This window comes from Strix aluco, chromosome 1 (assembly GCF_031877795.1).
Source record: "Strix aluco isolate bStrAlu1 chromosome 1, bStrAlu1.hap1, whole genome shotgun sequence".
Lineage (NCBI taxonomy): Eukaryota > Metazoa > Chordata > Aves > Strigiformes > Strigidae > Strix > Strix aluco.
In genome coordinates, this window is record NC_133931.1 from 137,962,364 (window position 1) to 138,089,558 (window position 127,195).

Consider the following 127,195-nt stretch of genomic DNA (forward strand, 5'->3'; position numbering starts at 1 on the left):
TTTTATTTGCCTTTTTCCTTCCTTCTCCTGTGAATACTGAAAACTTACCAAGTCATTGGCATTCTTTGTGATTGCTTCAAGAGTAAGAGCTTTGATGCCTCTAACTTCTTTTCTGATTAAGGGACCCAGGCTAAGTAAATGCTTTTTCTGAGTAGTTAATCAGAAGTTATTCACAATTAAAAGCTGCATGACCACAGAAATTGAGTGCATTGTCACAGACTTCAAAATAGAAATCCTGAAAATCTTCAATTTACAGTGACCAGAGGAAGAGTTTCATTTCCCTGAGCTGCACAGAAGGAAAGGCTTGAGTGGCCTCTGATGAAATGTTTTAACTGTTTTCCTGGGATCAAGCACTGTTTGTTCTTGTTTCAGGTGCTACAAGTATAGGCCATTACTACACCGAGAAAAAGGTTCACTTTTTGTTAGAAATAGAATTCCATTTTTTAATTAAAGTTTTTAAAATGTATTTCATTTTAAATATATTTCATCTTCAGAAAAAACATCACACTTTCTCATTGTTTTGTTCAATCACTACTTATTACATTTCTTAAAATAATGACGACTCCTGTCAAATGAAACTGTTTAGCTGAATTTCAGTTTACTTGTTACCACTTCTTTATAAACTAATCTGAAATACAGAAGAATGATGAAGGGAAAGGTAGAAAATTAGGTTCGTACTTGCCTACAGAAGAAGTACATTTTCCTGGTTCTGAGATAACTAGTAACGAGTTTGTTAAAATAGAATTTTAGGGAAAGAAAAAAAGTAAAAAGAAAAAGAAGGAAAAAAAAAGGTTAAAAACATTTCCTGCAGGCTTTTTTTTTTTCCTAAAAAGGTCTGGGAACTTCATAAAAAATACTCTTATTTTAAAATACTTCCAATAGCAAAAAGTAATTAAGCAGAGATTTTGACTAAAAACTTTTGATCTCTTCTCCTATTTAAGAATCATCCCAAAGTCACACATAGGTTTTGCAAGACAGTAATGCAGATTTTTTAACCATAGTCTAACCTCACCACAAGACCCACCTTTATCTCAGTGCCTCATATGAAGTTCCCAAATAACATAGGCAAAACTTTCACTAAGTATCAGCCTTGCTGGAATTGCCACTTGCCCTCGCTTTTTGTTTTTTTGAAAAGCAGGAAACCAGGAAAAGCGTTATGTCTGGTAAAAGAAAAGACCTTACTACTTATTTACTTTTGGAGATGTCCTGCCGAATGCTTCAGGTTCATTTTCATGAGAAAGACCAACATTACCAGAAGTGAAATATGTCTTCGTGGCTCTAAACATCAGCAAAATACTGATGAATCAGAGAGATAGACATACACTGCCAAATCATAATTTCAACAGAATATTTTTTTGTTTCTTTAACTGAATAGTTTGTTAGAGATAAAGCACTATTTTACCGAATTGGAGGACTGAGAAAAGATTTCTGTTAAACAAATGGAAATGAACTGTCCTTTCTTCATTCCACCACCAGGACCACAGTGGCTCTAAAAAGTAAAAAGCCAGGAGCCACATCTCAGCGGTTTTTGGTCTAAATAGAAAATCTGGTTACATTTCAGATACATTAAGTATGTACATGAAATATGATGTATTTTTCTCCCTATCCCTTTCCTTCCCCTTCTGATTTCTTTTTAAACTATCCTTTCCTCAGCCAGTGTTCACCATGAAGGCCAGCAGTAGCCCATTTATAAAAGGTCAGAAAACTTTACATTGTTCTATAAGTTCAGGAGTTAATAGAGGTTTAGGTTTTGATTTTGAGTATTTGGATGTTACTGACATGTTTCTTAATAAAATAAATGGTCATTTCAGGATGCATACTTTATGTATACCTTAACATCTTTCTTAATATTATGATCTTCTTTTGTTGTTACTACTTTTGCTATGAAGACTTTATCCCAATTAGTCATTGGACACAAAATAATAATTTTTATTATTAATTTAACCTCTGGGATATAAAAGTTTTTAGTTATATATTTCACTTGAAATGTTTGTATTTAATTGAAGTGTGTATTCACATGCTTTTCTGATGTCAGATATTTAAACAAAAATGTGTTTAAAATTCAATTTCTACAGTAACATGCATTATTTTTAAAAATGGACTATTCTATAACACATGTCATATGGAAAGATGAACAAAAAATGTGATTAAGTGATTTTTAACCACACCAACTTACTTTCAGATTATTTGAATCAAGAGATTATTGCAGCTGATCTGTATACAAACATTTGAAATCAGGGTTAACAGACATCTTGAAAACAAAAAATACTCTAACATCTTTTACAAACGTTTCCACTGACGAAACACCCATGAGTCATATTTTAAACGCTTTGCAATAAAAAAGCTGTTATAATAGGGCTCTATTCCACACGCACACACACAAAAGGTTGGAAACTCACATTAGTTTGATAGTGGAATAATTCTATTCCAGACCATGTTCTTTTGCCAACTTTTTTTTTCCTATGGAAACAGCAGATCTTTCCCCATGAAACACAAGGCTGGAAACACAGTGTACTCAATCACCAGAAAAGCATGTGCATTTTCATAGACCCTCCTTGTAACAGGATAAAATAAAAGCATATTTTGCTTTTATTTATATTTCAGTCAATGAACTCACATTTTAAATGAAGAATTTATGTTTATCATCAGATGTAAAATTAAATATTATCGATGAGGAAAACAGAAATGAAAAAGAACTTTATAAATCATTTTCTAAAAACTTAGAATTTTCAAAACATAATGAAGCTTTGTTTTAGTTTACATAAAATTCTTCAAAAACTTACATTCTAGATCACTAATTAGTATATTAAAAAAACTGAGTCAATGTCTCACTGGCTTACATATTCCAACTAGTCACGAAATTAAGCGAGCAGATGTAAATCAGGCGTGTTTGTGCCTTGCAGCATTTCTTCCAGGAACAGAGCTTTTTAGAGAGAGCAGAGAGATGCTGCACACTACAATTGCTTACAGGTGATGACCTTCAAAGTACTCAAGGGGCCTGGCACCCTGCCACCTTTGATAAATCATAGAACTTGCTATGTAGATCTTTACTACTGAGGTTCTATCAGAAACAGTTCCAACAGACAGGAGTCCAGAAACTGAGGAAAGTATGATATCAAAATATTTGCCTGGCATTCCTGGATGGAAAGAGTACCAAGAGCTATGAGAGAGGCCTAGGGCAGATCTATTCAAGTGCAATCTTTTTCAGGGCAATTATGTGGAGTGTTTTATCTGGGAGGACAAAACAGATCATCACAACAGTCCCTTCTACCTTTATGATCTATGAAAAATGAAGGATCCAATAAATTCTAGGAGAGTATATTTGAGACAAAGATACGGCCAAGCCTGTAAAGAAGAGAATTTATAGAGCCAAGACTAGTCTAATACACTACAGCAACAAAGAGCAGGCAGGGAAGGTTTGTACAGAGAACACTGTGCTAACACAGCTGAAGGGTTTGGGGAAAGGGCTGAAATAAATACTCAGGAATTTTTAATGGGATAAAAGATGTCTAATGGCTTGGTAGGGCCGTGTGATAACTTTGAGTGAGATGCATCAAGAAAATGCTTGTTATGGAGACTTCTCTTGACAACACGCTTTTCATGCTACGATTAACAGTAAGGCAGTTTTTTAAATTATTTTTTTCTTTTTTAAGACCTCAGGACCCACTTTAAATCCCATCGGGCTGAAGAGAACAATACACAATTCTTGCAAATACTTTAAGGGTGATTTTTTTGCATCAGTATCATGTTGAGCATAATTTATCACTAGCTACCCTACAGTATCGTTCTTTACCAAAAAGGGTGAACGCAGAAAGCACACAAGAAGCTTTCTGCACAGGTTGTGACATTGCCATGGGCAAAGCGGCATGCTCCAGGGGCTTGCAGCAGCGCTGGCTGGCTGAAGTAACCTCACCAGCTTCAGGAGCCAAAGATGACAAGAGCAAAGTCTCTGTTGCCATGGTACCCCCTTCCCATTAAATGGAAATGATCTGTGGGTTTCGTAAATGACATTGCCTAATTATCCAACTGAAACATTGCTAAACATTTTTAAGTTAGCAGAGTTTGTGCATCCTTTTTCTTCTTTTTCAGTCGTCATCTTTGATGTTCAGACTGCACATGTTTTCTTAAGGGAGAAAAAATCTTTCTTCTTGTTCCAGAGCAGCTTTTCTGTGTTTTCTTTTTGTAATACTGACTGGAGATAAAATTCAAGGGTTCATACTTGATCATTGCCAGATACACTGCAAAAAGGTGCTATTGTTGTTCCAGAAAGCCTACAAATACTTGGGGGATTCCTGTTTCAGATCTGCTTCTGCTCTATTGTCTAGTAATAATAATACTCCAGAAGAAACCCACAGAAAAAAGGGGTAGAATTAAGACACTTTTGGGATTGCCTGAAATGCCCCTCACGGGAGGAGTGGTAACAGGATCTTGAAGGAATTTGAGACCTGTTAATCTCATGGGTCATCAAGATCTGGAAAGAAATGGCCTTCTGGAACAGAGGTAAAAATACTCTGAAATCATATAACTGTGCACAGAAAGAATCTTAGCTGCAATATTTCCTAACTTCTGGGCCCTTGATTCTGCAACATACATTTTCAATGGTGCAGGGAATGGTAGAGGAGTGGGCACGCAGACCCACTGTGTGGGAGAGAACTGTGGAGAGAACACAATTTTCTCATGGTTAATGAGATATTTGCCAGGCCTCTGTGGAATGTTAATTGTAGCACCTTTTCCTTGTGCTAATGACTGTTGGGAGGAGATTATTACTTTCAGGCTACAAGTAAATGCTCAGGAAAATACTTAGGGTGGCCTTATGCGTGTTTGCTTCCTGGTTATCCAGTAACTCTGGGTGACTAAGACTCTCTAGTGATGCTCAGAACAAGTGTCCATTATCAATCTTCCAAGTTTCTCATGGAAAACCAGCACTCTTAGCACCAAAATTTGACTCCTGTATATACTTCAGTGTTCAGTATGACTGGTCACTGACCACCAGTGGTCTGCAGACCACAGTTCTAGAATCTGTGCTTTAAAATATTGGCTAAATTAAACGAACTGTAAAGCCTTGGAATGCCTCTAATCATTATTGGCAGTAAAAAAAATGTATCTGTTTAAAAAAAAAAAAAAGGCGTTACTGTGTGCTTAGTAGGGACAGTTTGTCACTTAGAAATAGGAAGTATTGGTGTTGAGAGCTGATTGTAACAAGTTAGGTTTTCCATTAAAATGTCCCTTTTTCAGCATGATTAGCACTTGGAAACTTCTCCATTCACAGGAAAATGATTTCACTCCTAGTCTTCTTTCGCAGTCTTTCATCCTACTGTCTCACATTTTTTCGAGGTCTCAATGCCAAAAAAAGGCACAGTTGTCAGAGTTGCTACAAGTTTTGAAGGCAGATCTCTCATTGAAGTATACTGCTACTGTTTTGTATGAGAGGGACTCTTTGTTATACTCCTTACTGTTTAAGGATCATACCATGGATAAAGTAAACTTTCTATGAAACCACTTTGAATAAGTTTCTTACTTTCTTTTTCAAGACTGCATCAAAGTAATATATAAAAGGTGTTTTTAAAAATAAATTAAATTCCATCTTACTTATGTCATAGGGGTGCAAAATAATCCAGAGCTGCTTTACCTTGGGAATAAGTTTTTGCTGTTCATGCTCCCTGGCATAGAGGACCAGCCATTCCCAGCCACCTGGCTGGCTACTCAGCCTGCAACACGGGACGAGGAGAAAACTGCATTATAATCATAACACATATGAGTAATAGTTTACAGTCATGCCTACCTAATGTGTGTCTGTCAATGCAATGTATAATTCACAGGCTGCCTCTCCAAAGAGCCGCCTAGCTAGAAAATGAAAGTGAAAGCTGCCACAGTCATTTGTACACTGCAGAGCACATTGTACAACCACTACTACTCCCTTAGCTCAGCAGGTTCAAAAGTGATAATAATCTCTCACAGGATTTAAAGGAGCATGTTTTATAACAAAATCACAGCTATACACTTAGAAATGTAATCTTGTATATTGGGAATTTTAGTAGGTTAGAGCAGAATAGAAAGTGAATGTGCTATTCACCTGGTGAATTAATGTTTGCCATATAGGTAATGTGCAGAATATCACTCTGTTGTGTAATTTTTATCCCTAGAAATAGTAACAATCAAGAGACTACAGGCTATCTGCACATTAAATTTTGTACTTTGGCCCATTGTCAGTATATCAGCATCTCATGCAAGAAATGGAATGATAGACTCCTTTTTATTTTTTTCCATTTTGGGTTATGGAAAGCTTTGATTTCTCTTAACAGGTAGAGAAAAACAAAGATAGCAAATAATGGTGTTGTCGTGGTCCTGAGAAGGAAACTTTGTCAAATAAATGTCTGGTGGTAGTTCTGCATATTTCTCATTTAGCCAGCCTCCTAGTAAGAACGCACAGGATTTACACACTTAATTTTTGTTTTGATGATCTGTGTTCCCTGGAATAATACAACCTTCTGAACAGTTCATAAGATTATTGTAAAATTTCTTCTAGTGTAGTTTTAGGTTTAATCTTTTGCATTTGCAAAACCTTGAATTCAGCATTTGTATTTGTTGTTTCCCATGTTTGATTTGAATTTAAGAAAGAAAAAAAATGCAAAGCCTGTTTTTCTTTGTTGGGAACAGATTCAAACCCATACATATGAAAAAAGGTGGGTCTAAGACCTGACGAAGCTTTGGGATGGGGATGCTTTGAAAAACTGATCTTAATTGACTTGTCAAATTCTCAGAAAGAGGTTAGAAAAAATCTGGGTAGAGAACTCAGTTTATTCAGAGGAAAAGGTGCAATTCAAAAACATGAGTGACACCTACAATAAAGAATGCTTGGAAGAGTGATTGCACCCTGCAGCATGCATTTATTTGGCAGAACAAAAAGCACTCACACATTTCTGAGGACCAGCACAAGGAGTGAAACATTGAAGTACACTTGTAGGTGAACAGTCCTGCAAAAACTGTCTGCTTTCAATTCTCAAAAAAATTAGCGGGAACTGAATGCATGTTTGAACCTTTATACAACTAATAACTTTTTTCTAAAGGATATGATTCCTTTTTCTTTTTTTTTCCCTTTCCCTAAGGGGATTTCAGTAATCTCTTCTAGCAGTTATTACCTAGCATATTATACAATGTGTGGAGGACACTAGCCTGGAATCTGAGACCTTACTTACTTTTCTCCAGATTTCCCATATGACTTTGAACAAGTCAGATTTTTTAATTTTTTTTTTAAGAAACTAAAACTTTTGAAGGTCAAACCTTAATCTCTCTTCTCTATCTTCTCTACCATTTTTTGCAAAGTAAAGTGGAAATAACAAGACTTCTCTATCTTACAGACCATAAGAAAAAATAAAGTAAAAATTTTAATGCACTCAGATACTGAAGGGGTTTTTAATAAGACTGTTAATGAAGCATTATACATGTAGTCTGCATATTTGTTCTTGCTGGGAAAAAATGATGAAATTATACAAACTATAATTACAGACTTGTCTGTCTCTCTTTGAAAGCAAGACACTGCCCATAAATTGAGTTAAGATACTAACTTGGAATTTAATATATGATAACCATTAAAAATTAGGCTACTTCTAATTGTCACGACAAACCTGTTTAATCAGATCATTTTGAAAGATCTAAAATACAATACAGGTCATTGTAAATGGAAGGTAGAGAATATACATGCAGACATGAAAGAGTTCATGTAGTTCCCTGTTATCATGGTCCCAACAGAACAAAGTCTTTCTGCCAGACAGGCTATGGAAAACAGACGTTTTGGGTGTGTGCAACTCAGAGTGATTTTCCTCTGGAATTAATATACACATGGAAAAGTAAGAACTATGCACAGACTTTCACATACTTACATGTGAATATAGAAAAGTACATGTAGGTATGTGTATCCAGCTTATATAGATTGAGAAAAGATAAAAAAATTAAAAAAAAAAAAACAAAACCAAACTGTAAAAGATTAAAAAATGACAGGCAAATTAAAAAGATATAATTTCACAATTCTGGGAAAATGAGCTATAGCTTATTATTCTGAGGGTTTGAGTTTGACAGTAATGACTCTGTAATAGAAATAACATCAGTAGTTCCTTGTTTCTTTGAATATTGCCTAGGACAGAATAATTCTGGAATCCACAGTTGTGGCAGCATTTTCTCATTTTTATTTAGCATAAATTTAGAATTCATTTAGAGTTTACATACTGAAAGAACAGGGCCAGTACATATGCACAAACATATGACATATGTATGTATGTAATACTTAGCAACTGGAAGATGTGCTGCAATATCTCCCACTTCATAGCTGTGATCCATAATGCAGATTGTTTATTCATTTTTCTTCGTGACTGTGATAAAGGACACACATGGTCTTGCTCTAAAAGCCCACCCCTGAATGACAAAAGGGTAAAAATAAGGATTTCTGATTCTAGTAACACAACACACATACTCTTACATATACACACACTACTTCAGCACTTCACCAGCATCATACAAGAAAATAAAATCCTGTTTTACCCATCAAATTGTCAATCCTTTAACTCTAGACAGTGGTTTTAAGTCTCTAATATGGCAATCTCTGATGCATCTTTATAAAACAGAGGATTTCTGTATTTCATAAGCCTGGTTTTCTATTCATGAAATAAACTGCAAAATATAATGGCAGGCACCAATTTATTGGACAGATGCAGGTGAGGAAGAAGACTATCTAGAACAATCCACAAAATAAAAACAGTAGTAGAACGACCTATCATGATATGAACATTCAGTTGCATAATTAGTCATCAGAGTTTAAAATACGTATTCAAGAATGAAGAATAGTATCCTTTTATTCTGAAGTATATCTTCAATTAGAAAAACAAAATAGTATTTCTATTTAGGCTGTAAGAAATATTCACTCCAGTATATCAAAGAGAATTTCCTCTAATGTGTTCTGATGTACAAGATAAATATCTAAAAGTCTAGCTTAAATTTAAAACTCCAGTATGATTTGTCCAGGGGTCATTTGCAAATGACTACAGAACGGTACATAAGTGGGATGAAGTAGAGCAGTAAGATTAAGCAAGAAAAGAGCAGCTGAGGCTTCGGACAACATGTACATGGGAGCTGAAGACAAGCTTATTGGATGGGTTTTGCTGTGAAGACATGAGAGCTTGTACTAAAGCACCACTTCTTGCTTCTTCAAATATGCCTTGACAAAGAAATTTTATATTATATTAATTGTATACTGCATGCTACTGTCTCCCAAAATCCAGAACTTCATTTTCCCACATGGCAGACACCTTTTTGTCACCTTGGTCAGACATCATATTCTTCCATCACAACAATTTATTTGGGAACCTGGGAATAGTAAAGCTATTGGAGATGCAGAGAGAATAGAACTTGTGGTGAGAGGAAGAATGTAAAAGACATTTGAGGTGTTTCCCAATAAGAAAAATGAGAGGCGGAAGGATGAAAGTCACCAAAATACAGAGAAACTCTGGGGCTAAGCAGAAGCCACCTCAGAGTCAACTTTTCTACGTACTTGACATTTTGTTTCATATTTGATGCTTTTTTCTGTCTCATATTTTCCATTAATTATAATTTTAATTTGTGTCACACTGTGCCTTTTTAATCAGTTGACTCAATGGAGAGATCCATTTATCTCTCATTTAAACCTTTGTAACCTTTCAACCTCTCTAACCAGAAGAAATATGTTAATTATGCAAAACTTGAAATATTGAAAAGGTCACAAAAACCTACAGAAGAGTGAAATGTAAATTATACATCTTGGGACAGACATGTATGCAAGCCAATCTGTCCGTATTCACTCAAATGCCAAGCTTATTTTAGCCTTCTTCAGGCAAGCACTTTACAGACTTCCACGTCACCCTTCAGCTAAGTTCTCCAGCTCTTTTCTGGTCATTGCTACTTCCAGTTTCCTTTGCGCCAGTCTGACTTTTCAGCCTTTTTCTAGACTACACAGCAGGCCATACAATAGGGAAGAAACAACAGCATAAAGCTGCTAGAGAGGGATGTGAAGTCTGGAAAGGTTCCTCTGCAAGTGCGGTAACAGAAAGGGCACTAAAGATGCCTTTATGTTGTGCTGTGTGGGAAAGTAGGGATGGAGATGAATGCACGGGTGTATCAGCCAGGATGTGAGGCTTGACAGGTCTGCCCTGTGCTGTATCTGCCATAGGTTGTCCCTTCTTGGCTTCTGGTTCAGTTTTAAGTCAGATGGGCAGTGCCACCTACTGGGTGACCTTTTGATAAGTCATTAGTTTATGATTTAAGATAATTGTAACAGGAATTTGTACAGAGCAAAAACACAGCAAGGGCCTAAAATTAATGGAACGACTAATCAGACTCAGTGAGAAGGACAAATTGCACTTAAAGTAGCTCCCCTACAGTTTCATGACCAGTTTGCTGCTGCTTTTAGTAATCCTATTCTGGCATGCTGGTCAAAAATCTGTAGAGCTGATCATAACTTGGCCTCTTTATGTGTAATGGAGCTTTTCAACAGCCAGCATGCAGAACCTACCTGCTTGCTAAATCTCTCACAGATCTTAGGGTTTGATTCTAAGGTGCAATACCATTGTCTTTATACACAAAGGAAAAGAAAGAACTGTCCATCAGCTCTTGACAAGGTCTTACACCTACACATATCAAAGTCAATAACAAAATATTCTGAGTCCTCCTGAATATCCTGAAGGAATTTTCTGTGGTTCACAGTATAACTATAAATAGCCAATGGATGAGATGGATCAAAATTTTCCAAGCAGTATGTTTCAAATGTGCACACCTACCACTCCACTAATGCTGACTCCAGGATTCCTAAAGTGGGGAGATTCACAGCACAGGCCAAGAAAGGCAGACTTTTGTCTTGGCTGGACACATCAGAGAAGATTAGTTTTATAAATTGCTTTAAGTTTTCTTAGCTATTTAGTGTCTTAGAAATGCCTCACAAAGCTGGCCTAAGGAAGTTCAAGATATAATTTTATGTCTAGAAAATGTTGCAAACTGCATATAGAAACTGCATTTCTATGACTTTCCATGTTATGGGACGTGTTCTAAACTAAGGTGAAGGTATAAAAATGTGGTGCTCTATTACCAAATTTGGGCAGCTGTGACACATCAGGTACAGCACATCATCTACCTAAGAGAAGAACTATGATTTCCAAACAAAAATATTATGCTTGGTTAGTTGATGAAGTTCACATTACACATGGTAACTCAATCTTTATCTGCAGTTATTTGGGGGGAAAAATCAAAACAAAATGCCAAAAATATGTAATATTGAAAAGAAAGAGGAAGAATTGAAGACAGAGCTGACTAAAAGATTGATAAAATCCCAGAGGTTCAGAGCCTGATGATAGATCTCAATTGGCTGCCCAGGAAAACATAGCTGGTCTGTAGTGAGTGTCTTGGCTTCAGAACCAGAAAGGAGGCTGCCCAGAGAAAGTCAGTCAGGGTCCAGCACCTGATTACTGACAAAATACACACTGGAAAGGTGGAGGTGATCACTTAATTAAATGCAACCGTGCCATCATTTCCCAATCTAACTACCTCCTGATAAGATAAAATAGTCTAAAAGATGGCAAAGCAATCCTGTGAGAGCTGACTGGAGTAAATTAATCAACTTCTGTGTGAAAAGGCTAGCAAAGGACATAATGTGACTTCAGCAAAGGGTAAAACACTAGAAAAATCACACATGCTGGCATTAGTTTAGGTTTTTAAGAATATGGTCGATGACCAAACAACACAAAAGTTTCAGTTCAGTGGCCATTTGTGGCCAAATAAAAGAAGGACAGTATCCTGCTGAGAGGATTGCAAAGAGACTACCTACAAGAAGATAGTGTAATTGAGAAGGTGGAGCCAGATTGTTCATAGCAATGTGGGGGGGGAAGATGAGAGACAATGGGTGTAAATTGAAACAAGAAAAGTTCAGACAAGATATAAGGAAAAACTTTCACCACGAGGACAGATGGACAGTTGAAACAGGTTGCCTGGTTATGAGGAGGGTGTGCTGTCTTCATCCTTTGTTTTCAAGACAACAATAAAGCCCAGAGCAATCTGGTCTGCCCTCATAGCTGCTGTGAGAAGGAAGTTGGACTAGATGCCTCCTGAGGTTTCTTTCCAGCAGAATTTTCTGTGAATCTATGATTATATTATACTGTGAAAGTAAATAACTGAAACATTATTTAGACTGACAGAAATCAACATGAGAAGAAAATTATTTAAAAATTGATTGGCAGAAAAAGAATTATATCTTATGATGAGACAAACAAAAAAAGTCCAACGAAATTCAATTATATAAAGATCATACAAGCATTCAGATGTCTCAGCTGATATATAAAGATTACAATGTTACTTTAAGTGTTAGTGGTCAGGATTAATAGAATGAGAAGTTGGAAAATCCCCGCAGCAGGAATATGCTAAATAAAGTTCAATGTCAAGTGAACTAGACAATGATTAAGAAAGTCACAAAGCACATGTCAAGGTGGTGGCCAGCAAGGAGGGCAGAAGAATGACTATGGCATAGAATGAAAATGGGATTTCTTGGGAGAGTTCTGCGTAAAAGGGCAGATGTGCAGAGAAATTATAATCACAGTCTAGGGAACCCCTCTTACAGAAAATCTGTGTGGAATGAAAAATTGCATCATGGCCAAAAAAAACCCAATTTATAAAAGTTTAAAGAAATACAGGGAAGAACAGAAAGAACCTGTGGTCAGCTTGAAGGTAATGAATGAGATCTGCTGACTCCAAAAACAGGATAATAAGACTAGTTAATTTCATAGATCCTCATAACACTTGGAAAAAAGAAAATAGAATGCAATAATAGTCTCATTAAAAATAATAGTTACTGATATAAATCAAGCCATAATTTCACCCCTGAGTTTTGTTCCAAAAAGCTGATAATCTTGAGATGCACTCTAGGAGGACTATCTTTTTGTGAGTAGTCCTGCCCTTGGTGTTATACTAATAAATGCTATGTGAACATGCAGCTCTAGGCCAAATACAACAGATGATGATACAAAGGGAAAAGACAAAAAGAAAACACAGATATGAAATTGCTCCATTTCACCTGCTATTATGAGTATTTTAAAAGTGTTGCGTTGTCATGCTAGTACTAATACATTTTCTTACATTTAATATACAGCTGATCAATTGTAATAATAATAATTTCCAGTTCTTCCGTCTCCACTTAGCTTTCCCATCTTTTCTCTTAGATATTGCTTCATATATTTGGGCTTTTTTTTTTTTTCATTTTATGTTTCCATCATTCATCTCTGGTCATTTTTAAGGCAACATTTCTCTTTGAAACTGATCAGGAAGCATGGTTCTGCTTCCACAAAAAAAAAAAAAAATAATAAATTATAACTTATTAAGAATCACAAATCAAGATGAAATTCTGAAAGCATTTTTGTGTTAATGGGAGTCTAGAATCTACAGGTTTTAAAAAATCAAAACATTCTAAGGGCTGAGTCCATGTTTCTGAAGCCAGCTATGCTGCCTGGGCTCCTTAGTGGGTGGGTGTTTGGGCAGCAAGTTCCCAGGGGCTCTGAGCTTCCCAGTCCTTTCAGAGGCTGCACTGCAGTGGCCTGGAAGGACTGAGCTCTTGGGAGTCAGGAACCAGCAAGGTTCTGAAGAACCAGCTGATGAAAACTCTGTGATCCTCGTGCCTAAGTGAGCTGCCAAGGTATAAAACCCACTTTGTAAAAAAGCCAAACAAGTGTCTACAGAGATCAATATCCCCCAGAATATTTCCATTTTCAGCAAATTAGTTTTATCCAATGGAAAAACTTCACATCAGAAAATGTTCAGCTGTCATTCTCACCTTATTTGCATTTCTGCACAATGGGCCTGTACATACCAAATACAGCATTTCATCATGGCTCCAGCTTCCAACTTCACTGATCATACACTGGCCTCTTCCCAATGCCAAATCTGCATTTCCCTTTCTAGACAGTTTGGAAGTCTATTTTATTGTAGCACATGTGAACCCTTGCAATTTCTGCAATAGTCCTTGATCTGGATGCTTTGGGTTTTGTGCTAATGTAAGAAAACATGAGCTTTTCCCTGTCAAAACATTGTGAAGCAGTCATTCAGTAATCACACTGACAGTTTGCTGTTCCCAAGAAATTCTTTGCGCAGGACATCATTAGCTCATGTTATATATCACAGCAAAGGGTATCATGGCCAGTGGTACTTGGTGACAGCTTTGCATTAGATAAAATGAAAGACAAAAAAAACCAACAAATACCCCCCCACACCAAATAAAAAGTGCAGTTTAAGAACTAGAAAAGAGCTGTTCAGTTTTCTTGTGTAGTTATCATATGTTTGTTCCTCAGCAGTAGAATGATGAGTCTCCTCTTGGAATAGAGAAGTTATGGCCTCGTATTAAAGAACTGTGTTTTTCCCCTTGGTTTAGCAAAAAATAAAAGATTTTTGTTGATGTCAAAGTTTCAAGATGGTACTGAACTTGGTTGATAAAGAAACCATAACTTATCAAACCATTAAAACCTAAAAGAGACAAGAAGGAAGGGTTATAACTGAGGTAGACAGGGAATCAAAAAACTCAATACAAAAATGGGGGAGAGATATGAAAGTTCTAAGGAGACCAGCTGGTTATTCATCAGTAGTCATCTGCTGTCAGAAGTATGCATAATGTGAAAAGAGTCTACTTTATTGCTCCTAATTCTTATATTTTTACCCTCCAATCTGACATTTGCATATAGGACATCTAATTGTGAAATACATGTTAATACATTTATTGTCCTTTGTCTGATTAGCAGTGATATGGCTGGAACAATATTCTCAGTGGCTTCAGACTCATGCCCTTTTTATGACATAGGAAATTATACTGCTTGATTTGAGTCAAATCTGTTCTGACACTGGAACCTCTGCCTTGAAATAATACTTCATTATATGGCTTCATATATTTTACTGTGGGTTTTTTTTCACTAGTGCTCCCATGCAAAAGAAAGTGCAGTTGTAGGAAAACCATGCAAGTGAAAGTGCAGTTGTAGGAAAACAATGTCTTCTATTTTAATTATTTAGCAATATTTTTAAAATATTCTGGGTTTTTTAAATTTGATTAAATCATCTTGTATTATTTTTATCACTCTAACAAAAGCTCAGTCTTAAAGAAAAGTAATACCACTTAATTTCTTCAGAATTTTCATTATAGCCTTTAGTCCTTGGGGCTCTGGAGACAGAGAATAAAAATACATTTGCTTCATGACGGTTGCTAACATAAAAATGTGCCATAGTCAGTTCAGGGCTTCAGTATTTACATCTAGGAAATAGAGAGCATGTGTATTTGCCTTTGAAAATATTTGAACATCTAAAGTAATCAAATTTCGAGAAGCTTAAGAGTAGAAAGTTCCCCTTGGGATTTATTTCATGGTAAAATCATGCTCCAGTTACATTTTTCATTTTTTATATTTGCCTACATCTTGCTTCACTCAGTTTTATTCACTTCCATTATTCCAAGCTGAACCAAAATTTGCTTGTAGTTCTCTTCTAATTTTAAGTAAGTTTTAAACTGCCAGACCCCAAAATTATATATGTTATTTGGATTTTCCCAGTAGAAATATGAACAACTGCACAAAATGACTTTTTCTTTAAAGTATAATATGGATTCCCCCAAACCAATATTTGATGTCATATTTTGACGGAAAAATCTAGACAAGCATGAATATCACTAGATGTCACTAAACCGTCATTTCCTTTTCAAAGATTCTCCTTAATTGTTTTCCATTTGGTAAGATATTTCTATTTAATTAGTTCAGATTTCATCTACAGATAGGACTTCATCTTCTACAGTTGCTTTGCTTATCACCTACGTTGCGTGCAAACCATTGTGCTGTATGCTTCAGTGCGGGGGAGATTTTCTGGTCATTGTGTGTAACTGTGGGTGGGGGCAGGTAAAACCTTCTTGTCAGTTTGGTTTTATAAAGTATTCTGTTTTCACATACTCCAAGTAACATAAGAACCTCCATTTATGGTAGCTTAAAGTGCTTTTTTAAATTAAAGTACTAAAAACTCTCTCCGTTGAGAATATGTAAAGAGACTATTCATACCTGCCTTTCCGGGAAACTTTTTTTAGGTCTCATATGTACCAAACTACGTATTTTGCTGAAACTTTTTAGAGGCAGCAGAAAATGAATATGCAAGAGCAGGAAAGCAGCCATCCCCATGCTTCTCATGTTCTGGTTTTCAACAAAAGCCAGATTGGGTCCTGAAGTCTGCTTTGAAGGCAGTATGCCAGCTTACAGTTGTCTCTACACTCTGCCTAAGAGAGACAGAGGGCTATATATTCCAAAAAGCCTCTACCTTGAGGCTGCCCAGGGAAGGTAAGGAACTATCCCGGGCCCTGCCGAAACAGCCCGAGAATTCTAGCTGTGCCATTATACAAACACCTGGCAGGCTCTTCATGCACCCTGGCAGCACCCAGGATCAGCCCTGAAGACTTCACCTCTGAGTGGGAGACCAGTGCCACCAGTGACAGCAGAGTAACCAAAAGAGGAGCTCACTCAGTGGGATGCAAGAGAAGTTCCAGCATCACCTCTTACCTCCCCATTCCTGGCTCTTGGGCTTCCAGTTATACTAATCTATGTTGTCAGTACCCAAATATCTCACTTCTGTGCACTTCTCTACCACCACCAAAAAATTTGACATGATCCAGAATACATGGTGGTGCCACAGCTGATTTAGAAATAAGCATCTGGTTTTAATGTCTCTCTTGCTAACACTGAAAGTGCATTTGTTCCTAATACAGTAGCTCAGCTTGCCTGAGTGTAATCATTTTAATGCATTGCTTCTGCCCAAAGAACCTTGCTACTGTCCACTGATTTGTTATCTATGTACTGTGGAGCATGCATTCTTTGCTTGATGGGATTTTAATATAGCTGTGACTCTTACTAGTTTCCAGAGGTTAGATTTGCCATGTTTCTTTTTGATCCCTGTTATTCCTGTCTGTCTGTGGCATATATATATATATATATATATCTTTTTCAATAAAAGCAGAACTTTCAAACCAATTATCTTTTACACGTTTTCCCTTCCTGTTTAAGCTCTTAGTTATACCCTGGTTACAGAAACTTGGTTGCCCTTTAAACTTCACCAAAACTTCAGTCAATTCCTCCTCTGTTTCCAAGGACCAAACCATTTATTTCACACATAAATTATCCTATTTCAGACAGCACTGGCAAGTTCTTAGAAATTAAGCTTTCACTTGTAGTTCTTGGAAATTAAGCTTTCCCTATAGCTAACATGCAGAAGCATACATATATTTCTTTTAAACCTGACCTTACTAGTGAGACAATTACTAAGAGTGAGCCCATAATAGCACAGCTAGTGTTTAGGTAAAGAATAGTCTCAAATAATATCTCTGAACTTCTAAGAGCATTATTTTAACAAACTACCTCCAGAACTGAATGAGAAAGTGACAGTCCATCTTAATCAAACATTAGTGACCATTTTTGAAAAAAAATATGTGTGTTCCAAAAATGTATTTTTAGAGATGAAAATGCAAGAGATCCAGAAAACTCACATTCAACTATTAAGTTTTCAAGGAACTAGAACTCATTAAAAAAGAGGTATTCACATACACAGAAGCACTCTAGAGGAGAGAATTTGGTCCCTACTTCCCATTTGATCTAGCAGTTATTTGGAAGGGCTTCCAAATATTTTAGTTCTCTAATGAGATTAATTCTGAGCATAGATACACAGCTATATTAGGTAATACATATGATATAGAGGACTTATAATAAAACACAGTCACATTCACTCAAAAACCTGGCTGGTGGTCACAGCTGTAGAGAAATATTTAAAAATCTGTGCTTTATTGTCCCTAAAATATGACTGAAGAGAAGTTCACTTGCTTTAATAGCTTCCAGATGTAATGTTAAGAATGGGGTATCCATGAAGGAGGTCTATATAATTTATAGCTTGAATATTTGCTTCTTCATGCTGTGGCACTACACAGTGATGCAATGCTATAAAAGGCCATGTATATTGAATTCCACAAGCTACTTGCAGAAAATGAGAGACCTATGAAAATAATGCTTATGAGAAGAAAATACAAGAGCGGTTTTAACCTCTCCTTTTTGATATGATGTGCTAGGATTCTTACTATTTTCACAGAGAGCTAGAAGAAAGTGATAATACAATGAGATTTTTAATCTGAAATAGAAGCTATGATTTTAGACAGCACATGCAGGTAAAATAGTGCACTTCAATAAATGTAGTGCTGACCTTGGCATGCATTTTCACTTTGGTGAGTTACTGGTTAGAGATCCTTTGGTGAATTACTGTTTGGAGGTCCTCTTATCCAGAAACTTAATGAAAATTTTTTGCTTATGCCAAGTGGCAGATGCATGGGTTTCAGAGCAGAATCACTCATCCTTTCTCTCTCAGTTCTACATGGGCTCAGCATATTTTATAGCAATGAAGAAGAAGGAATACATTTTTACACGTTTGTTATGAATATTGAACTCACAGCAAGCAAGATCTCTTTACATCAGCAAAGTCCTCACCACTGCTTTTTCTGCAAAGTTTTATCCATTTTATTGCTGATTTCCCCTTTTCTTTCAATAGCACTTAGGCAATAACAAAAAAGTTTCTGTATTGTCCTTTATGGAAAAAAAAAAAAAAATAAGAAGAAATATTAGAAGAGTGACTAATCTTTTAAAAGCTATTCCTAAAACAACAACAGATCATTTAGGATTAGGGATATTTTATTGTACTTCTGATGGAGAAAACAAGGCATACCAGGACAGTGTTTATACTGTTTAAGCAGTGTACTTATGCCTCAAATTACATTCCCCTGGGGAATCTATCTGTATCTATATTTTGTCTCTGCTCTGGTCCATCTCCATAGCAACATGTTTGTTCCTATGAAGAATCAGGGTGAATAATTTCAAATTGAGCCTGAAATTTTTAAAACGAGGTTTCTGTTCTCTATAAAATAATTATGGACAAAAGCGATTTTAAAAAAACTCAAAAAATAAACATAATTTTGCCCTTGTTTCTTTTACCCTATTCTAGACATGGTTGGCTCTGAACAATCCTTTGATCTTTCTTTCCCGTGATGTTCAGACTGGGAGCAGGCTTATCCACATGACTTCAGCAGCTGTTAGAAAATCTGGTGGGGAATTTTTCATTCCAATTTGAATGGCTCACTTACTGTATTCACTAATTATGTTGTTATATACACACATTCCAAGTTTTTACTCAGAAACTGAGATCTTCACTTAAAAAACCCCCAACAAACAAAAATCTCATGAGGAGGGAGGGGAAGAGAACAGGACAAGATGACTTTAAAATTACTTTCAAAATAATATAGGTCATTTTAGAGGTGGTCTTTAAATTATAGTCAGTATCAATTCCTACTCATATTTGTAGCTGTTCTCTCTCATCTCAGGGAGATTCTATGGCTGAGAACTATTTATTGCTAAATGATAATAGTGTTAAAAAATAGTTTTAAGAAAAAAATTATTGTTCTTTAGCCTTAATGCTAATGAAATGATTGTTTCTTCATTTCTTCAAATGTATTCACCCAGAGAAATCTAAAAAAAAAAAAGGGATGATATTTCCATCAGAACCTACTGGAAAATAAAATAAATTCTTAAAAAAACAGTGGAAAAAAATAAGAAAAAATTATCCCTAATTATATAGTACATTTTTTATGATGAATTTTCATAGACTGGTAGGTCTTTTAAGTCTAATAGTAAAATGATCCAGATAGATTTTCACTCAAATAATTTCAGGAATTCTCATGGAATTGCCAAATTTGTCTGACCAAAGTCAGCTTTCCTGCGTTGCACAATATAGCAGGACTGAAAATCCTGTGTATAAACTGGCATAAAAGGAAGGAGCCTTGTTTTGTTTAATTGTTTAGGTGGTGTCAGCCTATTGAATCCAGCTCAGATAGTGCCATTCATCCAACTTACCATAATTATTGCTGTGAAGTTTGAACAATTCTGCAATACTTTAAGGCTGACCCAGCATCTGCATCATCTGGAGGTAATGAGGTTTTCATTCTCCATGCCAGCTATTCAAGTCTTGTATCTGATACTCAAAAAGTTTTCACAGATGGTTCATTCCAACCTGTTCTTTTTCTGCTTCCCCTGGGTTTGTATTTTTTTAGGCATTTCCCATCTGCCTGCTTTAAGATCTTTAAATAGGTGGAATATTCTGGTGAAAGGAATGAATACTTTTATTCTGCCTCCAAATTCTTTCCCAATGATGCCACATACACATTAGAGCTGGCACACCCATACTTTGAAAAGAAGCATAAAGTTAAGAAGCAAAATATGGACCTGTTTTATATAATAGTGAATCACTGCTGCATTTCAATCATAGACTACAGACAATAAAAGAGAAATGAAGTGTCAATGGTTTAATTGGCAGTAGTAGATAAAGGCTGTATAGAGACAGCATTATCTCTTTTAAACTACAAAAACATGTTCATTTACAGGATAGGTGCCCTGCTATCAGCCAATGAAGACAGCTTTAAAAATCTACATGGTGTAAGTAAACAGGACATAACAATTATGGAAGTGGTTTCTGAATATCACATAGAACAATATACTTGAATGATACAAAAATAACTGAGAAAGAGCTACTGAGTAAAGAAAGATGGTATCATTCATTTTGAATGATACAAAAATAACTGAGAAAGAGCTACTGAGTAAAGAAAGATGGTATCATTCATTTTGAATAAAAGTATTGAAAGAAATACATTCCTATTACACAAAGTAAAAAAAAAAATAGGTAGTATTGTGATGACTTGCTGATAATCATTTAAGACAACCTTTCCTACTTCAGCTAGGAAAAAAAGGAACATAGAAAAGGGTGGCAGCTTTGTTTGGAACCAAGATTGGATTTCTGTAAGAAAAAGTCCCATGTGGCACATGTGGCTTTTATTATTGCAATTTGTACACTGAACTAGTCAACATCTTCAGACTTCAAATGGCAATCCACTTGATTTCAGTGGGAACTGGAGGGAAAATCAGCTCCTGCCTAAATCACATATCCAAATTGTGTTGCTCAGTTCTAAGGTACTTTGAATACCAGGCCATTTTTTAAAATTTGGATTCAGTGTGTAGCAGACTATATTCACTTGCAAAGTCCACTCATATTTGTAATTCAGTACTTCTGCTTGAAAAATCTATGAACACCTGCAGAAAGAAAGAGGACCATGTTCATCAGAATTAAAGGTACTGAAGACAAATTATTACTTAGGTTCCTGCAGTTTTAGTGTTTTCTGTCCTAAAATTCAAGTTGATAAATATACCCTGCAGTGTAACATCTGCGTACCATCCCACAGTGAAAATCATGGGCATTCATCAACTCTGTGGAATATAAATTAAAAAAACAAGACAGTGAAGTACTGAAAGATGATTTTTATGTCTCATGAAGAAATAGGAGAATTAACAAGCAGTCAGGAATAAAACACTGAAATATGAGAAGAAAAAAGACCATGGGACTCATTTCAATAAATTAAAATTATCAGAAAGTCTCGCGTGCAGTTTTTTAAAAGCTGGTGGGTAGATACTTCAATAAGATGTTATTAAAAGGCTAAAAGCCTTTTCCTGACAAAGGAATATTTGGAGACTTCACCATCTAATAGCAAACAGTCACGGATAAATAAATTCTTCTCTTCAAATCCAAGGACTGTCTTTAAATGTGTGGAGACATCATAGGAAGCTCCTGGGAATACTGTATGTGTTTTGGATCACATAACAACTAAATGACTTTTAACTGTGGTTATACTGGAATCTGTGTCACAATAGAGGTTGTATGAGGATACATAGGATAGAAGTTAAACAGCTAGTGAACTGAACAAAATGAACCATAGTACTATTTATCAATCTTTGGTACTGTGTATATTTTGTATAGCCTCATCTTGTTCTAAATGAACAGTACATTGTTCTCATGAAGATCACAGTGGCATGTCATGTTAGAACAGGTTCTTTTCACAAACGTCTTTTCAATATATCTATGTTAAAGAAAGCCAGGCCAGAGAAATATGCTTTGCACTTGGAAGAAAATATGGAAACATCTGAGGTGGTTTAAAACCTGTAGAAGGCAATTTCACTGTTCCTCTGCATACATAATTTTTACTTTTGAAAAGTAAGAAAAGTTTTACAGAGCTAGAATAAGGGCATAATATATTCATATAAGAAACAGATTGACATTCCCACTCACCAAACTAGTAAACCAGAAGTTAGGGCACTTGCCCAGAATTTGAAGCTTGTTAATCCAGGGAGTGCCTTAACTAATACATTAGCTTTTCCATCTTGGGTTGGAGAAAACTTTTCCCCAGGACAATGTATCCAGGCCTATATATTACCAGAAAATATTCTGGTTTCAAAAGAAGAAAAAATAATTATAGTTAAGAACTTTTTGCTGGCTCTACAGATAATGAATTAAGATCATGTTATTGACTGCTAGGATAGGACCTAGCTAACTCGGAATAATATTAACCATCAAAAATAGTGCTTTCTATGGAGCATCCAAAAGGAGTTGAAAACAGCTCAGACACTACAGGATGAATTAGCCAAAAGTAAATTTGCATCAACTAGCTAAAAAGATTAACCTTTCTGACTTCTTCTCTTTAATGTTCCTTCATCTCTTCTTGGTTGGCTTTAGCACGGTCATCTTCCATGAAATGTTCTTATCCAACATCCAAAATCATCTTGTTGGCAGCATGAGCTTAAGTGATGAACACTACTTACAACATTTACATTTCACACTAAACAGATACACTCATTCACACAAAATACAGTCCTTTATATGCACCCTTATATATGCACACATAGATTTTACATGAGAAATACATAAAAAGACATAACAAAATGTGGTAACAAAATAACAAAGTTACCTAAATACAAATTATGCCCCTGCCATCATTCCCTAAAGTCTACCTACTGCCTTGAGTAGGCTATGGATCATGCCTTTTTCTGTATCAGTTCTTCCAAAGAAATTCTTCCTGAAAAGGCTTACCTAGAAATGTAGACGTAATTTCTGCTTTTTCTATTTTGTCACCTCCTCTGTGGCTCTGGCCCTCTGTTGTACTTCTGTTTAGAGAGTAGAAACACTTCTACACTAGTGTTTCTCTCCATTTAATGCTATTGTATAGCAGGCTATGGGTGTTGCCTAATTTGAAAGCCTTGGCCACTTAAAATGTGGCTGTCAGCAGCAGTTGCTAAGAAACTACAACCTAACTGCTTTCAAATTCAGTTTTACTGAAGTGCAATTACCCACACCTGCTATTATTATTTATATGAGCTAATGTGTAATTCCTTCTTCACCATACTGGACACGTCCTCTCTTACCTCCCATTGCACCAAGCCTCTTCTTTTCGGTGACTTGTGAGATCATTTCCCATCTCATACAAACAAACATTTTAAACCACCCCCATAATCCAATATTACCTGGGCAGACAAATGTGTCACAAAACGTCGTAGTGTAGCTCAACATAAGACAGAGCATAAATGCCCAGCTGGTCACACTGTCACTTAGAAAACCATTATTATGAGGCAGAGCCTCCAAATAAATTTTATGCCAAGAGAGACTGCATGGCTGAATAGGAGGTCGATGGGCATTTTTTAATTGAAGAAAATTTTTATGCAGCAATAAATTATTTAACTTAAAAGTAAGTGGACCGTTTAGTAATTCTACTTCTAGTAAGTCAGCCTCCAATGTTTTGTTATATGAACAAATAAAATGCCAGTAATAAGCAATATACACACAAGAGGAGTGGGTGTCTTCTGGGTGGAAAACTTTTGTCTGTACATTTTTTTATCATGTAAACATCTATTGGTGCCTCTTGAATGACAAGGGCATCTTTTATAGTATCTTGGCTGTATTCCACATCAGCTCAGACCATTCTGTTTACTACATAATTTCAGACATGTGAATTAGACACCTTATTCTTTGCTTCGTGGATGTGAATGCAGACATCTTGTAGCCAGTCAAGCAGGGACTTGAATGAGGGGAAGTTTTGGCCAGATAATGGGAGCGAACAATTAAAATGCAAAGAATTTGTAAAGTTTGATGCCTGCCCTTTTTATGCAATGGGAGGTGAAGTAGTATGCAGCGACACAGGGGAGTAAGGGCATAACAGCCATAATAAGAAAAGCATGGTGCCTCTACAGAGGTGGGAAAAGCCAGGCTTGCTTGCCTCTTTCCTTCCACTCTGCTTCCACTCAGAGCTAACCAAACAGAAACCAGTAAACAGGCTCTGCAGGGAAGCAGATGTATTAGCCCCAGTCCAGGTGTGTGCTAAAACAGGTGTAAGTTTTAGAGACCCTTGTTTGTACCTGAATATTCAAAAATACTGGAAATGAGGCTTTAAAATGTCCCCAGTCATTCATATGGGTTCACACAAAATAGAGTATGTGGGGGGAAAAAAAAGAAAAGAGAGAAGGGAAAGGGGAGAAAAAACAAATCTTCTTACCTAATAAATATCTGCATACTCAGACAGACCTTACACATTCACAGACTGTTTAAAACAAAGTTATATATTCTAATGCAAATCTTGATGTAAACCAATCTTGTTAGTAGTCATTGAATCACTAGTCATTTAAGTTAAACTACTTGGTTTTTAACATCTGCTTTGCAATCAGGGTACAATTACTTGTCTCACTGCTGAATTTGGATATTTGTTCTGCACGTATATAGGTTTCTGGCACTGCAATGTTGAATACTTCAGCCTGTCGGTGGGATGGTAAGATGATGTGTGCTGCATTAGACTGCAGAGATAAACAACATGATTTGTAGCTGCTTGTGACTGTTAATTACACAAAGAAAAACTCTGGGAACAGTACAACAGATGAAGTTATTTGTAAATCTCTCATTTTCTGTTGGAAATAGTTTCTGTTTGGGGGTTTTAACTCTCAAAATACATAATACAAATGTGGCCATGTTTTCTTTCATGACAATGAGAGTAAGTTAAAAAACCGTAAGTTCTGTATCAAAAGATATCACTGGGCAGTTATCTGTAAAAACAAAGACGCATTTTCTTCCCTGAGAGAAAGTCTCTGGAGTCTACAGTTTCTTTCAAAAAGTTTTATCTTCATTAACATTTTGACATCTCTAAATGACTTAATAACATATTGTAAGAATATATTTCAGCAGAATTTCAACACATTGACTGCATAACTGCAGCAAACTAACCTCAGGATTTTGACAAGTCCATTTTATGAAGAGAAAACAAACATTTTCACAAAGCTCTGTTTTAGAGTGCATGGGGATAATAAGCCTGAATTATAAAAGGAACCATTTGAATGACCGCCTTTGGAGATGACATCTCCCAAGGCATGCCCCAGATTGCCCAAGAGACTTGCAGAGCCATTACTGTGCCAGAGAGACAAGGGGACCGGCAGCCCCTACCGCCCTGCTGTGGTGGGCTATGGGGCAGAGGAGGCGCATGGCAGGGGACCACCAAGTGTTTCCAACCTCCTCCCAGGTCCAGACACATGTTATAATTCACGTTCTGAATACAACACGAAAGCACTATATTGAATGCCATTTTTATAACAAGCTTAACAATAGCAGTAAGATGTTAGGCTTTAGGGTGTGCTTTTAAGAACATTTTGAAGGAGACAGAGGCTGGCGGAAGGGCAATAGACCACAGAGGGAAGTCCCAGGTGCGTTCCTGTATATGCAGACATATCCAGCTTTTTGAAAACTGTTTCACCTCTGTGAAATTTCTTCTGCTTTATTTTTGGATGGATTAGAAATTCATTCTTTATCATATCCTCTTTGCCACCTGAAGCAGAGACCATAAACAACACAACTAATAAATCTAGGGATTCAAACTGTAGCCCTTGGCTGCCACCTAAAGGTTTCATATACTCCTTTAGAGGGATACCATCAGATTCCATTCCTGTGTTTGGAATGGAAAAATGCTTGACTATTATTGTTACAGGCAGTCTCTACAGTCGCTATTGCTGAAAGAGATTAAAGGGGAAAAAAATTACTCTGGAAGAAAAAAAGAAAAACAAACAAACAAACAAAACCCACCAAAGCAAGAAAAAAGGTCAGTCCAACAGTGCTCCAGAAAGAATGATTTCTTCTCTCTGCATGATTTCTTCTTCTTTGGATTTGAAAGCCAATCTAAAAATTAGGGGGAAAAAGTAGTATACATTATTTGGTTTTGGTAAAAGAAGAAAGCCAGAACAAAGAAACAATATAAAAGAAAGCATAAACTACTGAGCAACAGATGTCTCAAGAGCAAAAGGGAGTAGTGTGCCTAGCCACCATTTGGGTACCGCAACGGGGGCAGCAGGCAGGTTGTGTAGGTCTTATGCTCTCCACAGAGGAAAAATTGCTCTCTCTAGGTCGCCTTTAGAAATTCAAGCTACTTGAAAATAGCAGAAGCTCAGGTGGAAAAGAAAACACTGGCCACTGAGTCCTTTTTGGACCAACTGGCAGAACTCTGCCTCAACTCTCTATCTAGCCACAACTATCTATAATTTTCATCAGTTAACTGAAAATCATTGTTTCTTAGTCACAGCGTCTGTACTAGGTGGGCAATGCTGACTTGCTTCACAGATACTTTGAATCGGTTATAAAATTTTCAGTGAACTATCAATTTTACATCATGAAATCATATGTTGGGAAACCTTTTTCTAATGTATCTATGTATCTAGAATTCATAACACTATACAGTGAATGCTATGTTTTGCTCCTTATGTAAGTGGATCTCATCAAAACTTTTTGTTAGAATGCAAAATATAGAGGATCTCAATAAGGAGAAAGAGGGGTCTGAAGTATGTGGCCACGTAGTATAAATGTAAAATTACCAGAGAATCAACCTATAGTTTGAAATGAAGTTGTACTCAACTTTTTAGTGTTAGAGTAATACTAATGCACATTATTTTTATAATTTCTGTGATTTGTTCATCATATGTGTCTTACATCCTGGAGCACAAACAGCAAACAAAAGAATAAATTAAGTAGGAGATATTTCAAGAGAAAAGAAAAAAACACTATACTATCATAGGCTCAAAGAATTTCTGGTCAACAAAAAACTGTATTTCTGCCAGTTTTCATTTTGAAGTTTAATCCTGATTTACACATCCAACTCCATTTTGACTCCCCACAGGATCTGGTCTGTTTTATTTTCCATCTACGCTCTCCTCCTACAGGAATGACACCTCTCATGTTCTTATAGGGAAGTGGACTGACCAACTGACAATGATGCACTAAAAAATAAACCAGGAGTCTACAGAGAACTAGTGGTTTCCACCCACACGTGGGAAGAAGCTTAGTGACGGCATCATTTTGGCCTCCATTATAAAAATGAAAACCCACAAGTAATCAGCAAATTCATAGCTACATTTTCGAGCTGTGATCATAGTGTATTCCCTGGGAGATAGTTAATGGCTAAAAGCAAAAGTTCTAGTCATTTTCTTTTGCCCTTTTGAGTGGTCCATGTGTCTATGTCTTCTGTGGCACACACAGTTATATTTGAGTTTACTACCTTGACCACATCTCTTGAGATCATGACCTTACATGGCAGTTATTATGATGATGGTTTGTGCATAGGTAAGCTGCATGTCACTGGTATTTGCCTGCTTGTGGTGCTGGCTGGTTTTTATTTCAGTTTTGCACCTGTATTTTTCTGTTGAGTGTGGTGAAATTTTAGTTTAGTTTGATGTAATGTAATCCTTACTTGTTTCAGAGTCAGTCAGGACATATCTCCTTTAAGTTAACATTTTGCGTTCCATTTTCTTTCAAGTCCAAGTCATGCAATTTTGTTAATTACCTGTAGAAAACAATTAGAAGACTGATAGAATTTAAATCGAGAAAGAATTACAATGATCATATTTTCTGACCTCCCACGTTATATAGGCTATACAGCTTCATCTAGCAATTTCTCAATTAACCTTAACATTTCTGTTTGATCTACAGTCTGTCTCCTATACAACCATTGGGTCTTGAATTAAAGACCACCCATGATGGAAAATGGTGCCAAAGAAGTCTAATCAGAAACATTTTTCTTCAAACAGTTAGGCTTACTAAATTATTCTACAACCTTTATTTCCCCTCACTTTCCAGTGTTCATTAGTTTCATGTCACATGAGGATTATTTGCTGGTATAGCATCATCTTAACTAAATTCTAAAGGAACAAATTACTACTTTGGCTATAACTTAATTATGTAAAATATTTTCCATTTGAGATAAAAAGGTAAGCTCTGACAAATCCTAAGGTAGCTGTGTCCTTTTATCAAGTATATGCTAACAGCAAGACCTTAATTTTGATCCTCAGTTTATAATGACTCTTTAAACATTGTTGAACAATTCAATTACTCCTAGACTGCCTCAATTCAGGCTAGAAGTGTCTGTCCCAAACAAAGCGGTGTCTGTTCCTTAGCAATACATGAATCCCATAGTCCCTCTCATGCCTTTTCCTGACTTCAGTAACAGTCAGTACCAGATGCTTCAGCAAAGGTAGAAATCATCTTTAAAGGACCACATCACTTATATGGCTGCAGGGGAAATTTCTCTGCAGCCCCAGACAGTGGTTGGTTCTTGCTCTGAAGCATGAAAGCTTACCTCCGTTATGAACTTTTATCCTGGCTAGTAAAATCCTGTCACATAAAATTCATATAAATATCTCATTTATTTTTAAATCCTACAAAGTTCTTATGTGGAGCCAATGAATTCCAGAAGTTAATTATACATTATTTTTAAAAGAATTTTAGCTTTATTATAGCATAAAGGAAAAACAGTAAAACCAATAACTACAACTCTACTGGATCCTGGAATTAGACAAGAGAAGATTTATTTATATGAATAAAAACATTTCAGAAGTAGGGATATCTTTCAGAAGTAGGGATGAACTTGTATGAGGTGCTGCCCAAACATACATGCTCCTATGCCAAAATGATAACAATCTAAAGATAAGCAGGATGTGAGAGGTGAGGAGACATATATACAGACACATATTTGAAACAATTACAAAAATCAGTAACTGTTTTTTTTAGTATTTCTAAATGTCCCCATCTGCCTCCATTCTTTCTTGATTTTGCCATTAAACACTTCTTGATTTATTTTAGTTGTCACATCAGCAGTGAGTCTTGAGCACCAATCTGGTGAGAGAGGGGCGGGGATATGCAGATAAATACCCCACAGAAAGCATCCTGGCTGTAATGTGCACACCACACTTCAAGACTGAGGACAACAGCAGATGAAATCCTATCAGAGAGGCTCAAAACCTTTGATAATTCTGGAAAACATGCACACTCCCTGTCCCTGTTCCCCACCCCTCCCACTTCCCCCCTCTGCCACGCACATACAGAGTTTGCCTGTGGGATTTTTCCACTCACTGGCCACTGCTCAATGCACCAGAATGAGCAGTTTAGCTATGGACAGGAGAAATTATTTGTACCCATCAATCACCCAGTTACAAATTTCTGCATTCTAACTGCAGGATACTTTTGAATCAGATTTATAGAGGCTACACTGTGATAAAAATTAACTTTAATTTCTGTTAAACAATAATAGTGCTGGTTCTAAACCACAACTTAACTTTCCCTTTCAACCTCTAACACTTAATTTCCTCAATAGTTTCTCAGGAGGAACTTTAATCTTTCAGAAGTCCCGAGAAATATTTCCTGCTATTTCTCCACTATATTCTACCTTTTTCTTTCTACCAGTTCCTTGTAAAACATTACACAGGAAACCTCTGGGAAATACAAGTGAGCTAATGGTGACAGGGGCTTACCTGGGAATTTTCTCTGAAAACTTTCCAAAATGTTGTCAAGTCTGCTGTAATATTATGGAATATTTTCTCTTGCCCTTTGGTAACCCAATAGCTTAGATCCTAAGGACAGAGAAGGGGGGAAATCATCATGGAAGGAGGATGAGGGAGAAATTGCAGTGCTGCTTGAGATAGCTGCAGCAGCAGCAGCAGTTGTGACCTTAGGACTCCATTAGGGAAGTGAGAGAAGCAGAGAGGGGGAAGATGGGGAAAGCAAGAGGCCTGTAAAGGAGCTGATGATCCATCCAAAGTGACTGGGGGGAAAAAAAAAACACACAAACATGAGAAGAAAGACTAAAAAAATCATTTTAATACAGGTGAGGAGGAAGGCAGAATGGGTGTAACAGTCTTCAATGAAAAAAAGAGGGCAAACTAAATTTTGAGGAAGAAGAAAATAAAAAAACATGAGGTGTAACACAGTCATTTGATTAGCACCTAAATTGGCTCCCAGCAGTAAGTGGAGATTACATACCTTTTTCAAGAACCAGAGTGAAAGGTAGGAGACAAGCAACAAGAACAAAAGGAAATAGGTGGAGGAAAATGAAAGAAAAACACAAGGAGTGCCAGTGTACTGTGGATAGTTTCAGCTTGCAGTAATACAAAAAATACCTGATAAAAGTGTGTGACTGTTGATGAACTTCACAGTGGCTATTGCCCCTCTATAGAAAAGAAAATGCTATTTGTCACAAACTGTCCTCTGAAATGTGTTTTTTCAGAGGAGTTCAGCAGCCTTAGTGTCTGTGGGTCTATAGCTACACCTATCAAGAGGAAACCTGGCCTTCACCCATCCTCTGTGGAGCTGGAAAACCATACATTTAGCATCAAAATTGGGGTGGGCTTCAGTCCTTTGTGAATATAAAACTAAGTAAAACAATATGCTCTTCATTCTCTGTTAGTCAATGAAGGAAAACAGGAAAATGGCGCAAAGATTAGTAACATGGGGTCTGGTCTTCAGGCAAAAGTCCCACTGAAATAAGGTTAATGCAGTAACTTAACTGGCTTACTGTCCCTCTATCCTATTCCTCCCAGAAATCAAGCCACAGTGCCTGTAAATCTATGATGTAATATCTGGAAAATATTAAAGACAGCATTTAGAACCCCAGGTAAATTTTATACTTTAAAGACAGGCCACAAGGGAGCTCTTCTGTCTGAAGTCAGAAAGGCTCTCAAAGCGCACCCACATGTTTATTTGACAAAGGGAAGAAAACACTTCTATCTGAAATACCAGTTCCGTCACATAAAAAAGCATAGTGGAAGTACCGAAAAATCTTAGTGTAACAGTGTTCTTTAAAACTCTGCATGTGACAACAATTAAAATGTTCTTCTTTCAGAATACATCTGTTCAACTGAATATACTGCTGGGGTTTTTTCAGTAAATACTTCCAGAAAGAGATTATTAGAGCATTTCAATAAACAACCCTAAGCTTTGACTACTTGTTACAATACAGGGTTTTATGCTTTTGAGCATTATAGTTGGACTATATTGATAATCTTTTCTGCTTGCTCTTTTCTAGAAAAATCATCCTACTCTTTCTTAAACAGAGGATGAGGGCATCTCCACTGAGGCCCCCCTCAATGCTAATTTACAGGTCAGCTGTCTGTACTACAGATGTCCTAGGACAGGAGTGCCTGTACAGAGCTTAAAGCATTGGTTTTGACCTAGTAACCCCTAAACAGACTGATACCTTCTCACCCGAGAAGCCACTGCTGTCTCTGTCTCAGTGTAAGATGAGATCACAACTGCCAGATGACCATTTTGGTTGAGAATCCATCTGAATCACAATTTTTTTTTCTCACAGTGGTATGAAATATCTCAGGCTTATTGTCTTATAATGCGAAGTTCTTCAGTGGGCTTCTGGCAAGCACTGAAGCACACAAGGTCAAGATCTGGGATTTCTAGAGGACTACCTACTCTATTTTTAATATACAAATTTTAGAATTCAACTGGTTATGTAAGAAAGGAAGAGAAGTGTACCACTGGAGTTTTGCAAGTAATTATCTACAGAAAAGCAGAAAGGAGGGAATATTGCTGGCACTTAGACCAGAAAAAAATATCATCTTATACTTAAACCCATACAAATAAATGATGAAGAGCAACAGTTAGACACAGTACACACGAGTCATCAGGCTGAATGTATTGAAAATAGAGGTGTTATTCCACCTGTCTCTGCATAACATCGATCAAACTGTTAGGGTCAAGAAGATAAATGCAAAAAGATAATGCTTCAGATGTTGCCAGACTGTTTCATGCAGGCCTGCTGAAGCCACTGAAGTTGCAAACTCAAGTTTTTGTAAACAGGCATGAAATGCCCATGTGCAATCAATGGAGGCCTTCATGAAAAACTCTGAACAGAGTATCAGTAATTTTGGATTATTGCTTTTCCTTAAAATGCACCATTTTCTCTTTGTGCCACATGCATCACGAGGTTCAGTAGCATGGACTGGTAATTAAGGTAGGCATTAATGAAAAAAAATCATGAGAAATATCATTTGGGGGAGTAAATACTCTATTTTAAAAGTCGACATGAGAAGCAATGTGCATTGTTTTAATATATGATATGGAAATACATCACAACTTTGTCAAAATGACAAAATTACATTTTGTTAAAAATTCTGTGTATTGCACAGGGCAGTTGGAATTTTATATAGAATTTTATTGGATATAAAAAACAGCATAGGTGGATTGTTCATAGTCTGCACTGCTGAGGGAGAGGTCTATGATTCCTTGGCAATCTGCTTCTTGGGAAAACTATTGAATTTGAACTGTTCCATCATTTTAAATTGATGGGTTATGAAAGATTTGCAAAATACACTGACTTCTTTATATGAAACAGATGCAGTTTAGATTCAAATGTTGTGTAGAAAAAAGAACCCAAGCTATACCAAATGCAATTGTATCTGATAGACAAGCATGAGATCCTTTTATTTAGTTACATAGCAAAGAAATACAATTTGCATGTCAGTGGGACCAAGTGAAGCCACCAAATCCAAAACAATTACTGTACTCCATCAAGATTTAAAATTATTAAAATAGGCAAGTTGGAGGAACTGAAATTAATTTAAGTATACCAAAATGCTTTCTATGGGGATTTTAATCGTGTCTAAGATGCCATGATAATGTAAGAAATCACATGACAGGCTAATGAACACATAATGCATTTTTCATTTTAAAAAAGTTTTGATATTAGAAGTTGTAAAACACCATCACTCTTCCCTTTGCAATCTTGGTTTGGACTCTCCCCCATGAAACGGCACATCAAAGATGGTTGGAAATATTCAACCAAAAAAGGAACGTGGTTTTTGTAAGAAATGCTTTGGGTTTTTTGACCAGCTCTAGTGAACATTTTCAAAACTGTTTCCTGAAAAGAGAGGCTATTTGCCAGCTCTGTGATAGACAATTATATTTTGTTTTCAATAAAGCAAATGTAAATGTTGGAAAGAACGTACAGTTGTAACACTTCAAGAAACTGGGTATACATGTAATATAAGAACACACTTTCCACCATAAAAATACATAGAACAACTTAGGTTGGAAAAAGCCCCCAGAGGCCCAACTAGCCCTCTGCTCAAAACAGGTCCAATAGATGAGGCTGCTCAGGGAGTGTTGAGTTTCAAATATCTCCAAGGACAGAGATCCCACAACCACACTACTTCAAGCATTCATGGCCCTGTAGGTAGGACAACAGATTGACACTTAAATTCAGTTCCAGTGGTCTTAAACTCCTTGTTAAAAGTCTTTTATGTGACCTTATTCAGTTTCTTCGTTTGTGAAACTCGAATTATTATTCAGATCTCCTGCATAATGTTCTTTGAGATATGGCTTATTGCATTATAAGCACTGTCTAAACAACAATATATTCAAAGATGCTATTGCTGTAAATATCTTTAAGTCTTTGGCTCTCACCATGGGAGGAATGAAGCTAAAGAAATAGGGAGAAGCTGCATGTTACATAAACCAGCAGAATACTTTGAAGAGTTACAGCGGCCTCAACTGATAGAGTCCTCAACTATTGGCACCTTCAGCTCTTGGCTTGTTACTGCTGATACCAGTGACTTTTACTATTCGGGGTGCATAGTTCTCACCCAATATTGGCATCCTTTTCCTCAGTGTTTAAAACAATGAATAGAGTATATTCATTTTGGTAACCTTATTCTTAGATTTTATATTCAAAATTATCACTTTTTTCTTCCACGTTAGACTGTACGTATTGTCTTTCTGCCCAGAATGCCAAATCCTTGGATGTCATTCTCATCACGAGTAGTGCACGTAAGGACTCTGTTTCCTCTTTGTATGGTGAACAGCCTATGCTTAGAAATTCACAAGATAATTCATGCTGTTGAGGACAGAGCCATCTTCTTTACCACGTTTATGAGAATTTAAGTTCTGATCTGATAAAGAGATTCATACAGAATACATCCATATGGAGAGTATTAGCTGTATTGTTCCTCCCATCAGCACTACTTAGGACTATGCAGGTGACAATCCCAAAGTAGAGAGCTCTCACTTTCAGCGACTTTCGCTTCTGCTGGGATTTTGTTTAAAGATATTTGCTTGAAATTCTTTATGTCTCACCCTGAACCCTTTTTTCCAGATACATTTGAATCACCATGAATTTCAACATCATGACCCAGGGGTTAGACATTGTAGTGTCAAATAGGAGTAAACTGAGTTTAGTTCACCTGTCACAAGTGCATCTCATTTCAAAGAATAGCACCAACTGAGCTCTCATGGGACACGCGGCTCACCACCTACGTAGTTTGAAATTGTGACCTCTGAAATCACAGAGCTTTTAGGTCAAGAATGCGACAATATGTGAAGTCACATAGATGCTACCCTTTTATGTTACCATCACCGCATATGGCTTTCTCACATCCCATATCCCCATTTGGGCCATGGCCGCTTGAGGAATGACACTCAAACGTCTGAAACTGGGGATTTCTCCAAAGATGAAGCAGAAAGATGATACGGCATTTAAAAACTCCCAAGACTGCTCCATTGCCGTCTCCTCCTCAGCGACCTTGAACAAACCCATGTGTGCGTTCAATTTCTGACCTTTGACATGCAGATGATAAACCATCCTTATCTCGGCTTCGGGAGGCTTAGCACAGGATCTGAACATGCTTCGGCAGCCTTTCATTTGCCAAGACTGTGAAACAGCACAGTATTTACACTGCTCGCATTTGCATGATTTATTAACGTTGTACCCTGCACAGGCAGACTTGGACGCCGCATCGAGATACTATTTTGGGCTCCTGCACGCACTGACATCTGTTCGGTAGGAACAGAAATGAGGTGATGACACACAGGGATGGCCACGGCTGGCGCAGTGCTCAGCCCTGAGGCCCCCAGGCCGGCGGCCGGCTCACCTACCCCCGCGGCGGGGCCCGGGACCTGGCGGGGCCCAGGTGGGTGTCACCCGGGACCAGGCCACCCACCGCCTCCGCCGGGAGCAGAGCCCTCGCCGGGAAGGCAGGGAGGTGAACGCCAGGAGAGCCGGGGCGCGGGGCCGGGCCGGGCGGTGCGGGCGGGCCGGAGGGCGCACCTAGGCCCGGCGGGGCTTTCCGGGCCCGCACGGCGAGGTACTTTCCGCCCCGGCCCAGGGTACGGTTAACCTTTGCGTTTACTCCCACTTCGCCCGAAGGGGTGGAAACTCCGAGCAGAAATTACTCGGGGAGGGCGATACGAGCGATAAAAGGAGGGGAGGTACTTTGAGGTAACGTGAAGTTACCGGCGACGGCGGGGGGGGAGGGGGAGGCGGTTTGCTGGCCCGTACGAGGCGGGGGGCGGAGGGACGCCCCGGGGGGGGGGGGGGGGGGGGGGGGGGGGACGGGACACGGGACACCGGAGGCGCTTCTGAGGTCCGGGCGCAGCGACGGGGGGTGCGAAGCCGGGGGTGAGGGTCGCCCGAGCGCCTGGGTACGGCGGCCGGCTTCGCGGGGAGAGAGGGCCGAGGCGGCGGTGGGCCAGGGGCGGGCGGCGCAGTGCAGCGCCGTGCCGTGTCGTGCCGTGCCCGCGGCCTTCGCCCGCCTCCCCGCGGCCGCGGGGCAGTGGCGGAGGGAACAATGGGCGCCGCCAGCCGCCGCCGAACAAAGAGGCGCGGGCGGGCGCAAGTGACTTCACCGCCGAGCCCGGCCCCGCCCCCGCCCGCGGAACCGGCCCCGCTGCCGTCTCCTAGCAACCGCGGGGACCCGCCGGCCCGGCGCGCACCGACCGCGGCGGGGCCCGACGGCTCTGAGGGAGGCCCGGGCGGCAGCGGCGGCGCAGCGCCGCCGGCCGCGCTCCCCTGCCCGCCAGCCCCCGCCAAACCGCGGCCCCGCGGCGCGGAGAAGCGGCCCCGGCGGCGGCTCGGGACGGCGGCGGGCAGCGCCCACCTGGCAGCGGCGGCGCCCCGGCGGGGGTGCGCGGCGGGGGCGGCAGGCGGAGGGGGCGGGGACAGCCGCCGGGCGGTTGTTTCCCTGAGGGAGGTGCGGAGCCGCCGCCGCTCCCCGCGCGGTGCGAAGTGCCTCCCCGCGGCCGGGCGCCCCTTGCGCGCCGGGCTGGAGGCGGATGGAGGGAGCCGCTCTCCGCGCTCAGCCGGGGCCGCGCCGCCGCTGCCGGGGGGCCGCCCCTCGCGGGGCGCGGGGGCGCGGCGGGCGCTGCCCCTGAGATGCGGCGGCCTCCGCCCGCCCCGCCGCCGCCGCCGCGCGCCCTACCTGTGCCGGGCCCGCCGCCGCCCCTCCCCTGGCCCCGCCGCCGCCGCCGCCGCCCCCGCGGGGGCCGGGACTGAGCGTGCCGCGGCGCCGAGACGCGGCCCCGAGGAGAGGGCGAGGGAGCGGGAGCGGGAGCGGTGCCGGCCGCGGCGCATGATGTGGGTGCCGCTGCTGGCGTGCCTCACCGCGGGGATCGTCTCCGTGCCCAAGTGCCAGCGCGGCCCTGGACCCCTCCTGGGGGCGGCCCGGCTGCTGGCGGCCGTGCCGGGACTCTGCCAGCGCCGTAAGTTGCCGAGCCCCTCGGGCTGCTCGCCGCGCCCTTGCCGGGCCGGGGTCGGGGTCGGGGTCGGGGTTGGCGCGGGGGCCGGGCGGCGGTGGAGGGCAGGCCCGGGATCGGCGGCTGCCCCCGGGGCACAGCCCTGGCAGCTGGGGCCGCCCGGCGCCGCGGGCACACGGGCGGGGGGTACCTGCTGGGGCGGCTGGCCCCTGCCCCAGCTTCACACCGCCGGAGAGCCGCCCGCGGTTTCATCGCCCGTCCCGGGGGCGTCCAGCCTTTTGGGAGCCGTGGCAGCTTCCCGGCAGCGTGGGGAGCCGGCGGCGAGCGTCGCGCTCCGGCGTGCTGCGGGTCCTGCTTTTCCCCGGCACCCTCTGCAAGCCTCCGGGAACGGCACACGGACCCCCCCCGGGGGTCACAGACTGCGAACGGACAGTTCTTGGGAATGGAAACACTCGTTTTTCTCATCGTTTATATGGCATTTAGTGGCAGGGTTTAAAATGGATAGAGTTACGGGCAGACCGTCTTCTCTTTACCTTGGGGTAGCTGGTGTGCTGACAGTTCCCCGGGAGCTACGGTACCGGTGGTGGCAAAGGCTCTGGTAAATGTGGGTAACCCCTCAAATTGTGGAAGTGCTTCCCGAAACCCCGGGCATCGGTTTTGAGGCATGCAGGCTGAGAGGAGTTTGTGCAAATGTACCTTAGATCGTATAGCCCTTGATCAGACAGAGCTATCAGGTTAGTCAAGTATTTCATAAAGGATCTTACTTGGTGGTCAGAAAAGCAGATCAAGTTGTCAGTCACCTCTCCTATTTTGGGTTTTTTTTCCCCCTTGTGGAATAGTTGCATATTCCAAGTTTAGGCCTGGAGTTAATTTAAAACGTTAACATGTAACCTCTAAAAATAAGATTTACAATGGGTTTCTTAAAAATAAGATTAACAATGTATTAGTCTTAAATTCTTTATTGCATATGTGACAAATTCATGCCTAATTCAGTGGGATTTGCCCAGTGCTATTAAAAACAATGGAATAATTTGTTAACTTTCATAGGATAATTTATTTTGCTTTTTTGGCTTCATATTTTGAATTCAAAACCAAACTAAATGTCAATAGGAAAAATAAAATATAATATTATTAAATTTCTTATGAAACATGACATCTTGTGTTTAGTATCCCAGATTCTTTTTTATGCAGTGTAATTGAGTTGAAAAGCTAATTGAAACTTTATGCAGAGGCTAGTTCTGTGCCTGAGTGCAGTGCTGTGCTTGCTCATGAGTGCAGCTCTTGGGTACACACTAGTGCAAATAATCTTTCAGAACAGAATGCCATAAGGGAGGATCGTGCATGGGGCTTTTGCACCAAAGGGCACTTGCTCTCTTTGTTGTGCTTGATAGTGAAAATATACATGAGTGATACGTCATGGGTTACGTGTTTATTGTGACAACAGCTCCCAGATTGGGCAGACTGTAGCTCAGATAGACCTTGTTTTTTCCTCTTCATTTGAAACCTCTGCTAATTCATGAAAGCTGAAAGTCACACTGAATTCTTTCCTTCATACATAATCACTTTACAGGCTAGAGCCACAGTTGAAGCAAGAAGAGTGTTTTGTTTTGTTTCTCTGTGAATGAACACATTAATTTTTTCATGATAATTATTACTATTGTTGTTGTTGTTGTTGTGTGCTTCTTACTTTTGGTTGATAGCTCTATCAGCCAGTGCAGCACCACCTGGATTCTTTGAACTTCTTCAGTCTGCTCTGAGAGAGACTGGGCAGCAGCTCCGCGTACAGCTATTTGGCAGCACAGCTTTGTTGAAGCAGCCACTCCTCTTTGCTTCTTCCTTGACAGGGCTGGGCATGGAGAAGAGCATCATGCCGATCCTGTGCCATAAGCAAGTTCAGTTTATTTATGTACAGAGTTGGCAGAACCTGCGTATCTGTTGCATTGAATCTCCATTTCTAAAAGAGAATTAATATGAAATGTACATGGAACTCAAGTTTATTCGTTCTTGTTGGAGCATTTGTGGCTCTTCTAGTTGAAAAATGGATGGTTTGATGCTACCTGAGGTATTTGTTCTGCAGACTGCAGTTTGAGATGCAAGTTACCACTTGGGGATAAGTAAAAGGTAGAATTTGGCCCTGGGTTTGGAGTTACAAGGAGTGCGAAAGGAAGTCTCACAATGCTGTAAAGTTGCAAGTCCCAAATTAAAGGTTCTGTAAGCTCAGATAAAAAGGTTAGTGTTGCCGCCTCCTACAAAGGGTTCCTTGTTCAGTAAGTCTCACCAAAGGAACTTTGCAGTTCATGAAGCCAACTAAAACAAATACCTGACATAAGAATGAAGCTAGTTGCATAGTGGTTTCTGCAGATCCCAAGGTTGTATTTGAACACTAAAATCTGACAGACTCCTGAAGATGTAAACCAGTAAACTGAATAAAAGCTGAATTCTGCAGCGAGAGCACGTGTATGCATTGTGTTAACCAGTTGTGTAAGTGCTCCCTTCAGTGGAGACAGTCAGTTCCCTTTCCTTGTTCAGAAACTAAACTGTTGAAACCCTTTGGTTTTTATCTGCTGTATAAGCTCATGGAATATGTAAATTTAAATACTGAGGAATGACTGATTGGTCAAGGTTAACAGAGGACATTGGTTCAAATCTCAGCAGTGTCTCAACACCAGTTTTTACATATATTAAAATTTGAAAACTAAGGTATTTGGTGCTCTTAGAAATATCTGGGTAGTCATTCCTGTATGAAGCTGAAGTAAACATGATGCATAGGGATGGGATGGCATGAAAATCTTTATCCCTGATTTAAGAGTTGGAGAACAGTCACAGAATTCTGTTACGTAGTCATGGTTGACAAATCTCTTGACCCTTTAAAAGTTGGTATTTTCAGTCTTCTTTAGAGTGTCATTTGGAAAGATAGTTAGGGGATCTGGGAAAGTAGAAGATCTGTGATCATGGCAGGGACAACTGTTAATTGATTTATCCCAATAGCATAACTTCTGATGCCAGATTCATTAATGTTCCCTCATCTGGGTCTTTGATGTTTTGCCAGTCTTGTCACGTCAGATTCTCATGTGTGTTCCCTCTAGTTAGAAAGTTTCATAAATCATTACTGTGTTACTTCTCAAAGGAATAGGAAAAGTCATTCAAACCACCCATGGAAGAACTGTTTTTGAAGAGAGGTGGTCAGGAAATGTCCCTGCACACAAAAAAAGCTCTGAAATAAATGAAACATCATGATAGTTTTAACTGGTGTTTGTCTGTTGATTTCTCTTCTGTGCTGGCCCCTTTTGGGGCTCAGTGGAAGAAGCTGTGTTGTATGGGATACTCAGCACTGAAACAACTCTGCTTTTCCTAAGGCTTAAAACAATCCAAGAAGAAGAGAAAACCCATTTTTAATTTCCTGAGTCTGCGTGGGTGATCTGCTCCCTAGGGGTATTGGACCATCTTTGTGAAAGCCAACCTGGGTGTTTGAGAGGGCTGTAAGTTGCAGTTCTGAGGAACAGCGAGGGGGAGGTTTGCTTGTCTGCACATTGCCCAAGGAGCATATTATGCCAATGGTATGCATAAATTTGCTTTGCAGATTGTACACTTCTCATAATCTGTTGCAATTTCATGTCTCTTCAGGGGTTTTATGTGGTGGGATTTTTTATTTTATGGTTTTTGCAAGTTGAATGATACTGGTGGTAGCATTTATAGTATTCACAGTGTTTCCATGCTACAGATATTTGGGATGGGGTGAGACTGGGAAAAGAGGAGATGGGCAGTTTGCCAACAAGAAGAGCAATAACCATACTCCTGGTGCTCTGGGAAGGTTGTCTCCTTGTCATTTAGAACATGCTGCTGCTGAAGGAAACCGTGAAGTCAGCCTGAAGATTGCATGAAGCAGGAATACTCTGCATAGCAGTTTGAAGAGGCAGTAGCTTCTTTTCTGGTCCTTAAACTTTCAAGGGCTGGAACTGCAACAACTGAGCGAACAGGAATTATACCCCATTAGTCAAGAGACCTGAATAAATAAATTTGATTTTGCATTAAAGTACAATCTAAGTTTAATTTACCTCCACAGAGCATCAGAAAGATGTCAGATTGTGAGCTTTATGGAAGCTTAAGAAAATCTTCATCGAATAAACTGTCATCTGGTTATATATTCAACAACAGGACATTAAAACGTCAGATTATAATCTTCCTTATACTTCACAAAATGCATAAATGCTGGTAATATTTTTCAAGTCCCTAGAAGGAACTCGTGATGACATGTCCATGTTAATTGTGTCTTGAACTTGAGACAATTTGTATTAGTTACTAATCTACAGTAGGAAGTATGAGAAGAGAAACATAAGATAGTATATTTACAAATTGTGTAAATTGACATGGGCTGCTGATAATTTATCCAGGCTGTTCGAGAAAGTCAGATTCATCATTATTTTGGGGAGTAAGTCCTCAGAAGCTAGGGATCTCACTTCTTTAGAATAGGCCTGATGTAAGAAACGTTAGCCATATTGTACAAATAAAATCTACACTATATACATGAATTATTTGATTTCTCATCAATGTACATTTTAAAAACTGCATATAGCAATACCATACTTTTTTAGTATTGGGATAGGTGTATCTTAGGCAGTGATTGGGATTTAATGAGTTCTGTCGGGGGTAGGAGGGACAAGCAGAATGGCTTCGTGTCCTGAGGTTTAAAGTGTGCTCAGTGTTCTTAAAATACATTAATGACACTAAAATCATATGTTTTCAAGAATCATATATGTGAACTATCCTATGCTTTTACTGTAACTGGTAGTGCAGACATTTTGGTGTAAATCTGGCTTCTCAAGTTGAATGTACTGAAAACAAAATTCTGGAGAAGAATATTGATTCCTTTCTGTTAATAAACTTTTCGGGTTTTTTTAATCAAATTCTTAAGGCCTCAGTGTTTCTGTTTCTACTTACGTCCCCATTTTCAGCAAAATCTGTCTTCAAAGTTCCTGTATGTGTCCATTACTAATTGCTGACTTCTGTCTAACCAGAGGAAAGATGTAATACTTCTTTCTGATCTGCTTAAATAGGCATACTTTATGATGGACAAAGTAGGATATGGTCTGTTATTCTTCTCTAAGCACTTGAATTTTATTAAAAGATTCAGTTTTTTTCTTTTGGCAGTTTACATAAATGGACTTGGGCTATTTAGTTTAGCTTTTGGGAGGAAGTGGAGCTCTAATGAATTAGTTCACTGTCCACTGTAATGGAACCTTTCTTCAAGAAGAAAAGAAAACTTCTTGCCAGCCATTCAGGATTCCCCCTTGTTCTGGTGGCAGAACAAGAATAACCCCTTGAGCAAAATGTAAGTGTTTCAGGATGATCGGAATTTACAGCATTAGAAAGCTGCCAAAAAGGCAACTTCTAGCTGAGGCTATATTTGCCTAAATTCAGAAGTTTGAAAAGCTCATAATTGACTTTTTTCTTCATATGTTTCTATGCTTCCCATGACTTCATTGTCATATGCCTGCAGCGATTTCTGCCTGCTATTACCCATGGTGACAGTAATGAGTCTGAAGTATTTATAATTAGCAAAAGATACTAAGGCAGAGATTTTAACTGTAATTATTGGAGGAGGAAAATTCTGTAGCTTCAGGCAGGTGGACTGATGTTCCTGGATGCTGGATTTTTATTTTTTCTTCAGGCCCCTTCTCTGCCTGCTGACTTGGGAGTTAAGTTGTTAGCAGCAGTATTTCATTGGGTTCAAATCTTGAAAACTTAAGTATTTTTGGTATTTTGCTGTTGTTGTAGCTGTGTTATGAATACAGCTGCATGATGTATGGTGGCATCACTAAAGTAGTCCAAGTCTGATTAAACCAGCAACTGCCCTTTCCAAAATAAATTCTGTTCCTTCTTGGTCTTCAGAGGAATTAGGCTAAGTGAATTCCACTTGTTCTCCTGTGCTTAAGAGTACGATTTATTTCCATTTCATGTCTGCAGTGTGACTGGGGTTAGTACTGTCCTGAGGACAACTTGCTTCTCTGAGATGAGAGCTTCTTGCTGGAAAGCTGAACTGAGGTCTCATCTTCTTACACAAACAAGACTCCCAAGAATTAAGGAAACTTGATTCAACTTACACTCTGGCATAAATGATGCAAAATTACCTAAATAAAACTGATGTCATCACCAAGCATGCTCTTCCAATCTAAGCAAAACTGTTGGACTGCATTTTGCTGTCAAAAATGTTGTGGCATTACTTCAGAACATTAAATAAACCACTACCTGTTTAAAGTCTAGAATTTGCGTGTTTGAAGGCTGTCCCTTACAGAGCATTTAAACTGCACCTGCAGACCATACGCATATGTAAATACTTACTTGTAGAAGCACAAGCAGAAGCTTGCATTTAAACAGTGTATGTGCACCAATAGTTACAGTTTGTATGCGAGTCTGCATATTTTATAGCCTGCAGTCATATTTTGTGTAATCTTTTCCCCCAGATTATAAAAACCTAACAGGTTTATATAAACTTAAAAAGGAGGTTGGCCAGTGTCTGTTCCTAGACAGGTATGGTTGGGTTTTGGGGTTGGGTTTTTTTAGAATGTTTGTGAACAATGCACATATCTCCTTTTTGAGAAACTAATTTCTCACTATTCCCTTAGGAGATCTTTGTGTTCATCCATTTTTGATGTATATATTCAGAAAGCACTGTAGTTTAACTCACCTATGAAGAACTTGTAATTCAGCTGTTAATCATCAAATGGGATCTTAAAGAGTTTTCTGTGCTGTTATCACACAGTTAATTAAAATATGACATCTAACGGTTTCTGCATTCAACGAGCATAAAAGTAACCAAAATAATTTAGAAGAAAATTCCAGAGAGGTTTTACCATATTCCATTTGTCTTGGGGCCAGTAACCATGTTTGAAGATTGAAGACCTTATTTAAAAGCAAATTACTGAAATAACAAACACCAAACACTTTGTAGTCCAGAAGGCAATAGCATTTTTAAAATAGCCCTGATGAATAAATGCTTCTCCCAAACTTGTGGACTACAAACTACAAGTCCTTAAGGGGAGTGGTGGTTGTCCTCTCTGATACCAGTCTTAGCTTGTATTTAATTTTTTTGAGGTTTCCTCATTGTGAGTGTAAACTAAGTATTATGCATTCAGTGTTTTGCTTTAACCCTGACATGTCATCCTAATATACACAGGTGCACAGTGTTTGGTTTGGGGCTTTTGGTTTGTTTCAGGAAAAACTTGTGCAGAAGCACAACTTGGTTATTATTTTGTGTTCAGAATTGAGAGACGGGTTCCATTAGGTTTTCAGCTTTGAGAGTTACAGTCTGAAATGCAGAGTAAGTTTGTTCCAACTCACAATGTATGCAGATAAAAGTGAAGTGAGCTGTTTGCATTGCTGTGGACTAAGAACCCGTGGATCGGGTAGTCTATGGTGACACTCCTTGGGAAGAAATAGCTCTGAGCTGTTGCCCATCCTCTGCACTGTGTCTGGGCTTGTGAATGAAGACACAGTGCCAGGAAGAGGTAGTGCTTTTATGGGACAGAAAGCAGCAATCTGAAGACTAGATATGCAATAGAAAGGTAGATTAGGGAGGCGATTGGAGGTTGAGGGCCTGGTTTGAGGAGGTCGAGCTATAGAAGATGGTGGGAGATACGGTTTGGGCTCGTCTTTTATTCAAGGTTGAAGCAGTCAAAAAATAGTCATTTGTGTCGACGTTTATATTCATCATGATCTCATATTTAGGTAAAGACTTTATAGTATACACAGGAATATACTGACCATTCTAGGTTCTTGATGTGCTACTTGCTAGCAGTGCTTACTAATACACAATAAATTAAATTAGCAATGAAATATGGCAGTAGCCATTCCAGGCTTCACTCAAACAGCATGACTGTGTCCAAGCTGGCCAACTCCAAGGGAGATTCTAGCAGCTGAAATGACTAGCGTGTAATGATTCCTATGCCCATGTTCCATCCTAGGAAACAAGGGAATTAACACAGCTCCACACATCCTGAAGTTCCCTTTAAATCAAGGGATTTAATAAAAAAAGATTTAAGCTCTCTGGTTCCATATGCTTTGCATTTTTATTGGTGCAAAGCTGTGCAAACAGGACAATCAAACCTGTGCCATAAAAGCAAATGGCTGTGGGAAATGAGTCTCTTCTAATGATATAATCAGAGTAAATTGTCCTGTGTGTGTTTATTTGCAAGAGACAGAATAGGTTGATTTCAGAAGCCAAATAGTGTTTGACTCATTGTTTGCAGGCATGGATTGCATCAACAAAATTTAACCATCTCCCCTAAAAGCAGGAAGTTCCATAGAAAGGAGAGGCTACAAATAAAGTTGGCCAAGATACAAAAATTGTGTGTTGTGAAAAATTTCAAGGTTACATTGCTTGTTTTCATTCTGTATTGCGGCTTGGGAACAAAGTCAGTCTGGAGCAGTCAATAGCTCTGTCTCCCACCGTCAAGGTCATGTTTGAGGCTGTGGTTTGAATGTTGTGTTTGTGAGTTCTATGTGTAACCAGTAGCTATTTTGGGTAGTACCTTTTCCAAAATGCTGCTGTATTCATCTTTCTGACAAAATAAAAAAATCCTCTAAACTGATGTGTATACATGAAAAACTTGAGTTTATATGCATCTGTGTGAGGCTTCTGTTCTCCAAGTTCTCCTCTTGAATCATGTGCAACATTTATATGTAATTAAACTTTTCAGAGAGATGAGGCTAACACACGTGTAGGCTCAGAGAGGTATCAGGAGTACCTCCTTGAAGCCTAGTGTCTATATCATTCCCTAATTATTGAAGTTCCCAACACTGCTTGGGAACTCCATCTCCACATGCCATTACACAGCAGACTTCTGTCATTTGCTGTCCTCCAGCATCAGCTACGACTGTCCTTTTCTGCCAGAGCTTTTCTAATGCTGTGTTGAGAGAGGTCTCCCCCTTTTCCTCCTCCCTCTTTGCATTGTTCAGCTGATATCCAGCATCTGTTCTCTTGAGTGACATCATTCAGAGTTTGCACAATCTCCAAAAAGGGAAGATCTTGGTTATTTTACTGCATAGCTTGCAAAAACATGATGAACTCTTATACAGTGAGGCATACTGCTGCGTCACTTTGCATTTTGATGGCTTTTTTTTTGTATCATTCATGTTGCTCTCAGTAATGCCCCTCATGTTCATAGGGTACTGTGTTCATATGGCAATGCAGATTAATTGGGGAATCCCAAAAGTATCAGGGAGATATTGGCAGAGTTAGGAATGGGAGCCTGTATCAGTCAACAGGACTTGTTCGCTAGTGATGTTTTTCACTGCATTTATCCAGATGTGCAGGTATACTTCTTATTTATGTCTCATTTATATCTCTTCTCTATAACCACATTACGGTTTATCTCTTCCAGTATACTCCAGTTTGTCTTTTTAGGAACACTGTAACACGTTATTTTTTTTTTTTTTTTTTTAATGACTAGTAGAAAAAGAGAGTCTAGGGTGGTTTTTTGTTTGGTTTTTTTTTTGTTTGCTTGTTTGTTTTAATGCAAAGGTGGTTTTACTCGCCATGTTTACAGAAGTATTTTTCCTTTTACTTACTTGCCAAATTTACAGAAGTATTTTTCCAGAGCTTGAGATTTAACAGTGCCAGTCATGTTTTGCACCTTTCTTTTACACATCTTATTTTCTTAGCAAGCACACTTGTCTATTACAAGATGAGTTTTAGTTTACTGCTGCTTCTCTTGCTGGTAAAGGATATTTTCAAATCAGTGTGCAGCTTAGCTCCTGTCTGAATAGTGAAACTAAAGTGGACAACCATTAATAGAGAAGTGAAACCAATTAACAAATCCAGTGTGTAGTAGAAAAAAGGGAGAGGGAAGAAAAGTTTTCTGGTATTTTTGCTCAAGTAATCTTGGGAATTTTTTATAAAGCATAATAGCTATACAGTTTTTAAGTTGAAATCTCCTTTTCTGGGCAAGGGTGAGGATCTCCTAAAGCTGATTCTGAGGCGTACCTTGTAACCCTCTTGGTGGTGACAAAGCATGTTCTTAAAGCATGGCATTGTGCACGAAGGGTAGAGAGAATTATTGCTTGTTTGGGAAAAGGGGTGAAAAAACCCTAATTCCAGGATTAGGTTTTAGGATTGGCAGTTAAAGCACAGGCACTCATTTTTTCCTTGTAATCTGAGCAAGTAAGTGTCAGACACAATAATAATGGAAAAAATTCCCCCCCACACCCCCGTATCACTTTTACAATGCTTTTCATTGTATCTGCACATTCAGCCAAAGTGAATTGAGAAACTGTGTGTTAGCTGGGGCAGTTACTGCCTGTCCCCTTTGCAGGAGTCATGTTTAGCTCCTGAAGAAAGACAAAAAGGTGAAGATAACTGCAATATACTGCATAAAAGCTACGACTTTCCTCCAAAGTGATGCTACATTATTGAAGGCCACATTATCTGTGGAGAGGCTGATTGCTGTCCTAGAACAAGACTGGATGCAGAATTTAAGGAAAAAAAGCTCTCTAGAGGATAAATAATTTTGTATGTTCTTGCCTTAACTAGTGTTCAACAGTCTGAGAACCATGATCAGGGAGTATAAGCTGCTAGTTATATTTTGGCTTTCTCTTTTAAGAAAGCAAATGGTACACCCTCCAAAAACAGCACAAACGTGTACCAACAGCGAAGTTGATATAAATCCGAATTCTTGGCTGTACTTGAACAAAGTGCTCTCTGTTTGAAAACCTGTTTAACATCCCCTCTCAAACACCAGTGTGCGTTATTTCATCTCTGAGATAAATACCCTGATCATGATAAAGTTTTTTTCATAATAGGGAGGCAGGATATGATTATAACATATATGATATTTGTCTTGCCTTGATCCTTCTTGTTGCTGAGAGTTTAGGCTTGCCACACCTGTGATCACTGTAAATAGCTGCAGTCGTTGGAGCATGGTTGTATTTTGTGGAGGAGGCTGGAAAAGTGCAGTTTAACCTGCTGCACTCACTTTTTATTACATGCATATGCCTATGTTCCCAGCACAAAATTTGGCCCTTGTTGAAAATACCTTTTGGCATACATTAGTTATAACCAAGCCAGTAGAAACTTGCCCATAGCTTTGGCTAAACGGTAACTCAGTCTTGTCTGGACTCTGTTTTTGGTGAAGTGGCAGGAAAAATCTGTTCTTTTTTGAGCCAACTCATAAAAAAAATGTTTCTTGCTTTAGCATATGACTTGTAAAAGAAACTGAGAAGTTTATACTAAATCAGTTATGGTTTTAGAGTAGGCTTATAACTGAATAATAAATATTTGATGAATGAAAGCATGTCCATAAATGTTACCGCTATAAGGGACTATGTACTTGGGAACTATGGTGGTGATGTAGCCAGAATGTCTCTTGGGCATTAATAAACCTTTTTCAAGTTTCTCTTTATTCCAAAAAAATCAACTTTTTGAGCCAATGGTACCAAGCTTGTCAATTGCCAATCTGTGACTTCATGTTGCGAAAATGGAGCTCTTGAGAGTGGAGAATTATCAGCAAAGAGATTTGCATCCAGCAATACTGTATATCTCATTTGTTAAAGGATTTCATCTGCCATGATCACATTGAGAACACAAACTGGTTTTTATGATCTTTTTTTTCTGCCTTAGCAGTTTAGAAGGACACTCCCCCCTATATTTTACCAGGCAGACTGTATTAATAAACCAAATCAAGCCTCAATAGATTCAGTAAATTAACTATACAGAAAAAAAAAAAAAATTGGGACAATTATTTTTCAGTCACTTTTCCAGTGCATCTGGAAATATGGTACAGTTGTTCCAGCCATAGACACATACTATTTATTTTTTTTTAGCAAGTGCATATTACAATAAGATAGTAATATTCTGTTACATGGTCACTGGCATTTAATTTTGGGAAATGTGTGTTATGCAGATATACCTATATGTTTTAAGAAAGGAGTCTCAGACATTACTGTGGGAAATTAATTAGGCCAAACTCATCATTTGGTTTACTTCAGTTTACTGATTACAATGACCAGGAATTAATTTGCCTTATCCCTTATCTGTATAGCTAGAAACACAGGTCTCTCATTTCTTCCTGTCAACTATTTATTCTTATCAGAACAGCTCTATCTCTTACAGTGGATGTTAACTTGATTTCATGTCATCTCCTCCCTATTTTGCCCCATGGTGGTCTTTAGCCGCTCTTATGTTGCAGATCAGCAATTCGTATCTTTCCTTGTCCTTTGACACTTTTACTGAATCCATCACTTTACTCTCTTTTTCTTGCAATGCCTTTCATCTCTGTTGGTTTTGGTAACCAGTTGAAGATGGGAGTGATGTTTCTGTGCCAAGAACAATTACATTCTTTTTCTTTTTATTCCTTCAACAACTTTTCATCCTGTGTCTTTGCACTTTACCGATACTGTCTAGAAGGGGATCTGTGGCAAGTTCTACAACCCTGTGCATGTCGGTACCTACCTGGAATCCTCATCCTCGTTCTCCTCTCCTGCAGTTTGCGGTAACCTTTTCTGTGACCTCCAGGTCTGCTCTTTCAGACTGCAGAATATGAAGTGCTGTTGCCATCTTCTTATAAATGCAAAGAAGTTTTATTGTGCTGGTGCGGAATGAGCTTGCTCTCACTGCACATCCAAGTCAAACTTGCTGTGTTTGTTTTTATAACGAACAAACAAAAACCTTTTGGATTTTGTCTTGTTCTTTTCTCTCTCCTTAGCAACTCCTCCTTTATTTATTCCTGCCCACCTCTCCCACCCTTTAGTCAGTTTTCTGTCTGTTCCAGCATCTTCCTGGGCTGCTTTTCAGCTTATTGTTTCTATCATATCTGTAAGAGTTTCTCTCCCTTTCATATACATTTCTTTTCTCACATTGCCTGCATGGCAAAAATTGTCAACAGCCGTTTATACAAAATAGAAATATAGGTCTCACTTTTGAAATTAATGAAATTGCCACTAACCTATATGTCATCAGTATAATGCTGCAATTGTGCTGTACTAGGCTTTTCTATCTTGTTAGTACTGATAATTGTATATATGTTGTTGATACTAATAACTTGCAAGCTGTGATTAGTTCCTTGGATCATCAGTTATTCAGAGTGACCTACTGAGGACTAGAGTTCATGTGATATGGGATCTCACCTTTGAATCCATAGCTGATACAGTTAAATAAAGATTAAAAAGATATTTTAGTACATGTTTTCCTAATACAGCTTTTCACTGTAATAAATTACTCGCATTACTCTAAAAAGAGTGATGGTTTGCATTATTGCAGACTGGAAAGAAATAATCTGAGAGTCCATGTAGCCAAAACTTTGGATGAAAAGCAAACCTTTCTCCAAACTGTTTTGATATGATGATATGCACATTATCACGATGGACCAATTAACAGATGTAGCCTTTCCAGTATGCAGTAATTAATTTTATTTTGTTTCCAGTATATTTTATAATATGCCATGCTGGATATGCCACAAAGCAGTGTTGTTAAACAGCACTACTACTGTGCTGTGCACCGAAGAGTCATATTATGTGCCTTCCTCATAGCTTTTGGCAGGCAAATTCTGTCTCGTGTAGAGGCACACTGGTCTGCAAGAAGTTGTGCTGAACGTGCTGAAAGGATATGCTAGTGCTGACATTCAAGTTAAGCTGACCAAGTCCTTGAAAAGGCTATCTCTTCTCAATTCTAACTGCCAAAGTTTCATAGCAAAGAGTAGTAACTTAAGCAATGACCTATAAAACAAAGCTGTGAAAAGGGTATAAAGGGCTTTGCTGATAGACCTTTTAGTAGGCACAATTTTTGCAGTTGTTAGTACAGAATGTGTCTTCAATCTGTGTCACACGTAATGTTGGATAAATTTGTATTCACTTCTGAAAAAAAAAAAATCTGCCTCTTCTGGGAAACTATTCATTCCAGAAAATGCAGAGAGGGAATATTTATAGAAGGTGAGAAAATATTTTGGGTTCCATGCAAAGTGAATAACGAATAACTCAATCAAGTGTAAATGACTTAAAAGGAAAATGTCTATGAAGAGATAAGCTACCTAGTAAATTTTTTCACTTACGCAGTAAATCAACAGGGTATATGCCAAAGATAAACTTTCACTTCAAAATTATTCTAAATCAGGATCTTAAAAATTTGGCCTTGAGAATGGAGTTTATTCCATCTGTACATACAGTTCTAGACTGTAGATAAAAAAAAATACAGCAAGATTCCCTCGCCGAGGTGCCTTTGTTCTGTTTTACTTCTGTTTGGATAGGTTGTCATCACTCTTAATCCGGTGAAGTAATTTTTGAAATCTTGGTTTAAAATTAGGTATTTTACAATTCCCACATATCATCATAAATCATGAATGTTTGGTTTTATATTTCATTGCAGCGGAAAACAGATGTGCCACTTCAAATGCAGTAACATGCACAAAGTGTCTTGCGTTGGGTCCAGAGTGTGGATGGTGTGCTCAAGAGGTATGGCATTTTGCTTATTTACTTTTGACTTTATATTTTAGCTGCTTCTGATCTTTATAAAGATAAAAGACTTTGAAACCATGAAAATTATAGTGAGAAATAGCAGGAAAATCTTTAAATGACCTCTGGAGACAGAACCTGAGAAATCATGTGAAATATATTTTGTTTCCAAAGGATAAAATACAATCTTTTATTTGGAAAATTGCGGTAATTTTAAATAAAGTGAGAACTTTTTAATGCGTTCCATCTGCTTTGTAGACAGCTTTGGCAGACTTATAGTAACTTTGAGAGTTCAACATTTTTTGGCTTCAAAAGCAAAATTACTTATCAGTAATTTATATTAAGTCCTCATTATATATCAGAGCAAGTCTATACATATATGCCTATTTCATTTAACAAAAGGTTTTACTAGCAATGGAGTTAACTTTGACATCACCATATATCATGACCCTGTCACAAATGGAAAAAATTAAACTCTTCTTATTTTGACACTTGAAGCTATCAGTTCTCAGACTTATCACAGAAGATAGATCTTAGGTAGCAAGAATTATTCTGAAATTGTTACTGATTTGTGAACTGTAAGAATATGGGAATTTCTGTTTTTGTTTGACAGAAAAAACAGTTAATTACATGATTTCGAGTAAGTAACTTCAGAAAATGATACATATCTATCAGTCGTTAGTGAGAGCAATGAGAGTAGCAAAGTTCTTTATACTTAAAAATCTACCTTTTTGAAATGTATATACATCAAAAAGGGTATATAAATAGCAGTAACCTAAAAAAGTTGTCTCAGTTGTCTGTGTTAAAGAAGGTTATGGAAAAAATATATCAGACTACAAAAATGAGTTGGAACTTGGAAAACAAGATAAATGACTGTTGAGTCTCATTCTTCAGGGGCTTTCTCTGTTTTTTTCAGGGTCTGGATGACTGCTCTTTAATACACAGCTGGCTGTATGCACTTTTTGATTGTTTATTTTCCCCATCCGCCTCTGAAATATCAGAGATTGTCCATTGTTTGGTCTCCAGCTGTGGCTGGGATGGACCAATGCTTTGAAAGAATACAAAGGATCTTGTCTTTTTTTCTTTGCATGATCAGGATCCTGTTAATCATCAGTTTTGTGGTCAGGAAGGAATTTTGCACTGGATCATGTTGGCACAATTTTGGCGACTTTGCCCTTTCGCTGCAACAAAGGATGTGCTGCTTCTGAGGTCATCCTACTACTAATCACTTTTCTGTTGTCATAGTGGCTTTTTTTTTGTTGGTGGCATCTTAAACTGTCCAGTCTTGTACTACGTAGTTTCCTCCTTCTGGGGATTGAAGTGATATAGTCCAGCTGGTCTTTGGATTTGGTGTGGGGTAAAACTTAAACATCTGTGATAGACAAATTCAGGTTAGATAAATCTAAAGATGACTTCTGCTGCTACTTTTAAATATTAGCCTAAGTAACATTACCAGTGGATTCCTCTGAAAACTAACCTGTTTCAATGTCATGTGAATGACACTTTCTTGGTGTAACTAACTCATAGCAGAGCAGAGCTTTTTTTAGTGACATAGTGACAGTACATAGTTTCCTTTTTCTCCAAAGTCAGTTTTTTCTGATTGTGCAAGATCCTCTTTCTCATACAAAAGTTTTGTGTTTTGTAGAAGAAAGTCATTGTAGCAATTATGTTTAACTTCTAATTTAAATATTCTGTCATTGCCCTTATTAAAAACATATGACTTCCATGAACTCATTCTACAATTTATGCAATTATAGTAGCACATTTTGTTGCTTCAAAGACTGTTATTTTGTTTTTCTCTTTCCTTTGAAGATATTACAGTTGGTTTTTTCAGCTCAAATTGTTTTGTACTTTTTGTCTCTTATAAAACAGGATTTCATGGCCGACGCAACACAGAAGGGACGCTGTGACACTGTTTTCAACTTAATGAAAAGAGGCTGCCAATCAGATTTTGTAGAAAATCCCACAGTTCATGTCACAATACCCAGTGACCATGAAACAAATACACAAGTGACACCAGGAAAAGTTTCAGTCCAACTGCATCCAGGTTGGGTTATCTCTTAACACATTGATATTATAATCAATTTAAACTAAATACAATACTACTAGGTACAGATATTTTGTGAAGAAGCGACTGGGATAATTATTTTGAAGAATGATGCCATAACATTATATTGCAGGACTATGATGGTGTTGCTCCCATATCCAAGTGCGGTCTTCAGCAAGAAGTGTTTCTGTCAAACACAGCTGAAAGTTAGAATAATGCCAGTAATACGTGGAAAAGGGATTTTAGGTAGTCTTTTCTGTTTTCTGTTGTGGTTTCTTGATTCTTTTTCTTTAGCTACTTACACTAGAATAGTTTTCCCTTACATGCATATAAACTGTACTCCTTACTGAAAGTAAATTGGGCTAGAATTCCTAAATTCATCATTTGATAAGCTTCTTGATTATTTGGTTACTTTTAAGTCCATTGACTAGACAACTAGGAAGACACCAAAGCCAGTGTATAAGAAAGGACCAGATTCCTACTAAAGGAGACTTAGATATTCACTGCCTAACATTTCATTTATAAAATATGAAACACCTGACCCTAATAAAATCTACAAGCCCTTTTATGGATATGAGATTTTCTGGTATATCTCTATTTGACCTCAGCTGAACTCAAGTTAAATCAATGTATGTTCTCTAAAATAGCTGTAGCCAACAGCAGAAGTGGAAGGTGATGTAAAGAGATGCAGGGTATGTTTCATATGATAAAATTTAATTTATTTCTTTCTTTTGCAAACTATAGTTGGGGAAGGAAATATGTCATTTAAGAAGGATCAATCTTTGGTAGAAAAACATTACATGAATAGGAAAGGTATCTTGCTGATCTTCACTGTATAAAAAGATAATTTTCTGTCAGTTACAAGGGAAAAAGGAAGGACCTGCATGAGTGTAAAGCACAAAGCAACTCTGGTTTTCCATCTTTATAATAATAAACTGAGAAAGTAACATCAGCACTTCCTCTCCTTTCCCCACTCTCCTTCCAAAGAAATGATGGGTACTCTGCTTTGTACTGAGAAATGGTCTCAGGAAATGAGCTAGCTCTAGAAGTGTCTCTAATCACATTTACTTCCAAAGGTATACTGGATTCATAGAAAAAACTTAGCTTTCTAAACTTTGGTTTAATGAAACTTTTTGCCAGTAAATAGTGTAGTTAAGTTTGGGGTTCTGCATACTTTGTGGAAGTTCTTGCATCAGGGAGGCAGAAGACTGAAATTCTGAGTGCTCCAGAAGAGTAACTTTTGATATATAGACATCTTGCCTGTATTTTATTCCCCAGGGAAATACACATATACAGCTATAGTTGTGCCTCAGAACAGAAATTTGATACAGTATAATCATGCAGACAAAGATGTTTTTGTTTTGATACTGGGTTTTTTGTCATTGTTTATATATACCCAACTGTCAGGATTTACATGGGAAAAAATAAAAGCTGCACTCAGCAGCTCGCTATACGCAAACTGGAGACCTGCAAAGGTCACTTTTACAAAAAGTAATTTGATTTACAGTGGCAAAGAGGAAACACATAAGTTACGGCACATTAAAATTCTGTTTTCTTCATGCAAGACCCGATACAGAAAAATCATGGTATTTCCAGGTTACTTATGTTCAAAGACCATTGGAAGAAAGTTTAACTTTTCTGGTTGAGATCTTTGTTACATGTACTTTAATTATGCTATCTATATGTCGTATGTACTAGTATATGTCATGAACAGATAAGTCACATTTCAGATGGGGTTTTTTAGTGAATCTTTTTCTAAATGTGTTTAGATAGCTTTTATTGAAAACCTGCATAATTATTCTATAATGTCTCCCTTTCTCCTGTCCTTTGCTGTATCTTCATTGTATAATACTGTATTACATTCTGCACCTATCACAAGAATATCCTACTCCCTCATTTCTTCTGTGAGCTCACACTTTCGGTGACAAAATAATAAACCATTTGAAGTCAGGCATTACTGTACCTATGCTGCCCGTACTCCAGTCACTTTACTCTTTTTGCTGACATTACAGAATATTAGGCAAGCAAAAATGTGTGGACTATTTTTAGTGGCTTCCAAAACATTAACAGTTTTATTACATGCAAGAATGCGATGTGGTTCTGCAGGAGAGACAGAAATTTGTCATCCTGAAATAAAAGTAGAGTTCTGTTTGTATACACCAAAAGATGGATTTTTTCATATTAAAACCTCTTTTTTTAAAGTATTTTGATCTTACTGAGTTTTCTCGTAGAATCTTTGGAAGTAGATTGGTATAAACTTGAAACATAATTTGAGTTTTTCAGGCTGTGCTGTGTTTATGGTACACATATAGTTTTAGATTCATATGACAAACTATTTGCAGGATACACTTACATACTTAGAAGTGTCAACCTTGAAGTGACTGACCACAATTTATATGCAGATCTGTGTCCTTTGTGAGTCATAACTGCTTTTTGATATAATGCCAAAGGGATTGCATAACCAGGAGTTTAAAAGAAAATGGGGAGAGGTCTGATTTTTACAATAAATTGCACAGTGCTCCTATGAATAAAAAAAAAGCAAGATGTCTACAAAGAGCCCCTTTATGGCTTATTTTTGAATGATGCTTCAAGGTTTCATTTACTCTTGGGAGGTTTTCTTGTTTGTTTGTTTTTCTGTTTGCTGACACAAACAACTTTGTGCTGAGGTTGCTGCAAAAATAAATGTATTTTTAAGAGTCTCCATTCAAAAATAGTAAATAAACTTATTTGTTTCCTTTGAATCAGGAAGTGAAGCAAACTTTATGTTAAAAGTTCATCCTCTAGAGAAATACCCTGTGGATCTTTATTATTTAGTTGATGTCTCAGCCTCTATGCACAACAATATAGAAAAACTAAATTCCGTTGGATTTGCTTTATCTAAAAAGATGGCAAATATTTCTCTTGATTTTCGACTTGGATTTGGATCCTATGTGGATAAAACTGTGTCACCCTATATTAGCATTCATCCAGGTAGAATCCATAACCAATGCAGGTATGTAGTCTTTATATATTTACTGTACCACTGAGAAATTACTTAATTACACAAATATGCAATATGCATATTTATTTTTAAAGCTCTTCAGAATCTATCTTTGTTTCATTATACCTTGGTTCTCCAGCAAAGTTCCTAAGAAAATGCTGAAAAATATTATACAGTGATTACTTATGAAATATCTGGTGAATGATTTTGGAAAAAATGTGCTGTATTTTCTTTAGCAAAACAAGCCAAACAACATGCTGCTTTGGTATATTTGAATATGTTTTGCATTTAATTTTATAGTCAACTGTTGTGTTCTTAGTTATTTTGGATATAAGTTGCCTAGATTAATCACAAACTTTTGTACTTTCTGACCTAAGACTTCTCTTCTGGTGTATGGTTGTGTATTCATTAACTCTTTTCTTAAAACTCTACTTTTGTCAATGCGATGCAGTTTCTTTCAGCTCATTTAATGAACAAAAGCAATCCTCTGATCTAATCCCACGGTTGTAATATGAATGAACTCCCATTTTAAATAAGAAAGGTGTTCTGGCTTGCATTTCTTTTTCATGCCATCTCTTTTATACCTTGCTTTCAACAGTTATATAAAGTGAGGGATCACTTCCAAAACGCTCTGGAGAACAAGATTATTCACAACAAATTCAAATCTGTATAAACCATAATACTTGGAAAAGTGAATATTAACTGTTCATACCTTCTTGCTCATTATTGTCTTTCCTGGGAAGGCATGGTCCAAATTTCTGTGAAGTCCATAAGTATCTTTTTTTATTTCAGTGGTTTTTGAATTGGGCACTAGCAGTGGAATTCATTAGATAGATATAAATGTCTATGTATAAAGCAGTTATCTAGACTGTCTATATAGTGAGTGGAATCAATTAGAACTTCTAGGACATGATTCATTTTGCTAAAAGTAGACTTTTGCAGATGTATTAATACTTACAGTGCCAGTTTCTCTTCCGTGACTGTAAATTGAGTTGGGGGCGGGCAGGTTATAGTCTGGATGCCTACACTGTATGCAACAGAAGTTAAGTGAGTTGAAACCTGCTCAGCATCTCTGAATCAGATGAGCACTTCAGCTTGTGCCATAAATTCCACTGCCATAAATGGCTTGCAGAGCAATGACCTGTATAAGTGCTGTGGCATTAGCTTACTTCTGTCAAACTTCATACTTTTTCCTCATACATAATTTCAAAAATTATAATTTACAACTAAGATGTTACTGAAAATGGAGTTTCCCATCCCTTTAATGAGGAAACTGTCACTAATCTCAACATTAATTTTATGTACCTTTACTTACTACTAGTGGATATAGGAACTTAAATTTTATTTTAGTTTTGATCCAGTGGCCTGTGTATCAAGCTATTAAAGGATCTTAATGTTGCGATGTGATAGTCTTTTCTCAGGATAATGAAAAGCAAAGCTGTACCACTCCACAGATGTTCCAAAAGGGATCATACACTCTCTGAGATCATACCATCGCTCACACTGTGTTTCTTTTTGTTCTGTGCAGAAACACTACATATGTACTGTTACCATATTAACTAAGTTATATTATATACATTTCCATAAAATACAAAAAAAAAATTTTTTCATAGTAAACTAGAAATTATTCTCACTCAGTATCACGTGGAGTTGTTCTTCTTTCTTTAGGTATTTCTTCTACTGTGCATATATAAAACTTCATTAGTAACAGGATTTTATGGGTTAATGGGGATGCAGTATTTACGTATTCTTCAAATGGACAATGCAGAATGTGTTAGACTTTTGTTTTGTTTTGTTTTTCTACAGTGATTATAATTTAGATTGTATGCCTCCTCATGGTTATATTCATGTGCTGTCGCTGACTGACAATATAGCAGAATTCAGAAATGCAGTGAATAAACAAAAAATTTCTGGGAATATTGATACACCTGAAGGGGGTTTTGATGCGATGCTCCAAGCAGCCGTGTGCCAGGTAAGGAGATTATTTACAAAAGACTAAATGGTAGTTCAGACATGGAGATATATATTTATTGGTACCACAGTGCTCAGTGTTCCTGAATTCAAAATGTCAGTTCTAGGCTTGATAATAGTAAGATTTCTTCCTCCTTTTCCATTATTTTTCCCTTAGCTATACATTTCTGTTTGTTGTTGAAACTGAAAAAGGAGGGTATAAGGAAATATTTTTCAGTATTGATTAATGATGTTCTTCAAATTCTGGCTTTAACAAGCCTAACCAATATAGGATGGACAATGGAAGCAACTGCTTCTTGCTCGAATAGGCACATGTATTACTTTCAGTCAATTACAAAATTAGTTTCAAAAATCTTTAAAGCCCTCCTTGTGTTCCTAAGTGAAAACATACTAAGTGAAAACATTTCTTCTACCTAAGAATGTATTTGAAAACTGAAGGATCAGTTACATATCTGCTTGTGTAGGTAAGGAAAACAAATTCACTTCAATGTTACCTCAGCTTTTAAAGAATTTATATTTTAAACCAATGGAAATTAACTAAAAATTAACTTTTGTATATTGATAAAATTTCATATCTGCATCAGTAGTTCCCAAGCTAGAAGCATATTAAATAATAAGAATTTGTTTGCTCTAAAGGGCCATTTTGCGTGTTGTTTTTCTTCTATTCATAGTACTGCAATAGAAATTTTGAAAGTTGGCTGATTCATGGGTTTGTTAATGCTCTATAAGATACTTTTTCTAGTCCCCTTAAAGAAAGTAATTTGGCTCCTGTCCAAATCAAAGGCTTGGTGTGTTATCTCTTGGGATGATGTCAGGACAATTCTTTTATCTCATCCATCTTTGCATTCTTCTTTTTTGGAGCAGTAGAATGAGTCAAGGACAAAAAGTAATCCAAACTATGCTAAAAATTAATAGCTTGGCCCAATTTTATTTTCAAATTTTGATGAGCTTTAAAACAGGTAAATAAAAGCCACTCTTCATAGACATTGTGATCACAGCTGTTACAAAAAATTATTCAGGAGCTTTGGAAAAATTCCTTAAAATTCAGTGTTTCTCATTGGACACATTCCACACTTATGACATGAGCTCTAGAAGAATATACACTTCCAAAAACAATAGAATGGAAACATTCATGAGAATGGGGAGGCTTTCCTGCTAACTGAATTATGAACCAAAGTGGATGAGAACAATATGCAATTCATAACGACCATCATGAACTATAATTTATATTAATGTGCACTCATTTTGCCTACAGTAGAGCTTTATAACTTGCTCCATCTTGCTTTAACCAATACATTCCTGTTGCAAGCAGTAGCAGGTTAGGACATGAAGCTACTTTAAAATTTTGGTTGCTGTGACGTATGTAGGTAGGAGTCTTGAGGTGACAAAGTGAAATGATGGAGTCTTGGGAGCAACAAGTTTCTACAGTGCTGGAGGAGAATTTGGGATTATTTAAAATATAACCTGTTTATACATAAAACTTAAAATACCCCTTCTTTAGGGGAATGCTGTTTAGGACTGACTGAGGGAGGCTGATGCCTAACATGTAAGCTGGAAAAGACATCACACCCCTCTGTACTTATTAACCGTACTGTTATGAGATACTTAATCCCCATTCAGAGCTAGCAGGGAATGAACCTGAGAAACGAGAGAAATCCCTCTCTGCAAAGCAAAGAAAGGAAGGTAGAGAATAAGTCATGAAGCCTGGCTGAGTACATGGACTGTATTGCAGATGCACGTTTCACTTGAGATGAAGGATATCTGGCAGTGTTAAGAGAAATGGCAGAGATGAGACAGTGTGGTAGGAAGGAGAAGCAGAAGGAGGAAATGTGAAATTAGTGAAGAAGAAGATGGAATAGTGGGAGGGGAAATAATGAAAAAGAGTATGAGGTGATTCATGTGTGCCTGTAAAGTTTGATTTAAAGCAGCTGTTTATTCCTTGTAGGGAAATAAATGTTATGGAAATACAAATTGGCACCTAACCCAGTCTAGATACAAGTTTGTCTTCTACCTCCTTCACATCACTAAATTCCTAAAACACATTAAATTCACCCTTGCGGATGCCACTTTGCTATTGGTTACTTAAGATGGTGGATAGATGTAGTATTTTGCTCCATGAGAAGTTTCTCAATTTGTAGGTGCATGAAGACACTCAAACTTTAGTTTATTGATTTGTTGATCATATGCTAATGTCCTTTCTGGAAAGCTGTGTAGGAAGAGGAAATTATAGAATTATGAGAATATAAGTAAATACAAAGCAAAAATAGAAGAGAGCACCAAATACCAACATGAATTAATGCATATTTATTGCTTGTAATGCTTTTTGGATCTCAGAGAACTTTACAAAGGCTGTGCATTTGCATTTGCATGTAGTAGCGACACACACAATGTGGCATCTGTTACCCAAGCCCACTATATAATGCATAGCTTCTATATATTTTGAGAGATCTTTCTTTAAAAAGCAAATAAAGTGGTAAGTGGATCTCTGATTCACAGTGTTAGTTTTCTGACATAGGACATGATATATATTTCCCCATAAAATGCGTTAAATAGCCTTGTATAAACTCAGTACTGCTAAGCAATGTGATATCTGAAAGTAGATTTTCACATTCATTTTTCATTTTTTTATTATTTTAGAAAATAGGTAGTTACTGCTTTCTTATGCTTAATTTTGTTTTCTTTTTAGAGCCATATTGGATGGCGTAAAGAAGCAAAGCGACTGCTTCTTGTGATGACAGATCAAACTTCCCATCTGGCCCTTGATAGTAAATTAGCAGGGATTGTAATTCCCCATGATGGAAACTGTCATTTGAAAGATAATGTGTACATCAAAGCTACGAGTATGGTAAGGTATATGTCATAGATTCTGCGTTCAGAGAAGCAGTTTAAAGCTGTGTAAAGGAGGTTTTTAAATTGCTGTCAGAGCATTGCTTTTATTTCAGTTATTAGACTAGTATTTTTCCAGGTAGGCCAGTTATGAAATGAAGAACCAATCACCTGGAAATACTGACATTATTTTTGTCTGGGATAAAGTATTTTGGAGTCTGAGACAACAGTACACAACAGAGGAGGATATGTTACTGGTTTGGGTGTGGTTTTTTATTACCATCTCATAAAAATCACACACATTTTGTATTAAATACAAGTAGGAAGCGTCTGGTGTGATATTTTGCACAAGAAGAAGCTGGTAATTCGTAAGAATTGCACAATCCTGCTAATAAGATGAAGGTAATGGTCATGGTTTATGGTCAGAAGACTCATAGTTGCACTGATTGAAGTGGCTTGGTAAGAATAAAGCAGAAGACGTGCAACAGCAGTGAGCTAATTCAACCATGATGGACTAGAAAATATTCTTGTGCCACAAAGCTTTGCTGTAGTAATGTAGCATTTGAATCTCACAGTGACAGCCAATGTGTGGTAATACATACCTGTGCAAAAAGTGCATCAAATCCACAATAGCAAAATAATACGCCTTCAGTAGATATTTTTAGCTTTCAAAATAATTTCAAGAGTGTATAACGTAGTCCTGAGTGACTGAAGAAAGTAATTTTTTTCTATGATTTTTAGTTTTTAATTGCTTTGGCTATTTTCTTAAATAAATATGAATCATTTATTTAAGAAACATGAATCACTACTTAATTACCGTGTAATCACCAGAAAACAGAAATCTGAACTGTGGTATCATTGGAGCACATTACAGCTTTATTCTCAGTGCTAGCTGCACTTAGTTAAAGTATATAGACTGTGTTCAGCCCAAGCCAGCAATGTGTTAGTGAAGTCAGTCAGGGCTACATGTAAGTTTGGCTAGACCTGAATTTAATCCCAGCAACTGGTGTTTACAAGGATGGTGAGGCAGCAGGAAGAGGCCGCCATATGGTGTGTGATCATGAAATACGGGAGGTTTCTGGGAATCAGTGGGTGTTCGGGACCTTGCTGAGCGGAGGAGGGAGCTGAGAGTGTGCTAACAGGAAGGTTGTTTGGATTTCTGATTATCTGATGTTCTTGCATTCATATACTTACTCCCTCTGTCACCTCTTGGATATTCCCTCACAGATGTCAGGATTATTTATTTCCCTCTAGCCAGTCTGTTCAGTTTCAGTATTTCTACAGTGTCCCTTGGATAAAAACAACCCCTTCCTTTATTCTACTTAAAGCAAATAATCTCAAAACTCTCCTTTCCCAAAGCAGAGCATACTTACAGGTTATGGTGTCCCTATCTCTATTTTTGTTTTGTTTTGTTTTTTTTCCCTAGTTGCAGTGCTATAAATGAGAGGAATTTTGCTCAGCTTATTAAACAATTTCTGAAGGTACAAATTTTTTTCTGGTGTTCAGGGTTCCTTTGTTAATAAAGATATTGTCTGTTTCACAAAAAAAAACCCCTATATTTATTTTCTGTCCAACTTGAGAAATTAATTTCTGTTGCAGCTGGAAAACCTCACCAATATAAAATACAGAAAAAATTAATTAATCTCTTTCTAAGCAATTATGATAGATTAATGACTGACTGAAGAAAGTATTTTAACTGATACTCTGGATTCTGGTCTGAAAGATCATGATTTTACTGCCCATATAGAATAAAAAATCTCCATCATTATTGCTATTGATGCCTTTTATGAAATGAGGTAATCTTTTTCGCCACCCAAATGAAATGACCTTGAAAGATGCTTAGATCTGTGGTAGCACACTTTGGCCCCCCATATTTTTTTTCAACCAGGGCTAATTCTTGCATGCCCGCATGTAACAGTAGGCATACTCTTAGTAATAGAAAAGGGGTAGATGGGAAATCTTTCTCAGTATTAGATATTTTCTGGACTAGATTTGACATGATAACACAATAGTGTCTATAAGGGTAGGTGTACTGGTTTCCTGCTTTTTCTTCTTCTCAGTGGTATATGTGATTATTTTAGTCATGGAGATCCATAAAGAAGCTTCAGATGAACAAGAAAAATCAGGGAGGGAAAAAAGACTTTTTGATATTTAAATGAAATGTCATGAAAGGCTGTCAGCTTTTTAAAAAATATGTCATATGAAACATATTTTTCCTTTTTTTTCCTATCAATGCAGTTTTGTTGTGCTATGCTAAATTAAAGAGCCATCTGTAATCACATTGTTTTCCTACTTTGATTCTTAGCTTCTGGTAGTCTTGAGAAGCTTGCATTTTAGCATATTTTTATTTCCTCCTTGTGCCAGTTAAGAGGACTTTGCTTTATTTATTTGCATAAGCTTAGCCTTTACATCAGAAATGTTTCCAGTTAATTAATCACTTTTCTGCCTGTTTCTTTCTAACTTTTGCTAAGCAGTCACACAGAGGTCAGCAAAAAAGTGTAAGACAGGAAAGAAATCTAGTCCATTTTAATTAGATCTGTGCTTGGTTGACTCCCTTTGTGAAATACTTAACATCTGTATTAGTTATCTTCTCAGCTTAACAGAGTAGGTTAAAATAATAAAATGAATGATGTAATTGGAACAAGAAAGATGGATCTAAAATGAAAGTAGATTTGCCGGAGCAGTAGTGGGAAGAGATAAGATAAAAATACATAAGGACAGCAAGGTTTTCACGGCAAGCAACATGAAGCTGCATGAGTGACCAACAGTTCCTTACGTCATCTCTTTACATGTTTAAAATGAAAAAGACAGTGTGGGTCTGTTGATGCTTTTTTTTTTTAAACTCCCTTCTAATAAAAGGAAAAATTTTGTTTCTAATCTGAAGTGAGACTTTAATGTACTACTAACCAAGCTGGACAGTCTAGTGAGTTAGAGCTGACAAGTAGATGAAGGTTCAGCTTTACTTATAAGCAGGCTAAGTAGGTAGTTCGGGGATCCAGTCCCTGCAACCCTTGCACATCTATGCATGTCATCTCTTGACTTCAGTAAGCTCCATCTGAATAAGTTTTTGTTTCATGAGGGTTTGGAAAACCCATTTCTGATACCACTGATCCCAGAGTTCTGCTGTTAGTTGCAGAGGTGTTGAGGGGACACTCTACTGTAATTTGGACATGTCTAGTGTCACATGTTAAGCAGGAAGACTGACTTATTTGACCACCATCTCATGATCCCTCAATACTGCCCCTGTCGTTCACACATTTAGAGTGCAGGAGGTATTTGCAGAACATCTGGCTTCACTTGCCCTGGAAACACTTTGTGTGTCTGTGATCTGCCAGACAGTTGCATGTGGCCTGTAGAGCTGTACAGCACAACAGAGGCCCCACCACTGTGCTCTGTGGTCATGGAGGAGGAAGGAGGGTTTAGGACAGTGTTGTAGGTTACTGAGAATTGGCAACAAAGCCACTGCTGCTGCAGTTCACCCACAACTGTGGCAGTTCACTCACAACTGTTGAAGTTCACCCACAACTGTTGTGTAGTGGGAATGCATGCTTATGGACCCCTGTGTATGGCACACTCCGCAGCTGGAGCTGTAAGAAAGCCCATTTATTGCTGTGATACCTATCTTTCATCACTTATCTTAAGGAATATAATCTCATACTGAAGGGCAGAAAAGTTCAGAGAGGCGTGGACCCTGGCTAAGATCAAACTGCAAGCAAGAAACTCCTTTTGTCTTTCTATACAAGGCTCTTTATAATGGTGCAATATGATAGAAAACGGATTTTGCCCCCTTGCATAACTTTGTCTCAGCTGTCTTGGCATTCAGATTACTGTTAGGAGAGCAATTGACTTGCAGGGTGTCTTGAGTAACAAGTGGTACTCTGAGAAGAAATGAATTGTGCAGAGAAACAGAGGGTGTGTGCAAGAGAGAGACAATATGGTGCGGATGGTAAAAAATACCAGGAAGAGGAAGGCAGCAGAAGCATATGGGGGAAAGAGGTTGAAGGACCTGACGTAAGTGGGGGTGACCAGGTGAAATCTCTGTAAGGGGAAACACAGGCCAAGGCCCCAGTCACTTCTCTATGTTTAGTCATGAATTTTAAATGTTGAATTTACTTCTTGAGAAGTATTCACAGATATATGGTAAATAAACAGTAACTTTCAGATACAGTTTGGTTTAGAGTACTGGAGCTGGAGGGATCTCACATAGCGCAGATGTACAAAGCCCACTGGCACCACACAGACACTTGTGCTTCCACAGATCTTGGATGAAGGATTAGCAACTCACCCCTTGCTCTCAAATCCATGTCAGATCTCTCAATGAGAAATGTAGAAGGTCAGGTCACTGGCACAGGACCTGTCTTAGGTACTTCACCAAATAGAGCAATGTCATTACTGGGGAGAGACGTGAAACTCATGCTACCTTCTTCACACACAAGCATGGTTAAGAAAATGTAGCAGGTCGTCATGGTGAGGACTGGAGGCATCATTTCCTAAGACAGGTCTTGGACATATAGAGAAGGAGAAAGCTGTCAACCATAAGTAAGATATGTACAGAATGTTGACATTGCTAGAACCTGACACAGTGGCTGCATTTAGCTGATGTGTCTGATCCTGGGTGCCAAAATACATTTCTGAGAAACAAACTTTTAATTACTCACCTTGCTGTTCTCAAAAGCACACCTCATCTCAGTGCCCTGATGTTGTAATTCTTCTCCCTGACTTTTGCACAAGAACCTACCTATCATTCTCAGGAATCTTGTTGTTCTTCAAGATGGACCATGGACAACATTATATCCATATTTCTTAAGCATCAGACTCAGACCAACAAAATAGTACTGTATGAGTTAGTCCTTCCACTGTGCAGCACCCCTGCTGCAACAGATAAGCCTGTCATAGTCTGGCTCATGCCCTGATGATTTTTTTTGTCATGATCTGTTTATTTGGTTGGTCCCACCTTCTTTTTGTTGTAGGCCTAGCATTTCTCTGTACATTTAGAAATAAGGATTAGAGTGGTTTTGGAATCCTGTATTGTGTCCTATGTGAAATATAAGGCTTCTCCCTACTAATCTGCAGTCGTCTTTTCTGTTGTATTTTGCAGGAGCATCCATCTCTTGGGCAGCTTTCTGAAAAATTGATTGACAATAACATCAATGTTATTTTTGCAGTTCAAGGAAGCCAGTTCCATTGGTATAAAGTAGGTTAGAAACCTGATTTCTTTTTCCAATTTTGAAAGCACAATATTTATCTTATAAATTAAAACTGTGCATAAATGATTGTATTTTTCGTAGGATCTGTTACCTCTGTTGCCTGGTACTGTTGCAAGACAGATAGAATCACAAGCAGCAAATCTCAATGATTTGGTGGTAGAAGCGTATCAGGTATGATGAGAGTGACAATGTTGTATGCTGTATTTGTACTGGGATTTTTTACCTTTCGTAGCCTAAAGTTGGAATTTCCAAGATCCTGGCTTCTATTTGAATTCCACAAGGATAAGTTGTGTACTTTTCTGAATGTGCAGGTTGGTGGGTGTCACTATCCCACAATAGCTTTCAAATTCCCAGGCTGTCGGGGTCTTAAAGCCAAGAACGAGCACTTTTCCTTTCTAAGGATGCTTCTAAATATGCTGTTTGTTTCTCTGCACCTGTTGCCATCTAACTTCAAAAAAAATGTCTGACTTATTTGAATTTTGGCCTCTCTTGGTTGCAGACCAGACACCACTGTCTAGGTACCATATAAATTCAGAGCAAAAAGAATAGTGCAATATCTAGAAAGTTTTACAGCCTAATGCTTAGAAAATAAACAATAGATGAGAATTTACAAGGAGTTAGTTTGACAACAGTGGATATTGTGGAAAGCAGAATTTACACTGTACAAAGCAGTGTAAAGATTCAGAGTTTTGAGGCACGGCAGTGAGGAAGAGTTTTGATAGGAGAGAACTGGTTTTGTGAACTCTTGTCTGGAGTTCTTAACTGAAAGTAATATTATGGGAAAGAGAAAGTAATAGTATGGGAAAGAGCATAAAGTTGTTTTCCACAAATGATTGACAGGGAATGGCAGGTTGAAAGTGGAAATTGGCATCTTGATAGTGAATGAAAGATAGCCTGGTAAGAGGGGGCATAAATGGCTTTGAAAATGAAGCCAAGTAGTATACATTTGATATACTGGAGCACAGGGAGCCCATAGAGCAGTATTGGCATGAACGTGATGGCTTTGATGGTTGAATGCTGTTAAAGTCTGCAAGTTACACATACATTCAAGTTCTGAAAGTTGAAAAATCAGTTGCAAAGCTGTATGCAAGGTATCAACATGTATCAGTTGGACATGGGAGGCTGAAATTATCCATTTTACTAGGTTAACCATCTAAATCAGTCTATTTGCTTTCAGCAAATTGGCTATATTGAAGAGCCAAGTCCCATGTCTGTTCCTGGTCAATAGAGTTGGTTTGTGCACATTTTTCTCACTGGCACGTTGCAAACATTGTGCAGAATGCAAAGACATTCAAAAGCAGAGGAGGTTAGGTGTAATCAAGTTGCAGAGTTCTCACTGATATTGTGCTTTCTCTTATCAAGAAATCTCATTTTGGATATAGAGGTTTGCAGGAAATTGCTGGCAAAAAGTTCGAAGATTGTAGTCCTTTTGTATGACACTTTTACACTGTCCATCCTAAATTGTATCCTTATTTTTAGAGCACAGTGCAGGGCAAACATTCAAGGAAAGGAAATGAAAATTTACAAAATAATGATTTAGTTCAAGATTCTGTGGGACTTTCCTGCTCCAGCCACCCCCAGTTTGCTCTTGCCCTATTTTCATTTTTCAGACAGTATCTTCATTCCCATCCTAAACTTCATTGGATTTGATACTTTGAGATTTTTATCATAGTTTTAGGGGCTTGTAATATACAAACACACGGTGAACAGGGCTTGAATGTTTTGCTTCCTTAAAAGCAAAAGTACTTAGATAAGAAAATAAATTTAATGTTGATGTTCTATGACAGTGGGCCTCTTGCACTCTTGTTGTAGGCAGGGAAACCTTAGGCTTACTTGTGGAAAACCCTAGCTGAAAATCCCTGGCTAAAAAACCAAAGATGAGTCACTAATTTTCAAAAAGTTACTAAGATAAACATGTGTTCAGATTCATGTAGCCACATTTCCATTTGTAGCAGTAAAAATATCCCACTAAACTAATTTTTTATATAGTAATATGCCAGGAATTTTAATAATCTCTTTGTGCAATTTTCAGCTCATAGGTTTGTGCAGAGGTTTAATAAATTTTTAAAAGGTCAAGAAGCAATATTCCTTCTTGGAAGAAAGTAGGATTTTAGAGCATGCAGTAAATACAAATTACAAAGTAGCTAGCTTTTTCATTATTTTATATTGCAAAAAGCCCTAATGGGAATCAACCAGTTGTTGACATATATAGTCCTAGCTGACCCAAATAAATCAGTAAGAATAATCCCAATAGCCTTTAGATCTCCCAAAAGTTTGCTCAGAGAAAACTTTTCCAAGACAGATGCAAAGTATCAGAAGTTTATAAAGTGTCAAGTCAATTAGGAACCTTTTCTGCTGGGTAACAGTAGTTGTATGTATGTTTACTGTTTTATTTTAAATGTGTGGCTAAAAGGCTGTGTAGTCTCTCAAACAATAAGCAGGTTTTGTTGTGCACAGTTGTTAGAATAGATTTTCAAATTGTGAAAAATACAGTCTCAAAACCATTTTAGAAAAGCTGAAAACGTTTTTATCAGGAAAACGTAATCCTCTTTATCAGAATTACCAGTTCACTCCTTGTGTATATTTGGAATGTAATCGGGTCTTTATATGGGAAACAATGCTTTAATTCATTCCTTTATTCACACAGACAAGCTTTCTTCATTTTTAGTCAGACGTAGTAGCCATACTTGGTGTTAGCCACTAATGCACATTATATGTTGAGATGCAATGCGACTAAAACTTGTGTTCTGGTTACAGAAACTAATCTCTGAAGTGAAAATGCAAGTGGATAACCAGATCCAAGGTCTTCATTTCAATATCACTGCAATCTGTCCTGATGGAAGTAAAAAAACTGGCATGGAAGGATGTAAAAATGTGGGATATAATGAAGAAGTATGTTGATAGTTCTCATTCTTCAAGGAACTGGAATACTTATTTTTCTTTTTGGTTGGGTTTCAATGATGTGAAATCTTCTAGGGATTTACGTTAACTGAAAATTGATTTTATGTGATTAATGGTCACAGACTCTCTATTATTCTCTGGTTTTATTTTGCCTGAATCTTATTTTAATTCTCACTAATCTCATGGAACTAAGGCTCAAAGCTTTTCCTGAAAGCTAACGTCCATTTGCCTCTCCTCCTTTGTCCTCCACTGGACACAATGGCCATGTTCATTGTGATGAAATCTGTATGAAAAGAGGTTGAAAGGTGATCACCCAGTGGAAAAGAATCACTGGAATAAGTGTTCCTTGGGTCTATACTAGATGCCATCTTTCCTTCTCCTTGCTCTAGTAGTCTTCATGCACAATCAGGGTTGTGGATAATTAGTTTATTTTATAAAACAAATTAATAAAATTATTTATCCCCATTTGAATCGGTGCCACCTACTGAATGAAACGGATTGTAAAACTGGAGCATCATGCACAATGAAAATGCAGGGGAAGGCGTCTGGCTAATATAAAGAACAGGGTTTTCTTCCCAGAACAACTTCTCTGTGCCTTGATATATTTATTTAATCGCTTGGACTAGTAGAGTAATTCATTTAGCTTGCCAGGAAGAGGTCTGTGTTTCTGGAGAGCAGGGTCAAGGAGTTCTTTCCTTCTTGACATGTGCATACATCTCAGCTGGTGTGATCTTACTTGTGTGTGTGTGTAGAAATAGCAAAACAAATCAGTAGATTAAATATGTGAATTTTAAATACATTCATTTAGATGTATTTTATGCTCTTTTGAATTTTGTCTGCATGACTTGCTGCTGATTAGTTTCTACGGTTTAAGGGAGACTTGCTGTGTTTTTCTTCTTAACTCATCTTTTCTCCAGTGTGTTCCCTGTGCATGTCATAAGAAATAGGGCTGGAATTTGTTCTGTTTAATGAAAAGAAAAATATTTATATCTGTTTCTTTTTAATAAAAACCCAAGCCAGTTGATTGTAAAAGATTGCATGTGGTCCTAAACCTCTACTGCTGTTGAAAATGAGCCATCCTCAAGAGAATAATTTATTTTAACCATAAATCCTCCTTTCAGCATTTGTTTACAGGCAAAATGCTTTTCCTTAATTCTCACATTCCTTTCATTGTCTAATGCTTCTTCCTTCCTTTTCTTACCAAAACACAAAGGGTATTATATTCTGGAAGAATCCTACAACCTCTTCAGAGTGCAAAACTAACGTTGGCTGTTAGCAAGTGTCAGTGTTCACGGTGTTGTAATTATTTAGGCGCAATACGTTTAATCTTTCTGCTGCTGTGTTCAGACCCATCAAATGTCATGACTCATATGCAAGACATGATTTGCCCTTCCCTCCCATATCCCTGCCATTTCTCCAGCACTGTGTTGTACATAGTGTTTTCTAGCAGGACTCTGTTGAATAAAAGCACAGTCTCTAGCTGCAGCCTGTCCTCCCTGCATGATACGCACCTGCCGTATGAATTAATTACTGCATAGCCACACTTTTACCCCGTAACTGAAGGGAAGAAGTCTCATACGTGGAGAGTGTAGGCAACTGAAGGGTTATGTGGGCAGTGGCGCATTTGAGAAACAAGAAGAAGAAAAGCAAAGGGCAAGACAAAGCCTGTGCGCGCTCTCGATATGACATTAAGCGCATGCTTCTGACCAACATTCTTCTCCTGTTGTCCGTGTAGGCAGCTACAGCCCCGCTTGCCACAAAGCCACCATTGTCCCCAAGGGCTCGGCTGTTCTTGTGTGGGGGCGCAATGGGAGGGGGAGACAGTGATGAGAAATGAATGGCCTTAGTCTTTGCGGGTAGTTTCAACCTCATTTGTAATCAGTTTCTTAGGTTTTCTTGTTTTTTTATTTGGAAATCTTTGTTCCTTGTTGGTAAAGAGTAAAGGTATTTGCTTCTCTTGGGCTCTTTGCTCACCTTTTCCTTTTGGTTATATTTCTCTGTGAGGAGGTGAGGAAGAGTTGTTTTCTGTCAGCAGGCTAAATAGAGAATACTCTGTCAGAAGCCTACCAGTCAAAAAAACCCCAAAAACCAATAATGAAATACAAGACTGCTATCCAGTGAAAGTTTCACAGATGTTGGGGCTATCAAAGAGTTTTGGTAATGATCCATGCAAACTCTATGGCAGTCACCTAATCACCAAAATGATCCAGGGTCCTGTGCCAGGACTCTGGAAAGCCACGGGGGCTACTGCTGCAGTGGGCACTACTGTGGTGAGGACCTGGGGTGTGGTGGTGATGGCCATGACACGGCCAGGAGCTAGGCACTGGGTCCACTCTGAAGCAGCACTTGGTCTGCCCAGGACCATGGCAACAGCAGCAAGGCTCTCTTGCTCCATCCCCATTGTAGGAATTGGGAAAAATAAGCCGCTACCAAGGTGTGAGCCATTTCTGTATTTTAGTAGAAGTAGACAGGGCCATCCAAAAAACCTGTGTGGTTGCTATTTGCACAGACCGTTTCTGCAGCAAGAACATTCTTTATAAGTTCTTTTTATGAAGAGTATCTCTGTTTCTGTTTGAGTATTGCTCAATCTAGTCCCAATTCTCATCTGAGTATTTATATAATACAACAGAATGTATATATTAAATAACAGAAGGATGATGATGGTAATTCTATTACTATTTAACTTGTATTAAACTTGTATTTTGCAACTGTGCTTTCTTAACATGAAAAGTAGACTGCTGTCAATCTTCTATTGTTAGGACTTTAAGTGTATTTGTGATGCCTATCATTATTAATATATCATATTTGACAAATGGCCACTGTTTCTTTTCTTATTGTCAGCTAGTGCACATTCATATACAGTGTAAGAATCTGCTTTATTTATGTGTTTAAAATTTTAAGCAATTTATAGGACATAATAGTGATGTAAAATCTGTCTTTATTTCTTCTTAGGTACTTTTCAATGTATCAGTTACAATGAAGGGATGTGATACAACTGGAGGAAGAAAATATGCAATACTTAAGCCTATTGGTTTCAATGAAACCGTCATTGTTAACGTGCAGAAAAGCTGTGCCTGTCAGTATGGAGACAGTGCAAGGCACAAAAGAGTATGGGCTGATGAAACTTTTTCTGATGGCAAACAGTCCCATTGCAGTGACAATAATTGTAGCTCTAACAGAGATACGTTTCCTTCTGAGAGGTGCAGACGACACCGGGACCAGCCCATCTGCAGTGGTCAAGGAAATTGCATAGATGGAAAATGTTTCTGCTACAAAAACAAGCTAGGCACGGTGTATGGGAAGTACTGTGAAATGGATGATTTTTCCTGCCCGTATCACCAGGGCAACTTATGTTCTGGTAAGCTGCAGAGTTTATGTCTGTATTTTGGTTTTTGGTTTTTGTTTTGTTTTCTGAAGCTGATATAAATGGTGCAGCTGAAAACAATGCTATAAGGCTGTCAAGTACAAGAATTGCACATGCAGAATTAGTCTGTGAAATGTCCTGAACAGCCTGGTAGGAATTCATGCTCCTAGCCTTTCTTCAACACAAAGGTATACACTGTCTTCTGAACTTCATCAGTGCCTTTTAGGGCATTTATTGGGTTTTTCTAAGTTTAGCTATTTTAAGATTTCAATCTCAAACTTCTTCAGAAGTAATGATACTAATATCTCAGATAAAACAGTAACATTATTCCAGAAAGTAAGCTGACGCATTTCAGTCTAATGGGATTATGAAATACTAAGAGAACAGGAGGAATTACAACTTCCAGATGAGGTTCTGATTTTCTAACACCCTAAATCAGCCTTGTGAGAGATACAGTGACATTGATTTCAAATAGTGATATATGTACTAATGCTGTTTGGAACACTGCTTCAAAAAGAGAGTGTAATTGAAACATAAACAGGGAGAGTTGTTAGAAATGCTTACTCTTTTTGTGGCCTACTTTATGTTTTTTAAAGAAAGCATGCAAATGAAAATTGCTTATGAACAAAATACAAAACATGTACTTTTAACTTAGTGTTATTAAGGAAAAATGGGACTGAATCAGTATTATTACTGTATCTCTACCAGAATTTTTCTTTTCCCCTCAGAAGTGATTAAATATTTTAAAATCCATACTGCCATCCTGCATCCATTCATTGCACTGTATACTGACCAATGAGTGAATTGAGGGACTGATTTTTTTGACCACAGTTGGATAAATTGAGAATAATACTATGGACTTAGTAAAGTTATTTTGGTTTTGCTCTGCTGGTGACTGTGAACTTTACCTAAAATGAAGATAAATAATGTTACCTAATCCTTTAAATACATTCCAACACAAAGAATTATGGTTCATCTTCTCACTCTTCTTCCCAACCCACTCTGCAAATTTACTACTTCTTAACCATAAGCAGACCTTTCAAACTTAAAAGCTCCTAAAGCCTGAGATGTGGTGCCCTTGTCGGCAGCGGAGACAGGTCTTTGTCTAAGAGGTGTTAGAGACTGTCGCCTGTGATGGAGTCCTGCCTTAGGGTACCATAAGGAGAACCTGCCACCCAGGGCCATGGCTGAACAGTGTGCCTCTTCGTGGGATGTTTTCCAGTGCAGAGCCTTGCTCTGATATGTCCTATGATCTCCTTCCCTCCTCCATTTTGCCCAGCCCGGGCAAAAAATGGGGCAGCCTATACCTTGGCATAACTCCCATTTAGGGGATCCCATCTGTCACATGGGACTGTCTCCCTGCAGCTGCTCTGTGGGTCCATGGAGCACAAGAAGGGCCACTGCAGTTTGTGTGAAACTTAGGCACTGCCAAGGCAGAGTTGAGGATACCTCATGAGATTTGCTAGACCTGCCTGTGCTTTATGCGCTTTCTATTTCTGTATTGCCTAAAGGTGCTCTCACATGCTGTAAAAATAAAAAACTTTATCAGCATACCAGTTGTACACCTGCTACATGTGCTACAACATGGAAAACATACAGATTTTGCCCTAAAGCTCCCACTGCTTTGCCTGGCGAATTGTAAAGGCCACCAGAGCCTTTGAATCCTTGAGGCTGTGCGTTTTAAGTTCTTACTGAACAGCCTACAGCTCATACACACAGCATACCCACCTGTCCAGCTCACTTATCTGTCCTTTACAAAGGCAGAAAAGTAATGCTGTCATGTGTGCTTCTGAAAGGAAAAGGAAAAAAACAACCCAGCATGTGCACATGAACTTGATACTCCTTTCTCCACTGAATCTTGCTGTTTATTTGGATTGAATGCTTTCTTGCTAAAGAGAAGTTCATTTAGTTTGCCAGAAGACTGTTTTCTCGATTGTTGTGTAATTTTTAATCCCCACTGCTTTGATCAAAGGCAACAGGGAAAAATTCTAGTAAAAGGTTTTAGGATGACATCAAGATAGAAGCTTTTGATCAACTTAAAAACAAACAGCAGCCATAAATATGCACCATGCTGGTAATTGCAGCCCAAATTGTTAACTTAAAAACTAATTAGCAAGCCAAGGTCTAAATTAGCTCTGTTTAATGTAAAGCACCATCAATACAAAACCTATGCATATAAAAATTGACTTTCTATGTTTTCATAAAAGCATATGACTCAAGGCTATCTGATGTTGTAGGTAATGGTGAATGTGAAGCTGGTAAATGCAAATGCTTTGCTGGCTGGGAAGGTGACCGTTGCCAGTGCTCATTACAATCAGCAAAGCACTGCCTGAATTCAAAGGGCCAGATTTGCAGTGGAAGAGGAAAATGTGTATGTGGAAAGTGTGAGTGCACAGATCCAAGAAGCTTTGGCCGTTTGTGTGAATACTGCCCTACCTGTAACAAAGCCTGTGAAGAAAACTGGTATGTTTCTTGTGCTAGACTCAACTTTTTAACTCTGTACTGTTGAAACCAGGAGAAATATTTCTGCTTGGCTAGATGTGTGCTATATTTCTTAAATATTTAGACTGTAGGATATTGAAACAGTTATACTTGAGACTTTTCTCTATGTAGCTGAGGGGTTCACACTGGCAACTAAGAGAATTGCATGTCTGTGTCTGTGTCCAACTTCCAGCTTTCTGAAGTCAAAGAAGGTGTGCCCTATGAGTATGGGTTTTTTTTCATGTATTTATTAAAAGATTGTTCTTCATATGAAATCTTCTGGGTAGGAAATAAAGCCCACAATTTTGGAGTTTTAAAAATAAATGGTAGATCCTACTCTTGAATGCCACCAAATCCAATAATATTCTTCAAATTTGTTTTTGTGCACTCCATGTGTTTCTCAGCTGAAAGGAGGTGTGGAACAAGAGCGGTACCTGCACATTATCACTGCCGTTGATCAGCAGAGCAGAGCCAGTCTTACCCAGAGAACAACATTCTCCATTACTCAGTTTTAAACCACTTAGTCTTTGCCGTATTAGTTTTAAAGCATGTCATTTTTCCTTGCCCATGTAAAGGAAGAAAGAGTGTGCAGGTTGAAATGAGTAGACCAAGGAGGAGAGAAGCTAGACTAAGCTCTCAGTATCACACTGAGTGGTGCTGCCTTAGAGACAATGAAGCCCTGTCCTTGGGCATGGCTCTTCTATGCCCTCCTGTCAGCCCGTGTAATGTTCTGCGTCCCACTGTGGCCGAGAGGGTGAGAGATCAGCCTTTCATTGGAAAGGGAATTGTGATCAAAAAAGAACTGTTGTTCATTTGTATTCACTTGAACTATAGCTCTTCTGGTGAATATGGTGGAGAACCAAGCTGGGCCACGTCTGAAAAGGTGACTGCTAAGACTTCACTAGATAAAACGCAGCTAGCCTTGCTGACTTACACTTGTTCAAAGACGCTGTGAAATGTGTGTCTTTAGTAGATTCAGAAGATGGCATAGCTTCATTAAAAATTCTGTCAGGGCTTTTTCAGGATCACTTGTGATGTCCATCTTCTGCAAGGCTCTACAGTGAAGATGGTAAGACTGACAGCGCTGCCTCCCAGTGTGCTGCTGACCTGCTGAACTGCCCAGCAGTGGGAACTTGTGTGGCTTTCTCTTAACACAGCATCCAAAACATTGTTAACAAATTATTAGCAAAGCTGTGTTTCCTACACCTATGTCTACCCTTCAGTTCCAGCATGCATCCCAATGAGACTGATAGATAAGGAAAGGATAGAACTGAACTGGAGACTGATAGCTGAAGAAAGGGTGCTGGGCCCTTAGCTACACCCCCTGAAAAACTCACATCACAAAATGCAGAGCAGGGGCCAGATGAAGGTGGCTCAAAGCCAAAGACATGTTTTACTTTATGACTTCTGACTAGTTGGTTCTGAAAAGCATCACAGGAATAAAATGCTGAGAGAGGCATCACATTTCAGGAAAAAAAAATAAATGTCGCAATGTTTTTAGTAACAACAGGAAAGCATTGTGTGCAAGCAGTATGTCAGCCTGTTGATACAATCTCTTTAAGGGGAGTGCAGAGACAGACATAGGTTTTTAATTACATTTTTATTTTACAGGAATTGTGTTCAGTGCCATCATTCTAACAATGCATCTCAAGCAAAACTTGACCAGTGCACAACCTCATGCTCTTACCTGCTGCATTATATTGACCAAACTTCAGGTATGTGACATTTTCTAAGTAATTTTAATAAGAGGTGAAAATCTGTTGGATTTAATAATTGAATTCACCACTATTACAATGTCTTTCAAAAGTGTGTCATATTACAATAACAACGAAAGCAGGAAGAAGAAAAAAATCACTCATAGCTTCAGGGAAAGTAAAAGATAAATAATAACAGGAAATGTGATTGGCAAGCATTGCTAAATCAGATTTCCCAGCTCCTTGAGAAGTCACATCTAATAATAATGGATCCTGCTGAGCAATGCTTAAAGAAATATTTATAAAAATCTGTTATGGCATCTGTATGCTTTATTACTTTGGCTGTGCTTACATTATTTAACATTACCAGAAATGAGGAAGAATGAAGTAGAATGCTTACCTCACGTTCAGTAATGTAACTCCTTTCAAGTATAAAAAACTGCACAGTTATGAGGGCTGTGGAAGAATAAAACTTTTTTAATAAAATCTCATAAAGCTTAATCAGTCCACGCTGCAACAAAAATGCAGGTAAATGGTTACCTTTTGTCACTTCACATTTTTGTACATCTTCCTATCTTATAGTTGTTCATAAATGAGAAAAGTAACTGTGAATACTTTTCTCATAACTTTAGTATTAATTAAAAGAAAGCTTGCTGTGTGAGAGAGGTCTACCAGGGAGGAGAGCACTAGACAAAGATTCAAGAAACCACATTTTCTTTTATATTTTACCAATGATCTGCACTGTAATCTTGTGAAGATTAAACTGTCTTGACCCCATACGTCTCTAACTATTCATCCTCTATATTTCAGCTATAAACTCACCCTCCAGCTTACAGAGAATATACAGTGGCCAGCACAATGAAGGTTGAGTCTTAGTTCTGTAGATTGAAGGAATAATATTTTCACCATTTTTCTACAGTGGATCTTAATCGGAATTGCCTTTTGTGATATGCCCCACTTTAAAAGCTGGCATATGGCACCTTTTCCTTTAAAGTTCCCTTAAGTTATTTTCACTTAACTCTTATGAGACTCATGTTACATTTATGTGACACTACTGTGCAGTGGTAGATATATAACTGTGTTTGAGGGATGTGCCTATTCCATACGTTAGGCTTTACACTTGTGTTTTCCTTTCATTGCAGAATGTTTCTCTGGACGAAGCTACTTTAGAGTCTTTTCCATAATCTTTATAGTTACCTTTCTGATCGGGTTGCTTGTTGTCCTTATCATCAGGCAGATAATTCTGCAGGGGAGTAGCAATAAAGTTAAATCTTCAGCTGATTACAGAGTATCTGCAACAAAGAAGGTAATTGACTTCAGAGCCATCATATTCAGTAATCTTTTTCTTGCATATAAAAGTTAGCTAATTGTTGATAAAAATTGTATCTTCTCCTTCAAGGATAAGATGTTTTTGCCTACTGTTTGTACAAGAACAGTAACATACAGACGTGACAAACCAGAGGAAATAAATATCGACATCAGCAAGTTACGATTAAACGAAACTTTCAAGTGTGAATTCTGAAGACAGTGTGTTTTCTGCAAATGTCTATTTCCATCACGTTCAACTTTTTTAAAGTTATGTTTTGTACTCTGTCGGAGTCTTGACTGTTGCCGTATGGTTTTGTGTCGTGCATTTTGTTGAATACTGTAACAGAGTGACATGTAAGCATATTCACATACTGTGACTATGTTTGAAAATATAGCTGCTGTATTTTTTTTATTTTTTTTTTTGAAAGAGAAATGTGCGTTACTACTGTTCAGGAACATTAGTGTTGATGTAGCACTTTAGCGTATTCTAATTTATTTAGTTATGGCCTAGAATGTAGATATGAACCGATCTGACAAAGCACTGATCTCACTCTACATGTAGCTAGTACTGATGTGCTCTGTGGGAATGGACAAAAGCTGTGACTGAAATATTAACATTGCTGTATATTATAGCAAGAGATGAAACTATTCAGACGCTCTTAAATAGAGTAAGTGGTACTTTTTTAGTTCTCTCAATTGACAAATTTGTCTGCTTTAGCCTCTTAGCTTTTCCTCATTACTTAAAAAAAATGACTGGATTAAATGAGTGCTTAGTTACTGCTGTGAGTGTATAGTTGTGTGTGTATACACACACACATGCATGCACACACACACAGGTAAATTATATGTATAGTTTTTTATATGTATGATGTCACTTAAAGATAATTTATATCTGATAAAGAGTAATTTTTAGCTTTTTTTACTTGTTTCAACATAAAAACTTTTATACAAATTTTAAGGTATTTGGAAACTGAGTGGCTACAGAAAACAAGAGAGTTCCTCTGTCCAACAGCATAGTCTGCATGATGATCACTGCCGGCTGACTTCACCTTTGGAGTCAGCAGCATCAACTCCATTGCAAGTAGATAAATTACACCAGAGCTGTGTTTGGTTTGCTAGCTACATGTCAGTGTTTTGCCAAATAAGGGCTTTGTTCTTTTTGTATGATGTCAGACATAAGTCTGATTTTACACACGTGCTCTTTTTTCTATGTAAATTAGTTGACAGGATTAGATTCTGTGAATTCATACGTAACCACTTCCAATTTTTGTGACCATGCATTGAGAACTGTGTCCAGTGTGATGTGAAAAAGAACCTGCAGTTTGAAAGAAGGTGAGGAAAACAGGAATCTTTTTCTCAAGAGAACACATTAATTGACTTCATAAATGTGGGATCAAATTCTGCCTTCAGAAATGGGCAAAACGCTTCTAAACACAGTGGGACCAATATAAGTTTATCTGAGTGTAGAATTTGAGCTACAAGGTCAAGCACAAGCATTTTCTTACCCTTGAAACCAGCTATAGTGGTAGAAGTAATGTTATTGTTATATGCTAGTTGGAAGAGTCAGCTAACAGTCTGATTTACTAACTTCATGCTGCCAAAACCTTATGAAAATCTGATCAACCTGTAATGCACTAAAATCTTGCTGACAAAAAGAAAAATCATCTCAGAAGACTGTATGCAGTGTATCATTTTAGGAACGTTAATTACTGATACTAAATATTGGTCTGTACTAGTCATAGATAAGAGTTACAGAAACAAAGCAGGACCTCTTTATATGCAGTTTTTAGAAATTATTATATATTCATATTTCCTATTCTGTATTTCTTCCGTAAATTCCCACTGAAATCTGAGAAGTATACATGTGAAAGGAAGGCAGGATGCAGAACAAAATAATGTGTTATGTGAGTGTTCACAGTTTCTTGGGTCATGGATCAAGTGAGACTGAGAAAAATAATATAGAGACAATGGGCCTTCCATTAAATTGTCAAAAAAGCTTTAGATTTTAGGGACTGTTTTAAAAAACAATGTAAATGGGACTATTAAATGTTTCTAAATCAGTCTTAAAAGTAGTCCCTGAGCTTTCTGCTATACAGGTAGAAGTGTCTCATCTAAAGAAAAAGGGGTTTCCTTACACTGACCCTGATTTTAGTGATAGCTTAATTGAAATATCTTAATTACAGATTAATTCTGTAATCTATCAAGTATACCTTAAACTTCCAGTTTCTTTTAAAACATATAGATCTGTTTTCCTCCTGTGTGAATTGACAGATTCTAAACAATTGGTTTTAGTGGGATAAAGAGAAAAGATTGGTAAAGATTTACCTGCTATCACCCTTGTCACAATTCATACATATTTTTAAGTGAGTAGGAAACAAAGTCTCTGGTTATGTTTCACTTAACAAAACAACAAAAAAAATAAAAGCTCAGCAGAGAATATCTGAGTATATAACAAAATATGTGATTATGTTCTTTGAACAGTGTGGTAATTTTTTTTTAACAAAAAGATGCCTCAGAATGTATTTCCTGTAATCACCTTTAAAGCATTTACTGAAGTGATAGCTAATATTTTTTCTTTAGAAATTACTTTTCACTGTTAGAGGGAGTTAAATTATGTGGGTAGGGGACAATGGAGCTGGATTCTTTGCAGAAGAAAGATTTGAGCTGTAACACCCATCTTCCAGACACATCACACTGCTACTACTTTTCTTCTCTAGCACTTAGTTGGCATTGCAGTGCTGCCTGTGAAGGGGCACGGCCAGTATTTCCTTATCAGACACCTGCCTGAATGTTTAAAATGCTCTCGTCAAATAGAGCAGGCTCACAGGACAAATTGCACTGTGAGCTGCTTGCTGTCCTGAGGTTAAAAAAAAAGTATATTTAAAAAAAAAAGTTTTTTAAGAAAAAAAAAAAAAGTAAGAAAAAAAAGCTTTTCTTGCATCTCCCTCATGGCTTTGCTGTATTGTGGAGGAGGCTAGTGAAAAAGAATAAGCTGCTGCTAATGTGACAGGTCAAGGCTTTTAGAAGGCCCATGGGGAGCTTATGCAGAGCAGGATCCTTGGGAGGAGGCTTTGTTTCTAGGGATGGAATCTATCCATGAGAAACTCTGGCTTTGCTTGGTACTTGTTTCCCTCTGCCTTTGACCATGTTTTTCAGAAGAGCTGCTGCAGGAGATGAATAGCCCAACAAAAGCCTCACTATTTAGGGAGCTGTGTTCCCTCAGCACATGACCTTAAATGAGAAAGCAGCCTGTAATTCACAAGGAATTTCCTCAGTGATTGCAGAAGGACTCTGCTTCCTATAGTGCTTAATATGGGAGATATTAAAGACAAATTAGTTCATGTTAGTTTTCAATGTATTGTGCATCAGAGATGCTTGTAAAAATAGGGGAAAAAATATCTAGCCTCAGAATAGAACATTCCAAACTTCTTAAATAAAACTTCTTATACTGCACTTCTTCAAAAAATGAAAAAAAAGTCAAATAATTTGACTGCATGCCTATACCCAAAAATATAATGGTAGATACTGTTGCATCTCATCATTGGCTTTGGGAGTTGTTTTTAGATTTGCTTCCACAAACAGAGCATGTGCATGACTTTTCACAGCACATTTGTTAATGTTAAAATCCATATGTATAACTTTGAAGTTCTAATCCCACTTTTTTTACCTTTAACTGGTTATTTGTCTAACATTTCAGCGATGACATGTTTATGCAATTAAAAAGCATGCATTTTACTCCAGATTTTTTTAAAAAACTCTAAAATGAAGAAATACTATGAATTGATTATTTCCAAGTGTCATGAGTACCTTAATAACATTGCTACAGAAGTGTGTGGGAAAATAGCTGTTTCATCCTGAAAATGTGCTCGTGGTATGCGAGGAATTTTCATTGTGACCAACTGAAATTCCCTTACGTTCACAAGGAATGTTGAAAGTGAACCTTCAAAAGGAAGGACATTTGTATAGGCATAGTTTACATTTTATCCATTATTTTCAACTGGATTTATTTTTTCCTCTCTATGGTGTCATGATAACCTGCTATGTAAAGTATTCTTCAGACTGCAGTGAAAAAAATTGTTTTCCCAGTCTGATCATATATAATACTTGTTTCCTGCTTAGTGTGCATACCTAAATGTATCTGTGTTGCAAACCGTGGGAGTGAACATGTGAAGCAACTTCAAGCAACACTTAGTCCTAAAGTGGCCATAAGGCCTAGTGATGCCCAAGGCAGAGAGATGCAGGGGCACTGCTGCCTGAGCTGGGACTTGAAAAGGGACAGCATCCTCAGCAGGTGCAATGTGTCCTGTAATTCCTGACAGCATCCCTACAGAGATGGCGCTCTGAGACCATGCTTCTCTATTTGTCAGGGCAGGAAGCCTTTTCAGAGAAGGTGGCTTGGCAGAGGTGGTACGGTTTGTGTCCTAGGCGCCTGGCCCCAGCCCTCAGCAATACAGGCTTTTCGCATCTTTACTCATCAAAAAATGCTTGCCTGTAACCTAGCAAGGGACTGCCTGTGCTGGTACATACTGTAGACCTGGATGCTGCAGACCTCCACTAACAGCCCATTGACTTCCCACCAGCCCAGGATCTCCACCAGCCAGCCTTAAGGACTGTAAGCTGTCCATGGGAAAGGGCACTTCTCATAGAGGTATTCGTGCTGAGTCAGTGCTGAGTTTTCACTCTGCTCTGACAGTGAGTGAAGTATAGTGTGCCAGTGTTCTGGCAGTTCGTTTGCAAGAGAGGGGAAAGATTTATTTGCTAAGCAGAAATGGAGCAGTAGTTAAGAAGAACACTACTTTTTAATTATGATCTTGACAGTGCTCCAGTGCACAGACATCTCATGGATCTTACAGGGAATTGAAATTCATGGAGAGAGAAAAAAGGTTAAAATTAGCCAGCGTGAATACATTTCTATAGCCAGCCAAATCAGTGGGGTTTCACTGAGTGCAAGTCAGCTCAGAATGATTGGCCTTTTGGCGGGAAGTGGGGGTGCAGGGGGAAGAAAAATTAAAAACCTAAAATTAGTAGATTCTTAAGCTTTAGAAATGCTGCTCTGGATTGCATGTCCTCTTTGTTTCATTTTCTGCACACACCCTTAGAAAAGAAGGTACCTACTTATTAAAAAAAAAAAAAAATGTCTAGGATTTGTTAAAATAATGGCTTCCACCCAAATCCTAACATTTTGTCCTGATACCTACACTGTATTTGGCCTGTTTCAGTTACATTTTGAAGGGATGAAAGTTGAAAGATTCTTTTGGGAAGGCGTTAGTGTTGGATGAATTCACTGTGCTAATATCTTCTTCACTTTTACCTACTACTGCTTCAAAAAATAAAGCTACTTTAAAGTGACTTATTTAGCAATGGTGTGACAGCTATTAATAATACTACAGTTTTTAGCTTTCTATTTAACATATACTACCTTTTGTAAAAAAAATTATATACAGATAAATAATGTTTCTCTAGATTTTATGCATAGAGAATGTTAGTAAGGGAAAAGGTTTTTAATAAATTTATAACTTCTTACTGTTCATTTTACATTTTAAATGATACTTTTAAATCACTACTTTTGTTTGTCTGAAAATATACTGAATATTTTATTATTTAAAATAGTATACTTTTATAGCTGTTTATTAATTTCAGTTGACTACTAACTTCTATTTTGATATTTATTAATGAGTTGACACTGTAGTATATTGAGATGTTTATTTTTCTATCATCAGAGCTGTAACAACTATGACATAGCATTATTTTAATGCAACATCATTGTACTTGCTCTCTAAAAAATAAAATCAATATTTAATCCATATGGATTTTTCATATTTTTAATGTTTAATATGTCTGTGGTAAGTTAAGGAAGAGATACCTATTTTTAAAAATATAAAGCCCTTTCATTAAGGTCCACGAATGTCTGCAAAGGGAAGCATATGATTACAGTTGTTTTTAAATGGAATAATACTGTGTCAAGAGAGATAAAATACCATGTTTATCAGATGTAGGCAAACATGAATTTCAGGATGAACTTTGGGAAAGTGGGAAGGAACACAATAGGAGTTAGCAGTTTGGAGGTACAGGTGGTTTACCTTGCCCAAAGCAACTGAAACATGAATGCACCAGTAGGGGACAAGAAGATACTTCTTGTAGAAATATAATCTATAGATTGATAGGTGCTTACAATGGCCTTTCTTCTGTTTTGCTCTGTTGGGTGGTAGAGGAGCTGGTTTTCTGGGAATGGGTAAATCTTTCCACAGATGCCTCAACTATGCCACTCACTGCAGGCTCAGGTTGCTTTATGAGTACTGGTGAAAACACATCACTAGATTGGGAAAGTGACACAGGTTCTGCTCTTGAGCAGAATCAGTAATAGCATTTGCTTTGCACAATGCCACAAAATTTCTCATGAAAAGGACTTCACACGTGCTGTGTGTAAGGATACTCAAAATTTGTACTGTAAGACCATGATGCCTCAGTAAGAGACAGCTGTGGCACTCAGACATCACTGGTAAAACTAAGCTGTTCATGATTCTAATATGATCCAGTTTTTGCTCTGGGGCTGAGAGAGCTAGAATCAAGTAACAACTGATACATGCTCAGTCCGTACGTCAATTAGAGTCCAGAACTTAACAATACAATAGAAAAACCTGGGAAAAGGTGTACAGCAAAACTAGAAAGAAAAACAAGTAAATATCACGAGGACAATCTGTTCATCTTTGTTGCTTCCTCTATCAAAGCAGGGAACATAATCCCAATATATGCCTGATGAGATTGAGGCTGAGAAATGTCCTTTCACGGAGGCAGGAGTCATCAGCCTTCACTGACACAGAGCAAGCACATGCAACCAGTCCTACAAGCAGAAATACACATTTTCCTTGAAGGCTCTCTATTGAGGGAACATCAATGTTGTCACCAACTCAGAGTAAACATAAACCTAGATCTGAATTTCAGACATAAAAGTTTAAGCCTATAATTTGAGCTACAGACGCAGGGCTTCATTTTGCCATTTGGTAGTAATCTTGAAACTAAGGTTAGTGTTAACACTGAAGTCTCCTATAAACAGTGATCCTGGCACCAAGCTGTCTTCCATACCCTGTATGTTGTGGAATGATGGTAAGTGACTGTATGAAGTGTCCTTCTTCCTATGTTCTGAAATCCAGCAATTAAGTCATGCCTACATGCCTTAAAATGTCCAGATAATGATGAATAGGGTTTTTGACACTAGTGGCATTGTATTTAGCCAATTTTTATTCACATCCATGAAGTTGACAGTGAGGGCACAATGGTGCCCTAGTTTGACTCTACTGTAACACAACTGCTATTTTGTTGCAGATACCATTGACAAGAAAAAGGCTTGCAGCTCAATCTCTCCAAAGAGGAAAGAAACCTAAGTTACAGCCTCTAAAGCCGGAGGAGGAAAGAAATCCTGATTTCAGCCACTTTTTTGACACCAGTCATGTAGGTGCACGCTATTACAGAATTTCTCTCCCTGCATGGTTCCCCTTGTGGTAGGTGTAGAATTTGATCCAATATACAGAGAGGATGACATTAGGGACAATTGGTTTGAGTGAAGATCTGCATATGCATGATGACAGCCAAAAGACAATGATTAGAATTAAGAATAAAAACTTTGTTAACAGACTGATTTTAACTAGTAAGCAGTTAGTCTGAAAACTGGGTGGTTTCTTCTGCTTTCAGGTCTACAACAAAGACAAGAACCTTGGAAATACATTCCTGCTACCCTGGGTTTAAAACCAAACAGTTTAAATGTATTGTATGAATTAAATAAAAAAATCTAGTTTTACAGAAACCCAAATGGTCTGAAGCTGTGTTTAGAGCACAAGTACTGTTAGGGTGGTACAGGGGCTTCTGGCTGCTCATCTTCTGCTTGCGAGTCTTGGAGTGATCCAAGTTGGTTTGGACTACAGAGTTCATGTTACCTAGACAGAGCCTGTCGGTGATTTATTAGCACTAAAGAGGCCCCAACGTTATCATCTCCTGGCCCCTCATCCTAGGGAAACTGTGGTGGGTGACAGAAAGCAGTGTCTTCCTCATTGCAAACAATTCTATCATCTACTCAGCCCAGAGCATAATATGGCCTCTGATTATTTTCTTGGCCTTGAACTGCATGATTCATCAAGGACAGTTACTGTTTAATGAAGATGATGTGTGTCCAAGCTGATAAAACTAAATGATTAACCACAAAAGCATAATATTGCCAAGTTATGTCACATATGCTTATTGAAGTCAGTGCATGTGATGCATGTATTTCAGCTTTGCAGCTTGCCAAGTCCCCCCTTTGGGGCCCTACACAACAACCTAAGCCTCTTGCTTATGCCTCAGCAATCTGGAGAGCCCAGGACCTGTTCCTGAGTAGGGTTCCTCAGCTCTCAAAACTTTACACATCCATTCTGAAAGCATCATCGAGATTCTAAAATACATGGCTGAACTGCTGAGGAGAGAGGGAACATGTCAGTGAATGGGTTTTCCACAGAATTTTTAGATACACCTTCACTTTGCTCTGGACAAAACAGGAATTTCAAAGACTTCTACAACTTAAAACATGGTGGTCTCTAGATTATCCTTGTCTTCAGAAGTGTTTAAGGTTGGTGTCTGTCCTTGAATCATTCTGCAGCTGTACCCAGGCTCCTGCGCAAATCAAAAAAGCTAGCTAAAATAAATAGTACCCATCTTTCTCAGCTTCTTGTGCATCTCTCTGTATCTAAATTGGGCTATTGGATAAAATTTTCCTCACTGTGCCTACTTTGAAAATTGAAGACCCTGAATCAGAGGGCTTCATCAGTGAACAGCTGATGAGGAGACATCTGGCGGGGGGGGGGGGGGGGGGGGAGTGGAGCACAAACAAGAACAAGTTAAAGTCCATAGTGCTCAACAGAGCATCTCTGAACCTGGTCAGATGCAGTCACATTCCTCTGCTCCTTTCCAGTGTTAAGAAGTCAACTGGCCAGTCCTCAGATACCCACAGGGATTCTCCTGCTGTAAGCTTTAAATCTGATACCCTTACAGCTTCCACAAGGTGTATGCAACATACAAAACCCAGACACATTTCCCTTCCAGTACCACCATTTTTATGGCAATTTTATGATTTGTAAATATTTCTTCATGTATACCTTTGTGTCTATGTGTGTCTGCATGTTCCATCCAAATTAACATTTCCTCCTCAGCATCAAGAAGTCCATCTCTGATTGCTAAATAGCCTGGCAGACCAAATTATATAAATACATGTACTATATATACAGATATAGTCTCACATACCTCTTTTGTATATATGTAAAATGGGATTCCTCCCCTAATTTCTCATGCATAGCAGGATATTCGTTTAAAAATTCCTATACATATCCCAGTTTCTGCTAATGGCAAGGCTGCTATCATGTTGAAACCATGACTTGAAGTGTTCCCCAGTGTTCACCTCCTTGAGTCTTTGCGCTTCTATCTTTTTTGGCTGCACATTTGGCCTTGCACATTAAACCTAAAGCATGGAAGACAGGCGGCACCTTACAGAGAGATTCTTGGTTCACAAATAGGTTCTAATCATGATGTTAAAAGTAATAAATTAATATTTCTTTAGCCAATTTATTCCTCATGCCTTTGAAAGTGAGGCCTTGCTTTTTAAAAAGGAAAGAATCATTAGGTCAAAAGAAAGAAAAGAATGTATCAGAATGATTATTTTGCAAACCATAAAAAGTGGCATTCTCAGAAGGAAGATTTATTGTCATACGACAGACTGAGAGTGTTACATGCTGCCTAAAATGAAAACCAAGTAGATTAATTTCCAGGGGGAAAAACAAACAAACAAACAAAACCTTTGGTTTCAACAATTTTGTCCAAGGTTCAATTCTGTGAAATTGCTGGGCCATTGTGATTCAGCTGAAGACTATGTTAACAGTGAACATGCTTAGCATCTCTGAATATCAAGTCCATAAGGTCCCCTTTGAGATCAGATCTATAAGAGATTAAGAATGTTAATGTAACATGTTATATTCATTCTTCGAAAAAAACAGTCTTACAGAACCTGTTTGGCAAGCCAAAACATAAGAAGCTTTATTTATTGTCTCAGCTGATGCTCCCTCTTGGATCACAAAGAATTTATGCAAGCAAATATTGCAGAATATTCTTACATTTCCTATTTATCCCCTTTTCACTCACTGAAAAAAATAGTTTGGATTTGAACTGCCTGAAAATAATGCAACGTATAATTCACTGTAAATTTCTGTATAACCCAGGGAAACAAATCAACATCACTTGAACTGTCTTGAAGGAAAGTGAGTTACTGCTATCATTTAAGCTATTTGATACATTTGGTGACCTAGTTTATACGGAAATCAAGTGCTTTTACCTTGCCAAATTTTACTCCCTACTTGATCAGTGCCTACTTACTACTGCTTCTCTAGGCCAATGCAAGTGCTTGCCAACAAAGTGAAGTCTGCAGCGTCCTTTGAACCAGAGAGATAAGGGAATTGTTATTCTTGAGCAAGCTTTGACAAAGAAGACAGTATTATAATTTTGCTATGATTACACCACCTGGATTATTGCTGGTTTATTGGATATAAAATTTATAGTTAGTTTATACACAGCTACTCCTGAAGTCATCAGTATAACATACCTGAAATCTTGCTAATTCTAAGGATTATTGTACTCTATTTACATAAGGACATACGGATGTGTATATACATCCATACACACACCTGCTGGCTTCCCCACAGAGAAGCACTCCTATAAGTCTCCCTTTCTCCCTGCAGGAAAAGTACTTCTAGTGTTCTTCCTTCCTTTCACCTTTCCGAGTAGGTGCAAGAGCAATTCCTAAAGCAGTCTCTTTTGCCAGCTGCTCCTTCTTCCATTAACCTCCCATAGCACAAAACCCAGAGAACCACTGACCTTTTCTGCTTCTCTCTACAAGGGCAAAAAATCTCCTCTAGCCACTTACTTCTAGACTTCTACTCACTTCATGCTAGAGCTGGGCTTAAGAGAGGAAGGCATCTTCACCTTGCCTCTGACTTTATACCTGTGGCTGGCTGGTCTCCTCCCTCTCACCCCCCTTCAGACCCTTCCCAGACTGTCTTGCTGTTCTTGAATGCCCTTGGTTGGCTACTTGATTGGCTAATTAACACCTTGCTCCATACAGAGGGTTCTTGAAATGGAAAATTTCTTAAATGTGATATTGAATTAGTCCTACAACTTGCAGACTTGTAAGAGGGATGTGAAAATAAATTTTATTTGAGATGATAAGATTTACAACTGAAAGGATTGCAATACTTTCCCTGCAACAGAACTAAGTTCTTTAGCTCCTGGCTCAGCCTATCATTCCTTTTAAGCTTTTCTACCTACTAGCCAGCCCACAGCTTCCTACAATGGGAAAGGTACCTATAACATCACAACAATTACCCAGCAAATCTGCTACCTCCTGGCTAAATTTCTCTGTCCATTTGCCATGCTTCATAGCACAGCTCCTTCAGTGTCTAAGCCTGGTTTCCTCTGCATTGACTCTGCAGCCTTTGGGATCTATCCCTTCCTATCTTCAGAACTTCTGCAAAAGTATTTTTGGGGGAGGAGGGGAAAAATGACTTTAATCTGTGGTTGGGTAACAGTTTCAAGCTCAGTAGATTTTAGAGAAAGGGCCTAAAAATCTGATGAGGTTTCAAGGTTTGGGGGCCAGAGTTAAGGGATTATGCCTGAGTCGCATAGAAGATGAAGTTTTTATATATGGGCACTAAACTGTCCTGCTGTAAATGATATCAACTGATAACCAGATCATTTAGTAAGTGAGGTTCCCTGAATTATAAACTGAATTTTTAATTAGACACGACTATGACAATGGGAAGGATTGTTTCTAATACAAAAATTTAAATGAGACGGAAACAAGGGTGCATCTGAAAACAGTTAACACAAGGATTATCATGTCCTCTACTATAATGACTATCACCTTAAAAATGGTCTTTTGGAATTGGGAAATCATTATTTCACTCCTAGGCTTTGTTCAAAGTCTAAAGTTCTGAACTTAAAAATTTTGGCAGAGATTCCTCCAGATTTTGGCACAGCACAGGCCCAAATGCACTCCTACGTTTGTTGAATCCCAAGAAGTGGAAAATTAAAAAACAAGAAAAGACTACTGGGATAACTCTGAAAGTAAGCGTCAGCATGGCAGAAATCTATTAAGATATTTTCCACAGTATGAATCTCTAAGGCTTTTTCCCACGGGGTGAGTATTTGGATTATGGTAGACATCTTGACAGGCTGGAGGAATGGGCTGACAGGAGACTCATGGTATTCAACAAGGGCAAATGCCAAGTCCTGCACCTGGGGCAGGCTAACCCCTTGCACTGATCCAGGCCAGGGTCTGCCTGGCGGGGGAGCAGCTCTGCTGGAAAGGACTTGGGAGTTCTGGTGGACACAAGCTGAATGTGAGACAGCAGGGAGCCCTGGCACCAAAGCAAGCCAACAGCATCCTGCTCTGTATTAACAGGGGTGTAGTGAGTAAAATGATGGAAGCAATCGTCCTCCTTTGCTTAGCACTCATTAGACCACATCTAGATATAGCATCCACTTCTGGGGCTTCAGTACAAACAAGACATTGAAAACCTTGAGAAAATTCAGCTGAGGGCCACCAAGATGGTTGGGGTTGCAGCACTTGCCCAGTGAGAAGAGGCCAAGGGAAGAAGGCTTGTTCAGCCTCGAAAGAGATGGCTTCAGGGGACCAAAAAGCAGCCTATCAGAGCCTATGGGGATGTTATCAAGAAGATGGAGCCAGCCTCTTTACCAAGGTCCATCATGAGATAATGGACATACATTGAAACAGGAGATTGAGACTGCATATAAGGAAAACTGTTAATTCTGAGGGTAATTAAACATTGGAAGATGTTGCTCAGAGATGCCATGGGGTCTCTGTCCTTCAGTGTTTTCAAAACCCAGCTGGACAAAATCCTGAGCAAACCAGTCTGATGCAGTGTTCACTCTCCTTTGAGGACGTTGGACTAGAGACCTCATAAGGTCCCTTCCAACCTGAATAGGGCTGTGAGTCTGTGATAAATATGGAGCCTGGTTAACTCCTAAGAAGACATTGTTGTTCCCTTCTGTGTTACCTGCACTTACTTCAGGAGGCTTGCTATATGCAAGTAGTAAGTGGTACTGCTAGCAACAGTTTACTAAGGATCTGCTGGTAAACAAAAACTGCAATTTTCAAAGTCCTTTACAAAGCAGACAGATCTTCCTCACTGAAGAAATAGCTATATAAGGAAACTCAATACAGTGAAATTTATAGTGTGTGTTGATTTTTGAATGTGTATTTCTTATCTGGCTATGGCAGAATTTTGCCATCTAAAGCAAGGGACCATATTCTGCTCTGAGGAATATATAAATCCCCTTAGCTTCAATGGGAAGAGCATATACATAGCTGAGGGCATGGTTTGGCCTATGGTCAGTAGTCTCCTAAAAGCTTTTTTTCCTACATTTTTCTTTCTTGCAGTATTCATCTTTTTCCTTTCCAAAGGTTCTGATGTCATTCCTGTTGCCACAGTTATGGAGTTCAATTTAGTGGGAACATCTTTGAAGTCTAATTAGATTTCTTGAGAAAGACCATGGGTAATCTGAAATACAAATTCGCAAGATTGCTTCAGGCCAGAAGTGTCACACAGCAATATTAGACCAAATATTATGCAATTGTTCTGTAATTCTCTTCCCACTTATGAGTTGTGTTTGAAAAGCTTGTGGAATATATATGACATATCAGAGAAGTGCCAAGTGTTCCTCATATAGTCCATTCTCACATTTCCTATGGAAAATGTCCCTTCTCACAATCTTCCCCTTCCCACATTAGGCTGAAGTTTGTCCATTACACAAGGGTAACATCATCCATGTCCACGAAGTTGCAAAATATAACTTGGTTCACTGAATTTAGAAATACTGTGAAGGGTATTGTTAATTTATAGGGAATTTAAAGGGGATATATTGCATGTGTAGGAGAAACTTCACAACAGACTGACATCCACCATATGTCAGCAAAGCATGGACTACCAACATAGAAAATTTTCTGCACAGTGTCAACAGTGGCCAGAAGTGGAGACTGCCACAAAGTATAAGAAAAGGACAACACAGGACAAAATGCACTTAGGCCTTACCTCACCGGGGCCAGCTCCACAGACAGGATAGCTCCTGTGACTTTCCCAAGGAAAGCCTCATGTCTACACAAGATTTTTTCCAACTGCAGCATCCAACACCAGGTACAGACTGCATCTGTAGAGCTAGCAAGATACAATATTATAAAATAAACACAGCTGGCATCTCTGCCCTTTTTCTAGACATGCGTAAGTGATTATGCAGAATTATTTACATATGACTATAAAAACTTGAAAATTGAACCTTACAGGCATTCTGAACCAGTCCTGGCCTTGTCCATGTGCCATGGGGTTTACAGTGGGTGTGAAATCATGTCTGATTTGCCTTTGAAGGCAGGGCCAGAGGGCAGAGAGAGGAGGGGTTAAGATTACACACGCACATGACCGTGCTTTACTCAGGTGGGCCCTCACAAAGTGTGCTGGGGAGTGGGGAGAGACATTGTATCCCATCTTCTAGCAGCTCATCACTTCTCTCACGCCCAACAAGCAAGTGCTACTGCTTTGCAGTGCAGAAGGCAACGCAGCTCGGACTGCTTTTACACTACAGCAACTTCTTGTTTGCCATTGCAACATTTTCAGCCCAGAAGATCCTGAAATGTATTTACAAACTCTAAGTTAAAATTTACCCTAACTTACTGTTAAGCCATATTCTGTCTTCAGAAGAATAATGACAGCAAAGCTTGTGTCAGGCTTGTCCCAAGATGTGACTGTCTCCATGGGCTGAGCTCAGCCATGTTCATCTTGAAACACCACAGCCGCCTAACGCAGCTTGACACTGCTGTGCATGAGGAGGGGAGGGTATAAAGAAAGGCTCTGCTGGCTGAATTGCTGCAAGAATTTAACTAGAGAGGTTGTAATGCCACAAGATGAAATATCAGTAACACACCAGCTTTAACAATCCGACAGCTGAGCAAAGAGCAAGGCACCTTGGTGATAGCGGCAAGTGCCTGGTTCATGTCTCCTCAGCACTATCCCCACTACTCTGCCAGGGATGGGGACCCCAGGGCCACCTACTCCCAAATCCTCACTTTTCTTGAGGTTTCTCACTAGTCAAGCAGGCATGACCTTATTAAGAGATGAGGAGATTGTAGCCCAGGGTTGTATGGCCACAAGTCATTACTAACACACACTGAACAGACTAGGAAAAAACAGTTGAGTTTTCCATGTAAAAACCTTGAACCGATACAACACAAACCATAAAATGGGTATGCATGTTGCTCAAGGTCATACAGAAATGTTTCTTCTTTGTATGTTTGTTTTTCCCCCTCTGGACATCTATAATATTGCCTAAACTATTGGGATGCAGCAGTAACATTTTTCTTATTAAATTTGGATCCTAAGGGGAAAACTCTTCTCATAAATTTTTGAGGTGAAAACAACTGCAGGGATCGCTATAACTGAGGGAGAGACTTAAGCCCTTAACTGCTGACTGATAGTTTATAAAAAAATAAAGTTTGGCAGGGAAAAGTATGATGATGAGAAAGCTTAAGCCACTGTCAAATATTTTATTGCATTTCAGAATCAAATTGCAGGCTCCAGGCTATTTTAAATATTAAACAGAAGAATATAACAGAGAGATTCTATAAACAGGGCAGAATGTAATGCCACTCATGATAACTTTAGGAAGGCACTCGGATACTACAGCAGTGAAGGTAGATTGATTTCATAGGGAAGAAAAAGGAAAGGACGTTAGATATATGTACATTTTTATTAATGGTTTTCTTGTCAAAAAAAAACCTGATTGACAGTCTAAAGTGAAACTGCAGTAATGTTGATATTTCAAAGAAAAAATAAATTAGATTCCTCAATCTGGTGTTAATTTCCCATTTTATATAATAAAAATGTCAAGAATGAGGCTAAAGAAAAGTGGTACTGAATTTAACTTTTGCATCTGTGCATTTTCTGATGTTTTGAGATTGCTTTTTAGCTTGTTTAACAAACAAGAAGAAAGGTAGAAGTCCTAGATTAAGATACCAACTGAACATTTTCCAAAAATATGCATTTTTAGCTTGATTTGTAAAAGCTGTGTTTCTATAGCTATAATAAAATATTCTTTAAAATAAATTCGAAACCAATGCATTTTCATTTAATCTTAAAATTCAAGATATAATACAGTATTTACCTGTAGAAATTGGAATTAACAAAAAATAGAGTTGCAATTAACTTTGCAATGTTTAAAGTTAAAATAAACCGGACCTACTTTCAGTTACTTTATGGACTATATATATATTTATAGAAACACATGTCATCAGCTTATTATCTTATATTTTCCCCCATTTTCAAGCATGAATGCAACGGCTACATCTGACAAAAGTTGGTCTCTTTGCAAGTACTCCCAGATAATGGGTCAATAAATACTTCCTTGGGCAGGGTCTACAAGGGTGACACTTAGAGAGGTGACCAATGGCCACATCTTTATGAGCAGGTCATGATGATGGTAAACCACATGGTTGCAGTCCATATTTCCTTTCTTTAATGAATCTGAGGAAGTCTAAGATCCCAGAAGATACCTGAAGGTGAGATGGTATTTCTTAAAAAAAACAAACACTTTTAACTTTTTTTCCTTACAACTTAACCTGCAATAGGTTATGTACTAACCTGAGAACAACGGACAGAAACCACTCCTGAAACCGATATTCTCCATATTGGCAAGGTGCAGGTTCTGATGTTTGAGTTGTTCACTTTGCATTAGGATAGTAAAAGGGAAGGTCGAAATCTGGCAGGACTTAAATCAATAGCAGATCTCTCATGTCAAAAACACTGTGCTTTCATCAGGTTTACGAGAAACTCAATGTTGCAACTCAGGAAGATAACCACTTAAGGACAGCTCATACTGGTCTCCTTTACACTATTTTGTCACCAGTGTCAGAGGAGCCCTTTGTGCCTCCAGCCAGGACGTATGGGCTGTTCACGTAACCTGTGTAGCACAGATCTGTCATTTTAGCATTGCAGGAAAGGCAACAGCAGTGTGCCATGAGTAAGCCTGTCTCCCCTCCTGGAGAGCCGCTTGGCTTGTTTCAGGCAGACATGTGCCATTTGGGTGACCAGGAGAACATAGGTTCAGAGCAAAATATGAAAGACACCAGCTTGCCCGTACAGATGCACCAGTAAAATTCCTGTGGATGCCCTATTTACATCCCACAAAGCTATCACACATTTAAGTCTTCACATGACAGATTAGCACACCACAAAAACTATTAACTATCACAAATATATTGCCCAACACTTCTGTTTTATAACATATTCCAATTCTTATTCAGTCACAGTCCTTTTCTTAGGCAGCTGTAGGAGACCTGTGGTGGATTTCTTCTAGTAGACTCATGGCCATGAAAGCTATATTCAACTATTACTTTTTCAACAGGTAATAACTCTGACAGTTAAGGAAAAACAAACTATTAAAACATTAGAAAGTCAAATTCATTCAACCATCATTCTAATGTTACTCTAAATGCCATTTACAAAACTGGAGTTATGCCATAATGAATCAGGCCTCAAAGCTGTGCACTGTAAACAGATGGTTGTAACCAAATATAAGCTTTAATTCACACGAAGGGATCTGTTGCTGTATGTGGGTTGCTCTGAGAATAAATTAGTGGCCTACAGTATACTTATTCTATGGGGTCTATTCTTCTGACAATTGCTTTAAAATCTTTGTGAGAAATAAGCACTGAAAGTAGAGAATGGAAGGCTTTTATTCACAAAGCTTTAATTTCAGAGACACCAGAATACTGCTGATTTTGCCTGTGGATTCAGTAGGTCCAGATAACTCCATGTGTACCTTTAACCCTGTTCAAAGTGAGGTTATTAGTTATACTGCAGGAGCAGCCAAGATCCTGGTTACTCACCTGTTGTGCCGTGGGGAACACCAGCCATAAACAGAAAGACGGTCCCCGCCCTGGATGTCCATCAAAGTCAGGATGATCCATTTGGGATGCTGTGGACAGGAGAAGCATTGGTTTGGGGGCATTTGGTGGGCACCCCAGAGTGACAGAGAGGGAACCTGCTCTCCATCATTTGGGTAGCACCACACAGATGGGCACAGATGTGCATTGAGCAGCGGGGGAGCAGGAGGGTAGAGAGCTGTGTAGGACCCACACAGCCAAAAAATCCCCCAGTTGAACCTCTCTGACCTATCATGCTTTCCTCCCCACTTTCTATAGCAGATGGTTTATAAACCAGGAGGGGTATGTGAGCAGCATAGCAGTGCTGGGGGGCCGGGGCCAGAGAGAGCCAGTTCAGGAGGAGCCCCGTGGGGGAATCCGAGCCCCAGCTCAGGATTTGGGCACTGCAACCAGTGCCACATCATCGTGGCCCCTCTGCTCAGCAGCAGCAGTGACCACACAAGTGAGCTGCTGCCCTCTCTATCATACTCCTCTTCACCTCTCTTCCTGCATTTTAAATGCGCTGATGAGAAAGAACTAGGATCCCTAACTCATATGCCTTCTATAGGAGAACTGGCTTGTTCACTAGAGACTGGTGGTACACAAGGACTTCTCCTTATAGGGAAGTGAGCTCTTCCTTCACGCTCATGCCCCAGGTTTGTGTAGGAGTCTTTGTTAATATTAAGTACAGGCTTTTCTTCAGTTTCATCCAGTGGTTTTAGGTCTCAGGAGTACTACTCCTTTTCCCCATCAAGGGGATCCCTCCTCCACACATGAACTGGTCAGCTATTAACATAGATACTGTTTATTCTTCTGTTTTTGAATTGTGCCTGCTAAAGAATTTGCTTAGCTGTGGGAGCGGTGTCCCTGGGATTTGGAACTGGCCACATGCCACCATTTCCACATGCAAACCCTTGGAGCTACTCTCAGCTTTTCCATTGTGGCTTTGTGCTTTTACAGCCTTCATGGGTATCGCTACTTATTTATTTCCTCTTTTTTTGATATGCATCTGAAACTAGGCATCTGATTGTGCCTTTCAGACTTTAAAACAAATAAAAAAAGCGTGAGTTGTGGATTGATTAAGTCTGGTTGCTCTCCATCCACCAGAAGCCTCCCCATCTTTCCCTGATAACCCCAGAACCCTCTCTCATGTCCCTGTTTATTTGGATGGCGGACCAGAGGTTGAAGCAATGCATTCGCCAATCGGCAGGCTGGTGTGCTGACAAGCCAGCAACAGCCAGCTTTCAGAAAGGGTAAAGGGGCACTGCCGTTTCCATGTTTTGTGTCCCCAGGTACCATTTTATTCCACCACAAACTGCGAAAAATTTCTATATTTAAGACCTGTAGGCTGCTGTCATCTTTCAAAAGTTATTAAAGGCAAGTGGCCAACTGAAAAACTATGTGACCATGCAAAGCTCTCTTTCTTGTGCTTTTTTTATTATTTTTCAGAAAACCACAATAAAATTAAATCAGCAGTTCTTAAGCTTTTTTCTGTGGTTGGTTTGGGCAAACAATGGTGCCCACCCACTTTGCAGTTGTCACTGGGTTTATATCTTGTCATGAAAAAACAGTCAAAATCACAGCTGAAAATGGAGTTGGGGAGGAAAGGTCCCGTATGTGCACAGGCTGCCAGTAAAGCAGGACACTGCTGCTGTTGCTGTGTATTATTATTGTACTACCAAGGTTGAATATCAGCCTTATATGACTTCTTTTTTCTTGAAATACCACTTGGGTAACTAGTAAGCTATCTCACTGGAGGCAAACACAATACATAGCATTCTGTGCTGACTTATACAAATCTTCCCCGCATTTCCTCAAGGGAGGAAAAAAGGTGTGGATACAAAGAATATTAGCAAGAAAAAAGTCAAGTAGTTATACTACACTCGACAGCGTGAAACAGAAGCCTGGAAACAAAATAGGCAATGAGGTTCCAAAAACTCAACTAGGAAATTAGGGACACTTCCATAATTTCAATGTTTAGGCCCATTAATTGTAATTTATTTTTAAAACAATAAGTATTTGATCAGGAAGCCTAATTTCATTTTGTTAGACCCTTATAATTCTACATTTTCAGCCATTTTACTTTTTTCCTTTTTTTCATTAATTTGAAGACAGCGGAGCTCCATAAACAGGAGGGAAAGCAAAGTTCAGTGTCGTGACAGTTGCTCAAACAGTTGTTTTGGTTGATCTATTAAATAGTAATTTCTGCAGGACATCATAAATTGCGCAATGACAAACTGTACTTCCTACTTGGTGTATGACTTTGGTTTTCTAGTTTGTAAATAACTACCTTGCATCTGGGTTGATTTGTTTATTCACTTGCATCTGAAGAAAAAAACAACCCAGTTTTGCAATAGTTAAATAGAGCAATTGTGCCATCCAGTGGCTAGCTAGGTTAACTCATTTCTTCTCCTTCCACATGATTGTTTGGTATTTGATTCTTATTCAAAAAATATGTAATTATTGTCATGTACAATGTTCATTCCATTGCTTCATCCCATTAATATATGTAATAAAAACTTCAACTCTATTCACACTTTTTTCCTAATATCCTACTCAAACTCGAAGGCCCAAAACAGAAGAAAGATGTGTCATATATCCTTCTGGATCAGTTAGAGATAAGTTACAGGTTGCTACACATCATATCATCAAATGCCATTGATCATGGACAACAGTGAGCCAATAAAAACATAGCTCTTGACTCAGCTTGTCTACTGTGTCCATGTACCACAGCAGAACCTTTGATAAGTAATAACAACGGTAATTGAGTTTATAAATTGGTTTGTGAAACAACTCTGTGACTGTTTAAAGTGTCAGAGGAGGCAGAAGATATGACAAAAAATTCCTACACTATAATTACATTTTTATATGATCATTCTCACTCATTTCACCACCATAATTTCTAAAGCAATTCTCTGAAGCACAAGGTGAGATCTGGTCTTTATTGCCTGAGTCTGTGCTGAGTAGAATGGAAAATGTGGCCATGAGTCACAACTCGAAAAGTCTCCTCATTTCCAAACCAAAGTCTACTATGATCGTTTCTGAGGAAGAAGGACCTTCCTGATTGCGATGTTTTGTTGGTGAACTACATGCCTCTTTTGGGGGAAAGCCTCATTGCACAGATTAACTTTCTGGCATCCATGTGAAGTCTCCAATTTGGACAAAAGCAACACATGGGAAAGAAAAAAGCAGAAGGTGCTCAGTGGAGGGGAAGTGCAAGGGAAGAGGCTCAAACATGTATAATGCTACACAGTGGCTACAGCGCTGAAGCAGGGAAATGGGTTCTGATGGACTATTCTGGCTCCTTTTCCTACTCCCGTGTTTTGAGATCATCCATTGCCCTGAAACAATAACCTTGTGCAGACAAAGTTGCACATCCCAGGGACTGTCACCTGGAGAAAAAGAGCATCGTTAAAATAGAGTGGGGGCCTCATGCTGTGGGTACAGCTCATGAAGGGAAATCTCACAGTCCCAGAATACAGTTACATCCTGGTTCTCATACAAGAGCCCTGTGCTCTCGTGACCCTGGCAGCAAAGGAGAGGGGAATGCCCAGCTGCCTCTCTCTTAACAGATAGACGGCCATTTATTTTCACTTGGGTTTAATTGCAGCTTTTCAGCTTCTTGGGCTCTGCATGCAGTCCAGCTGTGGAATCCTTCCAGGAGTGGCATAAACACTCATTGTGACCCCCCACAAAGTACCCTACTCCTGGTATGGCAGCCGATCCAGTCCCCATTCTGGCACGTCCTCCCTGTCTCCTTTCTCCACTACATTTCCAACATAGGTGTGACTCACTTTATCTCAATGTGATTCCTCAAGGATTACGTATTTTGTTGAACACAAGCAGCAACTACCCCAATGCCAAGAAGGACTTCCAGGGAAATCTCTGCGTAATGCTGTCTTGCCTTTTGGGGACATGAATCACTGCACATCAGTGCCTTATGTGCTCCGCCAAGCTGTGATATGAGAGACTGGTTAACACGCTGATAATCCTTCTGCTACAGAGACACAGGAAGGCTCTCCCACAAGGAAACTCTTTGATCTAAGCAAAATTGTATCTCTGCCTGAAGTTTAGAAGGTGGCTACAGATTTAGAGAGTGTCTTGATTTCTAGAGGGCCAATCTAAGAAGGACTTTTCACCTGGCAAGAATCCAGCATTTTCAAGGCTTCTTAAAAATAAGGCAGCAAAATCACTGGTCACTTTTGAGAATGTTGTTTCAGATACTTTGTTCCTGATGCACACAGATCACATTTACAAAACAGTGTTTGTTCACACTGTGCCTCCACACCTGGAAAGAACATTCATACTATTGGTTTTATTTTAGATCTCACCAGTTCTTCATAAATAAGAGAGCGATTATATATAATCTATTTTATTATATATAGATTATTTGTATTATGTTATGCTATGTTATATTGTATAATATATATTGTATTGTATTATTTATGATATACAAATCTGTTCTCAGAAAAGAGATTAATACCAGCTAAACGCAGAAGTTCTCTGCTAGTTGTTCTTTTTCTTTTCTAAATTGATAAAAAAAACAAATGCATTTCAAAAAAACCAAAACAAAACACAAAGTCCAGCATTAAGAGGTCAGGAAGGATGAAAAAGCAAGAGCTTCCCAAGCCAAATTTTTCTCACCTCCTCAGTTGTGAAACTCTAAAGAGACCAAATGACAATTTTGAATATTTGTGAAAAAAATTGTGAAAAAATCCTCCACAAGATCAAGACCCAGCCTCCCAAAGCAGATGAAGAATTCACTGTTCTGAAGCCCTTTGAAGAAAGAAAGTGCTGACAGTCGTCACTATTTCACTCCCACTGAGCGTGTGTCTGCCAGGCAGACCTCTGCTGCCCCTCCTGCGTGGATCCCATTGATCAAATCCAGCTGAAGTTGGGGCCAGGTGTGGATACAGATTTGTGGCTGAGATCAGCGTTGCTGCGATGATCATTGTTCATATCAAAGGAGAAAAAAATTCAGTCTGAGCCCTCTTGAAGAAACATTATTGAATTTTTACTGAAGAATTTTTACTGGGTGGATGACCTAATGTGGTCTGGGAAAGCTTAACGCTTTCTTACAGCCTAAATGAGTATTTTATGAGTTTATAGTAAACTGCAGTCCTCACATTTAACACCAAGAGAAGAAAACAGTCTTAGTGCTTTAACATGGCTAATACCCTGACTATGTAGTTAATAGTGAACCAGATGAAGAGAATTGCTGGTAGGGATATTTTTCCACCATATTGCTAGAAGTGTTGGCATAGCTTTTTGAGTCAAATCTGGGTAGGAAGGAGATAAGGCTATGATCATTAGCAAGAGTAAGTCTCCCTCAGAGAGGCTGTTACAGTAGCTTTCCAATTTGCATGAACTCCTGAGCGTTAGACTTGGTGGGGGAGATATTTCAAAGGCATATAAGGGGGTTTGGAGTTTTCAAAACTTCCCCAGGGTCTCTATTAACCAGAAGAAACTCAAAGCTGGGCCCACAGTGATACTTGGTGGTTTTCAAAACCTTACTCCTCCATCCTGGAGCAGCTCATTCATCTAAGTTAACTGTGGTGAAGCCCCAGGGATTTCAAAGCAGCTATAGTGAGACTTTTGCTATATTTCACAGGAACATGCCACCTGCACTCCAGAAACCCCGTGCTTTTCACCACATGACCCCAATATGTCCTGCCACACTGCAGCCTTTGAGAAGGCTTGAGCCACCTGCATCCACAGTAGCTGTCAGTTCAGATGAAAAACATGCATGCCCTCTGCTCCTGACAGTGCCTCAGCTTCCTAAGCCGAGAGACCCCTCCACTGAAGGCTGGCACCAGCGTGAGTGTTAAGGGGTCGCTGGCATTAAGGATGTGGGCTCTGAGCTGGGACTGGGGCCCTGAGCTGGCATGGTCACTCGTGGCTGTGTGTCATTAGCAGACGGATCATGTGCCTGGTGACAAGGAGGTGGGAGAGGAAAAAGGCATGCTAAATGCCCTCCACCTGGTAAACCTGCCCTGTTGGTGCAAAGTTAGAGCTAGGCTGGACATGCAAACGAGACGGCAGTCACTAGGCATTGCTTTCAGCCCACTGGAGTGTGTGACTTCAGTTATCCCAATGCATTCAGATTCCCGTGTGCTGGGTTTTCATGGTTCCCTAATTAAGTCGCTCCACTCCTTTCCTGCTCATTTTTGCCTTCCTAAGCCTGCTTGCCCATGTCCCTTCTCCTCAGGAAGCTCTTGGCTCTGCACCACAGACTCCTGTTGAAGTTAAAGCTAATCTCTGATAGTTTTGATATATCCTGGCCATCTTCCAGGGTTGTCTTCATAAGAGCAGAAACACAATAATGACTCAGGCTCATGTTTTTTAGGACTGTGTATTTGTCCCATCTACAGTTTATCTATAGCAGAAGATAACAGCCAGGTCTCACCTCTTCTTAGGACACATTTACTAGCACAGTGTTACATGGTAGTTTTCATTTATTGTAAAAAGCAATTGCCATGATACCAAGTTTGTAAGAAGAACTTTGTCAAAAGCAATCATCAGAGTGTCTGTCTTCTTCCAGCTACAAATTCTTCTGCAGCAGTAGTATTTGTGAGCTACCCTGACACAAATTGCTCTAAATAATTAATTTCTCTCACAGCCTGAGTGGTCACCACCCAAGGGAGGATGACAAACCCCTTTTTATGCTGACTCATTAGTCACAAATACTGAGCATGTGTACAAATTGCAACTCTGATTCCTAAAACTTCAGACAAGGAGGCAGCATCAGGAATAAACTACCAGAACTCAGCAACAAGTTTACTTTTGGCTGCACTGTTTGGTGTTCACATCCAGATCTACGGCTACCTGGTAACCTATGTTCATTCATCTTTTCTCACCATCTAAGGTTACGGTAAACACACTTTTTCCTCCTTTTTAGTACTGTTGTCCCACATATCACTTTCCTGCTGTTGTTTTCCAGTGGAAAATTTTCATGTCTAATATTCTTTTGTCTTAGGAATTCATGTGCATTTTTAGAGAAATTATGGTTTTACTTTAAAAGTCTTCAGTAATATGTTGCATCAAAGACTCAGGACCCAGTCAACAGTTACTGCCTGCTTTCAGTACTGGTATGCAGTCTCACAGATGCAACAGTTCTCTAACTTCTTTCTAACATTCCAGTTCTCCTAGAATTATTTCTGTTGCTGTGATTGCTGGTTTATCATGCAATATAATGGTGAAGAGAAGCAGACTACCTGCAGGATAGTCCATTTGTAAGAGGCCACCTGAACTTAATCTTTCATGAAGCTTCTTCCAGAAATTCACATTTACCCATTGTCTTCTTCCACAGCTGCAGCATCACTAACCTTTGAGGGAGAAGCAGAACAATTAAGTAGACAAGCTGTGGACTATTAAGACATTGATAGTGTTGAAAGGTACAGGCTTCTGCCCACCACATCTGTCATTGCCCTTCTTATGACATGGGAAGGAGATTTTAAAGTGGTTTCCTCAAAACTATTCCTCGGCCGCTGGCAACCTCTGGTGCGTAAGTGTTGGCTCAGGGTCTGTCTTTTGCATGTATGTAACTGTGATGGTCATAAACGCACATTGTCTGGTTACAGGTGGAGTTACTAATAAGGTAACTGATTATAAATGTTTACAAGAGGCATAAATTCTAATTGGAAGAGATTATCCTCAGTCAGTGTTAATAACAACAGCAGATGGTGTAATTTACAGATCAAAGTAGCTCCAGCACTGCTGTAGCTTTCATGGCTTCTAGAAAAACTTCTCCTGTTGAAAGCTCCCAGACTTAATTTCTGACAGATTGTGGTTGATTTGATAAATAACTATTGATTTTGGTGGATTTGATTTTTCTTTTGTTCTTAGGAAGTTTGCTACAACTTCGTACAGCTTTTATGGGAGAGCTTTATGGAAATACCTTTGTTCCATTTGTGGATGACACTCCATAAGGTCCCCATGCTGCGATGAGCAAAGTGCAAGCAGGGCTTCTGGGGTCATCCAGGAAGAGCCCAGTTTCAGGGCAGATGTGCACTGGCACACACCACCAAATGTGGAGTCAGGTGGCAGCTGTGCAAGCTGGATCACCAGTGGGAAAGGGAGGCCCCACATCCCATGGAGACTGTCACACAACGTACAGAAACGTCACAGGGCTAAGGCTGTGTCAGGTCAGGGGCACAGCGATGTGGAAACCAGGCCTTTTTCTGTAGGTACACTTTAAGTCACCAAAGTGCTTTAATTTGGGTTAGTCCAAAATACTGGAGTACCAGCATGGAGAAAATTCATCACCATGAATGATACAATGTAAAGATGAAGGGCAAAAAGATTAAGTTTTTCTGAGATGAAGTCAGCAGAGTAAAAAGAGAAACAAGACACAAAAGATCAAGGTTAATACAAATTTTAGCTCACCTTACTGTAGGAATTCTTAGGTGAATTCATTTTTCCTAGGTGAATCAAAAGTAAATTAAGATAAAAGTAATTAAATATAGAATAAGAGTAAACATCTCCTGCAATTACACAGTTATGCAGTCCTTTCTCTTGTAATTCCCTTCCAAATCATTGGGAACTCCTCTGCCCAGATAGACATTTCACCCTGATCCTGTAAATTAAAGTTGTTCACAGGCAATTTGCTAGACCTGACCATCAGGCCAGCATTGGGATGGGAGAGCAAAGCTGAAGGGCAGAGTAGCATTATGGGCTTAGTTTGCCTGTGATCTCTTGGAGCTGTTGTCATGTCACTGGCACAAAATGCATGTGCAAAAACAGGTTGAACAAAATTTGGCTGAAAGTTTGCTCCCTGCAAAAACTGACTGTGCAAGTTCTAAGGGAGTTTTTAATTCCAAATTCCTTTTGTAAAATACAGTGGGTACAGAACCATTGCCAGCTTTTTCTGAGATAAAATCACAGACTTAGGATCTTGTGGTGATTTAATTGGTTATTCATTTACTTTTTTATTATTTAACAGGCTGCCTTAATTTCTTTCTAAAAACTAGAACAAAGGCTTTTGCTGAGTGTTTGCTGGCAGGATCTGGGAAGTGGCGGCACCAGATCAAATGCTGCTGTCCAGTTGCCTTTTGCTGGGGACAATGGAATTGTGTTACTGTATTTTCTTTATTTCTGTTAAAGTGGCACAAAAACGCCTCCAGCCTTTTCATGTCAGATGCAATACATGGAGCTGTATGTCTTAAATAAATCTGTTAACACAGGGTAGGGAAAGGAAGTGCTTAATTTTAGGGAGAGAAAATAAGGAAATTAGGGCAACGCAGCAATGAACTTGTGACAGGGGATACTCAAGAACAAGCACTCGTCTAAGGTCAGTTGCAGGGATGTGGCTTTGCTGGCAGTGAGTAGATATGCGCCTGCCTGCCTCAGGGTGGATTAAATGCTGAGTGCAGGCAGATGCGGAGCTTATTCCCACAGCATTGCTGCTTCTTATTGCAGATATTTCCAGAGTTGAACGTAATTTGTACTGGACAGTAGTCTGCAGTTCCTGTACAAAATGTGCTTGTAGGTACTAGTGATAATGTTGACAAATATGTCTGCTCCCAAGTATAAGGTGACGTTTTCATATATTCACCACCCAGAAGATGTGAGTCAATGAGCACTTGAAAAATAAAACTGTTTTCATGAAGATTTCTTTTTCCTCACCCAGTGCCTTATTCAAGAATGAATTCACTCCCAGACTTGCTCTCCACAATTAGTAAATAAGTTGTTAATAAGTTATTTTGGAAAGAACCCCAATGATGGAATTATTTTCCTTCTTTCTATTTGGATAAAGTACATAACAGGTTTGGGGAAATAATTGGGGTTTGGGGCCAAAAGAAATTTATGTTCTCTTATCAAAACAACCCAGAAGATGAAAAAATATTTTTCTGGGTGAGAAGAAATGTTTGGACTTTTTTCCCCAGAAAAAAGTGTTAGAGTGCTATATTTGAGGACAAAAAGGAAAGGACAAATCTGTTTCTAAAAAGTCAGAGGAAAAAATGTAAGTCATAATTCAAAACTGAAGAAAATCAAAATATCCTACTTTTGAAGTGCCAATTTTTATTTTTTCCTTTTTTTTTTCCCAGAAGTACATGTAGGATTTGGTAAAAGCTTACAAACTGTTTTGACCAGCAGGAAGCTGCATTTTTCTATGTAAAAGAAGGGTTGTTTTCAATATGGATCCACTCTCAGTTGCAGGAGCTGAGGAACACGTGAGCTACACTCCTCTCCAGTACTGGTATCTCCAGCTGTACCCTCAGGCTATCAGTACAGGCAGGCAGAGTCCTAGAGACTATCCTTTGCTTTCAGCTTCTGCATTTGTATTTTAAGTTCAATCAGCAGATGAAGAGCCTGAAGCAGTGATGGGCCTCCAGGACCACAGAGCCACCCAGCAAGCATCCAAACCTGAGAGAGACAGCTCAAGGCTTAGTCCTCTCACTGCTTGGCTGCGCAATTTGCTTTCTAACCAATTTCATCAAAGGGAACAAGTCCTGTCGTGGTTTGGAGGCACTGGAAGACTTTGGGAAAACTCTAGGCTGCAAATGCCATGGATATTGTTCAGTACAAAAATACAAATGACCAGAATGGGTGACAAGTTTAATTTGATTTTGTGTTGTTCCTTTTCAAATGTAGTCCCATTCATATTTCCAAGTCACAGTTTCTAGTTAGTGCAGTAGGCTTATTCATATAGCACTAGAAATTCTGGCTGAAGATGTGTTTGTTTTCTAAATTTACCCCAATATGTGGGCTGGGCAATTTTCCCCTCTTAGAGCTTCCTTTTTTTTTTTTTTTCTCCATTTTACTCTTCAAACAAAAGCGAGGCAGCCTGGCTATTTCTGCATATACGCTGTATGCTTTTTTGGTTAATTACTTCATCAATTTTTACAGCCCAAAATCCAGTCAATGAAAAACTAGTTAATTCTGGTTTTCACGTAATACTTAATCTGCATATCTGGAGTTCTTAACTCAACATGAAAAGATAAGCCTTCTATTACGGCAAACCTCTTTCCCTCTTTACTTCTGGGGATCCCTCAGAAGCCTTCCAGTTGGTACGAGACAAAATGATTTGACCAAATGATATCTTCTTTCTTTAAATTTGTCCATACTTTAATGACTAGTTCAAAGCAGCCTGTACTTTTGTTTCCTCATTAAGTACTGTATCAGATCAGATAGCATGGCATAAATATTATCTCAAGTTGAGCAAGGTATAAAAGCCATCAGATCATAGTATTTTCTAATTTTTTTGTCAATTTAATGAGATTTCAGAAATGTAATGAAAAATCTATGAAGTGCATATTTGGAACAGCTCAGGCTACTCAAACCAAGGTAAAGCATCCCAAGCATCCTCTGCTGGCAATGGGAAATGCATCACCTGACAAGACTACTTGTATCAAAAGGCAGCCCCAACACAGCTGCTGCATCAGCCAGCTGCCACCCCTCTTGAAGCTACGCAGCTCTCCTCCCTGCACACCAGCAGCCCTCCTCTCCTCCTCCCTTCAGCTGTAATGCCCACCGCTTCCTGGTATTAGCTCCCTACATGCTTGTTGGATTATGTGGTCTCCCTTCAGAAAAAAAAAAAGCAAAAAAAATCATTTACAGAAACATCAATTCAGATATGAAAAAGTACTTAAGAAATTTTCGTATATGCTCATCACCTAACAGAATATTTTCCACAGTATTAATAAGCCTTTTTCATTAATAACATAGACCACACTATCCTTTAATACCCTACTGCTGTCAGCTGGACCGAGCTGCAGGTGCAAGTAGGCTCAACAATTTTTTCTCCAGTAAGGTAGGAAACATTGGTATTTGGCTGAAATGTACTATGCCATGGAATTTGTTACTTTGAAGCAGTTTAAAAATTGCTTGTATGGTGATTTGGATGCAGGTGTTTCTTCAGCTGTAACTTCAGTGGCAGGATTGCTAGACTGAGCTACCCAGGTGCTTTTAGTGAAGTGATTCCCAGATCAGCCTTTTCAGGGTTGGCTTTCTCTTCCTCTCAGAAATACATAAGTAGGAGGCCAACTGTGACTATACGAGCTTGGATCACTTGAATTATGAAGGAAGACTCTTTTTTTTTTTTTAAGAATATTCTATATTTTTCTTTTCCCCTTCAACTACTGTCAGCATAAAGAAAAATCTTTCCCAAATAATATAATTACGGAATTGTACCATGAACTGTGGTGCAAGCTGGAAAGCACTTTTAACTGGACATCTTCAGGTTGCAAATGGAGGCTATACTTTTCCGAAGCAATCTTCCTTTAGAGAGAGATTTAACTGTGCAGTGTGATTTAGAAATACTATAAGCATAATTTTTTCCGTCAGCATTTTGGCTTTTCTACTTGCAGTCCCAGCTGGGTCCTTCAATTTTGAGATTAGCAGATATGAAAAATAAACTTTGCTAAGAAGAGAGCCGACTTGAGCAAACCTCCAAAACTGCTGGATACTGAGTTTGGGATAAGCCCAAATAAATTCTTTTATGTCATCCAGTTCCATTATCTAACATTTGAATGGTGCATCAGAAACAAATCAGCATTTCAGTGAAGGTAACAGCAGTAAATAGTTAACTTTCAGGAAAAACACTATCTACTTTAACATTTCTGGGCCATTGGTTTTGATTTGTTTGGGGTTGGGTTTTTTTTTTCCTCCCTTGGCTATGAAGGTTTTTTCATTAGTCTTCTGAAAGTATGCAGTGTATCTGCAAGTTCTCTGAATTGGCCATCTCCCCTTCACATGACTTACACAGTGGACTCTGTTTTCCACAGATTTTATCTTCTTTCAGGTATTGAACATATAATAAATACAAAGTTAGAAAGCCCTGTGATTTTTGCAGTGCCAGTGAGGTCTCATGTGATTAACCTGCTGAGTAGGCCATGAAATGCTAAGAAGCAAATGTTCCATGAGACAGGAACTGCACACAGTAAATGGAGCAAACCATGTTTTAACGCTTTATATGGTTCAGCTTTGTTTTCCCAAGGGTAAATGAATATTTTATTGTTTTTGGTTGATATACTGAAACTGACAAATACACTAATGCCAATTACTGATAACAGCTTATGGACAAAAATTAAGCAAACTACATGTGTGGGAGAGAAAAAGGCATACAGTCCTGCTTGAAGTCAGAGTGACTATTGGGAGCATACAAGGACTATATGGAACTATATGAGGAATGAGTGGCATTCCTCAGGGATTGGTGTTGGGACCAGCGCTGTTTAACATCTTTGTTGGTGACATGGGCAGTGGGATTGAGTGCACCCTCAGCAAGTTTGCTGACAACACCAAGCTGTGTGGTGCAGTCGACACGCTGGAGGGAAGGGATGTGCCATCCAGAGGGACCTGGACAGGCTGGAGAGGTGGGCCTGTGTGAACCTCATGAAATTCAATAAGGCCAAGTGCAAGGTTCTGCACATGGGTCAAGGCAATCCCATGCACAAATACAGGCTGGGCAATGAGTGGATTGAGAGCAGCCCCGCGGAGAAGGACTTCGGAGTAGTAGTGGATGGAAAACTGACTATGAGCCAGCAATGTGTGCTCACAGCCCAGAAATCCAACTGTATCCTGGGCTGTATCAAAAGACACGTGACCAGCAGGTCAAGGAAGATGATTCTCCCCCTCTACTCTGCTCTTGTGAGACCGCACCTGGAGTCCTGTGTTCAGCTCTGGGGCCCCCAACATAAGAAGCACATGGACCTGTTGAAGCAGGTCCAGAGGAGGGCCACAAAGATGATCAGGGGGCTGGAGCACCTCCCTTATGAGGACAGGCTGAGAGTGTTGGCGTTGTTCAGCCTGAAGAAGAGGAGGTTCCGGGGATACATTTTAGTAGTCTTCCAGTACTAAAAGGAGGCCTACAGGAAAGATGGGGAGTGTAGTGATATCAGGAAGTGTAGTGATAGGACAAAGGGTAATGTTTTTAAACTGAAAGAGGGCAGATTTAGATTAGATATAAGGAAGAAATTCTTTCCTGTGAGGGTGGTGAGACACTGGAACAGGTTGCCCAGGGAAGCTGTGGCTGCCCCCTCCCTGGCAGTGTTCAAGGCCAGGTTGGACGGGGCTTTGAGCAACCTGGGCTAGTGGAAGGTGTCCCTTGCCCATGGCAGGGAGGTTGGAACTAGGCAATCTTTAAGGTCCCTTCCAACCCAAACCATTCTATGATTCTATGAAATACATGAGTTTCAAGCTTAGCTAAAAAGCCAGACTATTCTGTTTCATTTACATACCAGGCCACCTCCATTAATCCAGTAACATGAATCAGCAGGTGATTGAATTTCTAAGTAGCACTTGTGTTTAGATCTGTCACCGTGCCTCCAATAACTACAGTTATACAAGTTATAGCTAAAGCCATAGTCATCCATAAGGATTTGGCTTTGGAGCCTAAAGATCCACCTGGAAAAGAATCTTGAAGCATGAAAAAGTTTCTGACCAGCAGGAAAATATTCACCCAAACTTTGCATGATGTACAGTCAACTTTACATAAAGTCAACTTGCAATCCAGCCATGTATAGGGCAGGATAATAGTTTTGGGGAACAGCTTCCTCCACAGAACAAAACAGATCCTAGAAAAAATTTTCACTTCACATTAAACTTTTTTTCTTCAAAAAAAAGCTTCATACTGATCCCCTTTGCTTGGACAGTTACTGCTTCACAATATTTGTGCAAATCTGCACCTGCTCCTGTTTGACTTGCATTTGTCCATGCAGTGTGCAAATATATTAAGGAATGGCAGGTACTCTAGAATTATCACATCTTCCTCACATAAGAAATCAGTGGACTTATCAAGAAAAGTCATTAATTTTAGAAAGATCTCATTGTATTTTATTCTGCTTTCCCTTTGCCAAAGGATTTGCTGTATTCAAAGTTCATGTAACCCCAGAGTAAAGATTGGTTCTAACAAATGTTTGGCTGCAAGACCTGCGTAAAACCTGTCACAGCCTTCAGTTTTCTCCTCTTCTTTAGGCCTTTCATCATTACACATTCTATAAAAAGCAAATGTTAAAGGACTGAGTCTTGCATGCCTCTGAAGAGAGAACTGAAATATAAATAATGGAATAATTGAAATATATATAAAACGGAATAAAGGAGATCTTGGTCGCTCATAGAAGTTTTCTGAAAACATCTAAAGTCCGTCAGGTAAAAATAATAAATTTACCTCTGTTGATATTTGATTTTTCAGGAAGTGTCATACATTTCAGAAATCCTTTGTCTAGAAACCCTGTCATTTTGAAGTTGTTTTGACACTAAGGTCTACCTTACTGTCTTACAAGTAAGATCCTGCCAACCCAGATATGGGAAATAACAAGGAAATTAGCCACTGGGATAATTTGAGAAAGGAATGAAAAAAATGTTAATGTCTTTTGGAAAACTCCAGCTGAAATGCCACACTGACAAGAAAAATGTTTCAAGTGTTATACAGTAGATGTCAAATTTGACTGGAATCTGGTTCAGTGAAGACAGTTCAGAAGGACAACTGGGAACTGATACTTGTTAAGGAGGGGAAGACACAACTTTGTGGATCCTTTCCAGGGAAACATGAGACAATTCCAACTTTCCTGGGCATGGTTCTCCCAGGTGCTGGAGGAAATTATAGAAAAATCATTTTTACTGTGTATTTCAGACTCCAATTTCTCAAGTACAGACATGTCAGAATATGTAGAAGATTTGATAATGAAGAAGTAAATAATAATCCTTATCCTTATAGTTATTAAATCATATGACAAAGACTTAACTTTAGCAGCAGGTCATTTTATCAGAAAGTAATTTATATTTTTCATTACATTTCTACCCAACAAACATTCACACACTGTCACTAAGGCTGGAAATGCTCCATATTGCATGGAAAATTAATTTTTTGGTATGAAATAGGTGGCAACTTACCAATATTACATATGATCCCCCTGAAAGCAATATGATTTTGGTAAGAAGAAAAACATCATTTTTTCACTGGTTTTTGTTTTTGAGAAATTATGCAAATTTCCAAAATTTAAAACTGAAATGTTGATCTCCCCACCTCCCAAAGCATGTACCTGTGCTTGTTCCAGGACAACAGCATGCTTGTGTCAGGCAAAACTATGGTCTATGATGGACACAAATTTTTAACAGTTTCTAAAATTTCTTTTTAGAAAGAAAATAACTGAGGCAATAGACAAACTTATATCTCTAATTTTTTTACATCCTTTTGTCACCTTTTATGTCTTTACATCACCTTGTAATGTTACAGACTGTTCTGCTTACAAGGCTGTAATCGTACTTCCCCTAGGCTGACTTACAATACAGCAAAACCCAATGCAATGTGAAGACAGTTCTTTGACTTTTCTGACTGGTGGTATACATCAATTGGGTAAAACGCAAGATCTGCTGAGCTGTACCCAGTAATGATTTGCTTCTAAATATTGGTCTTGTGCAGCAGGGCAACTCTTATCTACTTCACAGCTAAGCAGGTGTGCCGCTTGCCCAGCCCCTCTGCCAGTGATATTTGTTTGGATTAACTAGTTAACATTAGAAATGGATATGTCCTATGCATCACAATGTCTGTGCATGGCAAAAGGCAGATTTTTCTATACTGAAAAGTAAGCTGAAATAAACCCCACTCCCTGTTTCTGTCACCTTGTATGAATGTCAAGGGCAGGTTCCTGGTTCATAACCTCTTGAAAATATTAAACATAAATCACCCTGTCATAAGCAGTGATAGTGCATTTCGTAAGGGCGTTGTAAAACAGATAAGGCAGTTAAGAAACCTGGCTTAAAGTTTTCGCTCTAGCTCAAGGGACGTTCCTGCTCCATGCACACAAAATCAGTCTACAGGGGAGAGAACAACAGTAATCGAATGAAGGTGTGAGGGTACTAGGCCTCTTGCATAATAATTGCAAATTCGAAGTGATAAGAAGAAACAGGAATTATTTTTTTGTTTGTTTTTTAGCATTTTCTGACTCCTCCAACAAATCAGTAGTGCTTCCCTTACCTATTTGTGGTCCCTCTGGTGGACAAAGGCACTTTATCTCTCTCTCTGTTAGTGATTATATCATTACCTGCCTGCCACTGTATAAACTTCCGATCTATCTGCTAGTAATTTGTTATCAAAAGTTTTAAGTGTAATTTGATTCTGTTAACTGTCACATTAAATGGAGATGAGATTTAGTAGCAAAGTTCAATCTAAACATTGGTCAAACCAGTCACCAAATATATCTCATCTGCATATCCCACACCAGCCGATAACCCTCAAAGGCCTTGCGGTGAGAGGGACACCATATCCCAAAATTTCACTTGCCTATTTCAAATCACATTTTTACCACAACTTTCCAGATTTTAATGCCTGGTTTTGTAGCTGGAGCTCAATGCTAGCGCTTGGCATATCTTGGCTAGGTTTGCTTTATTATGATTGACTTAACTGATTGTCTACTCAGATACCGTCCCCCGGTTTCTTGATATAAAATAAGGGAGGTAAAAGGTTTTGCTGCTTTACTAGGAAGCTGAAACCCAGTCAATAATGTAATGCTTGCAAAACATCTTTAGTCTCAGATGTCAGTTATTATCAAAACTCAAGATATTACTAATTTAGGGGTGTTAAGTAATAACAGCTCCAAGAACAAAATTGTTCCTGCTGTGAGGGTGTAATGACCAAGTATGATCAGAGAGGGAAAGGAACCATCTGGATTTTCTTTTGATGCCCAGGGGTTTTTCTGTTTGTTCTGCAAGTTCTTAAAGAGCCAAGACTGGGCCTCCAACTGCCTTTTCTTGCTGGTGGCACACAGAGCAGCAGCAAGAGCTCCTGTCCTCTGTGACCTTTGAGAGGCACGAGGCAGGGACAAGCACAGCTGAGGCTTGCCAGTAGCTGCCCAAGAAGGCTGGTGCAGCCAGTGGTGGCAGAAAGGAGAAGTTATCTGAGGTTGAGGACAGAGAGGAGAAAGAATAGCCCTGGTAATTAGAGCAGAAGGTATTCGGGTTGCCACAGTGCCTTTCTATAGGGTTGTTTATTACTATATAGCACTCAACAGAGGGCACGTCTTTTATAGTGGGAGGTAAACAGGAATGACCCCAGCACAGTGTTTCAAGTTTTTTAATTAGATTGCCCTTCACATTTTTATCACATGTTTCAGCTAGAGCCCAGACTGCAAATGCTGGCTGCTGCAAAGTCAGGCTGAGCGTGTTCGTACATGTGCGTGTCCCCGCATACTGGTAATTCACCAACTTGTTCAGCTTTTTCTTACAGTATTTCCACTGGTGTATCCTTACTGGTTTATTGTCATGGCAGGGTTGTTACTGAGCTAAGAAACAGTGCTTGCTTCAGCTACTGAGATCTTTTTCCTCTCTTTTAAATAAATCGTTCAACATAGGGCATATAACGTAAGGAAAGTTTTGCATGGAGTATCAGTTTAATTCCCCATATTCACTTCCTTGAACCAAGGTTGAATCAGCCACTTCAGTGTCTGATTTGCCTCTCCTGCGAACCCTCTAGCTTCTGGTGAAAGAACTTCTACTTAGTTTAATTCAGGATATGCACATAAAAGCACCTGCTGGTAATACAGTAACACTCCCTAATTTCCGTGTTCATATGCCCTCTGTACTCAAAGTTTAAAATACTATCTTAAGAAAGTTACTTTGAACCTTCATTTTGCAATATTTTTAGGAAAGCTTTTGCAGTGTAGTATTTTGAAGAGTATAAAAATAATCTAGTTATTTTGAGAGTATTATTTAATAAAACTACATATGAAAAGCCATTGCCTTTTTGTAGCTATATAAAAATTAATTTGCCCACAAAATAATTTTAAATACATTTTGAAAACTTCCCTGAATTGTGCGTTTAGTGCAAGGTGCTCTTCCTACTGAAATCAATGGAAAGAGATTCCTTCTTCACAAGGCGACAACCATCAGGAAATAACCTGAACTCTATTCAATGCCATAGAAGTATTGAGGCTGTCATGACAGCAGGGTTTTAGAATACTTCATGGTTTTCACTCCTACTATTCATCTATATGAAATTTTAAAGTTATAACATATGCTTTACACTGTCACTGTGATACTTAGAAAATAAAGCAAAGGAAAACAAGATATACCTCTCTCCTTGACTCTCTACTCAACTTGTAACTCTTTTTTGCCAGTTACAGTGGTAATATTATGCTACCTTTGTGTAGATAAATTTCATTATTTTATTATCTTGTATTAAATGTACCTTAATGGGTGGGATAAGTCTTGCCCAAGACACTGCAGTCTTTCTTCTTCAGTGAAGACATTTTAATGAAGACATCAGTAACAGCAAATTTTATCCAACACTGTAACATTCCTGGCTTTATATAAAATAGACCATCAAAGCAGGAGAAATTAATACATATGGTTTAAAAACTGTGGATTTTAGCTAGTCTCTTTTCATGTCTGTGACCATTGGCACAACAAGCCACATGATTTTTCTGCATGTAAATACTCAAATCACTAAATGCAAGTCCATAATATTTACCAAAGTCACCACTTTTCTTCAGTGTTGTTGGTTACTTTAAACTCATAATATTTTCAAAACACATGTTGGCATTTGAAATTAAAATCATCAGAAGGAAACAACCACAAGCACAGCTTTCTGTAATGCAAGGTTTAACCAAGTCAGATGCTGTTTTTTGAAAGAGCCTTATGTACTGACTCTTAGACAGCAAGAAGCACAGTTATCCTAAACTCAACCTAATTTTTTGGTCTCCATGAGAATGTCAACTAAGACTACTGTGATTCCTCCAGTGCAACATTTCAAGAGGATGCTAGAGCTGCATGGATTCTGGATTTGGTTTATTTAAACAAATAGCATGTTTACTGAAAGTTTTGACCATCCTGAACCATCTTCTGTACAGGATTTCACCTGGGAAAAAATGGGCTGACATTTGCAAAAATGCCATGATGTACCCCCTAATATTCAAGGTGGGATGCAGTTCCCACATTCAGACACATCATTTTAGACGTCTGCTTGTGAAGAAGGTGTCCAGCTCCCATTACTGTCAGTGAAGATCTAGTCTATAGAGTGAGGTATTTTCAGGAAGTATTTCTTTACAGAATGGGTTATTAGGCAGTGGAATGGATTGCCCAGGGAGGTGGTGGAGTCCCCATCCCTGGAGGTGTTTAAGGGTAGGGTTGACATAGCGCTGAGAGATATGGTGTAGATGGGAACTGGCAGTGTCAGGTTAATGGTTGGACTAGATGATCTTCAAGGTCCTTTCCAACCTAGATGATTCAGTGATTCTGTGATTCTGTATCCAGAGTGCAGAAAACTGGTCAGTTCACCTTAAAGTAGATATCTACATTATTGACCAGACACCAGTTGGCAATAATGGGAACTGGGACATACAGTTAATATGCAGGCATTGACATGTAGTCACATAAATGTAGATACCTGAATCTGTGAGCTGAATCCCATTTCCAGTGTAGGCTGTAGAAGAGCCAAGTGCAGACCCGTAATTTTCCAAAGAGAACTTTAATCCTCCCTTACTAGCAAGGAGAATTTGCTAATCACCAGGTGTCTAATCTGGCCTGTAAAACCACTTCACGCTGTGTATATAACTCAGCATTAATTGGACCAAAAGCAGGGCTCAAAGTGCCCTGACAGCTACGGGACTTCTCACCAGCACAACTGCATCTCCTCTCTCTTGCTGCAGCAGGGCTTGTGCCCTGGCACTGGGACACCATTTTCCTCTGGGAGACTCAGAGCCAGACCCCCGACCTGCGACTCAGAGCAGGAATTTAAATGTTGTGTGTCTCACAGTGTTCTGAGCTGCTGGTGGAGAAGGGCTTCTCACCCTCCCCCTTGTTCATTTTTAGCACTGCAGTAAATCTTGGCTTTGTCTTGTTCCATGACTGGACTTTTATGTGCTTTTGGCGAGGGAGGGAGTGTTCCCTGTTAGACTCCGGTTAAAGCTATCATAAGCTCACACTGGGGTCTGGGGCTGAAAAAGAGACAGTAATAGCTTTCTTGATTAAAAAACAAATAAATCTCCAAGCTCTCAGGAGAAATAGCTGGATTCTGAGCCTAGATTAATTTTTACCAGGTTTATAGGTAGGGGAATGTTGCAGAATGTTGTATTCAACTGCATTACAATATGAATGGCTTGGAGTTGTAAAAGTGAATGATAAATGTTCCAATTGTGTCTTCTTATTGGTTATAGGATATCATCCAATATAAACAGAGTAAAAAAAGAATCCAATGCATTCACAGTGATACTGTCTGCAAGCTACTCCTGATTGCTGTCTTGAACATATGGTATGAATTTACTGGTAATTCATTAAAAGCTTTTTGAATTACATCAAAAAGGGAAACACACAGTGCATATTGACTTCAAGGGTATTTAGTAATGAGTAGTGCAGCTGGGATCTTCTAATTATTTCCATAAGTATCAGTTCATCAGAATAGTACAACTGGGTCCTAGTGAATGACATAGACTGTTATAAGCAGGAACAGGAAGAAAAAATCGTGGTTTTTTTTCTTTTTCACTGACCTAAATGAATTTGTATCCATTAATAAATCAAAATAATATTTGAATAGCAACCATTTTAAAACTGAATTTCTTCTTTTTCTTTTAGTTTACATTTGGTGAAACTGATCCCAAATAGTTACTTAGAATATCTATTTTACTATCAGCTAAAGATCCCTTAAAATGAAGTACTGCTTCTCTGAACCTAATGGCCAGTTAAATAACTGATGTGCTACCTGAATTTATTCCTGTACTAAGTCATTCATTAGATAATTATGAGACCATTCAGGAGCCTCAAATAGATTTTGGTAATATAGCAGAGATAATTTGACATCCTTTTGAAAAGAATAAAGAAGAATTAAAAAATACATGGTAGCAGTTATAGTTATTTTTCAGTGTTCCTACCCTTTCTCTCATAATCACAGGCACATAAAGGAAGATCAATATACTTCAAAAGCTAGTCTCTGATAGTCTCATCTTTTCTGGCAGGTTGTTGCTTACTAGAAAAGCCTAATCGTTTTCTGAATCTTTAAGAGCTATTCAGGTATGCTTTTGTGCAGACTTTGGAAGCACCAACTGCTCCTTAAAAGGAAATATCCTTCATCAGACCTTTTTGATGCCCATGTTAATTTAGTTCCAACCAGAAGTTCATTAGAATTCTTGTAATCTGTTTAGAAAATAGTACTGATGTCTCTAGGAAATTTTCTACTCTCCTCATTCTTAACTTGTGAATAGAATAATGGCAGGGTCTGTTACTGATTTAAGACTGTTTCAGTCAAAAGAAGGAACCAGGAGATAAGGGAGTGTTACTCCAACTTTGCATGAACAATGGATGTCTTGCTAACGACTATACCTTTGAAGAGTAGCTAAAAGACTAGTAAGAGGGGAACATCCTGCCCCAGAAGGCACCAATGGCTGGAAGATTGAGAAGCATGAAGTCAGCTAAAATCTGTGGTCACTGGGGAAAAGGGAAAGGTGGCAGAGGGAGATCATGACCACCGACTCAATTCAAGACCAAAAAGACTTGCCCCTCCACGCCTGTAAGGTGCATGAGTGCTAATTTACATAGCAAGCGAGGCTAATTTAACTAACCAATGAGGGAAAAAGCAATAAGAAACTAACCAATAGTTATAACAGTAAATGTGTATTCATGTAGTTTGAAGTGTATAAATACATTGAAGTTCTTTTGTGCAGTGTGCTAGCTTTATGGAATTACCACCTAGCACCCCTCTTTGCACAAACATGGAATAAATAAATGTGCTCTGTGTATATATTGGCGTAATGCACACCGGGTGAACAACCCCACTTGAGGGACAACAGTACAACAGAAGGAGAGTTTGATGAAAGCCTAAGCATGACTGTGCAGTGATGCATAGAGAAATGTAAACTTACATAACTAGTTTAATACTGCAAACACAGTTAGAGCTAAAAGTTCAGCACTGCATGAAAACAGTACAGACAGTCCTGATCTAGAGTTTACATCAACAGGACAAAAACCAGGATTTGTATCTCACTAGCCCCCTTAGTTGCCTGAGCACTCCCTGGTCTATGTGAAGGGTATCCTTCACTCTTGTGAGTGTAAATTGTTAAAGATTACACTAGACAAAACATGCTCCTAAACTCTGTTCCTGTCACCTGAAGGACTGGATCATGAATTTATGGGAAAAGGAGGTAGTTTTAGATCCCAATCTGCCAGAGTATGTAGATAACTAAGGTCAGTGAATACTGTTACTTCTCAGGTGGAAGGAAGAAGTAGAAAAAGGAGATTGAGGTGCTAACAGAGTCTACCACATGGTACTCAAAAGGGGAGGCTTTTTAAGATGCCAGCATCTTCCTTTTAAGCACCAGGGTTTGACTAAGTCCGCCTTAGGAAGTGGAATTCTTGCTCTGCCTGTCACCACATGCTATCTGTGCAGCAGACAGGTGTAATACTTTGTTTCTCCCTTCATCCCTGTCAGTCAGTCTTGCTCCCTCTGAACCAGAACTCAGTGCCATGGTAGCCAGCATCAGGACTAGCCACCACAGACAAGAAGTCTGAAATACAGGAGCCACTGGTTGGCAGAAATCCTACTGCATTTGTCAGAAGTGCCGAAATATTTTTCTTCAGAAGAGAATATGGCAAATTACACGTGAATGGGCTGTCATGGAAAAACCCAGCCACTCCAAGGGAAAACAATATTGTGACCATAATGGAACTTCATAAACAGGAGTAACATCTTCTCCAACCCAAGAGATTTAAGACAGGTTTATAATTAGGGTAATTTATTCTGTTGGTCAATTGTAGTTTGTGCACAAGTAGTACAAGGCAACTGCCTTCAGAAATTGGCCCTATTTCCTCTGTTCCAAGATAATTCCTCTTTAAACCTAGGATGTCTTTTTCCATTTGTGCCCTCAGGGACTATATAACTTGGAAGCCACTGTAAGGTGTAATGTTAGGGGATAGCTAGAATTTTTGGCACCCAAGGCATGGAAGAAGGACTAGGAGCTTTTAAACAAAGGAAAAATGTGGGTTTGAAGTGAGGGAAGTGGTGATACCAGCTGCACAGGTAGGTGCTGCAACTCTCAGAAGAGGGGAAAACCATGGTGTGGAGCTGGTGGGGGGAGCAGGTGATTTAGGAAAAACTCTGCTCCTGAACCACATGGCATCAGCTCCAGCTCAGTCCTGATACAGCCACCCTTGCCATCTTATTTAAATAGGAAGACCATTTTATTTTTAGAGTTTTATTTTAGTTAGGGTTAAACGCTTTACATGTATCTTCAAACATTTATCTTCCGCCCCTGCTTTTTAAACTTTCCTTTTCCTAGATTAAATAGTATCAGTGGAAGGTCACTGTCCACACACATCTTCACGAAAAAAAAAAACAACTCCATTTTAACCATGGTCTGTCCTGCCAAGGGAAACACTCAGTGATGTGCTCCTAAGAGTCATGAAGTGCATGCTTGGTGAGCAGGGATGTTTACACTGATTCCTTTAGATGAAAAGGACCATATTCACTGACCCTTGGGAGCATATAAACATTTAATCAGAATATCATTCAGTAGTAAACATATGCTACTTGTATGAATAACACCTGTTTGATTCAGTCATGTTATTTAAATTACATACATGTACAAAATGCTAGATTATCAGAGGGAGAGATGCTAGAGGAAAAGAGAGAGGTCCTTGCCCTCAAGATTTGGCACTGTGTTGAAAAATACAAATATTTAAAGGAAAGTAATTTGGTAATTCCCTCCGAGAGTCTAGGACTAAAGAATAAATGAACTCAAATTCTCTGTGCTGCCCACACCCTGTCCAGCACTGCACAGCACAGCCAAAATGTTGTTCAGGTCAAAGAAAGGGGCTTGGCTGGTGCTACCCTTGTAATAGAGACATATGATATTCTTCACATTTTCATATGTGAACTGTTGATAATTCACTACCACCTAACGTTTTGGTGTGAGATGGGACTGAGTCCTTGAATAAGATCTTTCAGAAACAGAGTATGCGGTTTCTACCCACACAACTTCTTTCATCTCAGGGTTATGTTAGTAAAATGCTGTGAAATCCTAACAGTGAACACACTGTACCAGTAGTTAAGGTCCATGAGGTCCATGGCCTTCAAGGTTTCAACAGCTTTTATCCATCTTGCTCAGAAATAGCCCCTCTGGAGTGGACTGGACACATTTCTATGGCCTACCACTTAATCTAAGTTTCCTTTGCATTTCATGTGGTGCACCCAAACCACTAAGACATACTGATTACTTCTTGTCTTTTAACAGTCCATAGTGTTGTGTATGAGTGCTGAGCTGTGTCACAGTGATGTTACACAGAAAGCAAAAACACAGAGAGATTTTTATATTCCATATATATGCATTGCATGCTCCAGGATATATGACAGTATACAGAAATGGGAGCACAAGGATCATGTTCCAGGTCTGCAGAAGATGGGAAGACCCAAAACTACCCTATAGAAATTAGTTCTTGGGAGCAAACTCAGGAATAAACTATTCTCAAAACCATATTCCACTTTCATCTGAAAGTGAACTAATTGATTCACTCCAAAAAGAAATATGAAAGTTAATACATGGGTCATGTCAATGACCCACCCCAGGATATGGAATAGGTAGTGAAGTCACTCTGCCATTTGTCCAATTTCCTCTCTCTCACCAGCAGAAACCTTTGTCAAAACTGTTGCCAGCTGTTCCACAGACTCAGTTTATACCTAACCTCAAGTCTTTAATCAAAATACAAGATGTACCACTTTTGTTCCATTTTGCCTTACGTTATGTTTACCAGCACAACAGAAAAAATAGAGCCAATGAGGATCTCAGAAGACAATTTCATCTTTCTGCAATCCTCGAGGCAAGATCATCTATACCAAATTTGCCTTGTAGGCAATTGCTTGATTTAACCTGAAAAAAAAAAAAAAAAAAAAAAAAAAAGAAAAAAAAAAGATAGAAAAAATCAACAATCTAGATGCCAACAACTCCATCAGTAATCTGTCCCAGTGCTTAACTTTCCATAGAGTTAATGCCATTTTCCTAATATCTATTTTTCATCTTTCTTACTGTAATTCAGTGCCACAGTAGATATGGCAGACACTGGATTACATTTTGCAACAGTCTCTCATATTTTTCTAAAATGAATTGCATGTTTTCCACTGCACCAAACCCAATTCCATCTGCCTTTCCTCAGAGGTCGTGTCTTTTATACCCCTTCAATTTCGCTTTCTTCCATAATTCCTATCATACACATCTTTCTTGAAATAACCAAAATTAAACACAGCACTCCAGCTGAGGATTTAACAGTACTACACAGAGAAAACACTATTCCATGTGTTTCACATATGACTCTTCTGTGCTTTTGTGAATTTTGCTTTTTTTCACAGCAGTTTGACATTGTTGGCTTCTATTCAGTTTTCCATCTAGTGTATCTCCTAGATGCTATTCTGCAGAAAAGCTGCCTACAAAGTCATTACCAGCCTCTACTTATTGTTAGATTATTCCTACGCATGGATCTTGTGCTTTTGCATGAAAGAATGTCCTCTTGTGTTTCAAGTCCATAACAAGTTTGTCAACTCTTTTTATCCCCTTTGCCCTTAGACTACCTTTCCATGAATAACAATAATTCTATACTCAAACTTCTTATCTCTTTTTTCTAAAGAATCATGAACTTCGTAATTTCACCATCACTTCCACGCAAATTTTCTTCCTTGATCATATTCTACCTCTCAGGATGAAATGTAGAAAAGCCCATTTCCAGTTACTTCTCTTGTTTCTTGAAAGAAAATTTTGTTCCCAGCACTGCCCAAGAATTTAAAAGGCATTTTTTTCTTCTTGCCTGTGTTGCCCAACAGCTGTCCAGGTGTGTAATTGTCTCTTTAGATATTTCCTTTAGCTAGACTAATGAAATATCATCTTCCTAATACTCCTGCTCTGATGGACCAAAACCCCTTGGATTGTCTTTCTCCTGATACAGGGAAGGCCCTAGAATAAGTAACTGCTTACATAAGGCAGGTCCTCCTCCCTTTCCCTTTCTTTTCTCCCTATCTTTCTGAAATAGGTCTATAACGTAACATTCAGTCCTGTGAATTATCTCTATAGGTCTTTATCAGCTGTTCAATAGTGTGTGAATTTTTTCTGTTTAAGGTATACAAAGTGTTCAGCAGAATGACTACCTTCTGTGCTTCCTATGATCTTACTACTTATATAACTCTATTATTTAGAAGAAAAAAAATTATATTTTCTTTTATAGAAAACAATGAACCATATTGACAACCTTTTTTTTAAAGGCAAGAAGAATTACAGTAATTACTTGAGAAATCTGAAAATTCTTCACACTTACCAGTTAAGTCTCTTCTAAAACAGATGTGCAAACTTCATAGGAGAGAATGAAATGCATTTACTTGGTTTTGTTCTTTGAGAAGATGTGTACTATGGAGAACTTGTAAAACCATTACAGCCTCAATAAATTCTTGCACGTTGTTCTGGTTAGAAACAATTATGATTAAATAGCTATCTTTGATGATTAGTTAAAATAATCAGATATGTTCCTACTCCCCAATTTCCAGAAAACCACAAATAATTGTTTTGCTTGGTTACAGCATTATGACTTTTGGACAACATTAACTCAGTCTTTGTCAGAAAGTTCAAGAGGTGTTGTGACATATTTCTTTACCTGATTTTTAAATATTCCAACACTCACATCTATCCAGACTTTCTCCACCCATTGCACCAAATCCCTGATAGCTCTGCAGTTGCAAATGCTATAGTAGTCTATATATAACTTGGTTTTAGTTTGGAGAATTACAACATTTTAGTTAGCTGCTCCCTGTAAAGAAACTATAAAACTTCTTAAGTTCTAGTTTGCAAATGTGATTAATATCCCCAAACTTTCTGACTAGCTTAACCAATGGTGTAATTAAGCTTACCTTAGTCAACAGAATTTACCCCACTCTCATTGCCTCAGGTGGTATTCTGAAACTATGGACTTTCTATTTTGTACTACCCCAGCTAGATTTAGCATGGACAGCTGTGACAGAGAGTGGGGAAAAAAATACCTTCTCTGAAAGACACAGAGGCCCACAGCTGCTCCACAAGAGAGTTCTTTTCATTCCCTGTGGGTACTCAGTACTGCCAGTTTGCATAGCCCAACCTGAATCCGTCAGGCAGTGATGGAGAAAACCCTACCTCTCCCCTGCCCCTCAGACATTAATTAAGCTCAGACAGAACCCTTCTATTCATTTTTATTTGACAAAAGTTAACTGTGTAGGATATATTCATAAGTCCCATATTTATAACCCAAATGGACAACATCCATAACCTATGACTCAGTGAATTCAGTGAAGAACTTCGGATGATAATGAGCCACTCTTTTTATGCCTACCAAAATATGACCCTTTCTCAGAGTGAGGCTGCATGTACTGCACCATGACTACAGCTACTACCAGTGGCTATTAATAATATTACCGTTCAGCTTGTGTACAATACATATGTCCTTGTACTGCTGTAGGTTTGTGAGAGTTGATACAACTAATGGTGACCAGCCCACAAAGCCTACAAGACCTAGAGTATCAATATTCCATTTTGGTCTGATTTCTGACAAATAAATAAGAAAAAAAGGACTTTTTAAATTTTATTTTTGAAGTGACTCTGGCATGGTTTTTCTGGTGCAAATGTCACAGAGCAACTAACACCAAGGAGAAGTAAGTAGAGATAAAGGTCTGTTAATTACAACCCAGCTTCATGGAAAGTAGGTAATCAGCTGCGATTAAGGTAATGAGTCAAATACTGCCCTGACTCCTCATGTGTGGCTAGTGGGTGTAGGCTTGGTGTTTTGCTGGTGCTCTTCTAGTCTGTGGCAAAAGTCAAAAAGCAATAAGCAGCTATGACGCTTGTAAAATACAATACACCTTCTTTGTATTTGACTCTTGTTTTGAGGAAATGTTCCACTAAAGTTGGGTGTCTATGACTTTTGCATACCACACATTATATTCTTTCTAGTGCAAATGCTTTGCTGGGGAAATGAGTTCTCATTTCCAGCTTGTGTTGTGGGATGTTTTTGTTTGTTTTTAGTAATGTTGTGCTTATGGTTAATAGTTCTTTGAAGCAAATATCTCTTCTAGCTCACTCAGTTATGGCTAGTTTTAATTAAAGATACTTGACTGTGTTTAATTTTGCCTTTCCTATCACTGACTGCTTTTGGACAGATGAACTAAACACATGGGGGCACGGGTGTACATTGTCTGTTTAGAATAGAATACATTTTTCAGATGCAGAGAGTATTTTCCTAAATTTAACAAATATTTTTGGATAAAAGAAGCATTGTGGCTTAATAGTATTTCCTCTCCAAATCACATTATGGTATTTTATCATAATGTGTGTGTGTGTGTCCAAAAATTGCAAGGGCATTATTGTAAACTACCATTTCTTGTGTTGCTTTTCTGCCTTCTTTTATTTATTGATGGGAGTCTTCTCTGCTTGACGTGTGTGTATTTTAGTCCAGAACTTTTGCTTCTGCAAAAATGTCAGGTTATGCTAATCTATTTCTTCTTTAAGTACAGAGTAGTTAGCTGTAATTAGACTATGAGTCCATGTTTCTCAGTAGGTTTGATCAGGAATCTTTTTCTCCTCCTTTTGTTCATTTTCTCTCTTAATCTGTTTATGGTTTGGGGTTCCGTCTCCCCATCTCCCCCCCCCCCCTCCCCCCCCCTGCCTTGGAGATGCTCATTAACCTGCATAGAGTATAACATCACTCTCAAATGAAGAAATGGGGAGGAGGGAGAGATAAGGAAACAACTTTCTTTTCAACACCCCATGCTTCTTTTTTCTGCACTAGCAGTTGTTTGCCCTGCTCATCTTGCACATCCTTTTTAGACTGACTTTTCTATGCAGGGGAACTCTGAGGCTTTTTGTTAGCAGGCATACAGTGTGCAGAGGAATGAATCTGGATTGCAATTGACACTTTATTGCTACTGTGTGTCAATAACTGATAATGAAGCTTTGAAAAGTGAACGTGTCTGTGTTTCAGAGGTACCAAACGCTCCCCAGCTGCCAGTGATCCCAAGTAAGATGTGTGGGTACTTAACAGCTCTGAAAACTGGTCCAAAAGGTTTTTGCGTCCATACTACCTCTATTCTTCTACTTTGCTATCTATGTGTTCTGTCAGCCCCACACCTAGCATCAAATCCAGCATTTGCTTTCTAGGTGGGATGATCCTATGTTTAAAATTTTTAATGTGATGATAGTTTCTTCCGAAAAGAACAGTTAATCACTTGTTTTAACAAAAACTGAGACATGGTGAGGAGTTGTTCTCTCTCCCCTTTTGATGAATAAGAAAAAAAAACCTGTTGCCTTTGGTGGAGGCAATACTGCATAAGCTGTGAACCTTGGAGCTGGGACAGTGAAATATTTCAGCTTACTGTTCTGTCTCTTCTAAAAAAGATTCTTCATGGCAGCAGAAGTCAAAGCTTTTTATTAATTTTTTGGAACAGAGAACACAGCCGTGGATGTGCGTTATGCAGGCTTAATGCAGAGTCAGTAATATAAACCCTGGGTAATGCTAATGAGATCAGACAGTACTAAAAAGTACTAGATCTGACATGTAGGAGTTTGAATCTAACTGAACATTTTGGGTCCCAATGGGCGGGAGATGATGACGCCTAATAATGCCTTTTCTTCTGAGGTTCTTTCAGGGCATCATAACAAACATGTAAAATGTAATCTGAATCCTGTGGGGAAGGCAGAAAAGGGAAGCTTAAACTAAGCTGAGTCCTGAACTTGTTACTTGATAATAACTTCACCTTAGTAACTAGTTTAATTACCTGGGATTCAGCTTAGGGATAAGGGCATTTGAGTGGATGGACAAATAACTAGGAGTTTATTTTTTATAAATGCTAAAGGCATTACTGGAAGCAAATGATACAGATGAAGAACTGTTAATTTTAGGGTTGTGCAGAAAATCTAATTTTTTTACCTGATTTCTTTAGCGGGGAAAAAAAAAAAAAACAAACAAACAAACAAACAAACAAACCAACCTCTGAGCTAACCCAAAGAAGAAACAGTGTTCCTTTCGTCAAAACAAAACCCTACAGAAATTGTGGGGAAGGGGTGGGAACTAAGTGACCAAAATGTGGTGATTAGCTTCTCTAAAAACAGTAATGAAATTAGCTAGCTTTGATCTTCATGTCATTTAGAACAGGAAATGAAAACACTTCTTTTAACAATTCTTAGTTCAAATTCACCAGCATATCTTTACTCAGTTGAAATTCACCAAATGCAGTGAAGCCATTCCCCAAATTTGGTACAACTTTGCAGATAGCTTTCACAAGCCTGAATTTTTCACTGGACAAG

The 127,195-nt window shown here is 38.7% G+C and overlaps 1 protein-coding gene and 1 long non-coding RNA gene across 7 annotated transcripts; one reads left to right on the plus strand and one right to left on the minus strand.

Annotated features, from left to right (window-relative positions):
• Positions 1 to 25,678: 25,678 nt before the first annotated feature.
• LOC141934083 (uncharacterized) lies at positions 25,679 to 27,787 on the minus strand. The gene is made up of 3 exons (XR_012626277.1): positions 27,692 to 27,787; positions 26,038 to 26,130; positions 25,679 to 25,783 (listed from the first exon to the last, which is right to left on the minus strand). It is a non-coding gene; the product is annotated as an uncharacterized LOC141934083 (long non-coding RNA).
• Positions 27,788 to 36,493: 8,706 nt separating this feature from the next.
• On the plus strand, positions 36,494 to 85,769 carry ITGB8 (integrin subunit beta 8). 6 transcript variants are annotated; one of them, XR_012624801.1, is made up of 15 exons: positions 36,494 to 36,756; positions 51,104 to 51,189; positions 53,062 to 53,236; positions 55,982 to 56,228; positions 58,023 to 58,188; positions 60,874 to 61,032; positions 66,112 to 66,207; positions 66,302 to 66,391; positions 68,978 to 69,112; positions 72,074 to 72,479; positions 74,723 to 74,948; positions 76,578 to 76,681; positions 77,803 to 77,966; positions 78,060 to 79,300; positions 85,292 to 85,409. XR_012624801.1 is itself a non-coding variant. In XM_074837013.1 (15 exons), exons 1-15 carry the CDS (start codon positions 36,627 to 36,629, stop codon positions 85,709 to 85,711), a joined length of 2,364 nt encoding a protein of 787 aa, XP_074693114.1. In that variant the 5' UTR covers positions 36,494 to 36,626; the 3' UTR covers positions 85,712 to 85,769. The 6 variants fall into 6 exon arrangements, 5 of the variants coding, with proteins under 5 accessions (XP_074693114.1, XP_074693144.1, XP_074693123.1 ...); XM_074837013.1 differs by lacking the exon at positions 78,060 to 79,300 and adding an exon at positions 85,658 to 85,769 and having other exon boundaries at positions 85,292 to 85,417; XM_074837043.1 differs by having other exon boundaries at positions 79,189 to 79,300; positions 85,292 to 85,419.
• Positions 85,770 to 127,195: the final 41,426 nt, after the last annotated feature.

What these genes read in the sequence shown, in the direction of transcription:
- ITGB8 (XM_074837013.1), top strand. Translation starts at nt 36,627, where the DNA reads ATGATGTGGGTGCCGCTGCTGGCGTGCCTCACCGCGGGGATCGTCTCC. An exon ending in AGAATCCATAACCAATGCAG is followed by an intron (nt 56,229 to 58,022) that starts GTATGTAGTCTT and finishes GTTTTTCTACAG; the next exon opens with TGATTATAATTTAGATTGTA. An exon ending in GCCAGTTCCATTGGTATAAA is followed by an intron (nt 66,208 to 66,301) that starts GTAGGTTAGAAA and finishes TATTTTTCGTAG; the next exon opens with GATCTGTTACCTCTGTTGCC.